The sequence below is a fragment of the Paroedura picta genome, chromosome 3 (genome assembly GCF_049243985.1).
Source record: "Paroedura picta isolate Pp20150507F chromosome 3, Ppicta_v3.0, whole genome shotgun sequence".
Lineage (NCBI taxonomy): Eukaryota > Metazoa > Chordata > Lepidosauria > Squamata > Gekkonidae > Paroedura > Paroedura picta.
The window spans coordinates 115,228,574-115,372,752 of NC_135371.1; the positions used below are offsets into that span (position 1 = coordinate 115,228,574).

General features: G+C 43.3%; 1 protein-coding gene across 7 annotated transcripts; it reads right to left on the reverse strand.

The window, feature by feature from the left end:
- Positions 1-36,935: 36,935 nt before the first annotated feature.
- Positions 36,936-98,098, reverse strand: GABRA6 (gamma-aminobutyric acid type A receptor subunit alpha6). 7 transcript variants are annotated; one of them, XM_077327201.1, is made up of 10 exons: positions 97,798-98,094; positions 97,472-97,611; positions 96,955-97,022; positions 94,786-95,006; positions 94,605-94,687; positions 89,804-89,947; positions 87,202-87,354; positions 85,033-85,295; positions 47,027-47,299; positions 36,936-41,042 (listed from the first exon to the last, which is right to left on the reverse strand). In XM_077327201.1, exons 1-10 carry the CDS (start codon positions 97,833-97,835, stop codon positions 40,992-40,994), a joined length of 1,434 nt encoding a protein of 477 aa, XP_077183316.1. In that variant the 5' UTR covers positions 97,836-98,094; the 3' UTR covers positions 36,936-40,991. The 7 variants fall into 7 exon arrangements, with proteins under 7 accessions (XP_077183316.1, XP_077183322.1, XP_077183320.1 ...); XM_077327207.1 differs by lacking the exon at positions 47,027-47,299 and having other exon boundaries at positions 97,798-98,098; XM_077327205.1 differs by lacking the exon at positions 96,955-97,022.
- Between the last annotated feature and the right edge of the window lie 46,081 nt (positions 98,099-144,179).

Genomic DNA, 144,179 nt, shown 5'->3' on the forward strand with positions numbered 1-144,179 from the left:
GAATTAAAGCCTGTTGTAGCTGATACAATGAGCACTAGCATGGGGGGAGGTGGGAAATAGCAGAGAGAGGGAAGGAGAAAGGAAGACAGTGATTAAGAAAGAGATAGAAAGAGAAAGGATAGAAAAAGAGAACAAAATAAATTGAAATAAGAAAAGATAGAGGGAGAAGAGAGTGATAGGCAGAAATATAGGTAGAAGGAAAGAAAGTAAGTAAGAGAGAGATAAAAAGAACAGAGGGACAAATATATAGAGAAAGAGAGGGATAAGAAGACAGAGAAAGAATTACAGAGAAAGAGAGAGAATAAAAAGGTAGAAATTAAGAGAGGGAGAGGAGTAAACAAGAGAGAGGAAGAGTTAGAGAGAGACAAAGAAAAAGAGTGATTGAAAGAGAGAGATAAAGAAATGGTGAGAGAGGGATAGAATGAGAGGAAGAGAGAGACAGAGACAGAGATAGAGAAAGAAAGATGTAGAAAGGAAAGTGGGGAATGGCTGGTGCATCCTTGCTGAGGCTTCACGGGGCCTTTGGCAGCTGGCGAGCCTGGGAGAGGTGGCAGCGGACAGCCCTCCTGGGCGCGCTTACCACTGGTGTGGAAAGCCCTCCTGCGGCCTCTGTGAGGCCGCAGGAGAGCTTCCCAACCTGGAGGGGGGAGCGCAGCGAACCTTACCCCCTGCACTCACCACCTCTCCAGCAGGCTCTCTGCATGGTGGCCAGGAGTGCAATGGCAGTGAATCTGCCAGAGCACTCTTGGCCAGGGCTGTTGGGGGCAGACAGTAGTGGGGCTGGGAAGCACAAAGCCCAGGCAGGCACACTGCCCAGGAGGGCTCAGCATATTATTTATATAGCCAATTCTTATTATTCTGTAAGTCGCCTTGAGATTACTTTGTCAAGAGAGGTGGTATATAAATCAAATAATCTTCGCTGTATAATATAAAAAGCTAAAGCCTAGGTGGGTGGAGAATGGGCAGGGCTAGTCATGCCTTCCGAATGATTCAAAAATTGAACTGGCCTCGCCCCCAGACTTTGGACCAATAGGGAAGTGACAGCCCCCCCCCCTGGCCAGGCCAGGGGCAATCTGGCAAGCTTGCAGCGTGTTTGCCCCTGGCTGTTGAAAGGGACATAGTAACTGGGCTGGGGAGCTGGCCTCCTGTCCCCCTTGGCTGCCATGACCCAGCCCAAATCTCAGACCAACAAATGTTGTTATGGAGATTCTTTTGCCTCCTGTTTCATGTGCACAACAACCCTGTGCAGTAGGCCACAAATTTGTAAACGGTCATGCAGAAGAAATACACATAGCTTGGCTGTTTCTTCCCTCCAGCAGTGAGGCTCGCCAGAGCAGTATTTTAAGTGAGAATGGGCTTTTCTGTCAGCCAACTGTTTGGCAGAAGGGGAAAGCTTCCCCCCCTTCAAAAGTAAAGGACAAGTACCCCCACAGACTCCCCTGCATTGTTCTCGGAAGGAAAAGCCTCTTTTCCCTCAGTCAGGGGCTGTTAGAGGCTCTTTCACAGCAAGCCTGAATGGAGGGGGTGGGGTGGGAGCACACTCACCAGCCACCTGCCAGCTCCGTCAGTGGTCTGAAGTTGTTAGATGTGACAGTTAGGCCTGTGCACTAGGTATCAAGTGTTTCAAACTCAACAACATCTTGCATGGGAAGCCTTGTTTCTTTTCCACAACAACCCTGTCCAAACTCCACAGCAACCCTTTCTGCCTGGGGAGCTGATCTTTATACTCTGCAGATGAGCTGTAATTCCAGGATCTCTCTAGGCCCCACCTGGAAGTTGGCTAACTCTGGGTAGGAAATATTCCTGGAGGTTTGGAGGTAGGACTTCAAAATTGTACAATGCCTCAGAGTCCGGCCTTCAAAGGAGCCACTTTTGCCTGCAGAGTTGATCATTATAATCTAGAGATGAGCAGCGATCTAGAGACAATTGTAGAGGCTCGCAGACGGCAGTTGTGGTGGAGAGGAGCAGGTGTGTCCCTCCTGGGCTATGGGCTTTGGAAAACCCTTACCAGCAACTGTTTGTATTTTGGGGCACAAACAGACAGACAGACCAGCGTCAGTCCTGAGAGTCTGGAAAATGCAGGAAGATCTATAAATAATGAAACTGTAAATAGTGAACAAGTAAATGGCTGGAGAGACATGGGAAATGACAAACGCAGAGCTGGGAGGAATTGGTTGCCATGTAAGCTCTCCCTAAGAAGAGTCTCCAGTCTGATTTTCCCTTCACATATCTGAGGACATGGCTCTGGAAAGCTCATCTGTAACCACTATGCCACAATTCCCAAAGGTCAGTCCTCTCCTACACTCAACAAACATTCCACACCACAGGTTCTTGACACCCATATCTCCACACCCATGCCCTCATTTGCCACCATGCCACCCCAACTTCCCACAATCACACACATTCAACCCCATGCCCTTACAGACTGGACAACCCCTCCCCTTCCTCTTCCCACCACCAATGGATACAATGGCCCCTAGCAAAAAAAAAAAATAAATATGCCACTAGCAAATAATAAATAAATACATTTAGTAAATTTATATATTGCTCTACAAGAAAGTCAGCTCAGGGCAGTGTACATCATTTAAATACTGCTTTCTGTAACAATACAGGTAATCATCTTGCTCCCTTTTAAAAATCTGGCAATATCTGGGGGCTTTCTGCACAAGGACCAATTTTGCTGAATATTTTCAGTATGCAGAAATGCTATATTAAATAGTGGGAATTCCATCATTCTGCATACCTTTAATTTTAGTGGAATATTGAAGTCCCAGTAGCATTGTATTAATTCCCCACAGGTTTCTGGTCTCGCTGGAATCGCAACAAAGGAAGCGATATTTTTCCATGCTTCTTCCCGCCCCTGGCTGTCAATCCAACAGAACAGCCAATGAACTGTTGTGTTCGTGCTCCCCAAAAGCCCCTTTCCCTTTAAAAACTGTTTTTAAAAACCCAAACACACCAGTCGCAACGAATATTTGTTCAATCGTTGTCTCAGAAAGACCTTTTTTGCTGGCGCTTAATCGTTTACACGCTCTTCAAATAACCCCCCCATGGGCACAATTTGTGGCCAAATTCCCGACTAGTGTTGAACAGGGGGCTGTATTGTGCTTGGGAACTTTAAAGACACTAGTAGGGAGCTTTGTTTTACTGTTAATCACTTCTGTGGAGGGATTTTAGCCAGAGAAGCCTCTTTCGTTGCTTTCGCCGGTCTAAGGGGGAAAAATGGCGATCGCGTTACCGGAAGCTTGGGGGCGAGAGCGAAGGAGGGACATTCTTTCTACAACTACATTGAGAATGCACATGTCTTTTTCGGATGTGTTGTAGGTTGTTCTCAAGAGTCTAGCGGTTTTTTTTAGGGGGAATTCCGAAAAGAACTACAACAAAGCGATTTTTGCAGGAGTGTTGCAGATTGTGTACGACATCATGCGAAACATTGAATTAATAGCGTTTACCAAAGGTAAGACTTCTGCTACATTTAAGTTGTGTGGAATGGCCTGTATACAATGGCCTGTATATATTTCACCACCTGTATACAAGGTTCATATAGTTTACAAGAAAATATTGTGATGGATTTTGAAGATAAGATTTTGTTGCTGTAAAACTCGGAGAATTATGTCCAAATCAGAAAACTGTGATTAGTTCTTTCCATTCAAGTCAGGATCATAATCCCATTTCAAAAGTTTTTTATTCTAGTTTGAAGGAAAAGTATCCACTATTCAGATAGTACATCAAAACTAAGCCTAAGCACACACAAGTGGAGGTAGCACATAGTAGCTCAGGTACCTATCCATGACACACCTCCAGTCCTCTGAATTATTGTTTGGAGGATCATCTGAACCAAGTAATGATGAATAATTAGCTCCCTTGGTTTTGTAGACCATTCATAATTTCATTTCCTTAAAAAACTTTATCCAAACAAGATTTTAACTCAACATTTGTTTCCATAAGTATACCAGTGTGAAAAATGCCAAATTAGATATTTTCATGTTATTCAGTCTATTTTTAAAAATATGGCTTTAAAAAATGCACATTTCTCTTCAGAGAGGTCTAGGAATCAATGGTTCAGGTTATACAAGTAAGCATATTTTGGTTCATGAAAAACTAATGTGACAGGGTCATCAGATTTCATTTGTATTGGCAATATTCCAGATTTCTGTTTATTGTTTGTTATGATATCAATTCCTAACTCCTGATCTATGACCACTGCATGGATCACCATGGCTAGGTAATATGCGGTCAGATAGGGTGCTAGTAGTTAAGCTTGGTCCAGATGAAAAAACGCTAGGCACGCTACTCTCATGATCTGCGTCTCTATGGTGAGGGAGGTGTCAAAGATCACACCCAGATTCCTGGCAGATTGTGCAGGTGTGTTCCATAGGCAAACCACAGATTTAGGATTTTAAAAGTTTTGTAATGCACTGTTAGATGGGGTGTAGGTACTTGGTAGTAGGGATCAGATTGCAGAATCTGTATAACATTAGAGTTGAACTCCTGATCTATGGTTCTGACAAGAATGACAAGAATGACTGCATACTTCTCCTAAAGCATTCAGTCTTGGCCTCTGCCTGTGGCCAGCAAGGTCCTTGGTCTTTTGTGGAGTGGTATTTACTCAGTTCTTCAAACTACCGCACCATTGCACTAATTTCTCATGCTAGCAAAGTTATGCTCAAAATCCTACAAGCTAGGCTCCAGCAATATGTGGACCGAGAACTTCCAGAAGTACAGGCAGGATTTCGAAGAGGCAGAGGAACTAGAGATCAAATTGCCAACATACGCTGGATCATGGAGAAAGCTAGGGAGTACCAGAAGAACGTCTACTTCTGCTTCATTGACTATGCTAAAGCCTTTGATTGTATGGAGCACAACAAATTGTGGCAAGTTCTTAAAGAGATGGGAATACCAGAGCATCTTATTTGTCTCTTGAGAAATTTATATGCAGGTCAAGAAGCAACAGTGAGAACTGAACATGGAATCACTAACTGGTTCAAAATTGAGAAAGGAGTTCGGCAAGGCTGTATACTGTTGCCTTGCCTATTGTATGCAGAGCACATCATGAGAAATGCGGGATTAGAGGAGTCACAAATTGGGATCAAGATTGCAGGGAGAAATATCAACAACCTCAGATATGCAGATGATACCACTCTAATGGCAGAAAGTGAAGAGGAACTAAAGAGCCTGTTGATGCGGGTGAAGGAGGAGAGTGCAAAAGTTGGCTTGAAACTCAACATCAAGAAAACAAAGATCATGGCATCCGGCCCTCTCAATTCATGGCAAATAGATGGGGAAGAAATGGAGATAGTGACAGATTTTATTTTCCTGGGCTCCAAGATCACTGCAGATGGGGACTGCAGCAAAGAAATTAAAAGACGCTTGCTCCTGGGGAGGAAAGGTATGGCAAATCTAGACAGCATCCTAAAAAGCAGAGACATCACCCTGCCAACAAAAGTGCGTTTAGTCAAGGCTATGGTATTCCCAGTTGCAATGTATGGCTGTGAAAGTTGGACCATAAGGAAGGCCGAGCATCAAAGAATTGAGGCTTTTGAACTCTGGTGCTGGAGAAGACTCTTGCGAGTCCCTTGGACTACAAGGCGAACAAACCGGTCAGTCCTAGAGGAGATCAGCCCTGACTGCTCTTTAGAAGGCCAGATCCTGAAGATGAAACTCAAATACTTTGGCCACCTCATGAGAAGGAAGGACTCCCTGGAGAAGAGCCTAATGCTGGGAGCGATCGAGGGCAAAAGAAGAAGGGGACGACAGAGAATGAGGTGGCTGGATGGAGTCACTGAAGCAGTAGGTGCAAACTTAAATGGACTCCGGGGAATGGTAGAGGACAGGAAGGCCTGGAGGATAATTGTCCATGGGGTCGCGATGGGTCGGACACGACTTCGCACATAACAACAACAACAACAACATTTACTCAGTTCGCTATGGTTATTAAGGACTGCAGGTTTCAACTCTCTTAAGACTCTGTCCTGGAATGGCAATTGCAGCCAGATTATTATGCACTGAAATAACTTCTGAAGTGCTAATTTGTGCTACTTTCCAAATTGAAAGTGAGCTGGAAGCGGTGATTGTATAATTATGAACTATACATTTGTCCCTTTACCCACTGTCGAGGCAAGCAGATTGCAACCATCACCCTTCCAGGTGGAAGAGCAGATGTTGCTCCCAGTTGGTATCTATGTAATGTTTCAGCCAACTGGCATGGAGGTCTGTGGCCGCTCCTTCCTGAGACCACAGATGGCACTCTTGATACCTTTACCAAGATGGTGATCAAACTGTGAGACACTGGGAATTACTACAAAATTATTGTACTATAGCTGACCCACATATTAACTTGTGGGTTGTTGTTGTTGTTGTTGTTGTTGTTTTTTGCGTTTATATGCTTGAACATAGAATGTGTGCTGCTAGATATCAATAATAACATGCCCCAATTCTCAGATATATTGAAGCCACTTTTGAGATACAATGTGACCAAAAAATTCTAGTAATAATTATTTCTGAATATAGCTTTGAAAGACACTACAAAATGCATGCCCTAGTTTAGCTTTACCATCTGTGCATGGAAACAGGCTTCGGCACATGGCTTGCCATTCTGTGTCTGGCCTCTTGTGCACTGGACTCTGGAGTGCTGCACAGAATTGGACCTACATACATCACGCATTCACCCACCGACTGCTGCTCATATCTGGAATGGGCAGCTAATAAAACAAGCCTGCCTATCATTTGGCTTTCTCCATGATTTATGCCCTGCTTATAGTTTAATAGCAAGAATGACCTTTGATAGTGAATTCAGAAATTCAGGGTGAGGAAGATTTGTAAGATGTAGACACATTTAATGCCTCCAAGAGTTAAAAAGTATGATTCTAAGCAGATTCAGTAGTGGTAGAAGACATCATCAAGTTGCAGTGAACTTATGGAAGCCCGGTAGGGTTTTCAGGCCAAGATATATTTATAGGTGGTTTGCTATTGGCAAGCTCTGCCTCGCAACCCAGGACTTCCTTGGTAGACTCGCATCCAGCTACTAACCAGGGTCAACCCCGCTTAGCTTCTGAAGTGTGACAAGAGTAGGCTGGTCTGCACCATCCAGGTCATGGTAAGTAGAACTATACCCTTTCAAGTCAGGATTAGAAGGTTGTGATTCTGCTTAGAACTGCATTGAAAGTCTGCTTCCTCAGCTATGGGGAAATGTATAATTTGAAGTTATCGCGCTACCAGACCTCAAGCAAGAAGCAGAGTTATCTCAGTTGCCATATTACAAATGTCTACATCATTTTCAATACAAAAAATTATTTTCTGCTCTCCTGTTCAATCTTACAGGGTGCATAATATCACTCCTTCAGTTTTCTTTGCCTGCACTGCGTCCTCTGTGAATAACCTGCAAGACAATGTGCGTGTTGTCAGAAGAGGGATTACCTCCAGGGAAACTAATGCAAGATATGTTTCTGTAGACTTTGAAATTGGAAAGACTGCAGAGAACTGGATGCAATAGAAGGAGTTAATGGAACTGGTTTTTGCAAGATTGGAGTTAGATAATAGGACTGCTGTTCAGAAAGAGACTCTGTTTTCCAATATGTGCTGGACAAAAGGGCTGGGATAGCTGCAAAACACCAGTCCCTAGTGGCTCACTGAAGCAGAGGCAGAAACAAAATAAGCAGGCTTAATGCTTTGAAGCCTGTTGCCATTCAGAGAAAAAGCTCTCAATACAAAGAGCTAGAGCTCCCACTAAAACCAGTGAAGTGCAGATCACTCAGTGAGATGCAGATGAACCTAATAATGATGTTTTTGCAGATAGAAAAGGCAACAAACAAACCCAAAACTGTGTTTCTCCACTTATTTTAACATTAAGCATATCTGCTGAGCTCTTATCCATATGAATAAGGCAATGATAAATAGCTGGAAATTCAGACTAAACTTCTTGTTATCTATAGCCATGATCCCGAAGCATAAAAGAATAAAATAGTTTTCTTTTGGAAGAGAAACAACTTTGTGAAGAGGAGAGGAGAGAGACAGTCCCATAGGTTTGTTGTTTTGCATTCATGCTGTCTGTTCTGGAGGCAACCAGGGAGGAAGTGTGCTCAAAGGAGCAGGAAGTCACCACATGAGCCAATCAGAACATAGGGGACTACTTGAAAAATATCAGGAAGTTACTAATCTAAATCTCCTAGCTACATATTTCCTCCAGTGCCCCATATTGGATATTCTTGTCATGCTGTTGATTCATGCACACTACCAGACCTTGCTTATTAATGGATGATGTTAGGTTACAGGGAATATGTTTTTTATGGGTAGGCTATCAATCGCCTACTTTACAATGGGTCTCCTGATGACTAAAATCAGTTCTGGATAAAATGACAGCTATGGAGGGTGAACTCTGTAACATTATACCCTGATGAGGTGCCTTCCCAGGCTCCAACCCCAAAATCTCCAGATATTTCCCAGCTCAGAGTTGGCAACCCTAGTTATAGACCCTATTACATGGATAACTTCTGTGTTTTTTTCTTTTTTCATGTTTAAGCCATTAATTCACAGAGTTGTTTCTTTTTTCATTATATAAAATATAATGCTGTGGAATATAAAGCTGAGAGAGGGGCTGAAAATTGAGTCTTAGCCCGAAGTTTAGAAGGGAGATTGGAAGGAACAATATGAACTGAGGAGAAGACTTGTGAGCCGTGAAGAGTTGTTTCCAGATTCTCTTGATTACCAAGTGCACTTGGGCCATTAATATCTGTCATTAGTGTTAATTATAGAACTAAATTATGTCATTTGTGCCTAACAGTTCAGATATAACACCAATTCAATAGCATAAAATATGATAGATTTAAAGACATAAATTGAAGGAAATGCCAAAATCGCAAGGAAATGAAAACATACAACCATTCTTGACTTCAGGAGACAAGGAAGCCTTAACTTTGCACTTCTGCCAGTCTTAGTCTTAACAGCTTACACCCCTTTTTATGGAATCATAGAAGCATAGAATTGGAAGGGGCAATACAGGCCATCTAGTCCAACCCCCTGCTCAATGCAGGATCAGCCTAAAGCAACCATGATAAGTATCTGTCCAGCCACTGCTTGAAGACTGCCAGTGATGGAGAGTTCACCACCTCCTTAGGAAGTCTATTTCACTGCTGAACTACTTTGACTGTAAAAATATTTTCCTAATATCTAGCCAATATCATTCTACAGGCAGTTTAAACCTATTGCTGTGGGACCTGTCCTCTGCTGCCAACAGAAACCTTTCCCTGCCATCCTCTAAGTCAGGGGTCCTCAACCCCCGGTCCGCAGCCCGGTACCGGGCCGTGAAGGCCATGGTACCGGGCCACTAGCAGCCGCGCCTGCCTCCCCCCTCGCAGCGAGAGGGGGGGAAGAGGCAGGCGCGGCTCCCGGTACGCCAGCGACGGAAACGCGCACACGCAGAGCTGCCGCGCATGCGTGTTTGCACCCCCTGCTGGCGAAAACGCGCACGCATGGTAGCTCTGCACATGCGTGTTAGCGCCACCTAGTGGCGAAAACGCATATGCGCGGTTACTGCGCATGCACGTTTACGTGCGGTGGCGGCTGGGCCGCCAACTCTCTCCCACCCTCAGAGGCGGTCCCCAACTACAAAAAGGTTGGGGACCACTACTCTAAGTGACAACCTTTCAAATAATTAAAGACATCAATCATCTTATGATTTTGATGTGATGCCTCTGTTGATATAACCCAAGACTGCATTCACTGTTTTTAACACCACATTACACCATCTGCTCATATTTAGCTTACAGTTCACCCCATACCATATTCACACTCACTGCTACCCAGAAGTGTATCACCTATCCACTATGCATGCCTCTCATTTTTGTGACCCAGATGTAGAACTTTGCACTTCTCCTTATTGAATTGCATCTTATTCTCATTTGAAGAAGAAGAGGAAGAAGAAGAATTGGTTCTTATATGCCACTTTTCCCTACCCGAAGGAGGCTCAAAGCGGCTTACAGTCACCTTCCCATTCCTCTCCCACTTTTTCAACGTGTTCAGATCTCATTGAATTCTATCTCAGTATTCGTTACTCCTCCCAATTTGGTGTAATCTGCAGATTTAACAAGAAATCCATCTACCCCCTTGTCCAGATCATTGATAACAATGTTGAAAAGTACCAGACCCAGTAATGAACCCTGTGGCACTCCACTGCTCACCTCCCTCCAATCTGATGAAATACCATTGACAACCATGCTTTGGGTGTGGTTTTCTAGCCAGTTCCCTATCCACCTGAAAATCCAGTACAGTCCTCCAGTTTACCCATCAGAACATCATGGAGGACCTTGTCAAAAGCCTTATTGAAATCCAGGTAAACAACATCTAATAAGCTTGTCACTCGATCAAAGAAGGAAACCAGGTTAGTATGGCAGGACCTGTTGGAAGCAAATCCATGCTGACCTCCCTAGATCAACAAATTGTCCTTCAGATGATTGCAGATCACCCCCTTTTAACATCTGCTCCATTATCTTCCTTACAATTGAGGTCAGACTCACTGGCCTTTAGTTTCCCTGGTCGTGTCTCCTCCCTTTCTTGAAGACTGGGATAACATTCACTCTCTTCCAGTCTTCTGTCACCTCTCCAATCCTAAAGATTATGGACAAGAGTTCTGCAACTTCTCCAGAAAGTTCTTTGAGCACTCTTGGGTGCCCACCATCCAGCCCAGGGGATGTGAACTCATCCAGTGCAGTCAGGTGCCTCTCAACAACCTCTCTGCCCATGTCAACTTGCCATCCAGACACTATACCTTGCCTACTACCATCCCTAGGTGTGTTCAGGTGCCTCTCAACAACCTCTCTGTCCATGTCAACCTGCCATCCGGACACTATACTTTGCCTACTACCATCCCTAGATGTGTTCATATTCTTCTGGGAAAACACAGAGGCAAAATAGGAACTAAACATTTCTGCTTTCAAATGAAATAACAACCCCATGAGCACATATGTGTCACTACTGCTTCTCCCTCCTCTGATGGAGAAGCAAAGGCAGAAGAAAACGAATTCTGCCACCATTACAGACAGCAGGAACCCATGAAGATACACCAAGAGGAGAAGATAGTAGTCCCTGGGGACTTTCCAAAAGTTTTTGATTCAACTCTCTCCCTTGATGTGGATTTGTACAAGTATATATATGTATGTTCCTCCTACTCTTCCTCCACTAGGAAGAGCAAAAAGGCTGGGATATTGGGTCAGGGATCAGCAACATTGGGCATTCTGGGGCCAGTCCTGTAAGAGCCAGTGTGGACTTCACCACAGATGCACATTTCCACACCCCCTACATCATTAAATCTGAACTTTATGCTTCTGCTGGCAGAACAAGAGAGTGATTTTTGTCAATCTCGCCACCCCCAGGGCAAACTTCTGACTTCATTCTTTTTCGGTGCATCTGCCATCTGTGAGGAATATAATTTTAGGGATCACTTGGGCCTACAGAGGTGGCAGTAAGGAAGTTTCATTACACTGATGGACTATCCAAGCCATTCCCTTCCCCATGTCTCCTTTTCTCACTTTACAAATGGTCTTGGGAACAGGCCACTTATGTGAGCATTTATTTATACATTAAATCAGCTACATATGTCTGCACTGGAGCAGAGAAATTCTGTGATGTCAGGGACATAATCAGCAGGTCATCATTTCTTTCAGTCTTTGCACTTATTTGTTCATAGTACTTAAGGAAGGTGCTAAGTGAAACTTTGTGATGAAAAATTGTTTACATATGAGATTAATAATTATCAGCTTGTGTTAACAGATACAACTGACAATATTTTATTTCACAAAAGGAATGAAGGTCTCAAAAGTTCCTGACTTTGTATTAATTAACTGTGGGATTTTCCCACCTAGTGCAGATAGTGAAAAATCTTGCATAAACTTTCAAGAATACAAGGAAAACAAGCCAAGCCAAAATTAGGTGTGCTTTTATAAAGCTGTTGAATTTAAAGATGGAACCCAACATTTATTCTGGGACAATCCTTTCAACTTCAGTATCAACATATCTACAACACTTTGTTTATAGTCATTTCAACCCCTGCAATAAATATCAAAATACAAGGTAAAATGTTGAATGCACTTAAAATTAAGAATCATAAAAGCACAATTAAACAGTAATTGATATATAACATTTGTAAACATGGCTATTATAAAAATGCACATTTATTTTCCTATGAAATTTTTGTGCATCTTAATGCACAAAATTTGGTGGTACATAGGGTGGTTTGGGGGATCTCATCATTTAAAAGTTTCTTTACCTTTTCTTTTGCTGCTGAGTACCTCTCTAATATAAGTACTGTTTTGTTGTTTTGTTGTGTAACATCATATATGGGGCAGTGGAACAGAAAATGCTCCCTTGTTTCAGCCTGATTTCTGGGGCAGGGGCATAGTCTCTGAGGGAGGGGAATTTTTTTTATATCAGCCCTCTAGTACTGCTGTGGGCAGGGCTGAGCATCTGGCAAGAAGGAAAGCTCTTCTCTGTTTGCTACTCCCAATGTTATATAGATAGGTAGCTGGAAATGTTACATATTTCTTCCTATCTGACGCTAGAAAACCAGGAGAATTACTTATATTCTCTTGCTGACCTATATCTTTGATATTTTGCCTTAAGATGTTTTTGGCTTGTTGTTGGTTTAGCTTAAGTACTAGCTCCATCGACATCCTCAACTTTTCTATTTTGGATGTCAATTATCTGGACGATGAGGAATGAAAATTATCTTCAAGAATAAGAGATGCCAAAGTTGCAGGCTATTGGCTTAACTTCAGCCACATTTGAATAGAAATGGCATGGTGATTTTATCTTCAACTTTCAGCATCCCTATTTTCAAGTGCACTAGAGCATTAAGTACACCATGGGGAAGTTGAAGGATAGCCCTAAGGAATTTAGATTGAACTCTCTCTATAGTAGCAGTACTTGTTGTCGGATCTCTGACAGAGGCACCATAAAGTAGCTGCAAAAGGGACTTTGCACTAAATAACTCCAGGGCTACTAAGACGTACTGCCTGCCTTTTGTGTAAAAGAATTTCTGTAATTTGTTGGCTGATCTTTGGCCAAGCTCGGTTATATATTTATAGTGAACACTTCTGCTTCCAGATGCTTGAATGATTACCCCAAGTTACTTGAACTTCTTGACCTACTCGATGGTATGGCTGTCCAGTTTCCATGTTCTTGATTTTGTATGCTTACCAAATACCCAAACTTTCGGTTTGTGGTACTTAACCTCAATATGTTGAGTACTATGCTGTAAGCTGCCTTGACATTCCCCTAAGACCTATTGGTGTTCTGGATATGAGAACAATATCAGCAGCATAAAGGAGTATAGGAATTTGGCAGCGAGCCAGTATAGGCGGGTGAAACTCACTTATCCTGAAAAGTTTGGATTATATAATTTATATAGAAATTAAGGTAGCTGCTAGAATACATCCTTGTTTAACCCCTTTGAAGGTGCTGATAGGACTTGTAAGATGTCCTTGGGAGCAGCATCTAATCATTAGGGTTGTTCCCTGGTATAATGACTTAAAGAGTGCCAATACCCTGAAGTCTAGAGAGGTGCTCTGGAGTTTATCCCAGAGACAGGTTCTAGATATTGAGTCAAATGTTGGTTTAAATTCAATAAAAGCAGCATACAAAGAGGCCAGTCTAGTTGAAGCATATTTTTCAGCAAGAAGTTGCATAATCATACAGTGATGGATAACCAAGGCTCCCTCTCTGAATCCTGCCTGCTCTTCTCCAATCAGCTCTTCATGTAGTTTATCTAGCAGGTGCCTAGCATAGAGCTTACTGGGAACACACAACAGACTAACTGGCCACTCGTTAGAGGGATCCTTTTGATCTCCATTTTTATAGAATGGTATAATCACCACAATTTCCCAACCTTTTGGAATTTGACCTGACATATCAATGTGTGTGAATAGGGTTGCCAGTGTTGGTATCCACCACTTCAGGTTTTTCTTACGAAATTCAGGTGGAATACCATCCTCTTGTAGTGCTTTGTGGCTTTTCAGCTGATTTATAAGTGCCCAAATCTTAGTTTGTGATACAGGTGGCCATTCAGGAAGTCCTTCCATCATGGTATATTGCCTAGGTTGTAGGATGTCATAATAGTTCCTGAAAGTGGGAAGCCTTTCTGGATGTGGAAGCCTTTCATCTCGGTTTTACACCTGATGTAAGTTTCCTGAAGAGGAAGGGTGGGGTTTCGTTTATGACTTTGATGAGTGTTTCCCATAATTCTAAGCTGATTTTTGTTGTTTTTTAATGGATTTTTTGATAGAATTTTTTAAAAGTTAGCGATCTGGAATTCTCTCTCTCTCTCTCTCTCTCTCTCTCTTTTGCTTTAGTTTTAGCTCAACATTTAATATGTAGGTTTCAGTTAGTTCCCTCTTAGCTTGAATACATTCCTTACTGAAATAGGACTTACTTGTTTCCTGCAGAGATTCCGAATCAGAACTACTTTTAATATCTCGATGTGTACTATATTTACTATATTTCTTTCTCAATGTGGCCCCTTCTGTGGCCACTTAAATTTGGAGAATGGAGCCATGAATAGACAGGACAGAACTACAATCTTGAAATTTGCAGAAAAGCTGGGTGGGGGTAGAGCATTAACATACACTCCTGTCCCCCAAAATCATTGCCTATAACTTTAAGAAAGAAACTAGAATTAAAGCTCATCTGAGCTGATACAATGTGCACTACTGGAGGGGGTAGGGGGGTGATAGTAAAGAGAGAGGGAGGTAAAAAGAAAGAGAGTGATTAAGATAGAGAGCGTTTGGCATTGAGAACGGGAGGGGTGGTCCAGTTTGTAAGAACATGAGCTTGAATATGTATGTTGTGTGGTGGGTTGTGGTGGCTTGGTGACAAATGAAGGTGTGGGTGTAGGTTTGAAGAACCTGTGTTTTGGAATGTTAGTTGAGTGTGGGACAGGACTGACCTTTGGGAATTGTGGCATAGTGGTTACAGATGAGATTTCAAGAGCCATGTCTTCAGATATGTGAAGGGAAAATCAGACTGGAGATTTTTCTTAGGGGAAGATTAAATGGCAACCAATTCCTCCCAGTTCTGTGTTCAACCTCATTTCCCTTCTTGTGTGAATTAGGCCAGAGACACAGAAATGTCACCCTGCCCTAATCCACATGCAGGTTTCCGCCCTGCTCCTTCTGTCTCCATTTTTTTACAACTGATATAATGTTATGTGCCCACATTTTTCATGGTTGCTCTTTAGAAGAAGAGCTGGATTTTTTTACCCAGCTATTTACTACCCAAAGGAGCCTCAATGCAGTTTACAAACACTTTCCCCCTTCTTCTCCCCACAGTAGACAGCCTGTGAGGGATGTGGTGCTGTGAAAGGTCTGAGAGAACTGGGAATGTTCCACAGTTACCTATCAGGCCTCAGGTGTCTCAAAGCAGTTTCCAATCACCTTCCCTTCCTCTTGCCATAACAGACTCCCCGTGAGGGAGGTGGGGTAGAGAGAGTGCTAGCTCATGATTTGGTGTAGGTTTAGTGCCTCACTTTGAAGCTGGTAACCCTAAGAGGAGGTCTCTCTTTGCACAGCAGTCTTGACCTTAGTCAGGTTTATGCACATCTAGGTAGTGTGGCATTCCAGAACATGAACCTACACCAATCTGGCAACCTTACCTCCTCTCTGCAATGTTTTCTTGACCTGAAATAGGTCAGGGGGTGCTTGGTAGCTGTGGGGGCATTACACACTTTTGAGGCCCCACTTCCAGACTTCAAGGAATATGTTCAGACCAGGGACAGCCAACCTCTAGGTGTGGCCTGGAGATCTCCTGGAATTGCTGCTAATCTCCAGACTACAAAGATCAGTTCAACAAGCAAAAATGGCTCTGTAACATTATATCCCACTGAGGTTTAGGGATGCCAGCCTGCAGGTAGGGTATGAGAATCCCCTGGGAGTACAGCTCCTCTCCAGGCAGTTAGGCTGAAGGGAAAGCTCTCTCCCCTCGCATACATCCCTTCAAAAGGAATGTGCATGGCACCAGACACTCCTTGGCTAGCACAGTCTGTTGCTTGGCTGGTGATGTCTGTCCTTCTGAAACCTGAGGTCTACTGCTGGCAACAGCAGTCCCTATTGTTGTCAACAGGGCCAAGTCGTTGCCTAATAAAAGGGGATCAGGCAGTTTCCCCCAAAGTCTCACTGTCTACTTTCCTGTAAAGCTATCTGCACTTGAAATTCTGGGCCACTTATGCCTTTCATTTCATAGGACCTTCCTAGCAAATACTGATTTTTATATACTAGGCCATCATTTACAGTTTCAGGCTGTCAATATTCTTTATTTAGATCTTCCTGGCACTTTCCAGATTGGCAGGACCCATGCTGGTCTGTCTGTTGTGCCCCAAAATACTAACAGTTACTGGTAAGGGCTGGCCAAAGCCCATAGCCCAGGAGGGACACACCCATACCAGTCCACCCCAACCTCAGTCAGCAAGCCTCTACCATCGTCTCTAGTATCACTGCTCATCTCTAGATTATAATAATCAGCTCTGCAGGCAAAAATGGCTACTTTGAAGGCTAAACTCTGAGGCATTGTACTCCTGGAATTACCACTCCTGGAATTACAAGTCATCTCCAGACTACAAAGATCAGCTCCCCAGGCAGAAAGGACTGCTTTGAAATTTGGATAGGGTTGTTGTGGAGAAGAAACATTTAAGGCTTCCCATGCAGGTTGTTATGGAGATGAAACAGAAGGCAAAAGAACCTCTGCAATAGCAATCCAGTTTAATCTGCACAACAACGCTGTGTGGTAGGCCTCAAATCAAAAGAGAGTTGTTTGGCTGACTCTTCCCTCCAGCAGTGAGGGTGGCCAGAGCAGTATTTTAAATGAGAAGGGGCTTTTCTGTCAGCTAACTGTTTGGCAGAAGGGGAAAGCTTCCCCCACCCCGAAAGGAAAGCACAAGTACCCCACAGACTCCTCTGCATTGCTCTTGGAAATGCCTCCCTTCCCTCAGTCAGGGGCTGTTAGAAGTTCCTTCACAGGAGGCCTGAAGGGAGCAGGGAGGGAGAGTCCTTATCAGTTACCTGCCAGCTCCATCAGGGGTCTGAGGCAAAGTTGGACATGACAATTAGGGCCAGGAGACACAGCCTGATTCGGCTGGTTGGGTTGTTAGGGGCAGATGCCAGTGGGGACGGGCCAATCCGGACATGCACAGGACATGAACAGGGCCAGACAGGGCCCTGATAGTTTCCGCCCAAGAAGGCTTTTCACAATTACATAATAGAGCAAATTGTTAAAGATTACTTCAATGGCCATTGCTTGGCAATCACAAAAGTATCGCCAGCCTTCCATCCTTAATTTCTGTCAGTATAAGAGAAGGGGATGGCCATTTTCAGGACTGTTTTAGACTCATGGAGCAAAGCCTGGGAGAAATATTCTGGAAACTTGCTACGACCTGCCTTCCATGATTCACTCAGGCCTGGCTGCTTGCTACTATTCAACACTTAAGCCAGTGTGGTACAGTGGTTAGGGTTTCAGAGACCCAGACTCAAATCACCTTTTTGCCACAGAAGCCACACTGCTCTTAAAAGGGGGTAAGTGCTTTGTAAACCGGCAATGAACTGTGAAGGGTTAATGCCTCACAGAGCCAGAGAGACTTGAGTGACAAGCTGCTCCAGGATATCTGATTGATTAGTATCAGTTGAGGCAAAAAGACTTCAGAGCTGAATGCTGATGAAAAAGGAGTCTGGATTCAATCCTGACAGAAGAGTTGGGTGCTGACTGACTTTGTGTTTAGCCCTGTACACAGTAGGGTTGTACACAGCGGTGTCTGAAGTGGCCATTCCAGGCCAACGATGACGTGCCACGAGGGGGGGAGGGGAGGCACGGGCGCTGGTGCATCAATCGGTGCGCACACGCAGGCGTGGAGCTCCACAGGTGCGTGTGTGTGCCGAGTTGTGCACTGGCACCCGCACCTCCCTTCCGCCTTGCGGTGCAGCACTGGTTTCGTCAGACTGGAACGGCTGCTTCAGATGCTGCCACTCACAACCCGAGTACACAGAGAGCTGGCATCCCAGGGAGAATGGTAGACTAAAACCTATTTATATGATATCTACGTGAAGGGCCATTTTGTATTATGAACAGAGTCTTATTATGAATCCCCACCTGAAAATGAAATGGCACAGCTTAAAGACAGGTTCAAATTAGGGTAAAGTATCATTATTTCATTCAAGAGCATAAACTGCTCAGTGGATCTAATAGTTTTTGCCCTGATGAGTTTCAAATCATGCATTAAGAGCACTTAATATTATGCACTGACACAACAGATTAACAAAAACTACTTAAATAATCCTAACCATTTTTGGTGTAACATTTAAAATATGTGGAGAGACAACTATTTCAGAAGAAATCACCATGAAAATAAACTCACTGCTATGCTCAAGGGTTTTAAAATATGAGTTGTTAGAATTAGGCTGAGCCAACACTGATTTATGTGTGAACTCTGAAGTAATTTGTATTTTTAAATTTAAAACAGACTAACACAGGCCTTATTTAGCCTCCATTATGTCATCCATTCATGATCATGATGTCAGTCACAGGCATTCACCTAGCTATATAGCTCCATGAATTTCATTTTTCATGAACCTTACTCCTGTAAGGTTCCAAAACCAAGAGCTGCCAAATGTATAGAGAGCAGTGGTACCACTGGTGCCATACCTCTGGCCTCGTCTAGCAGACACACCAAGAGGAACAGAAAGATGATGAAACATGCTCACTTGGAAGTGGAGAGCATTATAGCTGCACATCTTCAGGAGTTTCTAGATGAAACCATTTAGATCAGGGGTAGTCAAACTGCGGCCATCCAGGTGTCCATGGACTACAATTCCCATGTGCCCCTGCCAGAGAATGCTCTTGGGGGTGGGGGGAGTCATTTGTGGGCAGCTCATTCTCCCCCTGCTGGCCACCACTGGCAGGCAATTCACTTTGGGGGGCTCTCTGTCCCCAAAAGGCTCGCTGAGGGCTGCACAGGCTGCAGCGGGACTTTTGACGCCAGGGGGAGTTGCCAGTGGGCAGTTCATTTTTGAGAGCATCCCACCCCCAAAAGGCACAGCAAGGGCTGTGCAGCTGCGGTGGAGCTTTTGGGGGCAGGGAGGAGTCACTAGTGGGCAGTTCGTATGTCCCCCACCACCCCAAAAAGTCTTGCAAAGGGCTGCGCAGGCCTCAGCAGGGCTTTTGGGGGCAGGGGGTGGGTCTGTGGGGCAGTGGGTTTCACTCCCCTGCCATAGCCAAGAGGCTCGGCGAGGGCCCTGCAGGCCATGGCAGGGCTTATGGTAGCAGGGGGAGTTGCTGGAAGGCATTCCAGCTCTGTTCACGCTGCCCTGGCAGCCCAAGCTCTGGCAAGGCGGTGGCCAGGGCTGCTTGGGGCAGGGGCAAACACTGGCAGGGGCTTCCTCCCTGCTTCCTCTCCAGCCCCAAAGACACACTGTCCAAGGCCCCCTGCCCTCCCTCCCAGCTCCTGCTTACCAGGCTGGCACTTCTTCTAAATGGAAGAAGTTGGAGTGTGAGGCGATTCCTTTCTGATTGGCTGACCATTGGATGGACAGCCAAACAGGAATAGGACAACCTGGACAGTGCCAACCTGATTGGTGGTTAGGGGGTAATGATAAACAACTCCTTCCACCCCTTACCACTTTTATTATAAGGGTTACAGATGGGAACTGAAATATCTGGTAATTAGTCTCTATGCCAGGCTTCCTTTACAACTGGTGCAGAATGCAGCTGCTGGGGTCCTCACAGGAATATCTTGGAGGTCCCAAATCTAGCCTGTGCTGAGGCAGCTGCATTGGTTGCCAGTTGTTGCCCGGATCAGGTTCAAGGTTTTGTTTTTGATCTTCAAAAGACCCTTACAAGGTCTGGGCCCCATATATCTGAGGGACTGCTTTATGCTCTGTGGGTACTGACTTGTTGGTGTTTCCTGGCCCTAGAGAGGCACACCTGGCCTTCACCAGGGCCAGGGCCTTTTTGGTCCTGGCCCCAACCTGGTGGAATGAGCTCCCAGGTGAGCTGCAGGCCCTGCAGGAGCTTTTTTGCACTCTGCAGGGCCTGCAAAAGGGAGCTCTTGGGGCCTGGGCAGTGAGGAAGATTACAGCTCCCCCTCCCTGGGCTGGTGTTAGCACTGGGGTGTTGCCAGCTAGGCCCCCTCTTCCTCCTTGATAGTGGATGTATCAGTCTTTTGGGTGCAGGGATAGAGTTATTTATTGCCTTGTTTGCTGTGTTTTTTTCTGTATTGTATTAGAATATCCTTTTAATGGGTTTTTAATGGGTTTTTTAATGAGGACTTTGTGACCCGCCATGAGCCATTGTATGGGAGTGGTGGGATATAAATCACATAAATAATGAGTAAATTGCAAGATAGGATTAGCCAAAATCACCCTGGTGAACAGCCTTCTCATGACAGAAAGAGTGATACTGTCAGTATATCTGTTCACCTGCTTTCAGTATCAGCATATCCTTTTATCAAAAGCCATTACCACACAGGTTATCTGCCCTAGGTTCAGTGATGTTGGGAAATCATTTTTTCCTTTCACTTGTCCAAACAGTGTGATTTATTTGTGTATCTCCCAGGGTTTCTCCACCCACAAAATCTGCTATTTTCTCCAGCATAATTGGCAACTTCCAGGTGGTGGCTGTAAATTTCCTGGGATTACATCTCCAGCCAACAGAGATCACCTGGATAAAATGGCTATTTTGGAAGATGATCTGTATGGCATTATACTGTATTGAATCTCTCCCCTCCCAAACCCCAGCTTTATCAGGTTCTACTCAAAGAGGTCAGCCACCATGTGGGATCTGGGGATCCCCTGGAATTGCAGCTCATCTCCAGCAACAGAGATCAGTGCCCCTACTGTTCTACATGGCAACTTGTTAACTAAACACAAGCATCAGTTAACAAGAGGTAATGAAACCTAGAGGTTAGGAAGAAGTTCATAAACAAACAGGGTGAGCATCTGTGTCAAGCGATCCTGAGAGATAAAGAACAATGAGAACCTAATAGTGGCCTTTTCATTTAGTAGCCTATTCTTCAGGGACCAAAATCTGTGTTCTTCTATGCCTGTCACATAATGGCTATTTATGCCTACATCAAAATTCACACTAGTAGTAAAACCAATGATAGAAGCAACTACTGACGTGACTAGTCTGCTATTTTACATCTATTATTACTAATTTTATTAACACTTTGCCTGAAGAGGTTTTGCTACAACAGGAGCGATGATGAGTCAGACTCGAAGGCTTTCTAAACACGACTGAATATATAGCAGTCAATAATGGCATGTCTGTTTTGTTTTTGTTTGTTGTGGAGGGTAATATTAAACAAGACAAAGACCTCCTGCTCATTAACATAAACAGAATTTGGGTAAACCTTTGACTTATAAATTACTCTCTTGCATAAAGATACATGACACTAAATAAGGTTAATCAAAGAAGAGGCAGGGTGGAAGAGTATCCATAGGAAGCACTCGTAATGATAAAAACACAGATTGAGCTTCCACCCACTAATGCTCTGCTTGTAGTAAGGATGCAGTAGCAAAGAGCCAGGATCAGGGCCCTGTAATGTGCACTGTGTGGATCCGGGCTGAACCTGGGCTTCTGAGAAAGCAGTCATGAGATTAATTCACTATATGCTGTGGTCCCAATTGTGATGGGCTGCTCTGACTCTTAAAGCCTCAGCCCTCATGCCGATCTCCTTCCATGGGCCACCGTGGAAAGATTAAACAAGCTTCTCTCAGCTGGCTAACTGCAAGTTAGCAATTAAAGAAGGAAATGGTAAAGTGTGAAGCAAAATGGAAAGTTAGAACATGGAATCAGGCTGGTATCCTTTTAAGCAATTAGACGGTCATACTGTAATGCATAGTCATGATATGATTTTAAATGACATTTTCCCAGCTACACTGTTGCTTTGGAGGAATAACACTTTCCAAGCACTCTAAAACAATAATGTGCTGTTGTGGCGAAATGCTGCTTCCATGTCAGTCACGTAAACTAAGGTAGCAGGGTACTGTTCTGGATAGCCCAGGCTAGACTGATCTCATCATCTCTCAGAAGCTAGGCAGTGGGGAACCAAACCTGGCTCACGGGATTAGAACTGTTATCTGTTAGGACCTGTAAAGGTCGACTGTCTGTATTATTATTAAAATTATATTACTTTTATTGTGCACAATTTTTAAAAAACAACTTTAGGAATTAAAAACGTATGTCCAGGCCATAGGCTATTGTAAACCAGTATGTTGGTTTCACTATGTAAACCAACTGACCGACGCATTTTGGCCCTTGTAGGGCCTTCTTCAAAGGTCTGGTTTTAACACCCACCAGTTCTTAACACACATAAAATATGTACAGCAGCCAATAAAAGCTCCAAAGAGCTGTAAGGTATCCGTCACTTAATGAAAGAAGATGTCTAGTTTTCAGTCGTTAGCTCTCTTCCAAAGGCTGCCCAACATTTTCAGTGGTGTGTTTCCTTATTAGTGCATGTATTGCAAATATTTACCATTTGCTGACTTTCATATTTTGTATGTCAGATTGATATTTGCCTTCTGAGTTTTAGACACCACATGTTCTCCCTGGATTTTGGTGATAGGGCTTAGGTGCCTCATCTCCCCTGTTTTAATTGTAATATTGATTATGCTGTCAATGCATCATCAGCAATATAACTATTGGTGTTAAAGTGTTGATGGCATTGACTAGTAGCTTTTATTATATTCACACAATATTTAGGATGTTCATAGAATCATAGAATCATAGAGTTGGAAGGGGTCATACAGGCCATCTAGTCCAACCCCTTGCTCAACGCAGGATCAGCCCTAAGCATCCTAAAGCATTGAAGAGAAGTGTGTATCCAACCTTTGCTTGAAGACTGCCAGTGAGTGGGAACTCACCACCTCCTTAGGCAGCCTATTCCACTGCTGAACTACTCTGACTGTGAAAAATGTTTTCCTGATATCTAGCCTATATCGTTGTACTTGTAGTTTAAACCCATTATTGCGTGTCCTTTCCTCTGCAGCCAATGGGAACAGCATCCATCCCTCCTCCAAATGACAACCTTTAAAATACTTAAAGAGGGCTATCATGTCCCCTCTCAACCTCCTTTTCTCCAGGCTGAATATTCCCAAGTCCCTCAACCTATCTTCATAGGGCTTGGTCCCTTGGCCCCAGATCATCCTCGTCACTCTCCTCCATACCCTTTCAATTTTATCTACGTCCTTCTTGAAGTGAGGCCTCCAGAACTGCACACAGTACTCCAGATGTGGTCTGACCAGTGCTGTATACAATGGGACTATGACATCTAGTGATTTTGATGTGATGCCCCTGTTGATACAGCCCAAAATGGCATTTGCCTTTTTTACTGCTGCATCACACTGCCTGCTCATGTTTAGTTTACAATCCACAAGTACCCCAAGGTCTCGTTCACACACAGTGTTACCTAGAACCGTATCCCCCATCCAGTAGGCATGCTTTTCATTTTTCTGACCCAAATGCAGAACTTTACACTTATCTTTATTAAATTGCATCTTGTTCTCATTCGCCCAATTTTCCATTGTGTTCAGATCTCGTTGAACTCTGTCTCTATCTTCCCGAGTATTTGTCAGTCCTCCCAATTTGGTGTCATCTGCAAACTTGATAAGTAGTCCCTCCACCACCTCATCTAGATCATTAATAAATATGTTAAAAAGTACTGGACCAAGCACCGAGCCCTGAGGTACCCCACTACTCACCTCCCTCCAGTCTGATGAAACACCATTGACAACAACTCTTTGAGTGCGGTTCTCTAACCAATTCCCTATCCACCTAACTATCTGAAAATCCAGATTGCAGTTCTTCAATTTATCCATCAAAATATCATGGGGAACCTTTATCAAAATCCAAGTAAACGACATCAACCGAATTTCCACGATCCAGCAAACCTGTTATTTGGTCAAAAAAGGAAACCAGGTTGGTCTGACAGGACCTGTTGGAGACAAATCCATGCTGACTTCCTTGGATCACCAAATTGTCCTCCAGATGTTTGCAGATCACTCCCTTTAATATCTGCTCCATTATCTTACCCACAACAGAGGTCAGACTCACTGGTCTGTAGTTTCCCGGGTCATCCTTCCTCCCTTTTTTGAAGATCGGAATAACGTTTGCTCTCTTCCAGTCCTCCGGAACATCTCCAGTCCTTAAAGAGGTCCCGAAGATGATGGACAAGGGTTCTGCAACTTCTCCGGAAAGTTCTTTGAGCACTCTCAGGTGCATTTCATCCGGCCCAGGAGATTTGAACTCATCCAGTGCAGCTAAATGCCTCTCAACAACCTCTCTGTCCATGTCAACCTGCCACCCAGACACTATCTCTTGGCTACTGCCATTTCTAGATGTGCCTAAAGCCTTTGACCTGTAGGAAAAAACAGGTGTAAAATAGGCGTTGAGCCTTTCTGCTTTCTCTGCATCCTCCATTAGAGTTTGTCCATCCGCACCCAACAGTGGGCCTATTGCCTCCTTTACTTTACGTTTGCTCCTCACATAACTGAAAAATCTTTTCTTGTTACAGTGGGCTTCCCTGGCCAATCTTAGCTCACTCTCAGCTTTGGCATTTCTGATGATTAATCTACAGTGCCTAGTAACCTGTAGGTACTCTTCTTTAGAGCTCTGTCCTTCCCTCCATTTCCTGAACATTTCCCTTTTCTTTCTTAGTTCCTCTTGAAGTTCTCTGTTCATCCAAATAGGCTTCTTAGAGCTCCTGCAATGTTTTCGTCTTTCTGATAGCCCCTCTACTTTCCTTGATTTTGTTTTGTCCTTTGTTAAAAGGGGTTTAAAAACTTGTTCTGTTTTGTTGGGCTTGTTTTAGAATTTGTAATGGATCTGCATTTTAATTTTTAACGGACTTGTGCTTTGCGGGGGGGGGGTCCAAGTTGAACTTTCTGGTTAGTGATTGGTTAATGTGAATCTTGTCATATTGACCCTGGGTTCTGATTATCTTCTCTGGTTTGATGGACTTGTTGGTTATATTTGCTTTTGGTAGTTTTGGGGTAATGGTTTCCCTGAAGAAATCATGGATTAAAAAAAAAAAACATAGAAAACAGTGGAGACAAGTAGGATGGTTGGGGCACCTTGTGCAGGGATCTGTGGAATAGGACCACTTAAGAAATTTTGCTGAAAACTTGTATTTAGTAAACAAAAATGAATAGGTTCCCTGCCTTTTTTGTATCATTCATCCCCCTGGAAAGAGTCCCTCATAGAAAATTAAGGGCTCCAAAAATTTGGAATTCCAGAAGAAAAAAAATACTTGTATTTGAATTCCAAAAGAGGTAAAACTGGCCTTTACCAGGTCCAAGTCCTTTTAAGGCTTGCCCCTGGCCTGGTAGAACACTCTGCTGAAGGAGATCAGGGCTCTGCGGGACATCAAGTGAGTTCTCTAGGGCCTGTAAGACAGAGCCTATAGTTGAGGTCAGATAAAACATCAGATGAAACACCAAATAAAACACTAAGAAAAGCTGGTCTCACTGCCAAAAGAATAGGAAGATCATTCCCCCCCCCCAAAAAAAAAGAAAGAACCGGAATTCCTCAGAATTTTATTGAAATGAGATTGTATGTAGACTTCTGCAACTGTAGACTATAGAATATTTTAATACAATAATATTTATACTGGTTTTTAGTATGGATTATTTTAATATATTGTAACCTACCCTAAGCTACCAGGAAGGGTGAGAAATAATAATAATAATTATTATTATTTTATTATTATTATTTATGATGTCTCATATGCCAATGAAAGGTGTGATTAGTCACTTCTAATCCTGGATTGGGCAGAGCCTCATGCTATCTGATTACAGCTGTCTTCTGTAATAAACAGAGCGACGATTTTACTGTTAGTATTCTTCTGGCCAACAGGCTACCTGGCACTTTTTCTCTGGTCATGGGTCTGCTTGTCATATTAGGTTTGGTGAATGAAAGGATAACATCAAATGAACTTTCAGTCTAAAGAATGCATAGATTCTACTATGTAATTGCCCAAACAGGCAGAAATTCTTCTTATTTAGGTAAAAGTAGGAAATTGTCTCAGTAAAGAGATCATTCCACCAACCCACCCCCGGGGAGTACTGACTAGACATAAAGAGTTAAAATTCCCAAGGAATTCCATGAGTCAGTTGTATAATAATCCCTCTAGCTCTTACATTTTTAAAATCTGAAACAAAAAACTCTCAGTGTTTCTAGAGATTCAGGACATACTTGGTTTCCTAAGCGACACATCTATCAAATAGATCTCTCAAATAGATTCATTTACAAAGCTAGCAAGTCTTGTGGTGTACTTTTATGACTAACCAGTGTATTGTGTGTCATAAGCTTTTGTGAGCAGGAGCCCAGCTTGTAAGATGCATCTGTCAAATATAACTGATAAGGTGAGCTATGGACCACAAAAGTTTATGCCATAATAACCGTGTTTGTTTTTAAGGTACTACCAGAGTTTTGTGTTGTTTTTGCTGTTATAGGTTGACACAGCTAACTCTCTGAAACTGGTCTTTGCAAAGACTTCAGTAAATAATTGGGTAGTGGTCAATACAAACTACCAAAACTGTGCCCAGTTGTTCAGTGAAGAAACTGCCCAACTGCTTAACACTGAGACTAAATTAAACAGTCACTCTCTCAGCATCAACATGTTCATGGTTATCTATGGAGAGATCCAGTCAATACAAGCTCAGGCAAAATAAAATGAGACCAAACCCATTTCTCTCCATGCCAAGAGCCCTGCTTCGTCTTGTATAACCAATGCTAATTGCTTCTGCAAGAGTCAGCCAATAGATTTTCTTTGAATGGCCTATCACTAGGTGGAGCTGGAGAGTACTTTTGCAACATTTGTGACTAGCTTCAAAATCTATATCGTATTTTTATTTTCTGGTACCATCTAGACTTCCATGTTGCATAGCCCAGTCCCAAATAAGACTACACAGGATGGCAAGCTTTAATCCCCATCAACATTTGATGCCACACAGATGGAAGTTAGAACAAAATAAGTGGCTTTGCAGTTAAATAAAGATGATATCAACGATGCTGAAAAGGAAATAAGAAACAGCTTAATCTATTTAGAAGCAATTCCATGCCTTCAGTAACACTCCACTTCAGTTAATGCCACTATAAAAATCTTACCTTAAATTGGAATGCTTGGATTTAGGATTAATTTCTTACTACCCATTTTACCTGTGATTTGCTGATGGAGCTAGTTTGTTCTGGAGTAATCTTTCCTCAAATACTTGAGTATCTGCATTCCACCATTCAGTTAAGCACCACAGGGCAGGTCACACTAAACAATATATTTGCTGTAGTGTTAGTTTTTGTTTTTGTTTTGCTAGCATGCTAATGTAACCCATGCCATTTTCATTTATTTATTTATTTAAACTTGAATACTGCCGTTCGCCAGGAGGTCTCATAGCGGTTCACAATAAAACATTAAAATCACAATAAAACCCCATAAGTTTCCATTATATGATAGGCAATAATAACAACAATAATAACAACAATGGCGTTCTAATCCTATAACCCCCGCCTGTTCAGTCAGAGGTCATAACGTTGGTCACACAAGTGAGGGAGCTGGCCGATGGATCTAAGGGATCCAAGAGGGAACCTGGGCTCTGCCTTGGCCTCAATCGTATGCATGGCAGAAGAGCTCCATCTTGCAGGCCCTGCGGAAAGGTGGCAATTCCGGCAGGGCCCTTAGATCCTCTGGGAGCTCATTCCACAGGTTGGGGCCAGGACTGAAAAGGTCCTGGCCCAGGTCGAAGCCAGACAAACATCCTGGGGGGCCGAGACAACCAGTAGATTCATGCCCACAGAGCAAAGGGCCCTGCTCATAAGCAACCAAACGGTCCCGCAGATAAGCAGGACCCAGGCCGCGTATGGCCTTAAAGGTTAATAAAGGTAAAGGTTAATAAAGGTAAAGGTATCCCCTGTGCAAGCACCGAGTCATGTCTGACCCTTGGGGTGACGCCCTCTAGCGTTTTCTTGGCAGACTCAATACGGGGTGGTTTGCCAGTGCCTTCCCCAGTCATTACCGTTTACCCCCCAGCAAGCTGGGTACTCATTTTACCGACCTCGGAAGGATGGAAGGCTGAGTCAACCTTGAGCCGGCTGCTGGGATTGAACTCCCAGCCTTATGGGCAAAGCTGTCAGACGGCTGCCTTACCACTCTGCGCCACAAGAGGCTCATTAAAAGTTAATACCAACATCTTAAACTTGACCCGGAAACGGACTGGTAGCCAATGCAGGTGACGAAGTGCCAGCTGAATATGGGTCCTCCAAGATGTCCTAGTGAGGACCCTAGCAGCTGCATTTTGCACTAGCTGTAACTTGCGGATCAAAGTCAAGGGTAGGCCTGCATAGTGTGAGTTACAGTAGTTTAATCTGGAAGTGACTGTTGCATGGATCACAGTGGCTAGGTGTTCCAAGGACAGGTAGGACGCTAGTAGCTGGGCCTGGCGAAGATGGAAAAAAGCCGTCCGGGCTATTTTTGTGACCTGAGCCTCCAGGTCTGATTTCTATTAAAAAGTTAGGGCATTTCAAAACAGAGGTCAAAATACCAAGATGCCTCCTACCTGCAATAGCATGATATTAAGTCACACTATTTCACCCCTCCACACTTGAAAGCCTTCATGCCGCATCACCTGGCGTGCAGGTGGCATGGGCAGCATGCAGGCAGCACAGGTGGCGTGGGGATAGCATCAGTGGTGTGGGGATAGCATCAGTCCAGCCAGGTCCCAAGTTTTCCATATCATCCTCTTTTGATCACTTTGATCCTGGCCATCCTGGATCAATCAATCTTTTGGTCATCACACCTTTTGTTCAGAAGCCTATGTGACTTTTTACCACATATCTGGCAAAGGAAAGAGTATATGAACCCTTCCTTTGGGCTTGGTGCACGCATTCCCCTCTGGCGATGCCCATCTCAGATGATGCTTTCATTTGTGTTGCCCTGATGTCCTCTCTCAATGCACCCATTCATCTGTGCAAGACAGGTAATTGTATAATCTTCACTGATCCTTTCCCCCCGCCCCCAAACCCCTGCCATTTCCCATTTTATTTTCTCTTGCCACACGTACAGTATGATTGCTTGGTGCTTTGCCTGTGTCTTATTGGTTAAATAAAGCTACAACTCTTGTTTTAAACAGTAGTTGTAGTCAGCCTTGGATTCTGAAAGGATTGAATTACTTCGTAAACTGTGCAAAACATATCCTAGCTGGTTATCCCCTTGTGCAAGCCAAATTCTCCATTTTTCAATCAGAGCTTTTGGGATAACATGGCTAGACCTAACCAGAATTTACAAGTATTCATTATATAGTCAACAAAAGCTAAAACCAGACCCCTGGACTGAAACTGGGATTCAGAAACGTGCACACATTTGGGAAACAAATTGGCAGCCATTTTATGAGTTCAGGAGACTCAGAATTATGTGAGAAACTATGGCTGACCGTTCTCATGCTGCAGAATTATCTAGTGGAATCTTGAGATGGTATAACAAGCTGTATTATTCCAGGCTATTATTGGTGACAGTGGACAAAGAGATAATATTCTGGAACACTGGATTTCTTTTTAAAAGCTAGTTTAGCAGCATGGGCTATAACTTTCTCTCTGCTAGTGAGGATTTTTTAATATGAGGCAGGAGTACTTAAAAATAGTATTCCCCACCTGCAGTCTGAATAGATACAGTTCCATCTACCAATTATTGGCTATTATACTTAATTCTTCCACAGCAGACCTCTTGCATCCAGTACATTGATAGCATGTAAGATGAGGGAAGGATAAATGAGGGAGGACCTGTTTCTTTGTCCTTTAATGATAGTTGCTGTCAGGGTTGATCAGCTCTGCCATCTGAAAGTCAGTAGCAAGCCTTGTGACTTCTGCCTCATGCATTTGATACAAATGCGGAACAGAGATTTCTGTATCTCTTTTTTTCAATACAGCGAAATAATATATTTCTAACTCTTGGCATAACAATAAAATCATTCATTTTCTATATGATATTGTTCAGAATAATAGACAACAGATAAAGTAAATAGGTAAAAGTGACACCTATTATATAGCCCTTGTCTGTTAGAGATGGACAAGATTTTTGTTAGCATCTTAGCTGTACAAACTTGCATCGACTAAAGCTGATCCAATTAAAATATAGCACCTTCATTTTGCTATACTCTGCCTCTTAGCAAAACTGAACAGATTTGTGTGGTTATAAAACAGTCCATTTTTACAGGCACTTTTCACAGTTTAAAACACAATTGGCACAGCTATTTTTAAACAGGAATAATGAACTCTCCCTGCCTCCACTCCACCTTTAAAAATCAAGCTATATTGTGGTAAAGGCATTCTTCCTGTTAAACTTTTTTGTCTCTTTTCCCACCATCCTGGTTGTATGCTAACATTGTGAACCCCAAATTCCTGTTTTGGTTCTTGAAGTTATCTCTGTAGAACTTGCAAAATTGAGAGGCAGGAAGTCAGCCCTTTTGTCCCAAAAGCCCCCACCCCCTTTTAAGGAGGTTTAATGTGAGGTTTAAAGGGCTGGCAGCCATTTAAAACTTCCATTTTGCATCACCCCTTCCAAATGGAGGGGAGAAATGGAGGGTTTTAAAGGACTGGAAGCCATTCAGCCTCACAGCAGACAGGTCCTGTGCCCCAGTTGATCCTGGCTTTTAAATATTTATCTACTTGTTTTTTCTTCTTGGGTCTATTAGACTTGGAACAAAAGGGATTTCTGAAAAATCCTGGAGACCCAGATTTTTGGGGAATACTAATGTTTTATTTTCCGGGTCCAATAGATCTGTACCAGAATTCATTTATTTACTCATTCACTTACTCACTTACTCACTTACTCACTCACTCACACCCCCAGATTGAACACACTGGGCAGGTCTATTTGAGATTTTCACTTTTAGTGCCCATTTAAATTCTAAACCTAAAGAGTTGCATCCTTCAGCACTCATGGAAATAAAGAGGTCACCTATTGAATTAAAGAGGTTTAGACAATGTTGCTAACTTCCAGGTAATAGCTAAATACCTCCTAGAATTACGACTGATCTACAGATGATAAAGATCAGTTCCCCTTGATAAAACAACTGCTTTGGAGGGTAGCCTCCAAAGCATTATGCATTTTTGAAGACCCTCCCAGACTCCACTCCCCAAATCGCCAGGAATTTCCCAAGGGGGAGTTAGCAGCCCCAAGGATTGCACTGCATGCCTGAAAAATGATGTAACAAACTTCCCTTACCTCTCATAAGTGACAAGCAGCTCAGAAGTGTTACTTTTTACAGCCCCAGTCCACTTTGTCTTGGGTGAGCTTCCAGTTGCGTCTTACAAATTTCATTTTAAGGAGGTTTTTTATTTAAAAAAAACAAAACAACCAAACAAACCATACAATTTGTGCCAAATCATTCCTATATCTTATGTCGTTCATTTCAGTCTCTTCTCCATCCATTCAACACAGTATCACCCACCCACATATCAAGAAATCAGGAAATTACTTAAGCCCTCATGGCCCCTGGCTCCAACCACTTGATAACTCATAAAGGGTGGACATCCCCCCCCAGCACAGTAGCTGCCCTACAATCCATTCCACTGACCATTGCATTAATTTATCACTGTATAATGAATAATCCATAGAAATCAAATTCAGCTGAAGAGACAGAGTATGTGGCTAGAAGTAAGACCATTATATGCTGAAAAGCTAGTTGTTGTTGTGATGATGTAAAAATGATCCTTTGATCCCCTTGAGTCTCTTCTAGTGGTTAATAGAGGCCAAAAGGAGCCAGCACAGAGTTACAGAGCACTCTAGTTTGTGATGAGTGCAACATGTACTTAGCATTCTGGTATCTCTATCATTTAAGGATTATAAAATGGCAAATTAATATGTTCTAATGCAATTACAAATGATGAGTCTGTGGTTCCAGGATATATTATGGAATAGATCAATTACATTAGATACAAACTGCAATAACTTCTACCATAAATCCATTGGACTCAATGGGAATTGGACAAGGATGCTGACAGGAAAAATCCCCAGTGGTGTGGGATATGAAATGGAGCAACCTGAACTAATTGCACTTAAAATGTGACCAAATCAGAGGGGGAAGGGATAAAACAAAGGGAAAACATAACTGCATACTTTGATGATGATGATAAAGAAGAGTTGGTTTTTATACCATTTTTCACTACCCGGAGGAATCTCAAAGTGGCTTACAATACTCTTTCCCTTCGTCTACCCACAACAATGCTCTGCAACACTGCATGCCACCCTTTGTCCTCCATCCCCCTCGATAGTGGGTTACCAAGAGGGTAGAATAGATATGAACTGAGTTCAGAGAGAGGCGAGGAATAAATCTAATAGGACTGTGACTAGTCTAGGGTCACCCAGCTGGCTGCATGTGGAGGAGCAGGGAACTGTATATCACCAATCTATTGAACTAACAGGGATCCCAACTATAGAGTTGAGCGCTTTGCCATGGTTCAACCACCTCGGCAATTACCGAAGCCGAGGTGGCGCGGAGGGGGCCAGCACTACCACGTGGAGAGGAGGGGCAGTGGCACTGGCTGGTGCGCCAACACCACCCCTCCTCTCCACACCGCTGGTCGCCTCAAGCTTTGGTGATCGCCGAGGGGGCTGAACCGTGCAGAGGCGCTCAAACCTAGTCCCAGCTTTTTGAGCCTACACACTCAATCAAATTTCGAAAGACCAATAAAAAGCCTTACCGGGTCCCACACACTTTCTATGTTTTATGTAAACCACCCTGAGCCTCAGGGCAGGACGGCATATAAATAAATAAACAAACAATCTTCAACCAAATGCCTGATGGAAGAATGCCACTTTTCAGACCCTTCTGAAATTCCCAGATCACTCCCAAATTCTTGACTGACTGTGCAGCATAAAGCTATACCCTATCAAGACTGGGAAGGCACACTTCCTCATCTGGTCCTGTCCTACCCAGTCACAGGACCTCTGTCTTTAAGGGATTCAGCTTCAGGCGGCTTTGCTGGAGCCAATCTGTCACAACTTCCAAATGGCCAATGAATCAGGGGGAGCAGATGGCTGGCCACTCATCAACAGATAGAAATGTGTGTCATTCATATGCAGGTAACAACCCAACCCCCCCCCCCCCGTTCAAACTGGCCTAGATGGCGCATAACGATGTTAAAAAGAAATGGGGAGAGAATTGTACCTTGTGGAACCCCACATTAGAGCTCAAAGCAGTGTGACTGTTCCTCCCCGTCTGTGCCCTTGGAAGAAAGAGATCAGCCACTGAAGGGCTATCTCCCGTTTAGCCGAATTGGCGAGGCGGTGAGCTAACAGCTCATGGTCAACAATATTGAACACTGTAGTCAGTTCTAATAGTACCAGCAGCACTGATCTGCCTCAGTCCAGATATTCACAGAGGTCAGAGCAAACAGTGCTGTCTCAACCCTGTGTCCAGGTTGGAAACTGGACTAGAAAGGGTCCAGTACTGAAGCTTCATCCAGGTATGCTTTCAACTGGGTCTGCAACCACTTGCTCAACCACCTGCCCCAGAAATGTGAGATGAGGTGGTAGTTGGCAAGGTCCTGTGGGTCCAAAGATTACTTTTTCAGTAGAAGCCAAACACTGCCTCCTTCAGCCTACCTGGAAAAGTCCTTGACATCAGGGATTGGTTGATAAAATCCTGGCGAGGCCTCCCAATCTGCTCATTGCCCATTTTAAGGAGCCAATATAGACAGGGATCTAGGGGACAAGTTGTCAACCTCACTGAAAAGAGCAACCAGTCCACCTCAGTTTGTGAAAGCTCCCTGAAGCCTGTAAATAATTCTGCTGAAGACGGCCAAGGAGCCTCCAGTTTGTTTACTGTATTAATCATTGGGGGAAGGTTGTGATAGAGAGACAGTGAGTATCAGTGTTGGATAGTACCCAAGGCTATCAGGACTCACATTAAATTATGCACCTTTTCCTATTGACTATTTCAGGGATTCCCAACCAGGGGTCAGTGGATGACCAGGGGTCTGTGGGAGCTCCAGAGGGATTCTGTTGTCTTTCCCCTCCTGCCTTAATGGACTCAGCCACAAGTTAAGAACCGACCACTTCTATTGCTCCCCCTCCCCTGCTCCCAAACATTCTGTGCCCGAGAGGGGGTGGAGCCTGCATGTCTACTTCCACCTTAAACTGCTTCCTAACTATCTACCCTTCAGTCTTCCTTGAGCCTGCCTGTTAAAGCAGACAGTGATGTCACTTTTGATGATATACTTCCAGGGGTGTGCAGCAGGGAGGTATGGCCAGCTGATATCAGTTCTGGGGCTCCCCGAGACCTGCAAAATTATTTCAGGGTCTCCTCTATAGTCAAAAGGTTGAAAAAGGCTGATCTGTTTATTAAGATTGCTCTGTGTATCTCAGTCTATATAGGTAGGGTAACTGATTACTCTGGTATGAAATGTCCTATTATAAACATGCTTCCACTTTAAAACAAGTGTACTAGAACTTCAAAGACTAACAAAATTTATTCCAACATAAGCTTTAGGGAGTGAGACCTCATTTCCTCAGATGCATTGAGTGCATAACCATTTTACAGTTACCTTTACAGCCCAATTTAAAAGAGGGGGGGGAGCATTGTAGTTGCAAAATGTTTTTTTTCCCTAATTTCACTTTTTATGTATTTTAAATATTTGTAGCAAGGCTGGATATAAACATTTCTAAATAAACAATTATATGCCAGGCATTGGTTTTATTATGAAATAGAACTTGACATTATTAGAAAGTAATTGTATAACATAAACATGTTTCCACAAAACGGTTAAAAACCAGTATATTTCTTGACTTGTATGAAAGCAAATGCACATATTCAAATCCTGCTCTTCAACCTGTTTTAAGAGGCTATCTGTTTCTGTCACCAATATGCAGGGACCGATCCCAGAGGTCTCAAATCTTATATTTTAAGTATACCATGTGACATGTTAACAGTATGTGGGTTTTAGGATTATTATTCAGCTTTGAAACAATAAAAATTGAGTAAATTGTAAAGCAAGAATTAAATCAAAGTTAAGAGTTCTGATAATTTAAAAAATGTAAAGTCAAAAATAAGATTCATCATTTTTCTATTCTGGATTAGGGATGTTTAGGGAGACCAGGGGCTTTACTTTAACATTTTCTGGCCGACCAGCAGAGGGGAGGGGATTTTAAAAATGGTGACTGTGCCAATGGAACAATGTCAATTCTAGCAAGTTATGTCACTGGTATGAATTTTAGATTGAGGCAAAACTCATTTGTTCTACCATAGTGTTTGTTCAAATCATGAAGCATCATGTTGATACCATGCTGGCTGCATGACATCACTTTCAAGTATTTGCCAGAAATGATGTCACACCATCAGGGTGAAATCAACCCCACTCCCTCTTTTACTAGTTGTCAGCTGATGGCTGTCAACCCTAGGCTTGATCCTCATAAGCAACAGAATGAGCTGGTAAAATTCTGGAGTCGTATAATGAGCTATACTATTACAACCTTGAAGGTGTGGAGTACATTTCTGAAATTTCCCTACATTAATAATTATCTGTAAGTGGAAAACCAGAGCTACATATGAAAGATTAGGCCACAACCCTTCCTCATTATATGCTTTTCAAAAAATGTCAGTGATTTAAAAAATATATATAGCAGAGCATTAAACATGGGAGCTCCTCACCTGAAATATGAGATGGTGTATCTGGAAAGTGCTTTATTTCATAGCACATTGTTGGTGCTCAGAATCCCAGGTCCATTAAACTTGGAAAAAAAACAGGTTATGCTTCTGCTTCAGAAGTTTACTACCTTATTCTGCTGCATGTTTACCCTAGGCCTACTGTTCCTGTTCCACTTGTATATATTTTATATCAAATGCTTTTAAAAACTAAGCAGGGATATTTACAGATGTATATTATAGTGAAAATATATTTGATTTTATTAAAGAAAAATGACCATTGATTACTTACCAAAAAGATCCTTCTGTTCTGAGGTAAGAAGGGCATCTTGGGTGGGTTTTCCCACCTTTCACTCAGGGAGGCAGGACAAAATTTCTGCAACTTCCTGTCTCCTTGTGGGGAACAACTCTCAAGCCAATTCTCTAAAGAGAGCATGCCTCTTCCTAGGCTTGCTCTGAATCTTTGTGTTTTTTCCCCTTCTAACTTTCCTGACTGTTGCCTTTCTTTCTCCATCTATTCCTTCTTCTTTCTCTTAGAGGCTAGTGGAGAGACTCAGAGAGAGAGCGAGAGAGCAGGATTTAGCAAGCTGACTGCAGTTGGTCACTGTCAGATAGCTCTGCACAGCATAACATATTTGCACAAGCTAGAACGTCAAATAGAAAAACCTCAGATCACTTATTAAAGCAATAGACAAACAAGGAAACCACAAAGGCATTCCTTCTGTTTATGCTTCCAGTGTAGTACACAAGGTGTGTGTCAGGGGAAGGGGGAGACATTTAAATTAGAATTCATGGTATACTGTCAGGGCTCATAATCCAGTGTCAATTGAAGGACGAGACTCCACTGGATTAGGCAAGGGTTTCTCAAACAGGGCTTCATAAAACCCTGGGGTTTCTTGATGGCCCCGAATGGATGGGAGTTAATTTTAATATATATGGTAAATTTGTTAAGCATTTATCAGGCGCTATGACCTTATAAGGTCATGTCAACCCACCCACCCCTGGAAGGGCATGTACACAACTATGCTTCCTAACCATGTTCTGTACCATCACACCACTTCTGGGGTTTCTCAAAGCCTGAAGAATGTTTCAGGGATTTCTCAATGGTAAAAAGGCTGAGAAAGGATGGGTTAGACCAGGGGTAGTCAAACTGCGGCCCTCCAGATGTCCATGGACTACAATTCCCAGGAGCCCCCTGCCAGCGAATGCTGGCAGGGGGCTCCTGGGAATTGTAGTCCATGGACATCTGGAGGGCCGCAGTTTGACTACCCTTGGGTTAGACTGTGCTCTCTTATTACATCTATGCCAAGACATAAGATCATACTACCTAAGAAACATATAGTGAAAATTCCAATTACAAAAGTATACATGCTGCCATACGTATAAAATGAATGGATAATTCCACAGAATATAGTGGCAATACTTTACCTAAAATATTATATAGCATTATATTAAAATATAGACGGAATTGACCATCATTCCCGGACCATGCCAGCTCATGGCAGTTTAGAAAAAGACAATAAAACGAGTCCCAGTATGAACTGCCCACCGCCTTCAGGAGGTTGCCCAAGATGGATGGGCATTTAGGGCTATAAAGCCATTAGAGGTCGCTGGAGGAGAGACCCATATCTTCCATAGGCTGGCCTCTCCCAAATACCTGATGGAAGAGCTCTGTTTTGCAGCCTTGTAGAACTGTGATAGCTCCATCAGGGCCCTCAGCTCTTCCGGTAGCTCGTTCCATCAGCCGAGGACAGCCGTGCCTTCCATGGGCCGGGCAACCAATACAGCTGCCTCAACACTGGCTGGACATGGGCCCTCCAAGATGATCTCGTGATGACCCTAGCAGCTGCATTCTGCACTAACTGTAATTTCCAGGTCAGGGACAAAGGCAGGCCTGCTTAGAGTGAGTTACAGAAGTCTAATTTGGAAGTGACCGTTGCATGAATCACTGTGGCCAGATGTTCTGGGGACAGGAGGACTATAGTAACCTAGCCTGGCATAGATAACGAAACATCAAAGATCACCCCCAAATTACTAGTGGTAGGTACAGCTGTAAGCTGCACCTCATCAAGGGAGGGGAGGTGCGCTTCCTGGTCCTGCCCCTTTTAATCCAGCCACAGGACCTCTGTTTTAGAGGGGTTGAGTTTCAGGCAACTCTGCCTAAACCATCCAGATACCACTTCCATACACTGGGCAAATGTATCCGGGGGGGAGGGGGGTCTGGCCAACGGTCCTTATCAGGAGACAGAGCTGGATGTCATCCGCATGCTAATGTGATTTCTGGGGGGCGTTTTCAAAGGAGGAAGCAGGGAGTAAGAGATGCTAAACTTTTTCCAGGTTCACTGATTCTTTCCTGGATATGTACCCTCCAGAGCCAGCTTGGTGTGGTGGTTAGGAACGCTGACTTCTAAGCTAGTGATCCGGGTTTGATTCCTTGTTCCCCACATGCAGCCAGTTGGGTGACCTTGGCGTCGCCACATCACTGATAAAGCTTTCTGATTGAGCAGTGATATCAGGGCTCTCTCAGCCTCACCCACCTCACAGGGTGTCTGTTGTGGGGAGAGGAAAGGGAAGGGGACTATAAGCTGTTTTGAGTCTCCTTTGGGTAAAGAAAAAGCAGCATATAAGAACCAGCTCTTCTTCTCCTCCTCCTCCTCCTCCTCCTCCTCCTCCTCCTCCTCCTCCTCCTTCTTCTTCGGTTTTCCTCCCAAGAATGTCAAGCCCCAAACAGGACATCACCCAAACTAGAGGGAAACTGGAGGATTTTTTGAGGAGAATCAATAGATTCACTCTTCCTAGCTGCTCAACCAGCCAATAATCTGGAAATCACTATAGTCTCCCACTTGGATGCCCATTGTTGAGTGACTTCAGTTATTCTAGACCTCTCAGCAGTTTTTATATCAGCCATGGTATTCTTCTCAACAAGCAAGCTGGCATGAGATGAAAAGCATTGCTTTGTTGGGGCTCTGGGTTTCTTGGCAAATAAGTCCCCAAAGTTAGTGCTGGAAGACTACTGCTTTGATCTTTGGTGCAGGGGGTCACAAGGTTCATTCTTGTCTCTTGTGCTATGCAATATGAAATCACTAGAAGAGATGTACAGAAATCTGGAGAGTCATGATGGATATGCTGGACTCACACAACTCCATTCTTTCTAATTTGGGGGCAGGAGAGCAGTGAAAATAAACAGTATTTAAAGGCAGTACACGGCTGGATATAGGCTAACTAAATGGAAATGCAAACAAGACAAGATGTAAGTATCTTAGTTGAAGGAAGAGCTGGCCGGTCCTTTACAAGGAGTTCTGGATATGTTTCAAGATTTACATTGTGGAACATTGTAATGCAATGTAACAAATAGTAGAATGTTATTTGGAATGGGAACATAAGTCTGGGAACATAAGTCTACAGAGCCAATCAACCCACTTCAAAGAAAAGGATGCTGTAAAGATGCCTCCATGCTTGAGAGCAGATGGATGGAGCATAACGGCAGGGTCTCGGTCAATTACTCTCAGCATTCCACAGGTAAGTATACATCTGTCCATTAATCTCCAATTTTGACATATTTCCCCCAGAATTAAGCCCAAGCAAATGATAAACTTATGACCTTAGCTGGTTATTCCTGTATGGCCCTTTAATCCGTTAAACATCTTTATTATTCGTAACTTACTGCTCACTCTCTACCTATGTGTATGGACTGATCATTCCCATTTCATTGTATCTACAGAATTGTGCATGCATTACACTCTGAATAAACTTTTGTTGGTTTTAAAGGTGCCAGTAGACTCAAATTTTGTTCTATTGATTTTTACTGTTTGCTGATTTTATTACTTTTACAGATTTATGGCATGCTTTCTGAAGTTTCATAATTGATGGATTATATACTCCTAATTTTGTTATTTTTTAAGGATTTCATTCCTTTGCATTGTGTTGTAGTCCCTTTTTAATTTTTACTTCCTAACTCACCCTGACTGCTATTTTAGTAGAAAGGCTGGAACAAATGTTCATAGTTAAATACCTCCTTGCCTCCGTGTTTGTCTCACTTGGAAAACATATTTTTGTCAAGGTAACACCTATTTACACTCTAAATTGTATATCATGCAAGTAGTTACTTTAAGAAAGATATCACTTTTGGATCAAAGTCTTCATCATAGCCTTACCGCATTCCTAAATAACAGAGACATTATGTATGAAATGGAAATCAGTGTCTAAAACATATATAAAGTACATTTGTGTATTTCATATTATTTAATCTGGTTTCTTTACTCATATTAATACGTACTCATATTGTTGAATTCTACACTTTGCAAATACAAAGGTGGTTATGGCTGCAGCTTTAAGGGAAAATTGGGGAAAACTACTTCTAATTCTCTGATCCTGAGCTGAGTTTCTGCAATGGCAGATGAGCAAGATGACAGTGACGTTGCCCAATTCCCGCTTTATATTACAGGCTCCCATGTCTGTAGAATTTTTTCCCTTGAGATTCCCCTCTGGCATCAGCTTCAGGGGAAAAGCAAGGTCAATGATCATCTTCCACTCATGGTTCATAGGATTCAATTCAAGGTCTTGAGTGTAGGTTAGATTCCCTATTAAACATAAGATGAAGCAATTATAACATTTTAGCACTTTGAGTTTGATTGTAATGAAATGTTTTTAAAATACAGTGTTATTTGTCTGTTTTATGGGATGCAGATATTACTCCAAAGTCTTTGAAATCCTTAAACATAGAAGCAGCTCATTTGTGAGCCATTTTTGGCACATTTCAGTCAATGGGACCGAAGCTGCAATCCTATCTACTTGGACCAAGAAATAATTCCAGTACGCTCACAGAACACTGCAGAGTTACTCCATTGTAATCTGATTCAGTGCGAGCATCTCAGAATAGCTCTGCACAGAATAGCACTTACAATGGGACTAACTTCTGAATTCAGGACATCAGGCTGCACATCAGTTTAAATGGAAGTTTGCTTGTTGGGAACTTTTTCATGTCACCCTTTCACATGGCAACAGTGATCCTGTTGTTGTAATATCACATGTTGTGAAGTTAGCATAGAGCAGCACTCTAGTGCTGAGCTGTGACCTCTTAAGCAAACTTGCTTTAAAAAGTGATTCAACAGTACACATTCTTGCAATCACTGTTGGTAGAGTTGAGCACATTGAATGGATTGTGTCTTCTACATGCCACAAATTTATATCTTCAAGTGATTCCCCACCCACACAAAAAAAACAACAACCCTGAAGTATTTTACAGTCACAGTGACTACAGGTTCACAATTGTCCTTTGAAATCATTTAGCCCTTCAGATTTTTCACTCCTCTGTTACATGTTAGTTTGTACTCATCAGTTGACTTGATGGTCATTGTGGAGATGCATTGCAGAAGGTTCGAAAAACTGAAAGAAAAGATTCAAAAGAAAATCCAGTCAAGTACTCTCCGCAGGGCAGTCAATCAAACAACACGGCTACTATTGATTTTCATTTGTCTCACAAGGCCTAAATCAGCAACATATTGTACGGAAGAATCATAGCTGACTTGACTCAATAAGATCCAATACTAAGTGTGCATGACAATGACTTTCTAGTGATTTCATTTATACCCGTTTTTCTCTCCAGTAACTGAAATGCAGTTGGATAAGAAGAGCTGGAGTTTTGTATCGCATTTTTTACTACCTGAAGGAGTCTCAGAGCAGCTTAATATCCTTAGGGGAATAGAAGGAAAAGTTTTTCCTCAACTCCCCTCTTTTCTTTGGACCAACATTATTTATTAATATTATTATTTAAATTTTTATCCTGTCCATCTTACCAAGGCAGGATCAGGGTGGCTTATGAAAGATTAAAAAACATATCACTACAATATAAATATTAGTACCCAATTCCTCCCCAACCTACCCAGTATGACAACCAGCTAAAAGACATGACGTGTCTGAGATGTAAGAGATCAGGGAACCAGGAGGAGATAAAGCCCTTACACAAGGTCCCACCTTAATTGAATGCCCAAAGGCAGAGGATGGTCTTGCAGGCCCTGAAAAAAAGTCAGAAGAGAACACAAGCCCCATACTTTCATCAGATGGTATTCCAGTGGACTGGGAACAGGACTGAAAATACCCTGACCCTTGTTGATAATTGGGCTTGTGTCGGCCTGGGTTGCACCAGCAGGTTGCACCCCTGGGAGTATAAATTCCTACTTCCACCAGCTATCATTTCTTCCTGTCTTTGTACTCTTTCACTACCTAAAGGGAGCAATTCAATTCCATGTTATTTATTGGAGTTTACTCTCAAGAAAGTGTCTTTAGGACTACAGTCTAAGCTAGGGGTTTCCAAAGTGGGCAGTACAGCCTCTCCCAGGGGTGGTGGAAGGATCCAGGGAGGCAGTGAAAAAAATTAGAGGCAGTATGGGGGAAGTAATGAATTTTTGGGCAGTAGTCTCATTAGTCCTGCTGCAGTTGAATTTCCCTAGCAAGGGACATCCCAAGGTGGTTTGCAATTGCTTGCCTTTGGATAATAGTGACCCTAGACTACCTTCATGGTTTCCCATTCCAGTGCTCACCAAGATCAACCCTGTTTAGCTTCCTGAAGCAAATGACATCTTCAGAGGGTGGGGTGGGCTGGATTCCTGTAGAGCTCCTTCTGCTCCTCAGACTCTATCCTTCAAAGGCTCCACTGCAGATCTCCAGGAATTTTTTAACCCAGGATTGGCAACCATTCACCAAAAGTCTATCTCTGGCTCATTATGCATGGCAGCAGCCATGCCGGGCTGCTGTCAGGCATTGCACCGGGGCAGCATGACCTGTGTACTCACGGGGGAGGGAATTCCCCAGAGTATTGGCTGCCCTGACGTAGTGCACGTGCTAAATGCCAGGGCTGGAAAACCTGACACGCTGCCTAGAGGCAGCAGCAGTGAGGAGGGGAGTGGGGAGGAGTGGGGGAAGTGGGGGGGAAATGACAGGGAGCATGCTGCTCTCCCACCAAGGTGGGGGTGGGGGGATTCCCCGGGTGGGGAGAACCCCCAATTGGCTCCGCTGCTCTGTGGAGCCAAGAGGGGCATTCAATGTCCCTCCAGGGACTCTGTAGATTGAGGGAAGGGCTAAGCCAAAAGGCCCGGCTCTTCTGCTTATGCATGGGGCTGGCACCCCGCTGGCACCCACAGTATCCCAGGGAACACGGAAGATTCTGCGTTCCCTTATTGCAGGTCTTTCAGGTCACTGTGCTGGGCCATGGCTGGGATAGCGAAAGTGGGGTGCATAATCAGGGTTGCCCTGCTGCCACCATCCTGGATTTCCGGACACATGCATAATGGGTCTCTAGGAGGCTGGAAAAGCCTTCTTCTGTTTGCTCCTGGACATTGGATTTCCCATTGATTGCTTCTCTTTCTCTTTCCTCGTCTGTCGATCCCCAGTGAGAACCCAAAGTGGCTTTTACAAATGACTTTACAAAGAACTTGTATATTTTTTCCAGACTAAAATATGTTTGCTGCACAACAACAAAAGAAGTGTAGGCAATATAGTATGTTTTGAATTTACATTAGACCTAATAGCAGGAAAGAGTGTGTGTTTGTATGTGTGTGTGAGGGGGTACTAGGGATGTGGGTTGGGAGACAAGGGGGTGGCAGCCCCCAAAATTAGGAAACCACTGGTCTAAGCTCTTTTCTCAGCCATTGCCTTTCCTTACAGTTCCCCAGATTTCATCACTGCCTCCCTACCCTCCTTTATAGATAGCCTTATGAAGCATATAGCATAGTCTTTAAGTGAGGTTTACTTCAGTAAAATCAACGTTATGCCTTTCCTCTTATCCCCCTCTTCAGCAATTATAATTATCATTCACAGCAGTTTAGCCAAAGCTAGAATTGTTGAGTTACCATGAGTTAATTTTTAAATGTTGATATACTTTTTATGGCAGCAAACCTATTTGGAGAGAATCTTTGGTGTTGCCAAAATGTTCTTTAGACTTGGGTTTGTTAATTCATTCAAAATGGCATGTCTTCATCCTCAAAAGTGGACTGTGAGTTAGACAACCTACAGGCTGGCTACTTTGTGCATAACACCACTTGAATACAAACCTGACCAGTGGTTTTGTTTATCCTGCACTGCACATTAACTATGTTGAGAGGTGCCAGATGTCATCCCCATCCCCATAAGCTACTTTGGTGGATGCTGCTCAGCACCAAAGCTCAGCATCCATCTCTTTCTTGAGTCACATCCTCCCACCACTACTCCAACAAATGATGGACTGTTTTAGAAACAGACCTTCCTCCTTAGATGTCACAGAATGTTTGGCTAAACTTGACCAGGCCTGCATGGGGAAAGTGGAAATGACATTTAAGAGCATCTCATCATGCCTCACAATTGTCTGAGCACAGCTGTAAATCCCCATGCTTTATCTGTACTAAAGGGGGCTGACATAAGGGCATCCATCAAAGCCATGGAAGGATGTGACCCTAATACTGAATTCAGAGAGCCAACCCATTTCTGTCTCTACCTAGTACATGTTTACTCTGCCCTTCTTTCAAAGAGCAAAGTATACAGACTTCTGCCTTCTCAGTGTTATCCTCACAACAATTTTATAGGGTAAATAAGACTAAAAATATGTGACAGGCCAGAGAATTCCATGGCAGAGAACCTTGAACCTGGGTCTCCTAGATCCTGGTTCAACATTCTATCTAGTATACTATGCTGGCTCTCAGGAACATAAAGGAGAAACCTTTCTCCACCAGTCTCTCTATCAAGCTTCTTGTTGCCTGAACTAATTTGCAGAGAGGTGAATTCCACTGTGATTATGAATAGAGTGTGAATGTCCTAGATAAGCTATGAAATGCAAGGCATTAGTCCAACTGCATGTCTATGTGTGCTAAAGAAGCCATTTACAAATTGCTCTTACACATAAGAGGATGTCGGATTCCTCTAGCAACAATTATTTTAATACTTTGATTTTGCAAATTATACCAGCACCATCCATATTACTACAATTAAAACATCTGCCATTATTATAAATTTACATTTATCCATGATTGAGAATATAACTATTGTAAAGGTTGTGATCTAAATGCTGCCATTTATAATTCCACCTTAGGTTTTGAACTTGTCACTTAGCCCCTGAAGAATTATACCAGCAAGAGCATTAATGACGTTCTGAAACAGCAGAAAGGAAGTTTGCTACTGCATCTAAGAACCTCACTACCAAAGCATGGAAGTATTTTCAACTGCTGGTGAGAAATACCTTATCTGGCAACAGCCACTGCTATTTGGAGGCAACCAGTTTTAGCCACAATGGGATTTCAATCATTTCATGGAAAATAAATTTTATGGCTACAATTTTTCCGCATTTCATGGAATAATATTTGATAATCAGATTCTGGACTCAATAAAAATGAGAGATATTAGGAACAGAAGATTCATTTAAAATAAGAATATCTTTGCATGTGTTAAGTATCAACAGCATATGACAGCTGATAGTGGTCATTGACAGCAAACTCTTCCATCTATCCCATTTCTTGTTCAGATGGGCTGCTGACTCTCAAAACAATCCATAGAACAATTCAACCAGGACATTTCCCCTTATCTGCTTGAAATTCTGATCTGAACATATATCTAGTAGCAAAAGTGTGGCCTCATCTATACATACCAAAATCTGTGAATTGGAGCCTCACTTACTGCAAATTATTTATTTGTAGACTGCCCCTTTCTAGTCACAGTGTTGGGGAGGTTAACAACATATAAAAACCAGTGCATATGTGGTTAAAAACATGACCAATTTAAACTAATTTCAGCTTTAAATGATTAAAATAAAAATGCTCTGACAAGATCTCTGATAGGGGCATAAATTGTTTATATTTCTAATGCATGCCCTTAGTTTTGATGGCAGGGAGGTAGAGAGGAGTGGAGGGAGGCCAGTTCTGATGTTATTATATGCTTATGTTGACCTCAACCACATGTCTAGCATGTGCCATTTTGCAGGCCCTTTGGAAATTTGATAGCTTTGATATGGCTCATATCTTTACTGGCAACTCATTCCACCTGGCTCTGGTTGACGCCAGTTGTGCCAGAGACCATCAACAAGAATAATAGAGGACATACTCAGAGAGGCAGTCTCTCAAATGTGCAAGGCCTTGAAGGTATGAACCAACATCTTTAACCTGATCCAGAACTTGACCGGCAGCTAGCGCAGCTGCTAAAGAACAGGTTGAATATGGGCTCTCACTAATGACAATCCAAAATGCTACCTTTTATACCAGCTGTAATTTCTGGTGACACCCTAGCCCATATTCCTAGAGGGCACATAAATATATTAAACATGCCCAGTGGTACTTCACACCGGTGCTGGCAGTGGCGTGAGTATTCCTCCTCAATGGTGATCTTCTGTCCTTGAACTTGAAGAAAGGTGATCAGTCACTGTAGAGCTGATCTCCATGCCCCCATGTTGATGAGGAAGTGAGCTAGCAGCTCACATTCTACTATGTTAAACACTACTGTGAGATCTAACAACACGAGCAGCGCCAACCCACCTCAGTCCAACTGCCTCCTGAGGTAATCTGTATGAGCAGCCAGAGCTATCTCTACCCCATGGCCAGATTGAAAACTGGAATGGAATGGATTTCACCCCTAGGGGTTGCAGAAAAATCTGAAACCTTAAAAAAAATTGGGAGTTCAACACCGCCCCCGCCATAAAGTCATTCTCTGTGCAAGTGCAGAGAATGCACCTATCACCTGGGTGGTCGTTGACTGATTCCAGCAGCCCAGGAGTTGTGCCAGTGGCAACTATGTCAGAGCGCAAAAAACTGTGGCAGAGCCCTGGAGATATGCAGGGCCCAGTGGAGGCTGCAGCTTAAACTGGGCCCAGCAGAAGCTGTACCGGAGCCCAGGATCTACAACAGCTGTGGCAGAGCTCTGGAGCCACAATGGGCCCAGTAGTGGCAGCAAAGTCACAGAGCCATGCCAGCAGCTGTGATGAAGCCTGGGAGCTCCAGCAACAGCAATGGAGCCTGGGAGCCATGGCAAGCCAGGCACTGGAGCCCTGCCAGCAATGGTGGGCCAAATGGCAGCTGCACCTAAGCCACTGTGGCCCCAGCAAGAAAATGGGGTGGGGTGGGAGGAGAGATGGAACTCCCCCTCCCACAAGTCTTGCGGGCCCACATTTCTGTTCTCAATGTGCACTAATGTATACACATGTAAATTTTGAAGTAGTTCCATGCATGAACCATCAAAGAAACAGCAAAATCCTATGGTTTATGTAAACTCCCTATATATACTCTCTATATAAAGATATTCCACCATCTTTGAAATAGTAATTATATTTATTTGTTAAGATAATATTTTAACTGCTATATTTAAGCTAATCTTCAGTATTGGACCATAGCAGAATCTCATTGATGATCACTACTCACTTCCATGGTGTCTTTTGAAAGGTAAACCACCCAGTATACTAGGTTGAACCCTGCAAATGCCACTGGGAAGAGAATCCTGGAGTACTGATCTATTTTACTTGTTCCTCCAATGGGTGAAAGTGGTGCTGGTAGAACTGGTGGCTGCGGCGAAGGAACAGATGATGGCTGACATTGAGATGCACTATTGGACAATATGTCTGATTCGGTAGACTGTTCTGTTTGAGAAATCATAGCGCTCATCCGCTTCTTCAGGTTGCAGTTGGTATCAGAGTGCTGGAGTGAGAAAACATGGGTTACTGCACAGCTTACAAGAAACTGAGTTTTGAGGTTTTATTCGCTGTACTTTTAGTTCTCCTTTTTGCTTTTTTCTTATTTTTTTTCTTTAGACATGTCATAAAATTAACATGAAACAAGAAAGCATAGAAACCTTCATACAGGTGTGTATGCATGCTTTTCATCCCTACATTGTTGATTAGCAAATGTATTTGGTGAAGGCTTTGACATAAAATGATATGAGAAAACACAGTCTACATGAAAATGCAGAATACTTTTTGTTTATTAAATCAAACTGGAAACAGAAAGTAAATCTTGTAGAATGAAAAACAGCAAATGATATATTTCAGCTCCCTAAATGTTCTTCATTTTCCTTTTAAAAACCTGTTAATGTCAGTGACGGATTCTCATTTTGAATAGTGCATTCATTCAACAACTGAACTTTGTTAAATTTTCTCCATATGCTTCTACTCTCCAACTAGATTCTCCTTTCTGGAATTGAAATATTCTGTTTTCTCAGTTCTGAAGTATGCATAATCTTTTATATTGTGTATTAATTTAATGTTAGTCAGGTTGACTCAGCCTTCCATCCTTCCTACATTAATAGGAATCTAAAGCAGTTGCTTTGTTTTTAAAAAACGAACCTTATAGTAAACTGCTGGACATTTAATGGTAAATAAATGCAACTAGATGCCTCATGACCTCTTGAGAGCCTCTTGTGGCGCAGGGTAGTAAGGCAGCCAACATGCTGTCTAAAGCTCTGACCATGAGGCTGGGAGTTCGATCCCAGCAGCCGGCTCTAGATTGACTCAGCCTTCCATCCTTCCAAGGTCAGTAAAATGAGTACCCAGCTTGCTGGGGGATAAAATGTTAATGACTGGGGAAGGCACTGGCAAACCACCCCATATTGAATCTGGCATGAAAACGCTAGAGGGCGTCACCCCAAGGGTCAGACATGACCCAGTGCGTGCACAGGGGATACCTTTACCTTTACCTTTACAGTACCCTTTATTTTTAAGCGCAATCCCAAAGCATTACCAATAAATGCAATAACAAATTAGAAAAACATAATACACAATATAAAATAAATATCAGATAAGCAGTAACCAAAAAAATATCAAAAGAACAGCAATAAGAACCAGTGTAAAGGAGACGACTGAAGATGGCGCCATAAGGAAGCTGGACTTCTGTTCAGCTCTTAAGCCATGCCGAGGGTCAGGAGCTTCTGCACCTGGCTGACCTGAGCAGATACGCAAATCTGCTCACCGGTCGCCCCAGGAACCGGGAACGGCATCCTGAGGGTCCTACAGATCCGTGGGGAGATACCGAACTCCCCGGATTAATAGCGGCCTGAGCTCAAGGTCACGATGGCGTCTTTGTCACAAACAACTCTACAAGCTTGAAACGACCAGCTGACCTTACATTCTTCCCAGACCATCATTTACCAGATCGACAGGAGCAGAAGCTGGAATCTGCAACAGTAAGAATTGAAAGCTTTCTGGCTTTTCTCTCTCTTCTCCCACAAGCTCTTCCCTCCCCCCCCCCTCAACCAATTCACAAGCGAATTCCTTCTTTCGCCGAGTGAGAGACTCCCAGCTAATTATACCCATTAACCAAACAAAGAGAGTGTTTTGAAGATTTATTGGTGAAAGTTCAGTGGGGGAATTTGACTTGATACGGAGATCGACAAACTGATAATTTGGGATCGCTCGTGCTCCCGCGAGACCTCACGAGACTTTCTGTTTATAGTTTGTGACTGCCTAGAACTATGGAAGAACTAACTAAGGCACAGCTTTTCCATTTGTTATGCAAAGGAAACTCAAAGATACTGAAAGCAGTCAATAAGCTGGAAAAGGAAATTCGTGGGACTAAGGGGGAGCTTTTGGATGGAGTCTATGGTCCGGAGAGACCAGCTGATGACGTAGCTCAGCTAACAACAAATCAAGTGAAACTTCAATGTCTGGAAGTTAATCAACTGGAGGGAGAGAGTGCCAGAGATGTAAAAACTCAAAGTACCTTTGAAGAACCTGGGAAAACAGATTCAAGGAAGGAAAGCACCGAAAACCTGGAAGTCTATTCAGAGCAGGAAATGATTTGGATCAGCAAAATAAAAAGAGTCTATTCAAAAGCGACAGCAACTAGGAAGCTATCAGGAGATATCCCTGTGCGACCAGAGGAAGAGATCCAGATTGACAAAGGATTCAGAGCCTCCTCAAAGGCGACTACAAGCAAGAATCAAGTAAGAGATTTCTTTGGCCCTGACAGAAGGACAATCAGAAACACTCTACTATGGAAAAAAGCACAATTTCATTTTCTGCGTCCACCCGAAAGATGAGTAGAACAATGAAGTATTTTCCTGGCTTCCTGGGAAAGACAGTAGCAGTAATCTTTAGGACAGATCCAATATATGAAGGGAACTGACTTTATATCATCTAAGACAATAATAGAATATATCCTTATAATAGATTATACCCTCCTATGTATCAACAACTATTTTGTTAAGAAAGATGGTAATAACTCCTAGATCAGGATTAATATGCGATGGGAATTGAATATGTATGTCAATATGAATGCTAAAAGAGGAGGACAAACCATATTTCATAGGTATTAACAAGACGGCAGTAGTAATTCTTGGGTCAGGGCCAATTTATGAAGGAGACTGACCTAATATCATTTAAGATAATAACAGAATGTATTCTTATAACAGATCATACTCTCATATGAATTAACAATCACTTGGCTAAGAAAAATGGTAAAAACTTCTAGATTAGGAATAATATGTGATGGGAACTGAATATCTATGTTAAAAGAGATGGCAAACCATATCAGCTGGTCGCTTTTTCTTCACAATTTTTCTGTAAATGCTTTATAATAATAAACAATAAAATTATTAAAAAAAAAAAAAAAGAACCAGTGTAAAAATAGTGGGTTGCATTCAAACATGTTTTTCACTCAGTCAAGAAAAATACCAAGGAATAACAAAAGCTTAACACAAAAACCTGGCTCTTAAGGAGCTGATCCGAATGCAATCTCTGTCGGTCTTGCGGTTTGTGAACCTTCAAAAACCACTGTTCTCTCCCTCCTTGGAACCTTGGGATCAGAGTCTGCCTCTGCCTCCATTCCTGCCTCCAGTGCTGTCATCACAAATACAAATCAATTCCATCTAATACCTGCCTCTCTTCCCACCCAATCCCCTCTCCCGTATTTTTTTAAAATGTTGAGCGTGATCAAGGTACAACATGAATTTGTAGTAATTATAGTGTCCACTTTTAAGGAACTCCATTATCCTTTGTAGTTTTCTTTTCTACCTGATCTTTTTCCGCTATTAATATGAGAAAGTTCCTTCAAGCGAGAACCTATGTCAGCAGTTGTTTGGGACTGTAAGATTGTCAAGAACTAGGACTCCACATTACCTTCCTGGTTTCCCCTCTATCATCTGAATGCACTTTCATGATTTAAGGCACAACTGGGCACGATTTTTTCATCACACTCCCTGCTACCAGAATCTCCCCCCTTTTGCGTGCGTAATTCAAGTGTCATGGGAATCTAGGAATGGGGGTGGGGTCGCAATAAGTCTTTGGATGGTCCAAGAGGACTCTTTCTTTTCTTTTTCACCAACAAGAAAAGCTGGTTGGATCCACCTAGTGTAGTTCACTCTATCAGTTGTTTTCTGAAATGTTAGATTTATGTACACTGGCACCTTAGAGACAAACAAGATTTTGAGGATATAATCTTTCAAGAGTCAAACACCCTATTTACAAAAGGGATTAAAAATGGGGAACCAAGTGTATCAAATGAAGAGTATAGCTCTCCTTTTCTGTATTAACAATGTAGATTGCATGTATCTCACTGTCTTCAACTCTGGAAAATAAAATAAAAACTTTCTATAAAAAAAAAAAAAAAGTAAAAGTAAGAGTCAAACACCCTGATAAAGGGAGTTTTGACTCTCGAAAGCTTATGTCCTGAAAATTTGTTGATGTCTAAGGAACTACTAGATGTCTAAGGAACTATTACCAGCTGTGCTTCTGCAGACCAACACTGCTACCCTCTGAAATATTCTGAATTTAATAGATCTTAAAACTTTGTCAGAAGGCCAAAAGAAAGGTGCCCAAACAATCCTCAGCTAATAAAGCATTCTGTAACTTTTGAGCTATAGGAAAGAAGTCCCTTGTTGTTACTTCAAATAACATGAGCTCATATATCTGGGCATGAGATCTCAAACCCAGGAAGGTATCTCGAGGTGGAAGTGATCACTCAGATAATTCAAGATAATTTAATGTTTTAAAGGTGCTTTGAATTGGCCTGGAAACACACTGGGAATCAGTGTAGATATAACTCTGGCCCTGTTATTATCCCTAGTTACCACCCCCACCAATGAATTATGGACAAATTGAAATTTCCAGACATTCTTTGCAGAGACAACTGCATGGAGCTTCCTCATCCAGTGAAGTAACTGGACAAGCTTGCTCACACAGATATGCCATATAGAACATTGCAGTGTTCTATTGTAGACTAAACAAAAAATGTATGACTATAATTAAATTGTCTTTCTTTGGAGATGGGTGCCATCCCCTCATCCCCAGTTTAGACTGGCAGAAAGCATCACCACCTATCACCACCACAGTCTGGTTCTCCAGCAGTTGTGATGGATCTAGGAAGTTCAATAAAGTGAAAACCTGGTCCTTCTAGGGGAATATAATATATGAATAGCAGGTTGCATATTTGGTTCTCACAACTGGCTCTACTTCTGATCCCAATATTCGTCTATCTTGACTAGACTATATTTCTGTCGGTTAGATCAGCTCCTTGATGCCTCCAAGCTGCTCTGAAGAATCTCCACTGCCTCTGCAATGTAATTATACAGTTTTTGTCTATATATTTTATAGATCTAAGTTGTTTAACGCAGTACTATCCCTCACATTTTGTCCTCACAACAACGTGGTATAATATAGGTTAGGCAGAGAAAGTGTGATTGACCCAATAGAGAACTGTGTGAAGACACTGAGCTCAGCTCTCTGGATAATTTCATCCAGCAATTTAATATAGACATTAAACAACATGAAAGAAAAGGTACCACATAAACCAAGTGTAGAGCACTATTCTCTCAGCACCACCAGCTTAGACCTGCCTACATAAAACACAATGCCTCTCAGTACTGTCCCAAAAGGGCCCCCACTAATTCATATAGCTGAAAGGCTAAACATTCCAGGAGAGCCAATAACTCGGCTGGCCATGAGGGCAACCATAGCAGTTTCTATCCCAGCTGTGATTGTAAAAAATCCAGATAAAACTATAGAATTATTTGGAGCTGAGTCACTGCTGCTCTCTTGCATTTTTATCCCTAATTCAATGTACCAGATAACTAAACCTGCTTGGAGATTTCATTCAAAGTTTTATACAGCTTTGGAAATAAACCTGTTTGAAATATTCATTGTATCAATGACTTTATATTTGTATTTATATTTACCATGATAATGCATTAGGAGGTCATTAGGAAATGTATATTATTTGGCTTGTATGGTGCCTAACTGGGCTTGTATAACACCAAACTATCAATATGTATCATTTCATGTGATGGGCATCAGGTTATAATTAAAGAAAGATATCTACAGTATTGTACTGTTAATCTTCCTTCAATTAAAAAAAAATGCAGCCACCCCCCAAAGGTCATGAAATAAAATGAACAGCCCAGTTATCAGCACTCCTGATCGCAAGTCTGAGGGCAGGAAAATTAAAACTAGGGTGGAAAATGACTACCTGGGACCAATTAGGAATATGAAAATTGGAAAACTGAAGATGGCGCCATAAAAAAAGCTGGACTTCTGTTCAGCTCTTAAGCCATGCCGAGGGTCAGGAGCTTCTGCACCTGGCTGACCTGAGCAGATACGCAAATCTGCTCACCGGTCGCCCCAGGAACCGGGAACGGCATCCTGAGGGTCCTACAGATCCGTGGGGAGATAGGAAGACCGACCTCCCTGGATTAATAGCGGCGTGTGCTCAAGGTCACGATGGCGTCTTTGTCGCAAACAATTTGTGACTGCCTAGAACTATGGAAGAATTAACTAAGGCACAGCTTTTCCATTTGTTATGCAACGGAAACTCAGAGATACTGAAAGCAGTCAATAAGCTGGAAAAGGAAATTCGTGGGACTAAGGGGGAGCTTTTGGATGGAGCCCAAGGTCCGGAGAGACCAGCTGATGACGTAGCTCAGCTAACAGTAAATCAAGTGAAACTTCAATGTCTGGAAGTTAATCAACTGGAGGGAGAGAGTGCCAGAGATGTAAAAACCCAAAGTACCTTTAAAGAACCTGCGAAAACAGATTCAAGGAAGGAAAGTACCGAAAACCTGGAAGTCTATTCAGAGCAGGAAATGACTTGGATCAGCAAAATAAAAAGAGTCTATTCAAAAGCGACAGCAACTAGGAAGCTATCAGGAGATATTTCTGTGCGACCAGAGGAAGAGATCCAGATTGACAAAGGATTCAGAGCCCCCACAAAGGCGATTACAAGCAAGAATCAAGTAAGAGATTTCTTTGGCTCTGACAGAAGGACAATCAGAAATACTCTACTATGGAAAAAAATACAATTTCATTTTCTGCGACCACCTGAAAGATGAGCTGAACAATGGAGTATTCTCCTGGCTTCCTGTGGGAAAAATAGCAGTAGCAACCTTTAGGACAGGTCCAATATATGAAGGGAACTGACTTTATATCATTTAAGATAATAATAGAATATATCCTTATAATAGATTATACCCTCCTATGTATCAACAACTACTCTGTTAAGAAAGATGGTAATAACTCCTAGATCAGGATTAATATGCGATGGGAATTGAATATGTATGTTAATATGTATGCTAAAAGAGGATGACAAACCATATTTTATAGGCATTAACAAGACAACAGTAGTAATTCTTGGGTCAGGGCCAATTTATGAAGGAGACTGACCTAATATCATTTAAGATAATAACAGAATGTATTCCTATAACAGATCATACTCTCATATGTATTAACAATCACTTGGCTAAGAAAAATGGTAAAAACTTCTAGATTAGGAATAATATGTGATGGGAACTAAATATCTATGTTAAAAGAGATGGCAAACCATATCAACTGGTCGCTTTTTCTTTACAACTTCTTTGTAAATGCTTTATATAACAATAAACAATAAAATTATTATTAAAAAAAAGGAATATGAAAATTATTGCTCATAAGCATCATAAAGCAGTAAAACAAAGGGAGAGACCTAAGACTTCCACCTGTATATTCTCATGGCACCGAGAGATCCCCCCCCCAAAGTAAAAGAAGTTTAGAAAGAATTGCAATGCCCCTAGCGATACAAACTTCTATTACATTCGGAGGAAGTTTAAAGCCTTAAAAGAGCACAAAACATTGAATTTAACATACCAGAATACAGACAAAGGAGATCTGATGGTGTCATCGCTATATGTTCTCCTTTCAAGTTCAGTGTCAAAACAAGTCAAGGAACCTATTTTTCTGTAGGTCACACAAATTCAAGTCCCTTCAGCAGCTTTCCCCTTTTTCAAATTTTCATTTCTCATAAACCCGTATTCCTGACAAGGGAAATGCCATGCAGGAAGTTCTAAAGATTCCATGTATAAGAAGCACAGATTTTTGTGATTTTCTTCTTTCCTGCTTAGCTACTGAGATCTTATGAGATGGGGCTAACCTGGTCTGCCAAAGCCAAATCTATCACCAGGGTAGAGAGCTCTAAATCTCAAGTTTTCTCTCACATCCAAACATGAACTGTAATCTTGAATTTAGCGCTCTGTTCCTTAATGGTGGCATTTGGTAAGAAAATATAATTATCTGAATAAGATAATTGAAATGAAATCTGCTAGCAGACCACAATCTTTTCTAAATTCCTGCCTTTTGGCATGCTGATGGATTTATACTGTATTCATTCATTCAACTGTGGTATAATTAACAGTTGTTCAAGGAAAACAACAAAGCTAAATATGCCATCCCCTGTTTCCTCCACAACTGCCAAGCATTGTTACTGGCCACAGGGAACACAAAGTCCATGATCCCTAGGTCAATTAACCCAGAATTTCAGAGGTCCTTTGGGGAACCAAGAGAAAAGTACAAACATAACATGGGTCAGAAAATATCCAATGAACCTACATTGAGTCCGCTGATTGAAAAAAAATGGGTGTAACCTAACAATAAGAGCCTCTTGTGGCGCAGAGTGGTAAGGCAGCAGACATGCAGTCTGAAAGCATTGCCCATGAGGCTGGGAGTTCAATCCCAGCAGCCGGCTCAAGGTTGACTCAGGCTTCCATCCTTCCGAGGTTGGTAAAATGAGTACCCAGCTTGCTGGGGGGTAAACGGTAATGACTGGGGAAGGCACTGGCAAACCACCCCGTATTGAGTCTGCCATGAAAACGCTAGAGGGCGTCACCCAAAGGGTCAGACATGACCCAGTGTTTTCACAGGGGATACCATAACCTTGCATGAGCCTCTTGTGGCGCAGAGTGGTAAGGCAGCCGTCTGAAAGCTTTGCCCATGAGGCTGGGAGTTCAATCCCAGCAGCCGGCTCAAGGTTGACTCAGCCTTCCATCCTTCTGAGGTCGGTAAAATGAGTACCCAGCTTGCTGCTGGGGGGTAAAACGGTAATGACTGGGGAAGGCACTGGCAAACCACCACGTATTGAGTCTGCCATGAAAACGCTAAAGGGCGTCACCCCAAGGGTCAGACATGACTCCGTGCTTGCATAGGGGATACCTTTACCTTTACCTTACCATAACCTTTTTAACCTAACAATACATACAAATAAGATGTCATTAATAACAACTAAACACTGAATTGCTACAATATGAATGAAAAAGTGAACATAGAATTAATTGTTGAAGGCTTTCATGGCCAGAATCAACTAGCTGTAGGGTGTTTTTCAGCACAGGCCAGCACAGGCCACAACAGCCAACGATTACCGGCGTATAAGACGATTGGGCGTATAAGACGACCCCCCAACATTTCCACTCAAAATACAGTACTATGGGCCACTATGGACAGCTATGTCTATCCCAACTGAAGTGCACCCGGCGTATAAGACGACCCCCTCACTTGGAGGCATGTTTTTCAGGGGGGGAGGGAAGTAGTCTTATATGCCAGCAAATACTGTAATTGCATTTATTTAAAAAATTCTTTACTATCTCATCTCTAAAGTGTTCAAATCAGATCACCAAAATAAAAATCAGTGAAACCTATTCGACACCATAATTAAAAATAGAAAAAACTAAATCTACTTGAATTTAAAACTAAACATTAAAGAATAGCAGGTTTTTATTTATCTAATAAATAAATCTAATAAATAAATCCCCCTTCAAGGATCGCTGCCTTGTTGTGGCAAGGGGGCTTGCGTAGTTCAGTGAAGCTATGAGCTATGCCGTGCAGGGCCACCCAAGATGGACAGGTCATAGCTGAGAGCTCTGACAAAAGGTGATCCACTGGAGAAGGAAATGGCAAACCACTCCAGTATCTTTGCCATGAAAACTCTATGGACAGTTCCAAAAGGCAAAACGATATGATGCCAGAAGATGAGCCCCTCAGGTCGGAAGGTATCCAATATGCTACTGGGGATGAGCAGATGGCTAGTACGAGTAGCGCCAGAATGAATGAAGCGACTGGGCCAAAGCCGAAAGGACGCTCAGTTGTGGAAGTAACTGGTGGCGAAAAGACAGTCCGATGCTGTAAAGATTTTTATTCCATAGGAACCTGGAACGTCAGATCCATGAATCAAGGCAAGCTGGACGTGGTCAAACAAGAAATGACAAGACTGAACATCGACATTTTAGGAATCAGTGAACTAAAATGGACAGGAATGGGTGAATTTAATTCAGATGACCATCAGGTATACTACTGTGGACAAGAATCTCGCAGAAGAAATGGAGTAGCCTTCATAATCAATAAGAGAGTAGGAAAAGCAGTCTTGGGATACAATCCACAAAATGACTGAATGATCTCAGTTCGAATCCAAGGCAAACCATTCAACATCACAGTGATCCAGGTCTATGCCCCAACCACTGCTGCTGAAGAGGATGAAGTTGATCAGTTCTATGAAGCCCTACAACACCTTCTAGAAGCAACACCCAAAAATGATGTGCTTATCATCATGGGGAATTGGAATGCTAAAGTAGGAAGCCAAAAGATAACTGGGATAACAGGCAAGTTTGGCCTTGGAGTACAAAATGAAGCAGGGCACAGGCTGGTAGAATTTTGTCAAGAGAATACAATGGTCATAGCAAACACTCTTTTCCAGCAACCCAAGAGACGACTCTACACATGGACATCACCAGACGGTCAACACAGAAATCAGATTGACTATGTGCTCTGCAGCCAAAGATGGAAAAGTTCTATACAGACAATAAAAACAAGACCAGGAGCTGATTGTGGTTCAGATCATGAGCTTCTTGTTGCAAAATTTAGGCTTAAATTGAAGAAAGTAGGGAAAAGCACTAGGCCACTCAGGTATGAACTAAATCGTATCCCCGACGAATACACAGTGGAGGTGACAAATAGATTTAAGGAATTAGATCTGATAGACAGAGTGCCTGAAGAACTATGGACAGAGGTTCGCAACATTGTACGAGAGGTAGCAACTAAAACCATCCCAAAGAAAAAGAAATGCAAGAAATCAAAATGGCTGTCTGAGGAAGCTTTACAAATAGCTAAGGAGAGAAGGGAAGTGAAAGGCAAGGGAGAAAGAGAAAGATACACCCAATTGAATGCAGAATTCCAGAGAAAAGCTAGAAGAGATAAGAAAGCCTTCTTAAATGAACAGTGCAAACAAATAGCAGAAAACAATAGAATGGGGAGGACCAGAGATCTTTTCAAGAAAATTGGAGATATGAAGAGAACGTTTCATGCAAAGATGGGTATGATAAGGCACCAAAATGGTAGGGACCTCACAGAAGCAGAAGAGATTAAACAAAGGTGGCAAAATTATACAGAAGAACTATACAAGAGCGAGCTTAACATCCCTAATGACCACAATGGGGTAGTTACTGACCTGGAGCCAGACATCCTGGAATATGAAGTCAAATGGGCCTTAGGAAGTCTGAGCAACAATAAAGCTAGTGGTGGTGACAGCATTCCAGTTGAACTATTCAAAATCTTAAAGGACGATGCAGTAAAAGTGCTACACTCAATATGCCAGCAAATTTGGAAAACTCAACAATGGCCACAGGATTGGAAAAGGTCAGTTTACATTCCAATCCCAAAGAAGGGCAATGCCAAATAATGTTCAAACTACCGCACCATTGCACTGATTTCTCATGCTAGCAAAGTTATGCTCAAAATCCTACAAGCTAGGCTCCAGCAATATGTGGACCGAGAACTTCCAGAAGTACAGGCAGGATTTCGAAGAGGCAGAGGAACTAGAGATCAAATTGCCAACATATGCTGGATCATGGAGAAAGCTAGGGAGTACCAGAAGAACGTCTACTTCTGCTTCATTGACTATGCTAAAGCCTTTGATTGTGTGGAGCACAACAAATTGTGGCAAGTTCTTAAAGAGATGGGAATACCAGAGCATCTTATTTGTCTCTTGAGAAATTTATATGCAGGTCAAGAAGCAACAGTGAGAAAACATGGAATCACCGACTGGTTCAAAATTGAGAAAGGAGTTCGGCAAGGCTGTATACTGTCGCCTTGCCTATTTAACTTGTATGCAGAGCACATCATGAGAAATGCGGGATTAGAGGAGTCACAAATTGGGATCAAGATTGCAGGGAGAAATATCAACAACCTCAGATATGCAGATGATACCACTCTAATGGCAGAAAGTGAAGAGGAACTAAAGAGCCTGTTGATGCAGGTGAAGGAGGAGAGTGCAAAAGTTGGCTTGAAACTCAACATCAAGAAAACAAAGATCATGGCATCCGGCCCTCTCAATTCCTGGCAAATAGATGGGGAAGAAATGGAGATAGTGACAGATTTTATTTTCCTGGGCTCCAAGATCACTGCAGATGGGGACTGCAGCAAAGAAATTAAAAGACGCTTGCTCCTGGGGAGGAAAGCTATGGCAAATCTAGACAGCATCCTAAAAAGCAAAGACATCACCCTGCCAACAAAAATGCGTTTAGTCAAGGCTATGGTCTTCCCAGTTGCAATGTATGGCTGCGAAAGTTGGACCATAAGGAAGGCCGAGCGTCAAAGAATTGAGGCTTTTGAACTCTGGTGCTGGAGAAGACTCTTGCGAGTCCCTTGGACTGCAAGGCAAACAAACCAGTCAGTCCTAGAGGAGATCAGCCCTGACTGCTCTTTAGAAGGCCAGATCCTGAAGATGAAACTCAAATACTTTGGCCACCTCATGAGAAGGAAGGACTCCCTGGAGAAGAGCCTAATGCTGGGAGCGATCGAGGGCAAAAGAAGAAGGGGACGACAGAGAATGAGGTGGATGGATGGAGTCACTGAAGCAGTAGGTGCAAACTTAAATGGACTCCGGGGAATGATAGAGGACAGGAAGGCCTGGAGGATCATTGTCCATGGGGTCGCGATGGGTCGGACACGACTTCGCACATAACAACAACAATAAATAAATACCCCAGTTTTGTCTACCTTAAGGAGTCTCAGAGTGGCTTACAATCAAATTCCCTTCCTCTCCCCATGCCATGTGAGGAAGGTGAGGCTGAGAGAGTTTTGAGAGATCACCCAGCAGGCTTCAGGCGGAGCAGTGAAGAATCAAACCCAGTGTCCAAAATCTAGAGTTCACTGCTCTTAACCACTGTGCCACACTGGCTCTCAGTAGAAGAACTAACAACAGATCCACAGACATCTTTTGGCACACATGGAGCCCCTTCCTCAAGAAAAACAGAAAATTCCTTTTAGTTATGCATGCATAATAAGCCATTTTCATTGCTACTTGAAAATACTAATTACATGTTCATGTAAGACACTAACTGCTGTATGCTAAATTCAGTACTGGACTAAAACAGAAGCTCATAATGCCATGTTATCATTATGATTTCCCTCTTCTGAAAAGTAGACCCACCTGCTCTACTAAAATTTAACTCATTCTTTTGACCCTGTATGTATCTTTGATGTTTGCCCACAAACCCAGCTGATCTTGAGAAAAGTGCTTGCAATTGCTTTTTGGAACAGTTGCCCCTGACTATACAGACACAAAACCCAAGCAATGCATTTGATTTCATCATGGTTGTGGAAAGGATACATCTGACTGCTCAGGCACAAACAGAAAGCAGACAGAAAGCACTTCTATGCAATACACAGGTTGGTCAATTTAATGCCTCCAAAGACCATGCTGGGAATACTGCCTCTATTGCAGTAAATGAGATTATCTGAACCAGGCAATAGCTGCAATGCTCACAGAAAAGCATGATCCTGCACCTTCACCAGATGAAACAGCTAGGTAACCAGGAGCTCACCTCACACAAAATCAAGGGCATTCAAGAAAGATGTGTGATGCATGGGCATCACAAAGTTCTCAGTGAGCACAGTGTATTGTACTTGGAAATTAATGAGACCCATTGCAGTTCTCTCAAGATAAGTATACTCTGTTCCGTGAAAGGATCCGGGCTAGCCATTTGATTACTGCACTGGAAATTAGGTATACAGTGCCTATATTTGGGGGGGGGGGATACACAAGCCTGGCCAGGAGGCTCCCAACCCTTAGAGTGACCTGTAAGATCGCTTTGGCTTAAACCAGAATATTCCTTTGAAACTTTCTGAGTTTAACTAGAATATGGATAAGGCTGCAAATGAAGACTCAAATGATACCAATGAATGAAAATACATTGGTAACTATTTATAGAACCACTCATCACAAGCCATATATGCTTTGCTTTTGCTAAGGAGGCTCAATAAGATGCTGCTAGTCTCTACTGCAGAGCGAGCTTCATCTCCTACTAAAACTTCCATTGGCTCCTGACCAATCGTTTTCAATAGCTTCAAGGAAGAACAGTATTTGTCTATAGGATCCAGAATCTTTCTTCTCCTTCGCAATCCTGATGCTTTTTTAGATAAGAGTAGGTCAATGGTGGATTTTTTGTTGCTTTCCCACTGAAGTTCAGGAAGATTAATAAGCCATTAATGGTCATTAATGACTTCAAATGACTATCTGATGTTTATATTTAAAAAATGTTGTACAGGTAACTAGGAATACATTTAGTCAGAAAGCTGCTTAGGAACAATGCATAAGTTATCATTGTCATAGATATGAGGGTGAGCAGGAAGGGTTGTGCCAGTGTTTGTCTCTTGTGGCCCTTCCTTGCATAACCAGAGAATTGCTGATCGCCACTGTGGGTAGGTGAATTTTCTCCAGGCCAGACTGGATTCTGGAGATTTTTCATGTGTGAGGGACCATTTGGGCATGAAATTTGCTTCACCGTAGGTATGCAGGTAGTTGTGAGTTCCTGCATTGTGCAGGAGGTTGGACTAGATGACCCTGGAGGTCACTTCCAACTTTATGATTCTACTAGCTGCAAAGCCCATTAATAAGAACGGGTTTTGAAAGGCCCTCCCCCCCAGGTGCTCGCAGGCCGCCAGCGCCACCGCTGCCTCCCTGGGGCCCGCCAAGTGCTCTCGCCACCCCTGTAAGGCAGTAAGAGCGCTTGCCGAGCCCTAGGGAAGGGAACCTCCCCCCTCCCTACTGTTGACATGGCCGATTCCCTGGGGCCCAGCAAGTGCTCTCATCAACTCTGCGAGAGCCCTTGCTGGGCCCTAGGAAAGGGAACCTAGGGAAGGGAACCCCCCCCCCCCTTCCCTACTGTTGGTGCAGCCAATTCCCTGGGGCCTGGCAAGTGCTCTCGCCACCTCTACGAGGCAGTGAGAGCGCTTTGGAGGTCACAGGGAAGGGAATCTTCGCCCCCTGCGAGTGGGCAAGGAGGGAGGATAGGAGGTAGAGAGGGAGGGTCAATCAGGGGTGTGGCCAGGCCGCACCCTGATTGGTCCTATTCCATCTCAGACAGGGAGGACAGTCTCCACCCCCCGGCCTGTTTCACAAATATATAAGCGGAACAAGGGATAAGGATGATTCATGGCTTCCACATTGTTGTATCCCATGCTGAATATCTATATGTAGTATCTGCAATGAACAGGTAAATTATATGGTTACTTTCCATAACAGTATCATCCTTCCTCGTGCTAATGGTGCTGCGGAAGAAGTAACCACATGATGTTTTTCTATCACATGGATTCTGCCTTCAGATGTTATCAATCCAGCTGCAGAAGAATTGATTATGCCGCAATGGAAATAATGAATTCCATAACAGCCATGCATAAAAACACAGCAGATGATATATTCATTTAAGGTTACTTCACGTGCACATTTGTGAACTGGCTTTGGGAGTGGAGCTGGGAGTGGGCAGGATTTGGGAAGGAAAAGAACCTCAGTAGAATATAATGCTATAAAGTCTACCCTCCAATGAAGTAATTTTCTTCAAGGGAACTGATCCTTTTCACCTGGGGACTGGCATCTGTCAATAAATCTGATAGAAGATTGTGGCTTTTGTATTGTTTTCAACTCTCAATTGTATTTAACTTTCCTATCTATGTGACTTTTCCTATGTTTTTAATTTGTCTTTACTTTTCCCAAGTGGGCTGTTGTAAATAAGTTTCTTAAGTGATCTCTAAGTGCAATCAGAGTTTAAGGCCTTAAAGGGCAGATTTATATTAACACATGACATTACTTTACAATGAGTCAAGCCATTTACATATTTGCTTCTTTAATAGTCAGCCTTTCTCACTGAGACTCAAGGTGGCCCAGTTTGCTCTGTACTGTCTTTTTCAATACAGTCTCCTTCAATACAACAAGGCAGTGGCTTTCCACAGCCTGAAGCAGAGTCCAGTCTTTCCAACTTTGGACCTTCTAGCTGGAAATGCTGGGGACTGAAACGAGGGATTTTCTGCCTTCGAAACAGGTGCTCTAGGACTGAGCAGGGATCCTTCCAAGTAATGTATAGTTACTGTACTGCACTGCACTTTGCTGACATTTACAACTATTTATTTTATTTGTGCCTTTTTATTCATGCTGTACTCTAAAGAGACAATTTATACCTACTGCCATATATTTTCCTGGAATATTTTAAAGAGACAATTTATACCTCTCTTTATATGTTTTATGGTGTATTTTCAAAGAACATTGATATTAAAATATCTCCCAATGTTCTCTACTTTATTCTGTGGATTTTGCTATCAGCACAGCATGCAGTATGTCAATAACATAAAATGAATATGTTTGTGGCTGCCATAAAACTTCAAACCAACAAATATATATTTCCTTGCATTATTACTTCCCTTAAATCTTTGGAAGTATGTAACTTTTCTGCAACCATGATGAAATTTTAAAAAAGAATCAATGATAATAGCATTACATTGACAGTGAGGAAATGGACGTACTTATTTCCTTTGTAATGTATTAGGTTCTGGTTTTGGTGTTTGCTCTAATGTTAAAGCAATCAGATTATTGCTCAATATGCATGCAGAAAATTAAAGAAGAAAATACATCACTAGAAGCTGTAGGCATAATTGTTATTGACTGCCAGCAGGACTTCTCCTTGGATCCTTGCAGTTGTTTTTCAAGTATCAATTTATAAAAGCAGGATATGAATGCTATCACTTCTACTGGCTTGTGACAAAAGCTCTCTCATTCCACAGATGTAAGGATAGTGCCTCCTAAGTAGATTTATACCCAATCTTTAACACTTAGCTGTATAAATATTTGCGCAGAGCCCTCCTGGGTGGAGCCGGTTTGACCTCTGCTTCCAGTCCCTTGGAATGCTATGGCCCAATCAGGACTGGGCCGGCTCCCCTCGCCCCCGCCCCCCAACACACTGGCTCAGTGGTCCAGCCCCCATGACAGGTCCCCTGTGCTCGCAGGCCTCCTGCTTGCAAGGGAGCAAGAGGAAGCCAGCCAGCTGCACTCTACAGTGTCATTTTGGACTGTCAGGCTCTGCAAGAGCCCTCCTACCTGCCACCCCTTGCAAATCCGATATTTTCGATACTGGGGGGGGGGGGGTTAGAAGGGCGTAAGGCACCACTAATCTCCTGTGAGCTTGCAAGGCCTGACTTTGCAGGCCTTAATTTGGAATAGTTTTCCTAGGGCTATTTCCAAGTAAAATTTCTAGCTTCTTCATGTCATCAGTGCACACATGCCTGTCTCTAGAAGACGAGATGGTTTTCATACCCCTCATTTTACTACCTGAAGGAGTCTCAAAATGGCTTGCAATTTCCTTCCTCTCCCCACAACAGCCACCTTGGGAAGGAGGTGAGGCTAGAGAGCACTGTAAGACACTGCTCTGTGAGAACAGCTCAAACAGGACTGGCTCCATGTGGAGGAGTGAGAAATCAACTCTGGCTCTCTAGCTTAGAAGCTGTCACTTTTAAGCACTACACAGGGATGGCTTTATTCCACAAGCCAGTTATTAGAAATGAAATCTGCAACAAATTTTCAAGATTGGTTTATGTGGCTGGTCAGATAAAGTTCACAAAAACAATTTACAATAACCAGTCTGGTTGCTGAAATCTCTTTCCATTTTCCCATAGCTGAATTTTGTAATAAGGGATTATGGGAAAAGATCTGCCTTGCAGCAGGGATATTAGGTGCACCTCAATGAGGTCACAGGGACATCCCTGGAGTAAGCTCCAACTACCAAAAACAGGTACTGTACATAGCCTCTCATCCAATTTAGGAATAAGCGCCCTCCCTGCCCAGCCACTTTACCTTTTTTGTCCCTCTTGGAGCCAGTCTTTGGGGAAATTCTCATTGAGATGCACCATGTGAAATACATCCACGAAATACCCATGGCCCTCCAGGGCCCTCTCATGCTTTTTTTTTCTTTTTGCATAAGATGGGTCCCTGGTGGGTTATCTCCAGCTTCAAAACCTGTAGGAGAGTTTCCTGTAAAACCCTTCCTGCAAATTCCCCATAGTAGTCTCTGGTAGTGTCACACCTGCTCGCTAACCATAAAGGGATACCCGAAACCAGAGCCCTGTGAAGCCAGTAGGTCCCATCCCTCTGTCCCTCAGTGGTCTCAGATGAGGAAGACTCCCCCAAAGTGCTCGTCTCCCGCTGCGCCTGAGTTCATTTTGCTCCTCCTTTCTCTGTGGGCATTTTCTTACATGAAGCACACAGTTCATCCCTTCTCTCTTGAGTCACCCCTGAATTGGTTGATGGATGAACTATGCCACCCGCAGAAAACACCCGCTGAGTCCCCCCCTTGGCTACCTGTGTTGGAAACCCTACACCACTTGGTCCTAGCCAAAATGGCCTATAATCTCTGCCTCCCTGATAACCTGACATAATTGGCTCGAGTGCCTGCCAAATGAGTCCTGGCATGGCCCATGAACCCATATCTGGGCTGATCCAAGATGCCTCAACTACATCCCTCTGCTGTTGAATTGGGTGACTTCCTGCCTGCAGTGTTGCATATGGCTCTTGCTGAAAGGACGCCGGCTAAGAAGTACCCCACCACTGCATTGGCTGCTGTGGGCTTGATCTAGGTTGTGCTGTGGTGGCCCACTCCATACTCCCAACCAGCTCTGGCCCACCATGTAACTGCTAAGACTCCACCTGTTGTGGCACATGGTGTCCAAACAGGGGCCTCCATGCCTGCAAAGCCTCATGCCACCCCCCCAGCCCCCTGCAGGAACATACTGACTTGCTGTCAGATTTGAACCTGGGCATGCATTAATCAACTGCCCTTTGGCAATTGAGTGGACAACTGACCAGAGCAGGACAACTGAAGACTGGCCATATACCCCTAGATAAGTGGCTGACCATGCAATGTAACCTGTCTCCCCCCCTAAAGCTTCCATGAGAGGGGTAATGGCATTGGCCTGCTAACTGTGTGGGCCACTCAGCTGCTGCTCCTTGTACCACCTGTGGCTGATGGGGATGCTCCTGGCTAGAGGAAGCTGCGGCCATATCCTCCCCAGCTGAGGCAGCCATTCCTGCCAACCCTGCCACCCTCTGGCTTGCTCCCCTCATCCAATAAGGGTAGAAACGGTAGAAACATCAATGGGGGCCGTGGTGGTCTCTTTCTCTCCTGCCCTGGGGCCTTCCCTTCACTGCTCCCCCCGCTAATGTCCCCAGTGCTGGTGCCATGTACGTAGATGTCCTTTTGCAGGAGCTCCCCCCCCTGCCCCTCTTCCCTTTTGGAGGGCCATTGCTCAAAGCCACCATTTGCCAATCAGTTTCACTGGATGACTTTTTTGGGGGTGGGGATAAGCACATTTAAGATAGTAGGATTGCTAAAGCTTCTGTATTTTGACAGATTGAGACAAAAGTTCTAATGTTTGAAAGGATCAATCCACCAACTGAATGGCCATCACGGAGATCTTCCCTTCTTTTCTCAGGATCGAACTGTGGAATAGACAAGAGTTAGAAAAATAAGTGAATATGGCCTGTCCTTTAATAAATTTAGACTCTGACTCTTCCCGCTTCCTCAGATTGAGTCCTAATGTATTAAAGGACAGGCCATATTCACTTATTCTTCTAGCCCTTGTCCACTCTGCAGTGCAATCCTAAGCAGGTATAAACTCAATAACTTGGAGTGGACTTTAAAGGGTGTAATTCTGCTTAGGACTGCACTGTACACGAGAGAAAGCAAGTCCTGCAATTGCATCTTATAATGCTGATTTAAGTAACACTAGTAGATAGAGAACATGGCTTGGATATATAGGATTTTGATAGGTAAAACAGTTTTTCTGAACTCTTTTAAAGAGATGCATTGTCTTCCTGTGCTACCACAGTTTTGAGAAAACAACATTTAAAATGTGAACCATCTACGCCTATGCATCACTCACTTGGCTTGCTTTCCTTGTTTTAGTTATTTAATGTCATGTTCATTTCAATCTCTCACTCACTCAGCCTCCTGGAGCCCATTTTGTTATTTCTTATGATGTCAATTTAAAACAAATTCAGTATTTAACTGTAGTTTGGGTTGCCTGGGACTCCCAGTATAACTGGAAAATTTGTGTAGCTGTTCTAAGAAGGATAATGATATTTCTTCATATTTTACAGTCACAGTTGTTGTTCTATAATCTATTTTAATGTGTTCTGCTACGGCCACAACCCATAACTCAGACTTAAATAAGTTTCTAACTAGAAATGTCTCTGCACAATGCCATGCAAATGCCAAGCATGAAATATTATATATATACTAAAAATACGTTTTGTATAAATTCAGCATTTCCTTGAAGCCTAGATGTAAAATGTAAAGAAGTAATGACTTTCTATTGAGTAAAATATCCTCTCACTGGTATAATGAAATTGTTGTTAGGGCAAGGTTTTTTTCAGATACAGAAATACTGTGAACTTTATAGAGCATATATATCTAAAGATGAACAACAATATTTATTATTATTGAAATTATTTTTAAATGATATGCCACCAGTTAGTTTAATGGTTTTTAAGGCAGTTTCCTGATAAAATCCACAGAAAAGACAATAAAATAGTTATTGACAAGGCAGTATTAATATACCAAACAAGTTTAAAAGATTAATAATTCAAAGCAGCACACAATACACAACCATACTAAAGAAAAAAAGTTTGTTCAGAAGCCAAAAACTAAGAAAACTGGACAAAGTAAACAATTGTGGAGAAAGAACCCCAGACAAAATACTATCATAGAAAAGTTCTTGTCTCAGGTGATTTTCCAAGTTATCACTGAATATAGATGCAAGTACAGGTCTCCAGAGAAGCACTAATTCTGTGAACTTAGCCAGATTGTGAGTCGGTGGGCAGAAGGGACTGTGTCAGTGCTTGGCTCTTGTGGCCCCTTCTTGCATGTCCAAGGAAATGCCAATTGCCACTGTGAGATTAGGAGGCAAATTTCTTCCAGACCAGACTGGCCAGTGACTCTGGTGGTGGTGATGGGGCTTCATCTGTGCATGGAATTGGGGCCACTGTGAGTGGGCAGGTAGTTATGAATTTTCTGCATTCTGCAGGGGGTTGAACTAGATGATCCTGTTGATCCCTTCCAACTCAATGATTCTCCTATGAGGGAGATTCACCTGGCTTTGTCCAGGGTCTTTGTGGTCCTGGCCCCGACTTGGTGGAATTAGCTCCCGGGAGATCTGGGGGCCCTAACAGAGCTTTCACAGTTCTGCAGGGTCTGTAAAACAGAGCTTATCCACCAGGTCCTTGGTTGAGGCCAAGGCAAGTTAGATCTTGGCCCCTCCATGAAGCCAGGTCATCAGGATCCCTGTAGGCCCTGAGGCGCCAGTCCAAAGCCTGTGGACTGGATACTGTTGTGACCATGGATGGGTAAATTGGTTATTTTCAAGGATCGTAAGGGGATTTTATCTGGATTGTTACCCGCCACAAGCCACTGTGTGGAAGTGGCGGGCTATCAATGAAATGAATTAATGAATGAATAAATACAATTTCCAAAAGACTCATGTGGAAGCAAGTAGGTCTTTAACTTCTTTGGTTACAAATAATTTAGGACTTTGTATATCACTATGAGCATTTTGAATTCTGTTTGGAATTAAACAGGCAACCAGTGTAGCTTTTTTATTATTGATAAGCTGTGGTCTCCATACAGTACTCATTGACATCACCACCAATGCACTTTGCACCAACTGAAACTTCTCAATTAGCACCGCCAAGCCCCAGTTGAGGTAGGGGATATCCCACCTCCTTATTCCACTACCCACTGTAGATCTGAGTACCAGTAGAAGAACTTTAAAAAGGAACAACAAACATTCTTACCAGAAGTGACACAGGGTAGTTCAGAATCATTGGAAACTTTATGGTTTGTCAAATATGGGGATTCCTGGAAAATTCTATGGTTTTACCATAAAATTTCCAGTGGCTCCTAGAGCTATCCTTTGACACTTCTAGGGTAGCTGTAGGAATTGCCAGAAATGCTAGAGGTTTACCACAGAATTTCTGCTGATGCTTAGAGCTATTCTTGTCACTTTTTTGCCAGAATAGCACCAGTCATGACTCACTTCTTTGGGAGAAGAGGAATCTGGCTCCATGACACACTCAGAACTTTTCCTCACCTCACCAGGAATTTGCTCTGCCTTACTACTCATTTTGGGGCAGGGCAAATTCCCAGTTCCAGATGATGTCGTGGCCAGGGCAGGCCCATCCAAGGCCTGGCTGAACTCAGGCCTTCATTTGCTCTGGGGCAATGGAATGTGGATATATCCGCGTTTCCTTTTGTGCCCTGGGTGCTGACAGGGCTGTGGTGAAGCGTTATCCTGGCCTGGATCCTCCCTACCCGGGTGAGAATCTGCTTGCAGTCCCTGGCCCCAGAGAAGCATGCCTGGTCTCAATCCAGACCAGGGCTTTTTCGGTCCTGGCCCCGACTTGATGGAATGAGCTACCAGAGCTGACTCAGTTTTCAATTATTTTTACTTTTTTATGTGTACTAAATAGTCTAAATGTGTACTAACAGCGACAAAATCATAACTACACACATTCAGAAATACCACATTCTTAGTGGTGTGTACAAGTCCTTCCATTAATATTGGTATTAAGTGTGACATTGCTCAGTCCTGTTATCTGACATCATTAACCCCAACCTATAATATCATTAGATTCCTAGATTGTGCTCCATGAGGCTCAGGGTTTGAGATGCTGCAGACTACAATGCTACTTTCTGCACATTTCTATTCCGTTGGGTGTCATAATTGTTAATACTTAAAACATAATCAGTATCATGAAGATGGTAAATGATTTTGAAACACTATAGCCCCCAGTGCTATCGTTGTTGCTGTCATTAAACGATGTAACATTCAAAACGTTATTTTATAAGGCAAATTGACAGCCCCCCAAAAGTGTGGTCCTTCAACATGCATTATCCACATGATTTGAAACTGTTTGAATCTGAGATTACTGGACTCTCAGAGCAGGCCAAGGGCTGCGCCAAAGCCTTTCCCACCCCACCCCCCCGCCCTGCGGCGACTTCCCTGCTTTGGCGCGGCCCTTCGATTGGCCCCTCTGTCGTCCGGGCAGGGCCAAGGGACCAATCGGAAGGCGCACACAGCCCCTTGGCCCCGAACTAACACCTCCTAATTGGCCCCTCCGCTTGTCAGTCGGGGAGGCAAGGGGCCAATCCGGGATTTCGATCCCGGACTCGGCCCACCCCAACCCCCCTTACTGTTTTATGTATACCACGGAACCCACGGTTTACAGATTACATATGTTTTAGATCATAGCACTTACATAGATGGGGGGACTTATAGCCACATTATTCATGTGGACGCTGAAGTAACACTGTTCCTCCCTGCCTCACAAAAGCAAAAATTCAGATAATCACATAAAAAGCACACCCAATATGAAAACTAGACCACACGTTTAAAGTTCCAGATATAAGAGATTCTTTCCTGTCATGAAGACACATGAAACTGCCTTCTACTGAGCAAGACCATTGGTCTCTTGAGATCAGTATTCTCTTCTATTCTTTTGCATCACCCAATGCCTGATCTGCATGCAGAGCAGATCCTCTACCACTGAGCCATGACTCTCCTCATTATATACACCCTTTAAACATGCAGTGGGGCACATAAGGTGCTCTTCACCTCTCGGAGCATGAAATTCAAACTAGTACTATGTCACAAATTGGAAGTTTAAACAATTCCTCAGACCGGAAAATATTTTTGAGTATAAATCTTCCATTTTGAGATACTTATTTAAATCTTTGGCTGATTTGGCCCTTTGGCCTGTTTGCATAGACTTCATTGATCACACAGCAATCTTATCAGTTTAGGACTGCGAGGCTGGTGGTGCAACGAATTACATGCACCGGCCAACCCTGTGTATGTTTATATCGCATTGAGTTCAGTGGGCTTACTCCCAAATGAACATTCAGCAGCTTCAGCCTTAGTCACTGGAATGGCCATCCTGAAATTTACCTATTCATTGCCGCCAGATCATGCTACTGTTGTAACCTTAATTTGTTATACTCCGTACTTAATAAGCAATATGATACAAACAAATCAAATGGTATTTCAGTCATACCTACTGAGCCCTTCTCAAATGTCATGACATTTTTAAAAAGTCATATTGCATTTTCTGAACATTAATAAGTTTATTATATGTGCACCCATTCTTAAAAGTTTCTCTAAAATGTTAGGCTGAAGAGAAAAAAAGATTAAGGAGCTACCTCATGCTTACAGTCACATCACTGCCAGTTGTAACAGTGTTGGAACTGGCTTGCCAAGGCCTCAGACAACCATTTTTCCTGCTCCTTGGATGTCTTTACTGGAGGGCTAGTGCTTCATGCATAGTACATTCTACCATCTTTGAATGTTCAACTTTTTGACCACATTAATCTAAGCTCAGGATTCTGTAAATTTCACCACGAATGTGCTTGTCTGTCAGACTTAATGATCAAAAGCCAGCTGATCACTTCATTGTTTGTGTCATGCCAAGCACCTGTGTACCCAGTTTGCACTGGGTTTTTCCAATGCACAGAGATGCTGATTTAATCTGATCGGTGGCCATTGCCAAGGACTACTTAAACCAGTGGTGCTCACGTTCACAACTCTCATCAACCCCCCCAAAAACCCACATTAATTTCTAACTTAGGCATGAGTCCTGCACCTCAGGAAGCCCCATGGCTTCTCTGTTTCTTCTGGCAATGGCTGTTTCAAAGTGGGAGTAACCTGTCAATACAAGACCCACTTTGGAAAGGGCCTTGCCTGCTTTCCTGAAGCATGGGCCAGGTGCAATATTGAGGAACAGTGCTCAGAGGAGCCTCAGGTGGCATACCCACATTAGACAAATTGTCGGGAACAGTTTGTATAGCTGACAAAAAGAAATAAAACTTTCTCTAGAATGTATGTCTTCAGATTGAAGATGGGTAAAGTTGTGTTTGACTACTCCCCCATGGGAAGAAAATGTCCCTGCATACAGAACACATAGAGAAAAATAGAGTGCTATTTTTCTCCCTGCTATGCAATTTATCCCCTGAGCCTCAGGGGAGGGTAGTATATAAATATAAATTTATTTATTTATTTATCGATGTATAGAGGAGAAAGCTTTTCATACGGAGTTCATGTTACCATTCATCTGCAATCTAACGAGACAGTCCAGAGAAAGTGTTGCTGTTTATTTATCTGATGAAAGCACAAACTGGCCCAGAGTATGGAGCAACTGACAGATCACTCCGGCTGCAAGAAAGACAAAGGTACAAAGATCAGCTACAACATATATACATTACCCCACCCTTAAAAAAAAAAAACCTCTATCACTTTCCACAAAAATAGAAATAATATAAGATAGCTCTAGGAATCACTTGAAACTGTATGGTTTTCTAAGATGACTTATGTCACTTCCTTTTTAAAACTGGAAGTAACATGACTGTGCAGCTGGTATTGTGTCCCCCCCCCCCCCAACATCCCATCTATAACCTAGTTGCCAGACACTGGCAGCTTTCTCTTTTCTTTTAAGGACAGAGGCTCAATGGTTTCAACAGCTGCCTAACAGACAGGCATCCAGGTAAAGCCTTGAACACACAGGTAACAGGATGAATATGCAGAGATAGAGAAAGCTTCATCCATTTGTGGCCTTTGGCAGCTGGTAAAGCCACAGAACCACTTCCATCAAAAAGATGGCAACCACCAGTGAGAACCTGAAGAATGAAGGGAACAGTCCACATCTCCCTCTTTATTGTGTTTATAGTTGCTGAAATGCAAGAGGCCTGCCATGTGTTAGATGATCAATCTGCGTAGGTTTTACTAAAACAGAAAGTGTTGTTTAGTCATATATTTACTAGTTCCAGGAAAGAGGGCTGACAGCAGGAGTGCTGAGAAAGTGGGAGAAACTCAGGCAGGGAATAGGATATATATTGTAGTGGCTACCTCATTCCAAATCTATTGATTCCTCCTATCTTGCAGTCTTGCCACTATTCATGTTCTTGTCTCATTCCATGCTAATATTTTAAAATCACCATACTCTGTGTTTCCATGAAGGCAGACCGTTATTCTGGCATGATCTTACCTAGGCAGGGAGAAATATATCTCATCCTTAGCCTATTGCTATGCACATAGCTAGCCATCTGTTCCACATAATATATTTCTGGTAAGGGCTTGGAGGAGGATCGTGTCTCATGGTTTAACACCCACTCAGGCCAGCTGTCCTGCCCCCGAGTGCCTCCTTCTCCAGCCGGCTTGCCTGTCTGTCCAGCAGCCTTCCGGTCCCCACCCGACCACCTTCTCCTCCTTCCACTTCCCTATGAGGCTTGGAGGCTGCAGATCCCTGCTGCATGAGAGCTGTCCCTGCCAGTGAGTTCCATAACAGCTGTCTGTAGCCTTTCCAGATCCTGGGGGGAGAGAGAGGCTGTCTGCAGAATTCCTTCACCCCACACCACCCTAACCCAATCTAGCACCCGTTGTATTCCTGCATGCAATGGCCTTGTCCCCTAGTAAGAATATAAGGTCCTTCTGGATCAAACTAGTGATCCATCTAGTTCTGTCTGAATGGTTTGACCACTTTTGTTCAAACAGGGAGTTTGAAGACAAATCAGAAGCAAGTGATGAATGCCTTGAATCTTTGACTGGGGAAATACCTGGGTTGTCCCTCCCCAAGGTTTGCAGCCAGTGCCATCCACAAGCACAGATACCCTCCACAATTTACAGCCAGAGCCAATATTTTCCCCAGAATAACAACTCAACCCTGGGGAGTAAGATATCATCCACCCACTGCTATGGCATCGGAAGAAGAGTAAAACAAAAGCACAGGAAAAACCAGCTATAAGTGACCATAGCTGGGGAAGCTGATAGCTCCTTTCAACAAGAAATACTTGGTTGGGGAAGGGTTGCTACAGTTCCATAAATACCAAGCAGTTCCCACCAGTCCCTTGCTGGCAATAATATTCATACCAGCTTCCTGCTGTGACTCCCAAGACCAGCCTAGCTTCTTGCCTCCACATGCTTTGATCTCTGTTCTGGACCTGACCACGCCTCTTGGACTAGGCCTTGTATCTTGGCTCTTTGTGCAGTGACCTATGTTCTGAACCTGATTTCTAACAACACGGCAAAGATGCCAAGGCCTTCCTCTGATGTTGACTCCTAGCACTGGCATTCAGAGTTCTACTACCTCAGAATTTTGCCTCTGGTAAACATAAGATACATTAGATGCCCCAATGAGGACCAATGTAGCATCATAATTAGAATTTCATATTAGAACCTAAGAGACTCAGACTCAGGCATAAGATCAGCTGAGTGACTTTGTGTGAGTTACTTTCTCTCAGTCTAACCTACTTCACATGACTGTTGTGATAACATGGAGGAGGAAAAAACCATGGGCCACTCTGCACCCGATTTTGCATGATGTCGAAAACATCCAGTGTTACATCCGCAAACTGGCTGCTACATCCTCCATTTTAAAGCGCTTGCAGGGGAATCCACAAAACTGGATTACCCCTGCCATGTAGCATTAGCAGAATGAGAGCAGCCATCAAGACACTCGCAAAAGACACGTATGTTAACAAAGTGGTTGAAGTAGCGAGATTTCTAGCTCCAGTGCCCATCCTTGAGCCCACCTCCCTCTCTCATAACCTGGAGCGGGGCTTTCTATTTTTTTTTTTTAAATAACACTTCCTGGAGCAATAAATAGACATACAATCGCCCAGGCAGAGCACAAAATAAACGTTTTCCCACCAGTTTGCCCATAAAGCATGCCTCTTCCCCACACACAAAAAAAACAAAAAACCAAATGCCCCCCTCCAACTTTTTAACAAAGCTTCAAGGCTCCAGATTGCGAGAGAGCTTGCAATAAAAGGAGCCCTATGCATCTATGAATAGATGCATAGGGCTCCTTTTACGAATAGATGCATATGCGTTTAAATGCAGAAGTCATTTTTATTTTTAAAAATTAACTCGCAGTTCCTTTAAAAGAGGGAGAAAGATGATTGGCTGCCTGTTTTGATTGACAGGGGGAAGAGAGGATCGTGTATAGCACGTTTCCCTCTTTCACCATTTCAAACAGCCGTGCAAAATGCCAGGAATCACGAAATGGCAGCAGAGGAGCCAGCAGGTGTGGAATTCTAGGAGGCACGGTTTTCTTTAGCATTACGCCATTGTGCTGGCGTAAGGTTTTCTTTTCTGTGTGGAATGTCCCCAGTTATGCTACTATTGTGATAACATGGAAAGGGTAGGGAACATGTTACTGGAATGGAGTGTATTTATTGTGAATAAAAATCAGATTCTGTTTTTTTTACGAAGTTAAATTCTACAGTGATATGTTCTTCCACCATGCATGAAAGAGGTTACAAGTAAAATGGATTCAAAGCATAACTAGTTTGCACTCAGTGCTCCTGAGTTCATGCTCTAGGAGAGGATATATACATTAGAATCACTCAACATCAAATCTTTTTACTCTGTGTCTATTAGCCTGGAAAAACTTGGCCCTTCGATAATTTTGAACTCATGATCATGAATGTGTAAGAGGATCCTCATAGCATTCATAAGCAGACTGTCAAACTCAAGACTCCCACCCATAATCACACCCATTATTAAAATGGGATGTGGTAGTTAATAAGGTTAAAAGCCTGGATCCAGTTCTTATAACAACTGCATGTCAGGCAAGCACTGAACAGTGCTTTACAGATGCAATGATAAGGAAAGCTTCACATCCCAAATTGTCACCAGTTATTAAAGACAAAAATGAGTAACTGATATTAAAGAGCCCCCTCCCTTCCATAAATAGAGATGTGAGGGGCTGCAGGGAAAAGGGAAAAATTCTTAGGCCTCCTTTCCAATAGAAGATTTGAGTCAACTGAAAAGAAACATTTATGAAATATTTTCTATTTCAGAATGAGTAAAATGCGGTGTTTTTTTACAATCAAAATATATAGCAGAATGGGAAATTTGCAGTAGTATTAAAAAAAAACCAAACATGAATTATTTTCTCCTTTTGAGTTAGACAAACCTTGTCCTTCGAGACATTTCCTCCTTTGAATTGTTCAGCATGAAAAAGTCTGGGATTTTCTCAATTTTTCCAATGAAGTTAAATGTAAATTATTCTGGTAACAAATAATATGCTATAATGTTTAATGATAACATATTATTGTTATAAAATTTAACTTAATATCTAAACATACTGGTAGTTCTATTTATTGGGCTCTAAAACAGAGTTTACGTCCCAATAGTAATCCACTTTCTTTTGTTTAAGACAAAAGGATTCTTGTGATAGGCAGACTGAGCAGGCACTTCAAAAAAATTTTTGAAGCAGTCTCTACAGCCCTTAAAGCCTCTTTGGCTACTTTCATTTTTGGGCCGGTTTTATCTGGGATTTATCTGATAGTGCTATTCCTAAGGAATTAAAGGGTAGTTACAAAATTTTCTGCTTTCGTCTTTTACTTTTTCTTACCTCTCAAACAAAAATTAAAGACACATGCTATGGTAGCATAGATTAAATGTACCCTTGCAATTTTTCTTATGGAAAATCGAGACATTTTTACTTTTAATTCCATAAATAAACCAAGTAGTACAATTTTATATATGGTCTAAATTACAGATGATACATTTCTTGTACAGAAGTATTGTACATAGCCCCATCCTCCCCTTCCTCACCACCCATGCGAGGGGACATTTTTTTCCTCTCTGGTTGCAGTTTCTGGAAATTTTTCATCTGTAGTCAACACAAGCCTGAACCTAAATGCCATAAACCTGAACAGGCCACAAAGCTGTGGCTATACGTCCATAAAGTTCAAGGGACACAGCTTTACAAGCCGTGGAAATAATGCCGAAAAACACACCTATTGATTTTCAACCTGTGTAACATGTCACTGCTAAAACAGAACCCGGAGCCCTGCAAAAGATAACAATCCTAATTAAGTTGATTAGACCAAACTGAGTTCAGCATGTGGTAAAACAGACACATTACTCATGCTTTCCGTTTCCATCTCTTTAAAGAGGTAAGGTCCTTAAAGAACATGTAGAGTGAAAACCTATAATTAGTGGCTGGCTTCCAGGGGGGGGCGGGGGTCCGGGGATTTCCCAGAATTATAAATGTTCTCCAAGGCAATAGAGTTTAATTTGCCTAGAGAAAATAGCTACTTTCCGGGAGACCCCCAATGTGCTGATGCCACCCAGAAGTAACACTAGCATGTCGGAGATATCGGGGCAACTCTCTGATTTTGGGGCAAAATTCTATGATAGTCATATATAACAGAGTTTTGCCCACAAACCAGTGTCATCCCTCCATGACCTTGATGTGCCGATATCACTTCTGGGTAATGTCATCACATCTGAGATGTTCTTCTGGGTTTGGTGATTTGTGTGTGTGTGGGGGGGGGGGTTAGGGGGCAATCTGTGTCTGAAAAGTGGGAGACCCCCACCCAGACCAATAGATCCGGCAACTTTATGTGAGATCAGATGGAAGTCAACATGATCGTGAGACAATCTAGGAATCCACAAGAATGGATCTTCCTTGACCTGCAACAAGATGACCATGCTGAGAGTAGGCATAACAAAAACAAGGGAAGTAATGCCTTTGTACTGGCTGGAAATATTGAGTTGAGATGGGGAAGTAGATATAACAAACAGTACAAAAGAGAAAGCTACCTGCATTTTTGTCAGTATTTATGGCATGTAAAATATGTCCCAATTAAATGCAAGGCACAGGCTTCACACGTGTGAGTACAGCCAAGGTTGCTCTATTCTGTACAAGTTCAGGCTAAGAGCACTGAAACCTTCATTAAGAGCAGCTTTTCTCATCACTGCAACATTGAAATGCCAGGAGCAATGCCCTGGAGCTATTATTCTTGTAGTTCTAAAGAGAAGAGCAGCCCCATCTCAGATGGAAAATAGAAGTTGCAGCTTTTGTTTTAAGAACTCTATTGGATCCAACCAAAGGTTCATACTGTCTGGCATCCTGATTTCAGCAGTGACTGCTCAGGTGATTCCAAGAACACCTGCAAGCCACGCATGATGCTATTTGCCTGCTCCCATTGCTATCATGATTAATAGCAACTGACAGATCTCTCTCCTTTTCTTTCATCCAATAAAAGCTCTATGATTAGGGGTGTTCAATCCCCTCCATTATTATTTGTTTTGGGTCTACTGAACCCACAGAAAATTGGGATTCCCCCCAAAACAACAGATCCCAGAGCTATCTGATCCTGCCTTTCTGCTGTTTTTGGATCTACCTGTAATTTCAAAATATATCCATGATTTTGTTTTGTTTCCCTAGAAACCCCAGATACATTCAGGAAGCAAAAATATACCAGAAACATACTGATAGGGTATGGGGGGTGGTGGATATATTTTCTGCTAGGATAGACCCAAATCCATACCAATCTTTAACCATTAGTGGCTCTAAGATTTTGGCAGAGCAGCTATGGGAGGAGCGGTGTCCAGGACACATCCGCGTGTCCAGACACCACTTCCAGCTGTACAGACCAATCCAGGCGTGCCCAGCAAAGCTGGGCCGGCCATGAGGTACACTCGCAGCCTCGCAGTCAAACACTCCCTGGCTGCAGAGGAGAGTAGTCCTGTGGCACCCTAACCAGCCCGCTGCTCCGGCCACCTGCCAGCCCAGCTGGCTGCTGGGAATGTCACCTACACCACATTTAAATAAATAAATATAAAATATACATTTAAAGTGTATATTTTAAAATCTATTTAAGTCTGTAACCATCATCATCTCTTGAATATCAAATTCCTCTAGTTGCATTTAAAAGGTAAAGGTAAAGGTAAAGTTATCCCCTGTGCAAGCACCGTCATGTCTGACCCTTGGAGTGACGCCCTCTAGCGTGTTCATGGCAGACTCAATACGGGGTGGTTTGCCAGTGCCTTCCCCAGTCATTACCATTTTACCCCCCAGCAAGCTGGGTACTCATTTTACCGACCACGAAAGGATGGAAGGCTGAGTCAATTTTGAGCCGGCTGCTGGGATAGAACTCCCAGCCTCATGGTCAAAGCTTTAGACAGCATGTTGGCTGCCTTACCACCCTGCGCCAGAAGAGGCTCTCAAGAGGTCATGAGGCATCTAGTTGCATTTATTTACCATTAAATGTCCAGCAGTATACTATAAGGTTCCTTTCTAAAAAACAAAGCAACTGCTTTAGATTCCTATTAATGTACTCTCAAGTTTTTGCTAATACAACATTCCAAGAAGGATTTTCAGGATCTCTGAAGACCAACTGTTGTCTGAAATAATAGGACACTATCATTAGCATAAAGCAAAATTGGTATATTACAATTGGTCAAGCAAGGTGGGTGACAAGACTCATTCAAATAGGTTGAAAGATCATTCATATACAGATTAAATAGGGATGGAGTCAAGAGGCATAACCCCATTATCAATGCTAAATGATTCAGTCAGCTCACTGCCATAGCCACAGTGGACCTGAGCTGTAAGGTCTGCATGACTTCACTGTGTTAGCTGCAGCAGACCTCTGTCAATTGAAGTAAATTTTCCTAGGAATAATGTCAAATACCCCTTACAAATTGATAAGCCCTGCTTAAAAAGAACCATTTTGACAGTAAATGTTTTTTTTTCTATTAGATGGTATAACACAAAACAGTGATTGGGAGCTGATCTGCCCTTCCTGAGCCCTTTCCGTTCCTGGCCTGAAATGTCAGCCTTTTCAAGCCTATCAATTAAGATTTCCAGTGGGTATGAGGAATATAATTTACCCACACAGGTGCTTGACTGACTGGTTCTTAAAAATTGGAATGATTATTTGTGCCTCTAAGATTTTGAGATAACTCCAGACATATTTATCTGTAAAAACACTGCAGCAAACATCTCTGCCCATCAAGAAAATGCCACACAATGTGTGGTGTATTGCCCAGCTGCTTTCTGGTTTGTTCTACACATTCCATCTGCTCCCTGCTATTTCAGCTTCTTTAGCATTCTCGTGGTATATACATGGCTTTGCTTTGTCTCAAGTCTATTAGTTACCAATCTATCTTAGCATTACGGTGGGATAAAATGTTTCCCCTGTCCACTTTCTCTACAACACACTTAATTGTATAGATTTCTGTCGCATCACCTGTTTTCTTTTTCAAAACTAGTGAGTCTCAAATATTTCAAGTTTTGCTCCTAAGAAAGTGAGTCGACCTCTTGATCATTTTGATGAAAGTTTCTGCTTTATGTTCAGCTACCTTTTGAAAAGACTTAGAAAATTTTACAACTGTGACTGCAACATAGGTCTTGGTAAATGCCAGATGTTCAGTGTGTAAACAATAGTGGGCCAAGGGAGATATAATGGTAGGAGATTAGACAATAGAAGGACTGGGAGATATGGGAATGCTTGCAACCCTTCTAATCTCCATCCCATCCCGAGATATACTGGAGAGAATGCTAGGGTGGCGTCAACACTGATGCTATGCAATTTCAAGTCAATTAAGAATAAGACCTCAGTCCTGCATGAGTATTTCACAGAGCATGAGGTTCATCTAGGTTATTGGTCCTTCATCAGTCTCGGGCTTTGGGGGGAGGGGGTGTGCAGCAATATTGGTGTGGGACAATTTCACCTACAGGGCTCTCCCGGTGCCGTCGATCATGGGGGTGGAGTGTGTCGACCTAGGATGGGACACAGTTGAGAACTTAGCCATCTGGTTTGTGTATTGTCCACCCAACCCACCACCTGCTGCTCTATCAATCTTGCTGGAGGCATTGACTGCCTGGATGTTGCGGTTCCCTAAGCTTCTGGTCTTGTGGGACTTCTATGTCCATGCTGATTGGCCATCTCCAGGACATGGTTCAAACCTGATGTTGACCATGGAAACACTGAGGTTCTCGCAATTTGTTTTTGGTCCAACCCATCATGCTGGCCACACCCTCAATTTGATCTTCAGCATGGGGGTAGAGGTGGATCTGATAGCAGCTAACCCTGTCCCATGGTCAGACCACTATGCCCTAAAGACCCAGGTCCAAATCCCCTCCCCTCCCTGTTTGGGCGAAGGTTGTATTTTAGCCTGCCCTGAGAGACTTGTGGATCTGGAGGGATTCCTGAATTCTCTGTGGGACCTGATGCCTTCCAGCGAGTCATTGGTGGATTTGGTGGCAGAATGGCACACTGTCATGGAATGTCATGCCTATGCCAATTTCTCCAGCTCTCTCCTGGAGCTATATGGTCAATAGAGTTCTGTCTTTAAGTTTAACTGAATTTCCCTAGAGAAGTTCCCATCTGAATCTGTTATTTGCTTAAACCGTTATCCTTATTTTCCTGAGTCCCACCAGCTGGGAACTCTCTTGTTTTAAACCATCTGTTGGAATGTGGCCTTTGAAATGAAACCTGTTTGATGTATAAGTTGACTTCTTGAAAGAACTGCCTGCTAGTTGTAAATCTTGCCCCAAGGCAAGATTGCCTGCTTGTCTGTTAGCCTCTAAATAAAGAAAGCTTTTCAGGCTTGAATTGGATAGCTCTTGGAGTCTCCAGTTTTCCCCTGGAGATCTGGACTTGACACTGTAGCTAAAATTCTGAAATGTCTTTCATTCCTCACGGCCTTTAGGTAAGGGCCTATTGCTTGTACTCCTGTCATCATGTTTAGGTTGTTAACCTTTTAATTATGTTTGGAAACCCTTTGCTATAGTCCTGTATTAATCCTAGGAATGCCAGGAAAGTCTCTGCCATGGTTCTCAGGGTCTGCTACATCTTATGGACCATTGTTTTACAAAGTTTGAGAATGCTTTGTTGCCAGAAGGCTCTGGCCATACTCATCTGCATAAATGTGGTAAAGGCTGTTTGCTCAACCTTATTCCTGACATAACCCTGACATGTTCCTTGGTCAATTCACCTGTTCTTAGGTGGAGTCTACAAAGGTCTAAAAACAAATGTAATAACTGTACCCCTTTGTTTTTAACATAACTCTCCTCTGCTCGTGTATACTCGTCTAGCTATTATATGGATTTACAATAAACGCTTGGATCTCTAGATCTTCTGGGCTTGTACTCATCCATCTTGAGGCACTGGTCATGGAACATGACACACACACATCTTTTTATCATTACTGACGTCATCGCTCCCGGACCTTCTTTCCACCCTTGCCTCAAGCTAGCTCCTTGGTATTCTGTGGAGCTTCACAAGAGAGACAAGTGAGATGGCTAGAGAGAATGTAGAGGAAATCTCATGATGAAGCCAAGAGAACATCTTATTGCATGCTTATAAGATGGCAGTGAATGCTGCTAAATGGGAGTTTTATGCAGCCTCTATCGTGTCCATGAGCTCACACCCTGTTTAGTTATTTAGGAACATTCCATCACTTAGTGCCCTCAAGAGAGGGCACTAAAATGTTAGTCAACTGGATCTTAGTTGTGAATCATTGGCAAGCTAGTTCACGGATAAAGTCTTGGTGTTCTGCCGCAACCTTCTACTCATGGCCACCTTGGGGGGATTCAGCCAGCTTTCTTTAACCCAAGTGGACAAGCTGCTAAACTCAGTGAGGACAACCACATGCCCCCTTGATCCCTGCCCTTCTTGCCTCCTCAAATTGGGGGACCAGAGAATAGGAGGTTTCAGTTCTTGACCCTTCCAAGTCTTGCTTCCAACCTGGGCATGGGGTAGAGATGGTCATCCTGATAGATGATCTCCGGCATCAGTTGGATCGAGACGGGTTGGCTCTTCTCATGCTGCTACATCTGCCAGCAGCATTTGACATTGTTGATCACGAGTTTTTGATGCACTGGGAATGGAATTTGGGGGACAGCCCTTTGATGGCTGGTCTCCTTTCTCTGGAACTGGACACAGAGGGTTGCAGTGGAGGAAGAGCAATCACACCCTTACCACAGGGGGCAATACTCTCCCTCACCTTGTTAAATAACTGTATGAGTCCTCTGGCCAAACTGGTCTGGAGTTCTGGACTGGGCTGTCATTAGTACGCTGATAACACCCAGCTCTATCTTTTGATGGAAAACCACCCCAACTTCCCCCCAGAAAGATTTGCCAGTTGTTTGGAAGTAGTGACAGTTTGGCTCAAGAAAAGCTGGTTGAAAGTCAATCCCTCCAAGATGGAGGTCCTGTGGTTTGAAGGACAGAGTCAGAAGCATGCTTGCCAATCCTGGACGGAGTGCAATTAGAGATCTTGCATTAAGCCAGGAATCTGGGAGTGACTCTGTCTATGGTGGCCCAGGTCACAAAGGTAACCCAGCTGGCATTTTCTCATCTTCACCAAGCTCGGATAATAATGCCCTACCTGTCCCAAGAACACCTTGCCACAGTGATCCAAATGACAGTCATCTCCAGACTAGACTTCTAAAATTTGCTTTATGCTGGCCTTCCTTTGCCTTTGACCTGGAAACTCCATCTGATACAAAATGCAGCTGTTAGGATCCTCACAGGTACAACATGGAGGGCCCTTGTCCAGCCAATGCATTGGCTGCCAGTTGTATACTGGATCAAGTTCAAGGTTCTGGTTTTGACCTTCAAGACCAAAATGTATTTGAGAGACCATTTGAGTCCCTATGCCCACTGCAGGGCCTTGAGCTCTGTGGGCGTGAACAGACTGGAGTTCCCTGACCCTCATGAGATTTGCCTGACCTCAACCACAGCCAGGCCTTTTCGGTCCTGGCCCCTGCCTGGGGAAATAAGCTCCCAGGAAAGCTGAGAGCCCTGACAGAATTTTTACAGTTCTGCAGGGCTTGAACGATGGAGCTCTTCTGCTAGGTGTTTCGTTGAAGAAGAACTGGCCTCTCCTCTAACACTCCCTTGGCACTGCTAACATCCCCATGCCTGCTATCTGGGGCTGCTACCTGCCTATTACATCTCCTGGGCTCATTGGGTAATTCTGTAGGCTAATATAGGGGTTTGGGGGGGTGGGACAGTAGGGAGGGTGGGAGGGGCTTTTTAGGATTGGTTTATTGTTGTGAGCCACTATGAGCCAGCTGGTTCTGGGAATGGTGGCATATAATCAGGATAAACAAATAAATAAAAATAAACAGAAAGAATACATGTGCAGTATATAAGGAGTCAAAGAAAAGCAGGAAGAATGGCCATATGTTTTCTAGGACTGGGGCCTGAACATTGTTCTACCTTTGCATTGTTCTCTCAATGTCCTTATAGGCCCTTTTTAAAATGCTGCCCTGATCCAGAAGAGATTAGAGGATCCTTCCCTCTTCATCATGCACAATGGTTAACAGTTATGTAGAATAGGGAGATATGGAAATGCAGAAACCTTACAGTAAAGGGAAGTGATGGAACAGAAGGGTACTCTTGGTGGAAATAAGTAACAAAATGTGTTGGAATAGTAAGTTTCTAACCAGTAGATGTTTGAAAGCAAACCGAAGGTACTGCGGGATCCTCCACTGTCCTGCTGCTAAACCATTCTTCAGTTGTGCTTTGGTCATGAGAGTTCAGTTCCTGTCTTTTTCTGAGCTGCCAGCAGCACAGCCAAGCGTATGTGATGATGCCAAGTTTATGTAAAGTCTAATTTCCTCCTTTCCCCAATGACCCACTTATAGAATGCCAGCGAGCACTGATCCAAGAACAGCTAGCCAATGCACTCTTGTTCCTTTCAACAGCCTTCTGTTATGCAGATATTCGAGAATATGTCTGTGAAACACACTATTCTTACAGTGTTTTTTTTCCACGCCAATCTAAAAGGCTGAAAAATAATGCTGTAATAAAATGGGCACGGAGCAAGGTTTTAACCAGCCATATTAGAGATGCCTGGGCTCTCATTTTTTGCAGACCCAGCCACAACTTACTTGACTCCTGAATCAAAGTGCCTTGCTTATGTAACCATTTCCAGACTAAGATCACTTTAACATTGTTCAGTTGTTTGGCATTCACTACTTTGGCTGTCTCTTCCTATACAATGCTTATTATCAGAAATATGAGCAATTACCGAGACTCTCTCATCGTCCGCCGGTACAGTAGCTGCTGCAGAGAGGGCGGCTGCTAGTACCGCTGCCCTGGCTGCCTTCCTCATTGCTCTCTGAGTCTGAAGGTTGGTGAAGTAGTTGACAGCCGCAAACTCGATAAGTGCAGAAAAGACAAAGGCAAAGCACACGGCGATGAACCAATCCATGGCAGTAGCATAAGACACCTTCGGTAAAGAGTGCCGGGCACTGATACTCAGTGTGGTCATGGTTAGGACTGTAGTGATCCCTGAAAGAAGCAGTGAAAGAGAAGGGGTCAGTGGCTTTGTTCATATCCTTTTTAGGCATACAAGTAAGCACTACGTGAGCGTAACTCCCACATATCCTTCCAATCAATAGTTGCCCTACAGCTTGGCCCTAGCCATGTTTTCTGTCCTGGGTTAGTTCTTTCCAAGAGACCTTTGGCTTGTGCCTCTGGCCATCCCAAAAACTTTATAGTATCTGCATGAAGAGGGAGAGAAACTCAGCTGAGATGCAACTCAGCTGCTGCCACCAAGGTTTTTCTGTTGTTTATGTAGGGGAAAATCCCTGTGCGGAAATGGCCTGATACTATGCATCTTCCTCAATTATGACCTTGTTTATTTGTTCAGTTATTCATTTGGTGTACTGAAAAGCTACCAGAGGGATCAAAGTTAAAAATACTAATTAAAAGAAGTGTGACTGAATGAATGGATGGCATGAAGGGATTTCATATTAAATAGTGCTCTGTATATATCTCCCTCCCCTCCAGGGTATGCTCTTCTTGTCCATTTTGGGATATTTACTGATTATTCCTTACTTAAGTCAATGTTGTATAGTCTAAGGCTGAAGTTTTGTACACAATGATTTGGGAGTGAAGTCCACTGAATTCGCTTGGCCTTACTTCCAAGAACATGTAAAGGATCGGGATGTAAGCAAGGATCATATTTTCTTTTGTGTGCCATGTTCTGAATTTAAAAATGTATCACATTGACTACCATCCTCTTATTTGGAAGTTAAGGCCCACTGAAGAAGAAGAGCTGATTCTTATATGCCGCTTTTCTCTACCCAAAGGAGGCTCAAAGCAGTTTACAGTCGCCTTCCCATTCCTCTCCCCACAACAGACACCCTGTGAGGGAGGTGAGGCTGAGAGAGCCCTGATATCACTGCTCGGTCAGAACAGTTTTATCAGTGCCGTGGCGAGCCCAAGGTCACCCAGCTGGCTGCATGTGGGGGAGCGCAGAATCAAACCCGGCATGCCAGATTAGAAGTCCACATTCCTAACCACTAAAGCAAACTGGCTCTCAGTTTTGAATAGGACTAACTTCTGAATAATTATGGATAGGATTGGACTCTTGCTGAGATGCAAGTGTTGCCCAATAGTGGACATTATTTCTAGTAAACATAATGTTGTTTGGTCAATTTGTGCTATAATTGTGTTGTTACTATTGCAAGCCACTTTGGATACCTTCAGAGAGAACAGCAGGATAGGATAAGGAAGGAAGTCCTCACAACAAAGGAACGCATCATCTGGCCCCTGGTTCTCTTCCTTTAATCTTGATAAAATACAGATCTCATTTTTCTCTGAGGTAAAGGGATTGTAGGACAGCTGAAGGTAGAGACAATCTCCCCTACAGCCATCAGAGGGAAGGGGGGGTAGAGCTAAACTCAACTTTCAAAATGGTGGAGCTAAGTTCCTTGTTTGTCTCTACTCTTTCAGCATTTAAAGGACATTTATTTCCTTTCCATGCCAAGACACAGCATAATGTTTCATTGCAGCTCCATAGGGAAAGTGTGTGAGGGGGTGTCCCACTGAGGTTGTGTCTGTGCTTTTGTTCCGGTTGTAATTTAAAAAGGGGGGAACAGATGGGGGTGGGGAAGCACTAGTGTGTGGCTGAGGAAGAGAGGTACATGGACATTATGCCTTGACCAGCTCTGCTGCAACCATGAAGGGGTGCATTTTTGTGCCCCTGAGTGGAAGGAGCCACAATTCTTGGTGAAACAGTTTCTTTGTTGATCTGAAGCACAACATAAGACAAGATTGCAGCCCTAATGCATGATGGTAACAGAGTACTTAAAATGAATATTCACATAAAGCAAACATACAGGCAAGAGGGATAAATGAATAAATAAAACAATGTGATATAGTATGGGGCCAAAACTTTAACATGGCATACCAAAAACAGTTCTTGCTGGAACAGACTCCTTATTGATCCAGAAAGACACCTGTGAAAGGATAACTGTCATGATGCAAGGGGTATATATCTGTATCATGAAGTAGCCCATCTTCCTTTGTAAGTGGAAATAAACAGTCATTGTTACATATTCACCTGTCAGAAGACAAGAATATTAGAGTTAACTTGGTTGATGTATTAGAAGACCTGTTTGTTTAAAACATTCTAATATTTTCTCATTTCTAAGTCTGGAAAAGCTGCACCCTGCAACCTGCTTATAGTCCCAGGAGTCAGGCAGCTACAACCTGTGTTGGGACTAGAAATAGAGGCAGGTCATGCTACACTGTTCCACCGCCTGCTGCAGAGGCAAGGGTAATTGTGTGGCTTACATTCTCAGGCTAGTTGCCTATGGATGAGCCAATTGAGAGTGGGAAAAGAAACACATGCTTCCACTACCCCAGTGTAAAGCAGGGCCAGACTGGAAAAGGCAGAGACATGCAATGAGAAATGAGCTGAGATCTCTCTCTCTCTCTCTCTCTCATTTTGTATAAAAGAAGTGGAACTTTTCTCATCATCCTTCCACTAAGCTGCTATTAGCTCCAGCAGGTGGAAATCTCAGACAATATCCCATGCATTATGTTAAAGAACAGAAAGGAGGAGATCTACTTTGAAATAAAAGAGAGAATGAGGCAAGGGCAATGAAACCCTAAACCCCATCCTGCTTTAGTCTGGAGCCTGAAACATTTGTTGCTCCATTACCCAAAGTATGCTGAGCTAGAAACCAATGAGGTAAGGTGGAGGAGAGTTTCTCAGAATGCTCTATTTTTGTTCAAAAATAGACACTTGCCAGCCTTACTTGAGTAGCTGGGGAAAAAATTAAAAACCATCACATGGAAAGTCACACCTGCCTGTGGAAGTGAGAATTGCATAATCTCCTATAGAGCTAAGTTTCTTTTCCCCATGTGCCTGGATTTTAGGAAGAGGGACCTCTCAGATAAGGGATATAGTTCCTGAGAATATCAACGGAATCAGGGGGGAAAGTCATCTACCATTAAAAATAATGGGAACAATAATAAAAAATAGGGGGGAAAGGAGTTCAAACACATCTAATAACTCTGACAAAGTATAGGATTTTTAATCAATGTGTTTATTTTATATACTGCCCTTCTAGAAGCCAGCTCAGGGCAGTGTATATCATTTTCATTTACACATTTAAATAGTTTAAACAGTTGGTTCTTATATGCCACTTTTCTCTACCTGAAGAAGTCTCAAAGCAGCTTACAATCGCCTTCCCTTTCCTCTCCCCACAACAGACACCCTGTGAGGTGGGTGAGGCTGAGAGAGCCCTGATATTACTTCTCAGTCAGAACAGCTTTATCAGTGCTGTGACAAGCCCAGGATCATCCAGCTGGCTGCATGTGGGGAAGCAGGGAATCAAACCGAGCTCGCTAGATTAGAAGTTTACACTCTTAACCACTATACCAAGCTGGCTTTAAATTAAAATGAATTGAACAACAATCCAGATTGTCAGCATCCACAACCCAGTTTTTTCTGCCAGTTCTCCTGGAACTAGACTGCGGTCTGGGACATCCTACAGTAGATGTCAATTGTATCATTGGCCCCAACCAAAAGCCTGGTGGAAGAGCTCCATCTTGCAGACCTTGCAGAACTCTGCCAGCTCTGGCAAGGCCGAGATCTGTACCAGAAATTCAATCCATCAGGTTGGGGCTAGGGACTACCAACTGGTTAGTATTAATAGAGCACTGTGCTCTTTGGGGGCATAGCTAGAAAGATACTCTCCTTGATATGCAGGACCCAGACTGCAAATGGTCTTAGGGGTATGTACTAATACCATAAACTTGATTCAGAATTCAACTGGGAGCCAGTGCAGCTGCTGGAGCAACTTGTGCTTCCTTTCGACTGGTGAGAGTGCTGAGAATTCTTCATAAAGCCTTCTTAATGTTTTCCATTAGGCTACCAAGTGGGGCAAGTGGCTTATTTAGCTCCTGGATATGTCACAGGTCAGTTGGCTGTGTGCGTACTTGTGTGTGGAAAGCAACATGTTGCAAATCAGTTTCCAAGAGGAAGTCAGAACTTATGCAACACTTTTAAACTTGTGAGGTACATTTAACACAAGGTAAGAAATCCAGAGCCTCTTGTGGCGCAGAGTGGTAAGGCAGCCATCTGTAAGCTATGCCCATGAGGCTGGGAGTTCAATCCCAGCAGCTGGCTCAAGGTTGACTCAGCCTTCCATCCTTCCGAGGTCGGTAAAATGAGTACCCAGCTTGCTGGGGGGTAAACGGTCATGACTGGGGAAGGCACTGGCAAACCACCCCGTATTGAGTCTGCCATGAAAACGCTGGAGGGCGTCACCCCAAGGGTCAGACATGACTCGGTGCTTGCACAGGGGATACCTTTACCTTTAAGAAATCCAGAAGTCAATTGTTTCAACATCCATTTTCTTGAGTTTGGGGTGCCTGGAGTATGTTATTCTGGTTTTAGCTGGAAATGCTTGTTAACTATTACTGTAAAGGCAGTGTATAAATGTTTAACTGATTGATTGATTAAACAAATAATACTACTCCCCATGCAGTTATTATCTTACCTGTATTGGATTTAATTGTTTCACTAGAAACTGTTTGTCCTATAAGATCATACTGGAGAAGACTAGAAGACTCTTGTGGTACTTCCACTGAATGAAGGGGTCCTTTTTTCCAGGTGTAAATCATCTCAGTTTTAGGATAAGCATCTAAGTTAGGAAGAGAGGGAGGAATTGGAAGTATTTGTTACATTTTACTTTTGGCACTAAAATAAGCTTCAAAATCTATACTTGTTGGTAGGTGTTCCATGAATATGCAGCATGGTATGATCCCTGCTCCCTACAGTGCTCTTACAAACATGTTGTCCCACCAATTGATTCAGCTGTAATAGCCACCAGGTAAATTTGCAAAGCTTCAGAATGGGACTTGGGTTTCTGGAGCACCATATTAGAACTGAAGTATATGAACATTTCAAATCACTATGATTTATAATTGTTGTTGTTAGTTGTGAAGTTGTGTCTGACTCATCGCGACCCTATGGACAATGGTTCTCCAGGCCTTCCTGTCCTCTAACATTCCTCAGAGTCCATTTGTTTGCACTGACTGCTTCAGTGAGTCCGTCCAGCCACCTCATTCTCTGTCGTCCCCTTCTTCTATATTATGATTTATAATAAGGGGGTGCAATTTTCTTCTTGGTATTTTTTGGTTCAGGACTATTGGACCCCGCAAAAATTCAGGATTCCGCCAAAAACCCAAATCCCAATACTAGTATTTTTTTTGTAAATCCAAATTTTTTTCAACTCCAATAGACCTGAACCAAAACATACAGAGATAAAAAGCAGTGACAAACTGCACAAAACACCAGAAACAGTCTCTCTTGGGCAGCCTCTTTAAACTGGACTGCCCAAAAGTGCTCACAAAACAGCTGATCTTGTGGGGAGAGCTCTTCCCATGGGCTTATCTGGAGCTCTCTTGGGCATTTTGAACTGCCTGAGAGCCTCAGCTGTACCACAAGGAAACTTCTCCCACCAGTTCAGCTGCTCTGCAGGCTCTTTTAGGCAGCCTGGTTTAAACTGGACTGATTGCCCAAGTGAGAGCCCGCTGAGACATGGGGGAGAGTTCTCTCCACAGGATCAGCAGCTTTGTGGGCTATTTTGGGCAGTCAGATTTAAACCACACTGCCCAAAAGAGCCCCAGCTGAGCCAGGGGAAGTTCTGCCATTTTGCATGCTGTCTCCAGAAGGAATTTTTTCTCCTCGAAAAATCCAATACATTTGTTTATTTTTAGTCCACCCTTTCCTAAGGACTCAGGAAATATACCTGTAAAATTCCAATAAGGTATATTTTGGGTATATTTTTTGATTGGATAGATCTAAATGCACACCTCTAATTTATACCATGTATTAATGTGCTGCAAGCTTGTCTCAAGGGGAAAGTGGGCACCACTGAAGAGTCAGTGTGATCTAATGGTTAAGACTGTCAGTATCTAGAATTCCTAAGTTCAAATCCCCACTTGTGCAATGGACGCTTACTGGAGGACCATGGTCCGGTTACATTCAGCCTAACCTACCCCAGAAAATTGTGATGATAATGTGGAGGAAGAGAGACCCACTTTGGGTCCTGAATGGAAAGAAAGGTAAGGTATTAATGTATTAAATCAATAATAAATACTATCAGCTATTCTACTGGCTAAAGTGAAGGACAATATTTCAAACATTTTAAATTCCTCCAGCAATAGATTCTGCATACTGAAGTTTAGGTGTCTGTAAAGATCTGTGGTTGGTCTAGGTAAGCTAATAAGTTCCTTTTTGGAGAATTGTTCCAACAAGTATTAATGTTACTAGTATTAGTGTATTTATTTGTATATGGCCATAGGCCTTTACAGAATACCAACAATATAAACAGTAACAAATTTACAAGAAGTATATGAATGAATGTTACAAAGCCAAAGGTTCTTTTCAGTAAAAAAACAAGTATTCAGTAGCAAGTCAAGCAATGGAGCAAGTGGAATATTTCCAATACCTAGGAGTTATTTTTCAAACAAGTCTTTCTTTGAAAATGCAACTCTGTTGTAAGAGCTGCTACGAGTACTGGGAAGACCATCTCAATATTTTATTACTTCTCCAGTGGCCAATTTATTTGCACTCTTGAACACATGAAGCTGCCTTATGCTGAACATGGCCCTTGGTCCGCTGAAATCAGTACTATCTCCCCAGCTCTCCAGGATACCAGGAAGAGCGAGCTCTTTCACATCACCTATTGCCTAGTCCTTTTTGGAGATGCCAGGGACTGAACCTGGGACCTGGTATATGCAAAGCAGACGCTCCATTGAGCCACAGCTCCTCCCCTGTTCCTGCAGCAGCTAAATTATTTAATGCTAAAGTCTCTGGGAAGATGCTATATGCTGCTAGGATTTGGATCACAGCAGTAACAGGCAACATGGATAGACTACTATTGAGATTCCTATATAATATTCTGGGAATCCCTCAATGTGTGTCTAGAATAGCTCTGAGAACCAAAGTTGGGGAGATGTCCTTTGAAGCAAAGGCCGGGGGGCAGAGCATTCAATCTGAAAATGAGGATCCTAAAATCAAACCAGAATCAAGCACTAGTTACCGGGTTTAATAACAGCAATGGGAGGATAGCTTGCCAGGCTTCTGTCACCTCACTACTTTTTTTTTTGGGGGGGGGGGGTATAGAACACTTCCAGGCTACTGGTTTGGCTGAGTAAAGGAGAACAGAAGGAGGAGATGTTCACTCCCTTCCTCCACATTGAGCAAATATCTATCCAAGAGTAAAGTCTGCCAAATCAGGCAGGTATTGTTCCCAAGAATAGCTGGCTCTCACCAAGTGATTTGCCCAATATGTCAGTGAATACCATGTAAATGCACAGCACTGATTGTAGCTTGGATTGCAATAAGCTTTTCATCCTTATGCTGCATTTGATTTTTAAAAAACAAGAGTATCAGAAATATTTTATTCTCTCCCTAAAGTGAGCATGCAATGTATTGCTCTAGCTAAAAACAGGAGCGAAAGGACATGAGCAACTGGAATAGAAGTAACATTTTAATATTGCGTTTCCTCTAGGAAGCTCAGATATTAGTTCTCCCTTCCCCATTTTAGCATCACAACCATTATACATAATAGGTTAGTTCAAAGTAGGTTTGTTCAAGAGAGTACAGATTACCCAAGGTAATTTCCATCACAGTGTATGAATTCAAATCCAGGGCTGATTCTGCACTTACTTTGTTGACGTTCCTTCTGAATTCAGATTGATTTGAACCCGGCTCTTCCTCCTTCTTACTCCCAAATTGAACCAGAAAGTGTTCTGCACTTAATTTGGGAAACTCAGAGGGAGAAGGGGAGCAGTGGTCACGTAACTACTTGTTTATTTTTTTTCCTGAGCAAGCAGGGTTGGTCGGGTGAAGTTCAACCGGCATTAAAAGAGAGTGCTTTATTAGCCAGAGCAAGCCAGGGGAGGAGCCAAGTGCAGCTGAGGCTGCTTGCTTCTTTCTTTTCCTGGAGGGAGGGGCAAATCTCTGCTCAGAAGTGTGGGCCTTTGGAGCCCAGTCACTTTAAAACAAGGGAAAAATAAGTCTTGGGAGGGAAGCCTTGTAACCAGGAACCAGAAACCAAGAAGTCTTTGAACTGACACCTAGCCAATCAGAGACAGACTGCTTCTCTCTGTCAGCATTGCAGGAAGTTAATTGCAGGAAGTTAAAACGCAGATCTACACTTATACTGGGGCTTTCAAAAGTGGGTTTCTGAAATATAGTGACTTATATCTGCTCCTAGATATCGTGGGGGAATGGTAGGGTCACCGCGGGTCAATCATGCATGTTGCAGAAGGAAAATTTAAAGTGCCCAGAACCAAAATGGAAATCAAATACAGCATAGAGGGGAGGGGTTTATTCAGGCTGGGAGAGGATAAAAAGCAAAGTACAGATTCAATGCAAGTCTCTCAGATGCTGCTTCTGTAGTCTAACCATCACCAGCTCATGCAACACCATGATCCATAATCTGGATTCTTTTCCCATCTTTCTAAATGGCAGGAGAGGCAGAATGGTCGCAAACTAAAGGCATACTTTGGTTGAACCATTCAGCACTTAAAAGCATTCAAGATTGAGAATTCTAACTGCTTAGACAAACGCCTGATTTTCCTAATTATATTGATTTTTAATTTAAAAAAAAATATTGTTTTTTTCAGACAAACCACATACTTCAGTCCACTTTTGGGCAAAGAAACTGAGTCACCTTGATCCCTGGATTCAATATACTAGTCTGCAATGGGCATTCACCCAGAGATGTAAAACAATTAAAAGCACATAAGATATTCTCTGTATATAGAAGGATCAAACCTTCAGCCCTGTGCTTAATTTGGGAGTAAATCCTATTAAAACCAGATGGACTTACTTTTGAGACCACAAATAGTCTATGGAATACAAGATAAAATAGTTTGGGGAAAGGTACAATTTAATGTTGTATTCCTTAAAAAGAATTCTCCTGACTTGTAAATGTCTTTGCTTGTATTTCTCTGTCTGGTTGCTTATTTAATAATCCACCTTTAACTTTGTCAGTCTATAGCCTTGCTATTGCATGTATTCCATTTGGTCAAATTAGAATCTCAGGACCTACAGATATAATCTTTTTGTTCTGATTCAGGGTGGGGAATATTCTCTGGTGGAAGGCATGACTTCATTCGCATGCTTTCTAGGTGTCATTTTCTATTCAAAATAAGCTATTTTTAAAATTCACACTTCACAATGTCAAAGAGTGGGTTTTTTTTACACATCAAGAACTTCTTTGCACTTACAAATTACCAAGGCTCAATTTCTACTGAAAAGATATGAACTGATTGCAGACTTACAGCTCCCAAATTTCAGTGGACAAGCATGCCCATCCATAGGGAAGTTTACCAGCCGCATTGGGCAGTCTGCATTAATGGTAAGTCTGAGGAGAAAGAAAGCTGAATCAGACTAAATGGTGTCATCACCAGAGGGGGGTGGGGGAAAGTAAAGGTGAAAGGAAAAGAGAGAGAAAGACATTACCTCATTGTATAGAGAACTGTCCCATTCTGCATTATCCTGAAAAGTTTGTTAGGGGTCGTCATATTATGAGCAATAGACTTTTTGCCATTTCTAAAAAAGGTGTCTGGGGTCCAGATTTTACTGACCATCAGATTGTTCAGTCTCAGAATTTCCGTGGGCCCACCAAATTTCAACCTCTCATCAATCCAGGTTTGCCGAAAGAAAACATCCATTGTATATTCCTAGAGGAAAACAAGTTGATCCACAATCAGAATCCAACAGCATTTATGGTTGCTTGTGCTTACCACACATGTTAACCACAATTACTTTACTACTTAAACCTATCTTCCTTAAGTAGCTAATGAAAAGGAACTGGCCTATGGGGAAAAAACCCTACACATCCCATGTTATGTCAAGTAGCTCCAAATCAATCTTCTTTCACTATGATCTTGTTCTTATTCCTAAACAGAATGTAATTCCTGATTATCACTACCGATGGAATATACAGTGTTCATTTAGCAGGTGTTCAATTTAATGGGGTTGTGGGAGGCTAAAAACTCACCCAGAGAGGAAAATGAGCAAGTGGGTGGGAGGAGATTTAGCAGGAGATTTTTATTTTTGCAATGACAATAGGAAGGAGGTTTCATAAAATTGGACTACATGCAAAGATAAGCAGGACCAATGTTACTTTCTGATCATCCCTTCTCTTGCAAAAAATTATTGTGGAGCTGTTAATCTGTGGGACAGAGTGGGCCGCAGCTCTTAAGGAACTGGTTACAGATATGAAAAAAATCAGTGATTTTTTTTAATACATTGACTTATTTGCACCCCCAAAGCCTCACTAATTTCTATGGCACTGCATTATTATTCTTTGATTGCTTTGTTGCACCTTCATCCTATCTTTCCTCCAAGGACTTTGGTGTGGCATATCTGGCTTTTCCTTTCTTCATTTTGTCCTCACAACAACCTTGTGAAGTAGATTAAGACAGATAGAGGGTGATTACCTCAGTTACTACGTACATTCCATGGCAAGCAAAGATTGGAACCTGGGTCTCTAGGATCACTAGAGATGTTTTGTAAGTCTTGATGACCCTCGCCATTCCAAATCCTTTCTGAATACACTGCTGCACAGTTTGCAAGGATCTGCCAGAAGTCTTTGTAGGTAAAAAGTCCTTTGAGCCTTCTGGAGTACAGACAACAAACTAAAGACTAGCATTTAGGTTTAAAACTTTTTAAAATGATCTTTATTGAAGCAACTAAGTAAAGTGTGTGCCACGGAGTCACAAACAACTCATGACAACCCCACGAAGTTCCACCTTACTCAGTTTTCAAAGCAGGTTTGCCATTTCTTGTCTCTGGGTAGTGACTGGATTTCCTTGGTGGTCTCCCATCCAAATACTTATTGTGGCCAACCCTGCTTAGTTTCTAAGCTCTAACAATGTTGGGCTACTAGGGCTCCCGCCATATTTATTTATCCAGCAGGAAGTCCCATGATTTCAGTGCAAACTGCATGTAAGATCAAGACTCTCTTCCTTTATATTAGAACCCAAAGCTATCTTGAAATGACATCCAGATTCCAGCATGAAAAGGGGGTGGGGGTGATTATAGTCACGCTGTCTCCAAAAAACACAATGATTCAAGCCTACTTCCCTAACTACCTGTTGCCATCTGCTCTACTGCTGTGTAAAAGGAAACACTCTGAGCACTTCAACTGGTGTGTGTCTGGCTAAAGTTTACTTCAGTTTTACAACTCAAAATGCCTTCTTGATGTCAACAGGAGGCCCTGCCTTTCTAGCCTTGGCAGCACTGCACTGCAAGGGACTACCCCTGGGCTAGAGAAAAGGGGGAAAGCAGACTGGCAAGGGGAAGACTGGCCGCAGCAACCTGCTTGAAACTCAAGATGCCCCAAAGTAAATTTTCCTAAGAGCCCTGCTCGGTCCTTCACTCATGGTTTCTCTCTTTCTGCGGCCCCAGCCAGCAAAGCAACACCAGATCCCTCCGAGAGAGATTGCCAAGAAGATTACAGCGAGTAATCTGCTCTAATGACAGTCCACTCAGATGCTACAGTAATGAATCCTGCAAAACAAGGGCAGCAAAGGGGGAGGGAGAGGGGCCCAGTCTACTCTGTCATTACAGCCACTGCTTAGAGCCAACTTGGGTTGGGCAGGGGGGGGGGAGTATGATTCTCACCATTTCCACATCGGATACAGGACCAAAGCTGGTCACATAGATATCTGTCTTGACTTCTGTCACAGCTCCTGGCAAGCGGTTCAGTTTGGGTGGGGAGAGAAAGCAAATCCAATAGATTGGTGATATGAATGCACTTCATCAAACTTTTATCCTGCTTCTGTCCTACAGAATCGCCTCTGCAACTTCAAAGCATGTTGTGCTCGCTTTGCTAGTAGTATGGGCAAACGTGAAATATGTGGGGCGACTCACCAGGCCAGCCCTGGAGGCAAAGAGTGATGCATTTCCCCCCTCTTCCCATCGCCAGCAACTCAGCCAGGTCTACTCGGAAGTATGCCTCATCACGGTCCTCCTAGACATGTTTATTCGTAAGTTTAGCAGCTGTCTCCCTAGCATCCTTACTTCTATGTCACTAAGTAGGATTTAGGATAGTTTGGAGGGGAGGGGCGGAGAGGTAAATCAGGGCAGGTTAGATTCTCCAAGAACCCTTTCAAAAGGGGCAGACTAAAAGAAAAAGCACCTGGGTTGCCACGGCCTCCAAAACCGGGTCGGAGCCGATTGTCGTAACCATCCAAAAGTTTGTCGAGGATCCGGGTGATGCTCTCGGAGTACAGGGCGCCCTCCCCGGCGGGAAAGTCCACCGCCAGCAACTCGTCGAGGCTGCAAGGGCAAGGCAAGGCATCCAGACTAGCGTCCAAGCCAGTCCCCGCTTCCCATCCCAGCAAAGTTGCATCCTTCTTGGTCGACCCGCACGCGGCCTCTGCACACACATGCGTTTCCTGTCCCGCCCAGCCAAGCAGGAGAGCCTCCCCGCCAACCACTGAGTGCGCCGCAGGTAGGACTTACCAGGCTGTGAAGCACGCCCAAGAGAGCCACCAAGCCATGCCGGCGCGTTGCCCCTGACGCCCTCCCGGTCAACTGGAGCCCATCTCCCTCTCGTCCTCCCGCCTCTGCTTACTCAGCCCAACTACCGCCCTGGGGAAGTGCAGATGGGCAAATGGACGTGGCTCCACCTTCCCGGGTCGCCTCTTCCTCCTCCCGGGAGTGGGCACTGGTTTCCCCCACCAGCAGTCCTCCAGCCTTCTCTGAATGCTTCGGCTGTGGGAATTACTGTTGGAAGGGACGGTGCCCGGTCGAAGAGCAGTGACAATAATCGAATAAGGCATTAGGGGAGATTAAAAGGAAGAAATCCACTGCTAGTTTTGGCATGGAATTAGCAGGGACCCGTCAGGAAATCTGGAAAAGCACCGGCATCTTGCTGACAGAGATTATGGTAAAAATGGCCTCTGCTTTTATATTTTTATGGTTCACAGAGAGATTATTATGTAGCCTGTGCATCATTAGGAACCCCCCCCCCCAATCATTCATTTGTTCATTTTGCTGTTTTCTTCCCTAAACCATAACCAGGCCTTTCATCATACTTAGCTGCACTAAACATTTCCTCCAGTAATTTATGTAAATATTCCAGAGGAAAGATGCAAACATTTTCAAATGCTTCCTGATCTCCATCTGGACCACTGCACCACGTTGTGAGGTGTTCACTGGTATATTTATTTTTTCTTGTTAAGCATAATGGTGAGGGGGGGAGGTAAAAATTCCCCCAGTCAGATCCTGCACTCATTGGAACTGCAGTGTAAGCATGCTTTATGGATGGCATCAACTCAGTTTGAATCCAAGTGCTTTGGCTTATCCAGGTCATGAAACAAATCACAGTTTATATTTCTAGGAAGCAGCCACCAGTGCTGACATGATGGCAATTAAAGGCACCCTTCAGTTAAGATAGGAATCCCATTTGTCCTTACTTGGGAGAAAAATGCTGTGAATTCAATAGGACTTCCAATCCGGACTTAGGATTCAGCTAGATTCAGTTGGGTGTTCAGTGTTGGTCTGAAGCAGCAGAACAAACTTTGAGTCCTGTGACACCATTAAGACCAACTACATTTTATTGATATAGAAAAACATCTGGCGTGCTCTGAGAAATTACTACGGACGTGATGTGTCTGTCCCGTCTCCCACCACCATCACCATAACAGAGTGGCACTCACTCACCTGAGGCAGGCCACAGAGACAGGACCCGGCCTATGCCTGGCCATCAAGGGGCTGCTGAAGGCTGAGCCCCGCTCGTGCTGCACCACCACCACCTGTCTTCTGCACTCGGCCCCATGCCAAAAGTCTCTGCCATCTTCCCCATCAGCCTCATGCTGGCTGCACCAGATCCCCCCCCCCCACCTATGCCTTCAGAAGACAGGCGGTGGTGGTGACAGCACAAGCGGGGCTCAGCACAGGGCCTGTCCAGCTGCCACCTGAAGGACAAAGGGTCACGTCGGCCTCCACCTGAAGCCGAGGGCCCCAGTCTCGTCCTGGCTTCATGCTGGGATGAAGGAGGCAGTTGCAGTGGTGAGGGTGGCCCCTGATTTGGTGTCTGCCCAGTGAGGGCCGCCAGCGAGAATCAGACTTTTTCAAGTTATGAGTTACCTTGTCGGCAGCAATGCTGCAAAATCTTAGGTGCAGGTCATTTAAGGCCAGATGACATAGTATTTGAATAAGTGTGCATGTACATAAAAGCTCATACCTGGTCTTACCAACACAGCTACTCAACAGAACTCAAAATTTGTTCTTCGATTCAGTTGTGAAAGTTCAATCTGGCACACAAAACTATAGGATACCAGTGACTGATGCAACTAAGCAGTTCAGTTCAGTGGCTATTAATCTGGACTATTTTATTGGATAGGCCACTCATACATTGAAGTGTGGATTTTCTACAGTTCAGGTGTTCACAAAACGATTGATATACATTTCAGTACTGAAATGACATATAATGTTGTAGAGACCAGAAGACTGTTAGTACTTTGGTCCCAAGTAAATGAAATATGAAATATAAAATACTTCATCATACACATAATCAATTTTCCCTCCCAAATGAAGCTTGGTATCCCACCCAGTAACTGGTCTCTTTGGCTTTATTCAGCCCAGGGAGCTTCTGGGAAGGTGTATAGCCATCTTTACTTAACTTTAAAGCCTCTTTGTCAGAATGGTGCTGAAGTGTTTTTATTAACAAAAATATTTTAATTGCACAGAAGGAGATGAATGTTGGGAGGAGGAATCAAGTTCCAGCTCACCAGCATCACAATTACATCAGACCTTGCATAACCAAGTGAAAAGACTGCCTATTCTCCTTCCTAAACAACAAGGTCATCCTTGGCAACTTAACTGCATTTGTTGTATGGTGGCTGACTAGGAAGACAATGGTGTTCCTTGTACCGATATCAAAACTGTGGAACTCCCCCATGATAGGTATGCCCCAGGTAGTTCTCTATCAGGAGGTGCTCAAAAACACTGTTAAAGTTTGTTTGGTCTTTGACTGTCATTTTTAATATTTTAGTCTGATGCAGTTTTAATTTGTATATTGACTTTTGGTAACTGACCAGAAGCACTGAAAGGAAAGTCATAAATATTTTAATGAATAATATATGATCTAAATTAAATATCCTGGAGGGAAACATGCTACTGAAGTACCTTGATGACATGATCACATGAAACGTCATTATAGAATACTGCTCTAACATGTCCAATATTGTCTACTCTGAGGCAGCAGGGCTGCAGTCTTAGGTGAAGGTGACATTGTAGTAACAGGATCCTTTTAGCTGGAGACCAAACCCAATGAGGAAATGCTGAGGGAGTTGAGGAATGTTCATTCAGAAGATGAGAGGGGACATGGTTGCACTCTGTGAGTATATGAAAGCCTGCCACTTAGAAAAGGACAGGGAACTGTTCCCGTTGGCACAATAATGGATTTGAATTACAGCCACAATAATGAGTTTAAATTACAGGCAAAAAGATATTGGCTGAAAATTAGGGGGTATTAAGAGTAATTCAACAGTGGAATTGGTAGCCTAAAAAGGTGGTGAGCTCCCTCCCACTGGCAGTGTTCAAACAGCAACAGGACAATCATTTGTCAGGGGTGCTTTAGGCTGATCCTGCATTGAGCAGAGGGTTGGGCTAAATGGCCTCTATGCCTCCCTCACCTGTATGATTCTATACTTTTTTATTCTAACTAGAGATGTCCTAGACTGAATGTATGTGTGTGTGGGGGTGGAGGGAGCTTCTGAACATCAAACATTGAGATTTTGTCAGTTAATTAATCCAACAGTTTATTTCAGAACAAGTAGCCAATAAGCTAAACATTTTAAGACAGTTGATTTGACAGTTCCATATTTCCTACTGAAGAACACATCAGATTCATTCTTTTGTCCTCTATAACTATTAAGGGGGCAGTCTTCAAGCAAATCTCTCTAGAAGCTGGTATGTTTCAGTGAAGCTACAGGAAAGTGTTCTCAGAACTGCAGCTCTAATTGCCCATATGCCCAATGAAAGGGAAATGGGTACATAGTTGGCATAACCAATGTATTCTTAATAACTTACCACTCCTGGAAACTGGGTTTTAAGGCTTCCTCAAGTCTAATGATTCAAGTTAAGCAGTTCATCTATTGGAGGTTGCATGCATTATCATCTGCTGGCTGTTCCACCCTCCTGGATATAATACCTTCCTTCTCTCCTTCTGTATCAAGGTTGCATAACATTTTAAATGTGATTTTATTGATGCAAAAGATTTTACATCTTTGTGCTGTTTTAGCTGCTGTTCTTTGCCCTTTTAATGCAAATTATGCCGTTTTCCTGCTTTTAAAGAGTTTTAAAATCCATTTTAATTGTTATTTTATTCTCACGTTGGAACAGGCTTCAAAACCTGTCTTCAGAAAATGGAATATAAAGAGTTAAACAGACAACTTCTCTTATGACGCACCAAGCTAAATGCAGCCCGCCATTCTCATATGGTGGCCCACCAGGGGTTGGATTAAGCATTGCTGTCTGCTTGACGTGGCAGAAACAGGAAGTTTGTCACAATACGTGGCTGGTGGGCTCCATCTGTCATGGCAGGTGCAGCAGACCTGGATTCCTGAGTGAATCACTGTAGTCACCTTTAAATGCGTAACTTAGGCCAAACATTAAACTTTCCTTTTGTGCAATCACAGAGGTAGTCGATTAGGAAAACAGAACAGCAAGCACTGGCATATTGAAACACGTTTTCATGTGTTTGGGTTTTTTTACTGAAATATTTGTACCCCACCTTGTCTCTTGGCTCAAGGCAGCTGTTTGCATAATAATACATTCAATACACAGTGGGAAAGTGCTTAAAACAAAATGATGAGTAAGAAATCCACTTAGAACTGAGAGTGATTTATTGCGTTAGAACATCTGCTTTACCTTGATCACTTTTAATATATGTGTAGGGTGGCCAGATTTTAACATTGGTAAAGCAGGACATCATTGACCGGGGGGGTTCTTGATTAAAAATTTGGTCTATATGGAGCAACAAAATTTTTCATAGAATGCATAGAACGCAAAAATAGTATTATAATGTATATATTTTAATTTCAACATAAGTAAAATTTGCCAGATGCCCCCAGATGTCCCTCCAAAAGTGGGACAATCTGTTCACCTTATATATGTGTAAATAATAAACATCCCTTTTCCAAGGCCATTGTGAAGGAAATTGAGTGGTATACCAGCCCATGAGCCCTGTGCTGCATGTGGCCCCATGAAACTAGACAAGTCATAATACTTTTTCTCATATGATTATGCTGAATCTGAGTGGTGAGAGGGGTAATTGAATCTCATTTTGTACTTTCACACTCTTTACTCCCTCTCTTTTGGGGTCCCAAACCTGTCAGTGAGCTTTGGCTTCAAGACCTTCACCAGCTCCAAAGTCTTGCCTGCCTGCTTGCCTTTTATGTAACACAGCTGTGATTCAAACGTAAGCTACAGAGAGAGAGAGCAGACTTTATCAATCCAAATAAATAAGTTATTTCCCAGTAGCTGAGTAGATACAACTTGCTTTGGAGGGAAGCAAGTTCTGGAATACTGTTACTCTTCTAGAGCCAATTAAAAAGCCAGAAAGCATGCCTATCAAACCAACTGTCAGCGACACAACTGGGTCTGTACGTTATGGTGTAGCAATATTTAAAAAGTCTACCCAATCTCACTCTTCATGGTCTTTTTAAGGCTGCAAATTTGTTTTAAATCCCAGAACCTATCAGCAAATATACCGACAGCACAACTGGCAGATGGCAATCCATGTTTGTCTACAAAAATTCATTTGACATTACAAATATGCTCGGAGCTAAAACATTGGGCATGTTAGAATTCTGCTTTATATATTGTTAGGTATCTTTGCTTTTTAAAAATTAAAATATAAGATAATTTATAGTGAGGGTTACATGAGCGCCAGCTGCAGATGTCAAGATTCCCTTTGAATTCATACAAGTATATGGTTTTCTCATTAGTACACGTATAGTATAGACTTGAATATATTCAGTGTGGTATAGAGGTTAGGAGCACAGACTTCTAATCTGGCGAGCCGGGTTTGATTACCCGCTCCCCCACAAGCAGCCATCTGGGTGCTCTTGGACACACCACAGCACTGATAAAGCTGTTCTGACTGAGCAGTAATATCAGGGCTCCCTCAGCCTCACCTACCTCACAGGGTGTCCGTTGTGGGGAGAGGAAAGAGAAGGTGACTGTAAGCCACTTTGATACCCCTTTGGGTAGAGAAAAGCGGCATATAAGTACCAATTCTTCTTCTCATTGGATAACTGTATTTGTCTATCATTATAAATCCATGTGAAGCTAGTCTTTTGCATAAACAGTCCTACTCTCTACCCAGTGGGCTCTTTTGATCATCTGGGGCCTATTCAGATCCTTCGGGGATTAGTCCCCCAGATCCCCTGCTCTTCTCCCTCTTCTATCCCCCCCCCCACCCAGCGGCTTCCACTTGTTGCTGGTGTAGCCACCCAGCTTGGGCAGGCCCCCCAGTTTCAATTTGTGTCATATTAAGGGCGAAAGGAGTTTTGAGTGGGTTTTTCCCAGGGGAGAGCTTCTTAACTGAGGTGTTTGGGTTTTGGAGATCCTCAGTTGATAAGACAGCTCCTGTGAGAAGTCCCTGGCTGAGATCAATCTGCAAGAGCTCTCTCCAACATCATTGACCCCTGACACTATCTCAAGCTGACGAGAGGCCCCTCTCAGCTTTTTATCTACTAGCCTGATTGGCCTGGAATCCAAACTGCTTGGGTTTTTCCCTTATTTGACCCAACGGTTTTGGATTATTCAGCACTTCACTACCTGGATTTTTTGTTTGTTTGTTTTTGTTGTGTTGTGTTTTGTTTGCTTTTTCCTTTCCTTTTTTAATCTTCATTTCTTTTCTTGCCCTTCCTCATTTTTTCTTCCTTCTGCAGACATTCACCAGCATTTCTCCACTCCTTGGAAATCAAGGGTTGTCCAGATGCTGATTCACGTTCCAGCTTGACATATCACTTGTTTTTAGCCCTTTCTGGATTACTGAACTTTGGTTAAGGTATTGCTGAGTTAAAAGGTATTTTTTCCTTTTTCCCTTTGTTTGTTACTCTTTCCCCCCTATTGTACAGACTATTGTTAACAGCTGATTTTTACAACAACTAAGACTCTTTAAAGTGCAGTTTTGTAGCATTGTTTTCCTTGTGTGTTAAGGATGAAGGTCTCCTATTTTCTTTCCCAGTTTTTGTAGTTATGCCTGCTGTCATTTGTTCTCTATTCTATAAATCCTGATAGTGTTGATATATCATTAGGTGGGCTGTCTGGGAAGCTGCTTCAGGTTTTAGTAATTCTTTGCTTAAAAGTCTTGAAAGTCAGGAGATTTAATACTGTAGTAGCTGTCTTACTGATGTTTAAAAGTTGAGTTAATGTCAGGTAAACCTAGGCCGCTTCCAAAATAATCCATGTCAGTGGTCCCCAACCTTTTTCAGGTTGGGGAGAGGGAGAGCGGCGCTCGCCAGCGGGCGCAAAAACACAGGAACGGTGTTTGCTTGTTTGAACCCACGCCTCCCTCCAAGTGCAGCACTCGCTGGTGGGCACAAACATGCAGGTGCGGAGCTACCGCGCCTGTGCATTTGCACCCGTGCCTCCCCCCCCCGCAGTGCAGCGCTCGCCGATGGGCGCAAACACGCAGGCACGGAGCTGCTGTGGCTGCGCGTTTGTGCCCGCACCTCCCCCCAGCTTGAGTGATTTGGCCCCAGAAGTGGCTGATCGCTCCTGGCGCAGTGAGTGCTGCACCGTGAGGTGGGGGGAGGGAGGCACGCCCACTGGCGAGCCAACGCCTCCCTCCCCTCTGCCGCGGCCCGGTACCGAGGGCTCCACGGCTCAGGGGTTGGGGAACACTAATCTAGGTCACCACTTTTTAGAAATGCAGAAAAGGCATGGATACTTTGAAAAGGACAACTAAAAAAGATAAAGAAGCTGAAGTCCTTGAAGAGGAAACACTGGACACTGTACAGATGTTCCGCGTATTAGAAAAGCAAAATAAAGAACTGAAAGTCTTGGTTGAAAGTCTGCATAGGCAACATATCAAAGAAATTCAAACCTGCAAAAAAGTTTTATCAGACAGAATCAATGGTTTGAATACTGTGGTAGATACCAACACCAAAAAACTTGGAGATCAGCAGAAGAAAAAAATGGCAAGGTGGAGTCGGATCTCCAAGCTTGGAAAATCTCAGTGGAAGAAATGTCTTATTTTTTAAGTTACAGGTCCCTAGCTGAGGAATGAATAGCACTTTTCTGCATAGTTGCTTCTCAAACAGTTGTTCATTCTCAAAATGGAACACTTGTTCTTGAACGCTGCCACTATAAGGAAAGTAAACGTTTCCTGTTAATCAGCTCAAGCTTCCTCACTTTTGAACTTGAGTGGGGGAGGGGACTTTGCAAAGGTATGACATGAATTCTGCTGTTCAAAGTTGAGGAAGTCACAAAATTTACTGGATGTGCTAAAGGTAGGATTTTGGAGCATAGCAGCCTACATGCATTATCCCATTTTAGGAGTAACCATCTTTCAGGTTCAACAAAGGCCGATGCAATCTGCTCATCTTTAAAAGCCACTCAAAGAATGACTCATTTATTGTAGCTGCTTCATTTCTTTTGTCCCCTTGTGTCCTAGACATACCTGTGCTTTTCCAGTACTAGTACCAAAATGTATTGTGTCATTGCTTTGAGTCAAATCGTTACATTCCTTGTAGCACTTGTATAGTATTTCTAGGGTAAACCCTGGATCAAGGCTAGCATTTCCAGAGGTGCAATCACTGGTACTTGCAAAAAATTATTCTCCCACCTTATACCCCTGTAGCAACCCAAAATACCCCTGCAAATGTGTTCTAGGACAGTTTATGCTGCTGATAATACTTTAGGTATTCATTAATTTCTACCCTCCTGCATTAACAGTGGACCTCAGATATTTGAAGTGTACTGTTGATTGTTCTTTATACGTGCATTGAGTGATATTCATGTCAACCAATGTACAGTTGAACATATGATGAAAGCCTTCCATTTGTTTAGGAACTTCCCTAATTTCATTTGTAATGTGATATTATATTAGCTTTTACATACACATTAACATGCATATGTGCTTGGATTTACACACATTCTCTGTAATGTGAACAATGTTAATGGCACTACCAAATTAATTTCAGAATAAGTCGGAATCCTGTTAAAAATCGTAAAATATAAGTCGAAGGTTCTTCTGTAAAAAAAAAAAACTCTTTAGGAGTGAGACTGCTCCTGTATTTCAAGGAACTGCTTGATATTTTAGACCAGTTACCATAATTCAAATGCACAGTTTCCAGTTATGCATTTTTACTGCCAGAGCTTTGAAAGACTACTTCATTACAGACTACCTCCCAATATATTCCAAGAAAGGGATGTATACTACTAAAGTACAAGCACAAAACCAAACCAAGAAAAGGGTAGAAATTCACCCTACAGCTAATTGTTTCAAACTATACCACAAAGTGATTTTTTGTATAAAAAAGGGAAATTTTCCCCACTTGAGTGCACGTGCATTAATGTAATAGTGCATATGATAAGACCTTCCCCAAAAGGGGGACAATGAGATGTGCTGGGGACCATATAAACTCACTATAAAGCATTTATTCATTCATTCATTTATTATATTTCTAGTCCACCTACCTCCTTAGACTCAAGACAAATTACAGGATAAAACCCAATAAGACCCCAGTCTTAAAACCAAAAACCTCAGATGGCAGGAAAACCCCTCAAATCCTCCCCACAGTCGTCAAGAGGGTCGTCTGATGACATAACATCACCAGAGGTGGGGCCCAACCAAGGACGTGGTGGAAGAGCTCTGTTTTACAGGCCCTGTAGAAGGGAAAGATTGAAAAACTGATGGGGGAAAATGCACTGAAAACTCTCCTTCTGGAAGCCACACCACGAGTGTGCATGGGAGTGGTATACAAGCAGGGCAGGGCGTTCTTGTTATGTGGATGCGGATGTGATGGAGAGAAATCAACTCATGCTGGCTTCTATGGATGTACAATTTCAATGGATATCCAGTGCTATGAGCAGATGCTACCTGTGCTGTTTTCATACTTGCCATCTAGACTACAGCTGCACCCGCACCTTCTCAGAACAAAGTGGACTGATTGTTTATATCCAGCCCTCCCCAAAGGCTCAGGGACGTTTACATAAAATAGGAACGAGACAGGTAACTCAATATTTATAACAATAATAATACCGTGGTAATAGTAGACAACATAGTGGAACGGTGGGGAGAGCATTAAATCAACTAACACATACTGATGGGCAGTGGTTACCATGGGAGGGAGGCTCTGGGGCCAGTTGAAATTTGTTGGATCAGGTCAACCTCAACCAAATGCTTGCTGGAGGAGCTCCCTTTTGGAGGAGTTCCCCTGTGGAACTCTTCAAGTTCCATTAGGGCCCTGATTTCCTCTTCAAAGGGTTCCCCGATGCCTTCCTTGACTTTCAGACAAGCACCTTTATCCATGCCAGTGCTTGTTACTGTTTCTTTGCCATTTTCCCAGGGTTTTTTTCCTTTGTTGTGAGATCCCAGCCAATCACGGGACATATCAAATATCCTTCCACTCATCCATTGGTTAATTGCCTGGTGGCTGCCACTGCCAACTAGTCATCATAACATTATGTGCAAAGTAAGTGAAGTGTGGGAAGAAGCACGATAGCTCTTCTCTGACCTGGATATACAATATGAGTCAGAGAAGACCTCAGGTTCATAACATTCAGTTTCATATTGAATATAAGCATTTTAAGCAACCCAAGCTCATTGTCTGACTACTGGAAATACACACTTCACCAGCATCTCTTGTCACTATTTCCAAGGCAACCATGCCAGTACTTCCTGTTCTTCCTCACTGTATTGTGGTATCTTCACTTTCCACATCACAGTGTGAGAAAAATGAGTGTCAGCCAAGTTACCCTTTGGTATAGAGAGGTAGACTGTTCCCCCACCCCAAACCATTCCACACAATGGATGAACATTTTCACCCTGTTCTGTAATACCCCAACTAAGTGAAAGGCTATTTGCAAAGGTCAAACATTGTACTTGGAAAACGGTCCCCCCTTTCATCTCAGCTCTAACATATAGAGAGAGATTAACTACAGGGTGATATAGAAAATGCAGAGCTTTAAAGATCTATCTCCATGTCAGCAGGGCCTCCATTTATCTGAGAGTATGGCTGCTAGACGAGAATGTAGATATGGAATAGGAGTCATTTAATTTTCATGTTTTGTGGAAATAAAAAAGATCTTGTAACACAGTGAACTATAAAACACACAGGCCCTGGATTACCTCCAAGAAGATGCTTATACCATGTCAGAACTCTTTCTGCCCCACCTTTACTTCAGCCCTTTTCATGTTTCTTTGTATAATCATTTAAAGTAGTTATTGTTTTATATTACATTATTATTCCACACCCAGAGCCTCTCATGGCGCAGAGTAGTAAGGCAGCAGATATGCAGTCTGAAAGCTCTGCCCATGAGGCTGGGAGTTCAATCCAGGCAGCCGGCTCAAGGTTGACTCAGCTTTCCATCCTTCCGAGGTCGGTAAAATGAGTACCCAGCTTGCTGGGGGGTAAATGGTAATGACTGGGGAAGGCACTGGCAAACCACCCCATATTGAGTCTGCCATGAAAACGCTAGAGGGCGTCACCCCAAGGGTCAGACATGACCCGGTGCTTGCCCAGGGGATACCTTTACCTTTATTCCACACCCATGCAAGTCTGCCCGTACTCAGTATTGTTTCTGCCAGCACAGATGGGATAAATACTCTCTGAAACTAAGCAGAAAGCTCAGAGGCAGGTAACAGAATCTGTTTAGGAGCCTGAACATGTGGTCAAAGTGACCCCTCTCAATTTGAACTCTGGAGAGGACTGGCACTGCTTTCCTCTTAAGGACAATATTAGCAACTATTGCACATTTATGCTTAAGAACTAGTATGTTCCATTTTAATGGTTTAACTAGATATTACTGAAATTCTAAAGAGCATCCATGGTGGTCATACTGACTACTCTATTTGGGCAAGATGGACTGCCAAGTTTTAAAAAATCCAGTGGTGACAGAGGGCCAAAGCTGGCCATAAATTTTCTGAACTCGCGCTCTAACTGCCTGCATCATTGCTCCAAACTCCTTGGGAAGCCATTTAGTTAAATGGGCTTAAGGAAACTATGTAAGAGTAATCATGGTTGTTGATTTCCTAGTCCCAGTTAGGCTGTCTATTGGTAGATCTTCTAATTGCCATTCTATCTGCTGGTGAGATAATGTTAGAATTTTGCATTTACAGAATGCCAAGATCCCTGGACAGACAGTATGGACATTTTCAAAATAAACAAATATGGATGCTATATGTTGATGTGGGAAATATGTTAGCTGATCTACTTTGCTTTTAAAAGTTTAAATCATTTCACATTTAAAATTGGGCTCGCCTCTGCAAGCTATTTGCCCTGATCCCTGCAGGCAGCTTTTGTGAATGCTTAAACCACAGCTCACTTTCCATTGAGAGGTTTCTTCTGACTTGTCTTTTATTGTACATGAACATTCTTGTATTGTTGTTTGTGAATTGCAGTGCACAGGAGAGATGAGCTACGCTACAAGGCTCCAAATTTTAAATTAATTTGTTTCTTATATCTATTTTTTTTAATTGGGTGGTTAGTTTGGTGTGCATGAGGCAAAGAGCTCTCTCCCACAAATGGTCAGATCTTAACCTTTTGTAAAGGTCACATTTTGATTGGGAAGTTCCTGTCCCTTTTGGTTGCTGGAGTCACAACTCACAGGAGAAAGGGTATTGTTCTGGAAATTAAAGACCCATTTTAAGAAGTTCAAGTCAATTTCAGCAATCAAGGAACATGTGCTTGCAAATCAGCAGCTGCCTTTTTGGAGCACCATGAAGAGTGTAGGCTGCACAAGCACCAAATCACCACATCTTAAACCGCTCCTGTGGAGCGGATTAAATAAAAGGGTAAGGGCTGTTTGGGAGGAGTTAGGGCGGGCCCCGTCCGGGATAAAAACTCGGAGGGCCCAATCAGGAGCCGCGAAGCATGGCTCCCCATTGGCTGCTTGGCCCGGCCTCCCCAGCCCGGTCCGGGGACTCACCACGCAGACTGAAATGGCAGCCCACGAGGTGAGTCCTCCGCCCCAGGTCCTCCTCCAGCGTCTTTGGTGCAGCGTCCCTGCTCCTTGCCAGCCGTGCGACCACTGCCCATGGGTGGGCGCCATCGGCAAGGCCGCTCCTGGGGCCTGGAGAAGGCCCCGAGACGGTCCACGGTCAGGGGAGGGGGGCCAGGAGAAGACCCCGCGACGCTCCGGGGTGGGGTGGGGGGGCCAGGAGAAGGCCCTGGGACGCTCTGGGTTGGGGGGGCCTCCCCGCCTTCTCCCGGCCCCAGGAGACCACCCTGCGGCTGGGAGGACACCGCAGGTCGCGTACAGGAGACTGTACAGAGGAGCACAGCTTTGAAATGCAATTGAATGTGACATCATATACAGTGTCCATTATATTTGAACTTTGGCTCCATGATTAGATAAAACTGGATAAAATCCAAGTATTCCATCTTGTTAAATGTTCAGATCAGATTGCAAATGCTCTAGTGCCAACTTGGTTATTTCAAGTCCATCTAAGATTTCTGTTTAATTAAAAAGAATGAGAAGGAATCATATTATTTTACAGTTGAGCACAAGGTAAGATACACCATAGAGCAGGGGTCCCCAACCTTTTGGCACATGGGGGCCACATTAGCATACCCAGTGCTGAACGAGGGTCACTCAACTTTCAAAATAAGGTTGTCATCTTCCAGATGGGGTCTGGTGATCTCCTGGATTTACAATTAATTTCCAGATGACAGAGATCAGTTCACTGGAGAAAATGGCAGCTTCAGAGGGCAAACTTTATTATATAACAATAAGGCCCCTCCCCTCCCCAAACCCTGTCCTCCTCAAGCTCCACCTTCTCAATTTTCCAAGTCAGGGCTGGCAACCCTAAATCCATAATATGCCAACACAGAAAAGTTGTCTTGCAGTCACACCTTGTAAAAAGATGAAGCAGTCTAATCCCACTTAGGACTATACGTTTTCCTAACTAGTATAGATATTTGCTCATTTGTTTATATTATTTGAAGCTGCAAGTGTAAATCACAGATTCTGATCAATAGTGTCTTGTGTTATGCTAGGGCCAAGTTTAAAAAATCATTGATTGCATCCAAGTTCAGGGGCCTTACAATTTTAGAGTTATTTGCTGCTTATATCACACCACTAGAAAAACATGCCATGTTATTGCTTGTAATTTATGTCACATTGCCATTTCCCATGGAGAATACCAGTGCTGTTAGCATCTATATATCTAGCTGGCCATTTAGTGGGGGAGAAACATATTTCTCAGATGAGAATATTTGGTTCAGTGTAATTTATTATAAAACATAGAAATTGTTATAGTAATGGCTTTCTTGGTATTTATAGATTTCAGTGGGAAGAGAGCTGGCAAGAACTGCATGAAGAAGGCAGCATAAACAATTACAGGGCAATCCTGTGCAGAGTTATCCCAGTATAAATCCATTATTTTCAATGAGCTTAGACTGGAGTAACTCTGCATAGGATTGCCCTGTTAATTTATTCATCACAATTGTCAGGCAGATACTACTTAATTTAAAATATGGTGGAATAAAAATAATGGGCCCAGTTCACTAGAAAATGCTCCTGTGCAGCTCCACTGAAATGAGTGAGTGTTGTGCAACAGGACAGCTATTCCACTGTACTCCCCTTTGTAATCATTTTGATAACTTTCTTAATGAGTCAGAATAAGGTGATCATTCTTCATGGCTCATATTCCCCCTGCCATGATCCCTAGAAGTCAAACCTCAGAGTGGACAGGGGATGCCCCCAGTCTTGAATGGACATGAACACTGAGGCAGCCTGCCATATATGCTAAGGTATATAAAATTGTTTCCTTTAATTATTTTGTTTGCTGTTTTACATTATTTATTGCCCACTTGCCTCACTGAGACTCAATGTGGATTACACATTGCAAATCAACGCAATCAGCACAGATGTATTTAAGTAAGCAATGTAACAGGACAAGGAATTACAGAAATTTTGAAATGGAGTTGTCATCTAATATCTGTCATGCTATAGCTCTATTTCATTTATTTAAAAGTCCTCCTGAACAATTCTGTTTTACATGGTTTACAAAATACCAGAACATGGGAACCTTCCTGACATTCTCTGACAAGCCATTACACAGGGTGCTATAGAAATGGCTCCCAATCTTTTTCCAGGTACAATTTAAGGTATTGATGTTCACCTTTTAAAATCCTATATGTTTTGGGCCCAACATTTTCTCCATACCTAAAGGTATTTTTTCCATACCTAAAGTTTTGCTGTCTTCTTTATGAACCTAGTCAACCACTGTCTTCAACTTATGAGGCCCTGCTTTGGGTGCCCCCATCTTTTGAGTTTCTCATGAGAAGGAAGGACTCCCTGGAGAAGAGCCTAATGCTGGGAGCGATTGAGGACAAAAGAAGAGGGGGACGACAGAGAATGAGGTGGCTGGATGGAGTCACTGAAGCAGTAGGTGCAAACTTAAATGTACTCCAGGGAATGGTAGAGGACAGGAAGGCCTGGAGGATCATTGTCCATGGGGTCGCGATGGGTCGGACACGACTTCGCACATAACAACAACAATCTTTTGAGTTTAGGCAGGGCCTTCTTGGTCCTGGAACCAGAATCTCGAAATCTCTTCCCAGGGAGACTCATCTCTCCCCTTCTATTGCCATCTTCCTCCAGCAGCTAACAACTGTTTTGTTTCATTTGGCATTCCCTCAGTCATTTCTCTTTCCTCCACAATGTTTTAATTGTAATGCTTTTTATTTTTTGTATGTGTATTTTAGCTCTGGTTTTAATCGTTATAATGATATGTTTTTGTTGACTAATTTAGTGTCTTTTAAGATGAGATTTTATTGTATTATGTATATATTTAATAAAATGTAGCCTGCCCTCAGAAAAGCAGGGTATAAAGTATGTAAAATAAATCATAACATATTCAAACAGGACAGACAAGTGAAGAAGGGGAAGGGGTAGCAATATATGTTAAGAATCCGTATAGTTGTGAAGAAATATAGGTACCTGAGCATGAAAGTTCCGTTGATTTGGGTAAATATCAAAAGAGTAGGAAATGAAAATGGTATTATTGTGGGTGTCTACTATAGACCACCAAGCCAGTCAAAGGACTTGGATAATATCGGATTACAAAATTCTCAAAGAGGAGGGGCACAGTGGGCATGGGTGACTTCAATTACTCGGATATCTGTTGGAAGACCAACTGTGCTAAAAATTGCAAACTCCAATAAATTCTTAACTTGTCTTGCCGACAGCTTCATTTCCCAGAAAGTAGAGAGTCATTTAGGAAATGGAAGGAAGGCCTTGTACCAAGGATGAGTATAAATGAAACAATGATTGTATGGAGAGTGTTAGAAAAGCTAAAGCTCAATATGGTGCTCAAGGTGGTAAAAACATATCACAACAGGGGCGATGAGAATGATGGCTTAGGATCACTGTGGGGGCAGTCCATAAACACCTAGTTTCTTTAAATGAAACAAAGTCTTCAGGGCCAGATTAATTGCATTCAAGGGTACTAAAAGAACTTGCAGGTGTAATCTCTGAACCTCTGTCCATTATTACAGAATTATAGAATCACAGAATCATAGAGTTGGAAGGGGCCATACAGGCCATCTAGTCCAACCCCCTGCTCAACGCAGGATCAGCCCTAAGCATCCTAAAGCATCCAAGAAAAGTGTGTATCCAACCTTTGCTTGAAGACTGCCAGTGAGGGGGAGCTCACCACCTCCTTAGGCACCCTATTCCATTGCTGAACTACTCTGACTGTGAGAAATCTTTTCCTGATATCTAGCCTATATTGTTGTACTTGTAGTTTAAACCCATTACTGCATGTCCTTTCTTCTGCAGTGCTCCTTTTTTACACTTCTTGGAGACCAGATGAGGTGCCAGATGATTGGAGGTAGGCAAATGTCCCCATTTTCAAGAAAGGGAAAAAGAAGGATGCAGGTGACTACTGACCCATTAACTTGACATCTGTAGCTACCAAAGATTTTGAACAAATAATCAAACAGTAAGTTATTGACAGCTGGAACAGAGATCTATGATTTCTAAGCACTGGTTTTGCAAGAACAAGTAATGTCAGACCAAACATCTATTTTTTCGAGAAAGTGACTACTTTGCTGGATCAGGGGAATGCTGTGGACATAGTTTATCTGGATTTCAGTATAGCTTTTGATAAGGTTCCACTTGATATTCTTGTTCACAAGTTGGTAAAATGCGGTATGGATTCTAATTCTGTCAGGTGGTTCGATAACTGGTTGACAGATTGCCTGGTTGACAGGTTACCCAAAGGGTGCTAAATACTAAATACTTAATTTAGTTAATACTAAATTGGGAGGGGTAGCAAACACAACAGAAGACAGAATCAGGATACAGGATGATCTTGATAGGTTCAAGAACTGGGCTAAACTGAATAAAATGAAATTCAATAGGGACAAGTGTAAAGTTCTGCATTTAGGTAGGAAAAACCATATACACCGATATAGGATGGTGGAGACTTGGCAGTAGTATGTGTGAAAAGGATCTAGAGTCTTAGTAGACCATACATTGAACATGATTTAGCACTGTGACTCGGTTGCTAAAAAGGCAAAGGGGGTTTTGGGCTGTATCAAATGGAGTATCGTGTCCAGATCACGGCAGGTGATGGTACTGCTTTACTCTGTTCTGGTTCAGCCTCACTTGGAGTACTATGTTCAGTTTTGGGCACCACAGTTGAAGAGGGACATAGACAAACTGGAACGTGTCCAGAGTAGGTCAACAAAGATGGTGAGGGGTTTGGAGACCAAGACATATAAGGAAAGGTTGGGAGAGCTTGGTCTGTTTAACCTGGAGAAGAGGTGACTGAGAGGGGATCTGATTACCATCTTCAAGTATTTAAAAGGGTGCCATATAGAAGATGGAGCAGAGTTCTCGCTTGCTCCAGAGGGATGGACCAGAACCAATGGGTTGAAATTAATTCAAAAGAAATTCCATCTAAACATCCAGAAGAAGTTCCTGACAGTTAGAGCGGTTTCTTAGTGGAACTAGTTTCCTTGGGAGGCGGTGGGTGCTCCATCTTTTGACATTTTTAAACAGAGGCTGGATAGCTATCTGATGGAGAGGGTGATTCTGTGAATGTTCAAGGGGGTGGCAAGTTACAGTGGATGAGCGATAGGTTTGTGAGTGTCCGGCATTGTGTGGGAGGTTGGACTAGATGACCCAGGAAGTCCCTTCCAACTCTGTTATTCTATGATTCTATAAGTAATTGTTCATCTTGCTCATCTGTTGGGTGGAACATGCAGAAGACCTAATGGTGGAACATAGGGCCCAAGCCAATATGGACTTTTTATGTGATAGCTAATTCCTTGAATTGAGTTTGGTAATTGATGAGTGTCCGGGCAGGCCCGTGTCAGGCAGGACGGTAGATGAGTCGAACTCAGCCAGGGATGGAGAAGGGGTAGAAGGGGCTACAATGCTGGGCTCCGGAGCGGGCCGGGAGGCAAGCTGTGGCGTGGGTCACGCAGCGGCTGGGGAGTGGGACTTAAAGAACCCCAGGGAAATAGGAGGAGAAGCTTGGCCAGCTCAGGGGAAGGAACCCGGTAGACGCCCGCCCGGACTTGGGGGGTGGAGGCCGAGTGAGGAGAGGCTGCAGGGGAGTTGGGGAACAAGACAAGAAAGAGTCACTTACCTTGCACGGACAGAAAGCCCGAGTCGCCAGAGAACTGGTGAAAATGCTCAACCAGCTCGTGGGAAAGGCTGTGAGGGTGAGGAATTTGAAATAACTCTCTCCACTCACATATCTCGGGGAAGAGCCAGGCCGAGGGAACGTGGAAGCTGAAATCTGAAAGAGAAGAATTACCTGCAAAGCGGCGGTGGAGGGGAAGCACTCCAAGACCCAGGAGGGTGGGGCAGGAAAGAAGAGGGTGGGGTCCTTTTGTAAGGGGGGTGGGGTCTCACCCAGGGATATAAGGAAGAACGGCAGTAGGGTGTGGGGTGGTGTAGACTGGGGAGTACTGGCGCTGTATGTAGGAGAGAACTGAATAAAAGTTGAATTGAAGCTGTTTATCCGGGTCTGGCATACTGTCTGTTGCAGCGGAGAGACTAGCGCCATGGCTGAGAAAGGGTTGCCCCTGGGAGGGGCAACAGGGTGCTTAACAGTGGTGGTGAATGCGGGCACGTTGCAGACCGCTGCATGTCCTCTCCCGTTGCTCCCCAAACCACTGGGCTGGACACCACCGGTAAAGCATCACACGAGTCAAGCTAATCCCAAAGTTCTGCAGACTAGTAGCTCAGAGGAGGAGAACTCTGAAGCTTCTTCTACGGGGTCTGTAGTAGAGATGATGTCAGAAGAGAAAACCATGGACTTTGCACAGTTTGGTAAATGGTTGGTAGAACACCAATCCAGAGCGTGGCAGGAGGTTATGGACCGCCAGGCTGCTAATCAGGAAAGAATGATGCAGGAGATGCGGCATGTATTGGAGGCCCGACCAGGAGGGATGGGAGATGGAGCTGGGACTTTAGCAGCTAATCCTTTGAATAAGGTCCTTGGCCGTCACTTGCTAGGTTGGGTCCAGAAGATGACATAGAGGCCTACTTGGATGCGTTCGAAAGGACGGCTGAAGCCGCACAGTAGCCTAAAACTCAATAGTCCTATATAATTGGACCTTACCTCATGGGGGAAGCTCAGGCAACCATCAAGGACTTGGCAAAAGAGGAATCAGCCAACTATGAGGTTCTGAAAAAAGCGGTCTTGGACAGGTTTGAAATTTCACCAGAGACTTACTGCCAGAAGTTCCGAGCTGTGACCTTCACAGCGGGGGTGAGGCCGCGGGTCATTATGAATAAGTTGTGAGATGCGGCGAAACGGTGGCTATTGCCCAAGAAGGAGAGCGAGAAATAATGGAGAAAGTGGTTTTGGAGCAACTTTTCCCGATTTTACCCAGCCGAGTGAGACATTGGAAGTCGTGCCAGAAACCCACAACCTTAGCCCACGGACGCAGAGTTATTGGAAACTTTTATGGCTGCTGAACAATGAGAGACAGTGAAGGAAGGGGCTCGGGCGGGGATCAGTGGACCCAGGGCTAAGAGTGGGGGCTCTGGATCAGGCCAGTCAAGTGGAACCCCCTATAAGGCAGGGCAGGCTAGGACTCCCCTTTGTCCTTTGGCCAGACCTTTATGGAATCCAAAAGGGTTGGGAGAAGTAAAGCCTGGAGGTGGGGGACAGTCCGGGGGCCCTGGCGTAGTCCGGCTAGAGGGCAAGCCCAAGGAGAGTGTTGCAAAAGGCCCGTATTTCACTTATGGAGAGTGGGGCCATTTCAAGAGAGAGTGTCCACTCATGGAGTGTGACATGGGGTGGGACGTGTCCATGCAAGAGCAAGTGTTGGCTAACCCGCACCAAGTACAGCTGTTGCCAGTAGTGTTGGAAGGACATCTTAGAGGTGCCTTGGTAGACAGTGGGAGCTCCATTTCAATGGTACGGGAAGGCCAGCTGCCATGTCAAAGATCAGTCCTCAGATGTGTAGCCGTTAAGTGTTGTCATGGGCATGTAGAGCAGTTCCCCGTGATACAAGTATGTACTAGGTACTTGGGAGGGGAAAAGATTTTAGAAGCAGCCATAGTCCCTCGTTTGCCTTATGCAATGTTGTTGGGCAGAGATGCTCCCCAGTTTGCAAAAGCATTGGCCTGGGTCAATGGGGATATTGGGGGTATTAGTTGCCCAGGGGAAACGGGGGATACTGATAACCCGGCAGAGGCACAGGAAGAGACAGAGGGGGAGCTGTTAGAGAACCTGCAAAATGACCCAGATATACGTACCTTGCAAGAAGAAGACGATTCGCTGCAGAATTTACGCTCCCGGGTGGCAGTAGAGGAAGGCGAGGTAAGGGATGTTCAAAAGAGCCTTCGTTGGCCCAATATAATCAAGGATGGGTGGGTGTGGTTTAGGTGCCAAAAAGAGAAAGGAGTCTTCATAAAGCAGTTGTTAGTGCCTAGTTGCTACAGGAAAGAGGTGCTCATGATCACCCTTGGGCTGGACATCAAGGAAACAAGGCCACCTTACGAAGGATATTGAGACGATTCTTCTGGCCTAATGTAGCCCAAGAGGTGTTGCACCATTGTAGATCCTGTGAAGCTTGTCAGCGCAAATCCGGTAGAACTGCAGTGCGGGCACCACTGCAGCCGTTACCAGTGGTGGGGACACAGTTCGAGAGGATAGGAATGGACTTTGTCGGCGCCTTCCACTTGGCCCCGCTGCCATTCAGCAAAATCGGGAGGCACACAGTACCTCCCGACCTGCCAACAGACCACAGGAGAGAAGCCAGGTAGGCCACCGATGAGCTCGGCTTCTATGCAAACCTCAGGCCTTCTGGAGGCTGAAAGGGGCCAGGCAGAAACTGGCCACCTTCCGCCTGCCGGAGAAGCTCTTTGGTTGCTCCAGGACATTCCAGTCCGGCGCGCCCCGTTCTTCTGCCTCTGGAGTCAGAACGGAGTCCCTCTCCCCTGCTCGGAGCACTGTGGTCATGCCTACATCACCCAGTCATTCCCTCCTGCACCAATGGATCCCTAGAGAGCCCCCACTTTGAGCGCGAGGTGCAGGAATTGAGGTGGAGACAAACCTCTCCAAACTAGCCAACAGAATTTTCCTGATTCACCTCTTCACTTGCGGAGAGCACGGCAGCCACGTGGCCCTCTGGCGGATTCTGAGGGAGAACCATTGCGGAGTGTGCTGGGCCAACACTTGCCCACAGAAAAGCCACCTCCTTCACATCAGAGGATAAGGGGCAGCTGGGGTCAGGGACTGGCCAGTCATTATTCCTCCATAGCTTGTGCGGCTCTCCAGGACCACCACCAGAATCGCCCCCAGCACCCACTGCTTGCATCCAGACAAGGAGCCCAAAGCGGCATGGAATACTCTGCCGCGAGGAAGAGGGAAGGGCGAGTGAAACGGCACCTTCGGAGGGGAGACTGTATGTTTCCTTTCCATTCTGTGAGGGTAAAACTTTTCCAGTGTGCGTGCACCTGGCAGCCCCATGGTTACTATGCAATCAAACCAATTCCCACCACCACCATGAACCCCTACCCACCCACCCACCCAGACAACACGGTCTGTGTCGCTTCTTTCTGTGGCGCTCCAGTCATTTCCGGAGGGGATCATGCGCCCTGCTCCCAGGCCCCCGCTGAGGCCGCCCACTCGCCGGGGAGGGGGGCCACTGCGGAAGCCTTCCACAGGGCCTCGGAGCAGGCTTCGAGGCCGCGGGGAGCCGGTGGAGTCGGCTGGGGTGGGCCAGACCATTCAAAGCCTAGTTTTAAATAAATTAATAAAAATAGTTGACAAGATGGAAACTTATAGAACCCCCTACCTCCAGCAATTGGTCATGGGAAAAGAACAGAATTCTCTCAGCAGGCCCTTCCAGAGCTTACCCTGTCATTGCCTGTCATGCTCAGATTCATTATGTCAAGTAGTAACAAAGACCACGAAATGCAGTTCAGTTTGTGGCCCGTGGCATTCTCAATTTTTGAACCAAGAACCATAATGGACCAGTTAGGTTTGGGACTTGGTAGAATACCACAATTTCAACATTCTAGAGGCACCTCCCCCAGATGCTCCTCTACATTTCCTCCAATTTCCACCCCTGTAGCTTTAAAGTTTGGTTAAAAAAAAATTGAAATTGAGTGGAGACAGTCTGTCTTGAAAGGTATCTGTTCATGAATCATCACAAATAGCTTGAGAGTTCATGGAAAAATCATGCCAGTTGACCTGCCATTAAATTTACTTTGGTAACCATGAAAGAGCCAAAATTTGTCATGAACATTAGTGCATGAGCCAGTTCATGTCTGTCCATAATTCCCACCAGCAGAACTCCTGCTCTGTTTTCCCTTAAGCAAGGTAGAGGAATGTCATTGCATTTTGCTATGACACTTGACAATTCCTTAGGAAGTTAGTAGAGGGTTTCTTGGGCAGAATAAGGCAGGATGTGACTTTAAGGACTCTCTGCTCACCTAGACTTAGCATCCAGCCCAGCATGTTCCACAACTCTTGCTCATTTCAAGAAAACAAGCACCATAGTAAGTTCTGATCACCTTAGGTGGAAGCAGCACTTTGAATACAGTGGAATCTATCTACAAATAATTCATCATAGGTACCGCTTCGCATACAAATCCTCTTTTATTTTAAAAATGCTACAATTCAGCTCATTGCCCCCATCTGCCCACTTGCCAGTAACAGCCAGGATCCTTGCTAACTACCTCCTTAGGAATTTTGCCTTCACCTTTGGCTACAACCTTATCTTACTTCTATGCCTGGTATCTGAATTTGTTTTTTGTGCAGCCCTCCGTGATGCATTTTTTCAAGGATCACCCTGAAGTGGCAACCCAGATATTCATTCCAGAAAGTATGGTACAGAGCAGGGGTAGTCAACCTGTGGACTGCATTTGCTGGCAGGGGCTCATGGGAATTGTAGTCCATGAACATCTGGAGGACCACAGGTTGACTAACCCTAGTATAGAAGGTAAAGAGTAGCAGTCTCTAATCTGTAGAACCATGTTTGTTTCCCCACTCCTCCACATGCATCCAGCTGAGTGACCTTGGACTAGTTACAGTTCACTTAGAGCTCTATCTGCTTGACCTACCTCACAGAATGTCTGTTGTGGGGAGAGGAAGGGAATGGTGTTTGTAAGCCGTTTTAGGACTCCTTCAGATAGTGAAAGCGGGTATTAAAAAAAACAGCTATTCTTCTTCCATATGGCCACACTTAAGTCTGCCTAGTGGGATGGATTACACTGTAGCATATTGGAAAGCCAAACTAAAAATTACAGTTTGCCTACAAATTTCCAACATCTAGTTTGAATATTTCAGGCACAGCGAGAAACCCCATTCAACCAAAGGCTTTTCTATGGTAATCTCACGACATTCATGCAATTTAGTTTTAGAAATTCAGTTAATTAGTAAATAAGACGTGATACACGTTTAAGGAAATAGAAAATGGCAAGATTGTTATAAGTTTACTAGCTTTCTGGAAAAAGCCCCACTAATCTAAAAGAATTCTTTTTAAGAGAGGCACAAAATAAAACATTGGTAAAAGAAAAGAGTGTCCTATGTATCCTGGTGAATAATGGCCCCATATTATGTGGCACAGTGGTCCCCAACCCCTGGTCTGAGGACCGGTACCAGTCTGTAGATCAGTTGGTACTGGGCCGTGGCTCTTCCTTGTCCTCCTCCTCGGCTGCTGCCTCGGGGGCTGTCCTGCCACTCTGCCACCAACACACCTTTGGTGCTCTCCAGCGGCCGCCATGGCTGGGGCTCCCCCTCGGCATGGCACTGCGCAGCTGCTGCTGGCAGCGCCCCCCAGTGGGCAGCAGAAAGTCAGGGGCGCTGGCGGGAAAGCAAGTGGAGCAGGGGCTAAGGCGGCAGCAGCGATATCCCTCGGCAAAAGACTACCCCCCCCCGGACCTCAGTAAAATTGTCAAGCATTGACCAGTCCTCGGTGATAAAAAGGTTGGGGACCACTGATATGGCATACTAAAATTATGTATGGCTAGAGGGGGTAGTATTTAGCAACATACTTGTCAGATCTTTGTACAAAGGTTATAACATAAAGTCTAAATGGTCAAACATAAAGAGGCAACCAAAATGGGATCCTAGGTTAAGTAACCCGCTTTCTGTTCTATCTTCGTCAGTGGTTGCTCTGCAGAGAGAATTCAACCACTGACAAAGATAGAACAGAAAGCGGGTTACTTAACCTAGGATCCCGTTTTGGTTGCCTCTTTATGTTTGACCATTTAGACTTTGTTATAACCTTTTTCACTTATAAATATAGAGAAGACCACTACATCATTGTGCCTCGTGATTTCCTTTTTTCTTCTGAGTCCACATTAAGGAATCCACGGTTCTATACTAGATCTTTGTACAAAACATCAAAGAATTTTTAAAGAATTAAACTTCCCCACCAAATAATATTTATTTGGTAATTATCGTTATTTCTTCAGTTTAGTCCATTTATTATAACCTGTATATATACAAGGAAGGATGGATTTTGAGATTTCAACACAGTGTCAACTTCTGTGAAAGTTAGGCACATGCCTGCCAAGTGCAACTGCATATTTAGCAATCACAGCCAATAGTTGCACCTGAGATTTTTAAAAATCTCTCTGAATGCGAAAACATATTCTACAGACATTACAGATGTTAGGGGAACAGAGGTGGCCAGTTCAGTGTCAGAACGTAAAGATTTGGGGGAGAAGGATGTATAAGATATGTCTGTAATAATTACAAGAAAGCTCAAATTCAACCAAAATCTGTGGTTTTCGAATTCAACCAAAATTCAACCAATGTAACAATTATTGTAGTCTCTGAACTGTAATAATAAAGGGTCACTCTAGTTAATTGTTAACTAAGAAAAACGCAAATGTTTAGAATTATCTTTTTGCGAGTGCTTTAATTTATTCTGAACTAGCCTCAAAGCCCGTTCCTAAGAACGGGCCTTGAAAGGGCGCCTGGCCAGGCAGCTTAAGGTGGCTTCGGACGGCAACTCGCAGCCAGAAAAGTGGTGCAGGCGGGGGTTGGACAGCTCCTTAGCAGGGCCGGCAGAGCTCCTTAGCACTCAGCTAGTCAGCTCCTTAGCAGTCCTTAACAAGCAGTCAGCAGGCCAGGAGGCCCTCGTCAGCAGGCCGAGCCAGTTTGGTGTAGTGGTTAGGAGTGAGGACTTCTAATCTGACATGCCAGGTTCGATTCTGAGCTCCCCCACATGCAACCAGCTGGGTGACCTTGGGCTCGCCACGGCACTGATAAAACTGTTATGACCGAGCAGTGATATCAGCGCTCTCTCAGCCTCACACACCCACATGGTGTCTGTTGTGGGGAGAGGATTGGGAAGGCGACTGTAAGCCACTTTGAGCCTCCTTCAGGTAGGGAAAAGCGGCATATAAGAACCAACTCTTCTTCTTCTTCTTCTTCTTCTTCTTCTTCTTCTTCTTCTAGCAGGCCAAGAGGCCCTCGTTAGCTAGCCTTCCGCCATGACCCTTTGCCCAGAGCTCTCTCCCCTTGCCTGCTGCTGGCTCCAGGCACTGAGGCTTCTGAGAGCAAAGAGGCTAGAGTCCAGAGATGGAGGGCGGGAGCTGCAGGGGCAGGACCAATCAGGGCAAAGGTGGCTGCGCCCTGATTGGCCCTATTCCAACTTGGACAGTCAGACACGTCCCACCCCCTAGGCTGTTTCATAAATATATAGAGGAACAACAATGGATAAGTATTAGTCAAAACATATTCTGGAAAAAATGCAGACAGTCCTAAAATATTATTTTTTGATAATAGTCATTTTTCTTGTCTCTTTAGATTTATAGCAGTGATAGAAAATGCAGCCTTTACTCATTCCTGTAGAAAAATAATTCCATGTAATTCAGCATTCTTAAGTACACAATTAACATGCTTGTGGGAGCTTTCCCATTTAGCATTTAGATATGAAGACTTTCCATTACACCCTTTCTCACTCCATTAGTAAACTTGAAAGCTGGCTATGCAAGTTTTTTTTCCCCTTTTTCTAAGGGATGGAGAAGCAACCTAGGTCATCTTCTTCATGTTCCATTTGTTGGAGAAATCCTTGCTGAACATGAAAACTATAATACCATTCTCAGCTTTATTTTGTTACCTTTTCTTACCTACTAACGGACTCTGAAGTATTCCAGTATTTGACAATCTATGCTGGTGACCTTCTGTGGAACATGAAAGTCTCACTGAACTCAGTTGAACTAGACTTGAAGCCTTGAAAAACACTTGATGTGATGCCCCTTTGTTCCATTTTAGTGGAAGGACAAGCTTGGTACAGGGCCACTGACCATGTGTAATTTTCTTCTTTGAAGCAAAAAGGAACCAACATTAGCCTTCTTCTTTGTAAGAGAAGATTGGATCAGGGCACTTTAGGTTGCTAACTCTGGGTTGGGAAATTTCTGGAGATCTGGGAGTGGATCCTGGGAAGTACAAGTTTGGGAAGGGAAAGGTCCTCAACAGGATGTACTACCAGGCAGTCCATACTCCAAGGCAACTATTTCTTCTGAGGGAACTGATCTCTGTAGTCTAGAGTAGCAATCCCCAACCTGTGGGCCGCGGACCACATGTAGTCCTTCGACTAATTGGAGGTGGGCCCCGAAGGACGCCTTCTCCCCCCCCCCCGGCCCTTTACTTCATCCCCCCCAGCCCTTTACAACACACTTCATTGTTGTGGTGTGTCTGTATCTTATTTTGAAGGGATGTTTAAACATTACCATAGCAATAAGAGAGCACTAGGGCAGTGGTTGAGAGTAGAGGAGTAAACTACCCCCCCCACACCGGGTCTCAGTAAAAGGCGTTGAGTGGTCGCCGGTGAGTGGTCCCCGGCGTTGAGTGGTCCCCAGTGATAAAAAGGTTGGGGACCACTGGTCTAGAGATCAGGTATAACTCCAGGAGACCTAAAGGCTAGCCCTTATGTACACCAATCAACCTTTATTATGCTAATAATACTAATTTGCTGATCACCCTCTATCTACGGTATGTGTATAGCCTCTTAACTTCTATTTCATTGTGTCTGAAGAAGTGTGTGTGCATACAACAGATTATATCTTGAATAAAATGTGTTCCTTAGAAGGTGCCACTGGACTCGAATTCTTTCTATTGTTTCAGAGCAGCCTTTCTCAAAGTTCTTACTGTTGAGAAAACCCTGAGACATTCTTCAGGCTTTGAGAAATCCCATCAGTGGACCAATTGCACAAAATATAGTTGGAAAGCATAGCTGTGTACATGCCCACCTCGGTCCCTTCTTCTTCCTATCCCTCCAGGCCCATCATTGGCCATTGGGGGAGGGCAGGTAGACATGACTATATATGGTTATATCACCTGATAAATGTTTAACAAGTTTTAAAAAAATATATAGACAAATTAATTAACTCCAACCCACTCAGGAAACCCTTCCAGGGCTGCCACGAAACCCTGGTTGAGGAAGCCTACTTCACTTGCAAAGCAGTAAGTTAAATACCTGGAGGATTAATCTACTTTGACCTAATTGAACAACATATTAACAAAAGTAGTTTGCCACAAAGAATACAGATTTCTAACAGTAGTTGTCCATGAGAACATAAACAATATGAATAAATCTTTTGCCTGAGAGATTGTGCCAATAAACTAGGCCAAAAGGGGAAAAAATCACCCTGGTATGTTAGCATATTTAATTATGATGCAAATCAGTTAATTAATTAAATAAACTAGTTAAACCCAAGCTGTATCATTCATTCAAGGGAGCCTGGGACAAAACAAAAGGTGGAGAAGCATAATTTCTCCCTTTTCTTTTCCTTTCTTAGTCTTGTCTATATTTTCAAATGTCTCTTTTAGCTTTTATGAAATATGGCTGTAAACTGAAGTGATCCTTTTGGTCAGGATCCAAGAACAGAACTGTAAAACAAGTCTTTTAAATGATGAAGAATACGGCTATATCATATTTTATGATGAAATTTATATCCAAAACCTGATGGATCCAGCCAGCCTAAATAAACTTGCAATAAGAATAGTATGCCTTATTTTGCCATGCTTCAAGTGATGACTATGATTTCTTTATGTGTAGTTGCTGCTGCAGTTAAAGAATGCCTATTTTCTGGTTTTGTAAGTAAAATTAATTCCTCTACTTCCCTCCTGATTTCCGTTTCAGAATCCTTAGGGCAAATCATCTCAATATGCAAAGACTGGGTTTATACATCAGCATTTGTTGTTAGGTACGAAGTCGTGTCTGACCCATCGCGATCCCATGGACAATGATCCTCCAGGCTTTCCTGTCCTCTACCATTCCCCGGAGTCCATTTAATTTTGCACCGGACTGCTTCAGTGACTCCATCCAGCCACCTCATTCTCTGTCGTCCCCTTCTTCTTTTGCCCTCGATCGCTCCCAGCATTAGGCTCTTCTCCAGGGAGTCCTTCCTTCTCAGCATTAGCATTTACCATTGCGGTGGCTGGCAATCAGTATTTCTGAGTAGCCAAGGAAAGATTTCTGAAAGCACGAACTTGCCAAATTTTACATGTGTGTCTATCTACCAATCTACCTTTATTTGTTATAAATTTCATTGCCTACTTAAGATACTATAGTAGCATCAACATACAAGGACCAGCCTACTCTGAAAAAAGGTTCCCACACTACAGTAAGATCATAAACTGTTCAGTGTAGCAATGTGCATGTGGTGGTGCCTTATCACGTCCATTGGGGATGTTGGTTGGGAGTGATGGCTGTTTAGCATCCAACTGGAGTGCAGAGAATGCTGCCAAACCAAATTATTTTTTCCCGTTTCTTATCTAAGCCACATGGCTCATTATGGCATAACACATATGTAAAGCAATTACAGGAAAAGAACTAAATAAACCAAAATAAACCTGTATGGTAATACAAGATCAATGAATCCAGCATAGCAAGTAGATACACAAAGAGTCTTCAGATTCAATTTATTTAATATGTAGTAGTATTCTTTAATGATTTCCAACACATTTCACTAAACAGTGCCGTATCAAGGGACTAGAGCAGCAGTTCTCAGCCTGGGGGTCAGGACCCCTATGGAGTTTGAATGACCTTTTCACAGGGGTCACCTAAGTCAGAGCCCAGAATGCGGGGGGACGCTCTGCCACCATGTCCTTCAAGTTGAAAGAGGCCAGGGCAATTTACTGGCAGCAAGACAGCTCCTCTTCCACCCGATAAATGGATGTCTGCACATCATTTGACCTGATAGGCCCTCATTGGCAGAGCGTTCTCTCCTCATTGGCAGCATACCCCAAGGGAGGGCCAATCATGTAGGGAGTAAACTGGCTGCATGCAAGTTCAACTTTATAATGTTTAGTGATTCCAAAATCTTTAAAACAAAAATATACAAAACAATGACTATCAATTAAGGATTAAATTAATATTTGTATTGGAAAAATTATTAAACCGTGTCATGAATACATACTGAAAATCAATACAATAGGACAGATCTAGTAGAACATTCTGGCAGCCAAACACTGTAAAAACAAATAGATATATTAGGAAGATATATAACAGCAAAAACCAAGAGGCCACACATTTATAACATCCTATCCTATCTGGTCCTAATAGAGACTTGCAAAGCTATAGAAAAACAATTCCAAAAGCAGCTATACAAAGCTTGCAGGCATTCCAGATGCAGCTGAGTTGAGTTGAAAGAAACATTAAGCATCTTTAGTAATTGGCAACAGCTATAGTTGGTGTGAATTAACACAGGTATCTGGGGCCAGCTAGCTACAACCTTGTCTGACTTTGAAGAAGAGGCAGATCTACAACTCTAGCCAGGATCAGCTCCTGAGCTGCAGCCGCTGTCTCAAGACCCAGAAGCACCAGTGCTGCCTTTGGAACCCAGCCCAGAGCCTGAAACACAGCCAGGTCCAAGCACCCTATATCTCTTACCCCAAGGCAAGGGGCAAGGTACCATCTGGTTGGGTGGGGAGTAGGGGGCTTTCGCCACTTGAATATTTTGATTGTTCTGAAGGATTTTAATGGGGTTTTATTGGGGAATAAGTACTTCTGTAACCCACAACCAGCCACTCGTGGGAGTGGCAGGCTAAAAATTGAAAAATAATTTTTTAAACATTAAAATCTACAGCCTTTGGACATCAACCCTGTTGCTGAGACCCCTGCAGGAGCTGACTCCCTGCCATTGTCCCATGAACCTAGAGAGACATAAAAGCAACGCCTGGCTTTGCAGGAAAGGCAGAGGAGTGCATGGCTAATTGCTCAAGGAAGATCTAGTTTCCTAGAGTCACCTGTGAATGATTAGCTGCATATCAATTTTAAAAGTGGTGAGTGAAAAAGCCCATGCATGCTAGTAATGTCACTCCTTCCAGACCGGAACCTCCAGAGCCTGTTCTTGACTTCTTGGACCCTGCTTCCCTGTCTGGCCTTCATCTTGCTTCTGTTTTGCAATCATGTCTTTGCTCACTCCCTTAAATTATCTGGCTGCCTTAAATTATCTCTCTCCCTGCTGCGCCTGGAGACATGACAACAAGAATATCCAGCAAAGATTGAAGGTCACACAACAATCCCTCATAACATAAATATACAGCAGAGATAAGACAAATAATAGATAACATTGAATGTCCAGTTGGTTGTTTAAACCACACAGTGAAATTGTACCAAATTTTACAATAGCATGGGCTTCCTCCTGCTCCAAAAAGCCAATTAATGTCCAGTATCTTAAAGCTTACATTCTCACCTATCTTAAACACATAGAAATTACGTTGCTCTCACTTATGATCTTTTTAAGAAATAATGTTTCACAATGGATGCAGACAGAACTCTGTTTTTGAGACGAGGTTTATGTTCCATGAAACGTCTCCTAATGGCACGAGGACTTTTGCCAATGTAAACCAGGGAACAGGGCCATAGAATCAGGTACAGAATGTAAGCGCTTGCACAATTCAAGAAGCTAATATGTTTCAAAGTCAAATTATATTCTGAAAAATAAATTTCAGAACCTTCAATAAAACAACAAGCGGAAAAAGAACTGTCATTTATAATGGCAACATGGGTGATGAGACTAACACTCTTAAAGTGATCTGGCTCATTATACCACAACACATATGTATACATGTGCCCCAAGTTGCAACTGATTTATCGGGATCTCACTAAGGAGCTTTCAAGGCACATGGAAAGAAGGAGTGGTTTTCCAGTTTCTTCTGCAGTCTCTTGATTGTTCCTTATCCAAATACCGACCCTACTTAGCTTCCAAGATCAGATGTATTTGGACTATAGCTCATAATTTCGTATCTCTGCCATAACACTGTGTTAACAAAATGTGTTCTCAAAAACTTTTTACTTTCTTCTCATTACAAAGCTACAATAGGATTCTTAGTGCTCCAATGTTTTTGTTAAACAGTTTTGTATTGAACAATTCATTATTAAATGACAGCCATCTTTGTTGCTTCTTACTACTTGCTGTTTAATGGTTACTCCTTATTAGACATTTCTGCTTTTTACTATTTCAGGCTTCAGTCTGAGGGACTCTAGCCTTGAAGATTTTGGTGGCTGTTCTGCAGATGCAAAAGAACACATCTGGATTAGGAATGGACATAAACTGGTAAACAAAGAAAAATTTGTGCTGAATTTGAGGTCCAGGAAGCAATATTCAGTTAAGCATGTGCTACATAGACATTCCCCAAATCAACTCAATTAGTGATACTCTTAGATGTGCCACTGTCCTGCAGATGGGCAGTGTTTCTAAAGTAGGGAGAGAAAAGCCAGCCACTGAGCAACCTCCATGGGTCCATAATGACAGCACCTGAGTAATCCAGGCAGCTCTTGGAATACATCTGACTGGAGTGTACATTTTCTGTTTCTGCATGGAGGAAGACATTGAGAGTTTTTCCCCTTTGATGAAAATGTCATACTGTACATTTGTACATTTCGACATGGCAAGACAATTGCAGAATACTATAAAGGTGAGCTGCATGCAATGTTGATGAAAGGTTTGTGCGGGCAAACTTCCCCTCAATGTAAGGAGGGATATGGCTGCTAACAAAATGTTTCCGAGAAAACCTGGTGTCAACACTAGCAAAAGTAGGCGTGGAATTCTCTCCAGCCTTCGAAACACCAATTGGGGTCCTGCAAAGCTTGATACTCCGTTTGATACTCGGTTTGATAGTGTTGTGCTGGTGGCCAGCTGCCTCTACCTTAGAAGCCCTGGTAAAGTTCTTAGACATTTTCTTGCTATATATATTGTGTGTCTAAAGTCTTCTCTTTAAATTAGAGAGCTCCCATTCAGCTCTATGAGATCTGAGCTATATGGAGAAAACATATTACAAATGTTAGCAATGTTTCTATTGGAAATGCTGTTTAAGATCATGGGGGTGAACAAGGGAGAAATGAGACTTTTTTCTGTGCCTTTACATCTCTGCAAAAGCTGCTATTGTTACTAATATTTGCTTCCATAAACACTATTAAGCAGGTCAAATCCATACACTCAGTTAGATAAAACTAGAGTATAACCCACAAGGTAACCCACCATCTAATTAGGGAGCAAATGCGGGAAGTCTCTTGTGGCACAGGGTGATAAGGCAGCTGTCATGCTGTCTGAAGCTCTGACCATGAGGCTGGGAGTTCGATCCCAGCAGCCGGCTCAAAGTTGACTCAGCCTTCCATCCTTCTGAGGTCGGTAAAATGAGCCCCCAGCTTGCTGGAGGGAAAAGCGTTAATGACTGGGGAAGGCACTGGCAAGGCCACCCTGCATTGAGTCTGCCAAGAAAACGCTAGAGGGCATCACCCCCAAGGGTCAGACATGACTCGGTGCTTGCACAGGGGATACCTTTACCTTTATGCACAATGCAAAATCCATGCCCACCCGAGATATATTTAGGTTTCAAGAATGGGCAGATCTTCAGTTTATGATCAATTCATCTGATATGTTTAGATGTCCTTAGGAATGAAACTGGAATGTATTTATTTATTGCATGGCATGGCAGAAAATTATTCTTCCTTAACGTTAAACTATACATAGGGTTTTTATTTTTAAAAGAAAACATTTCACGCACTATTTGAACATACCAGAGCTTATTCCAAACATATTTAATTATTCATTGTGCTCCTGTAGTCTATGTCATTATTATTAGGCGAGAGCTGTGGCTCTAAAACAAGTATATTGAAGTGACAGATAGCACAATACTCCAGTTTAAGTTCAACGCTGCATAGGATTGCTCTGAGGGTCCAATTACTTTGCAGTGAACTTAGTTTTCTCCACGGCAGCTATCTTTTTAGCAAATCATTTTTAGAGCATTATTCTTCAGGGCAAATGGATAAGAGTCCTAGTCCAGATAAATATTTGAGAAGATTCATATATATGAGCTTTTCTGTTTCTTATTTTTACCATGTTCCATCCAAAGTCTCTACCGAGTATTCCAGCCCTATCCATAGGTCAAGTGTACCAGCATCTATAATAAAAGACAACAATAATACGATGATATTGAAAATTAATATTTATTCTTAAAATTCAATAGATTGTTAAAATCTATTGCTAAAAGGTTGTTAATTTTCAGACCCCAGTATGCATTTTTGTATGTATTGTATTGGGGTCAGAGACATTATATTATTTTCCCTTATGGTAACTTACCCTATTCAGGTTAATGATATCATCTTTTAAATCTTCTTTGGGGGAATGACAAGAAGACTACAAAAACAGCAGTAAACATTATTTCATTGGCCCCTTAAACTTCTTGACAAAGTCTTGAAGCCATTGTGACAGGTGAAATATGATTTCCATTTTTAGTGTAGCTGTATATATGATTATTTTTTAAGTGTTTAATTTTTTTTAATTCATAATATTGTTTTTTATTGTGTGAATCATCTGAAGTTTTTGATTTGTGTTTGTATGTGTATTGTGCTTTTACTCAGTCGTTGTTCTGGGAGAGCAGCCAGGGAAAGTCTAACAAGCCATTATGCTTTATGGACTATTTTGCAGAGAATAAAGACTGTGGGCCTTTTCGCACGGGGATCTTTGTTGCAAATTGTTTGCGGAATGAAAAATCGCCATTTAAAATAGTGGAATTCGTCGTTTTGCACACCTGGCTTTGTAGTGGAATCAGTTGCGTTTTTTAGCGTTTCCCACAGGCTTCCGGTCTCGGCAGAAATCGCTAGAAAGGAAGCGCTATTGCCAAGCTCGTCCCGCCCCTGGCCGTCAAGCAGCCAATGGGCAGCCGTTAGCATGCTCCCAAACAGCCCCTTTCCCTTTAAGAAAGGTTTTAAAAAAAAAAAACAGACCCATAGCAACGAATCTGTGTAGATTCTTTGCTACGGAGAGACCCATCCAGCTGCCTAATGTGAGCTGTCGTTTGATTGTATGATCGTTTGCACGCTGCCTCGAGTGATAAAAAAAAATTCCCCCCCCCCTTCTCACGGGCTCGATTTTCGGCTGAATTTATGTGTAAAAAATAAAGGGACTTTATTCCAGCAAACGGGCTTTTAAGTGGTTTGTGCTTAGTGACTAAAGGTGAAGGAATGAAGCCAGGGAAGCCTCTAAACAGAAAGAGGCTCGCCGGTGCGTTTATCCCCGCTCGCTCCGAGAAAAAAAAATGGCGATCGCTTCGCCGGAAGTTTGGAGAAGAGAGCCAGGGGGAGGGGCTTTGAAGAACCAGCAACAATGGTAACGCACAGGTCTTTAGCGCTAGTGTTGCAGATTGGTTGCAGGAGTGTATCGCTATCCGGAGGGTGAATCCACTTTTCTGGATTCCCCTGAAAGCGCTAAAACGAAGCGCTTATTGCTGATCGGTTTCAGGAGTGTTGCAGATTGTCTACGACGTCGTGGGTAATGCCAAATTAGTAGCGTTTTCAATTAGCAACCATTGTGCTATTTTTAAGCCGTGGGAAATGGCCCTGTATATTGAAGGTAAGGTGATCATATCGACTGGAAAAGCATGACAGCTGCAAGTATGGCTCTACTGGGGGTTTCAGAAAACTAAAGGGATTGATTAGAACAGCAATGTAATACAGAGATACACGTTTTTTTATTCTTTCAGCCCCTGAAGCCTGTGACAAAAATCCCAAAAGTAATAAAAAACCAAGGCCATTTCTGCACATTAGTAAAAAATAGTGTTACACCAGCAGAATGGCAAAGCACTAAATTTTATTGCACTTCCCAGGCCCTCCTCACCTTTTTGCTGTCTCACCTTTGTCTTTTGCCTTTTCACACATCTTACCCTCCACATCTGCTGCTGGAAATGGTGGAAGAGAGCACCTTGACCTATATGCGTCGCGCTTCCGCCTGGCAATCAATTCAGGCAATAAATCCCCTTGCTCCATATTCTGACACAGTTTAAAGGTCTCACTATTTTTTTAAATTCATACTTCTCAGTTGCAATGCCTATACGTTGAATCATAGATGCATAGTGCTTTTCGAATGCGACCTCTTATGAGATCAAAGTCCTTTAATAAATTAAAAAAAATTAAATTGTTCCTGATTTTGGGGCTGGGGTGGAAACATTTGAGAGGGACGCTTTGTGTTACAACACTGAAAATATATTATTTTATTTCTGGCATTGCGTACATATGTGTCTGCCTATGTGTTGCTCCAGGAAGTTAGCCATTTTAAAAAGAAATTCCCATCCCCGAGAACAAGGGAGAGGGAGGCAGGTGTGAGGGCAGGACAAAGCAAGCAATTTTAGTGTGTTTGAGCCTCCATACCTTTCTTCTGCTGGTTGTCTGCCAGTGGATCATGCTTTTTAGGTTGGTAAATCCACTTTATGCAATTCCCAAACTCAAGCTTTAAAATAGAGGCTGTAGCAAGCTGTCAGCTGGTCAGATGCTGGATGTGGGTGATACCATGAGGAATGGCCAGAATATAACACCTACATTAGGTAAACATTTCACTGTATTTATCACATGCAGAAATCCGCCAGGTCTTGGAAGCAAACTAATTATACAGAGCAGACAGATTTTCATATGAACATAGTTGACATATAGATTTACAGTGCACACTTAAGCATGTTTACTCAGAAGTAAGACCCTTTGAGCACAAAAGTGCTTACTCCCTCTTAACTATGTTTAGGAATTTCCCTGCATTTTGAGCACAGAGCTGAGGCTTCATTAGAACTATGATCATACCATGAGGCATGTAAGAGTCTGACTGTACAGGTCATAAAAAACATTTCTTTTCACAGAAGCATTTAATGACTCCCTGCAAGCAGTGCTTGTGTTGATAACAATGGAGTGTACTGTGTAGATTGCAGTGACTATTGCATATTGAGTTAGGATTGTTTTGTATTTTACTAGGGGCAAAGCCCGTTGTATCCAGTAATACAACGGGCGCTTGAGCTTGGCGGTGGGAAGAGGAAAGGGAGGAGTTGTCCAATCTGTAAGGGCATGGGGTTGAATGTGTGTGTGGTGTGGGAGGTTGTGGTGGCGTGGTGACAAATGAAGGCATGGGTGTTGAGAGATGGGTGTCAAGAACCTGTGGTTTGGAATGTTCATTGAGTGTGGGAAAGGACTGACCTTTGGGAATTATGGCATAGTGGTTACAGATGTGCTTTCCAGAGCCATGTCTTCAGATATGTGAAGGGAAAATCAGACTGGACACTCTTCTTAGGGGGAGATTACATGGCAACCAATTCCTCCCAGTTCTGCGTCATTTCCCTTCTTGTGTGAATTAGGCCACAGACATTGAAATGTCTCCCTGCCCTAATACACATAGGGTAGTCACAGTACACAGGTGTCCACCCTGCTCCTTCTGTCTCCATTTTTTCACTGTTGATAAAATGTTATGTGCCCACATGTTTCTTTCATGGTTGCTCCTTAGAAGAAGAACTGGGTTTTTTGTACCCTGTTGTTTACTACCCAAAGGACTCTCAAAGCAGTTTGCAGACACTTTTTCCCCTCGTCATCCCTCAATAAATGACCTATGAGGGATGTGGAGCTGTGAGAGGTCTGAGAGAACTGGGAATCAGCCACAGTGACCCAGCAGGCCTCAGATGTCTCAAAGCAGTTTCCAATCGTCTTCCCTTCCTCTCCCCATTGCAGACTCCCTGTGACAGAGGTAGGGTAGAGAGCCCCACATGGAAGCTGGCAGCCCTAAGAGGAGGTCTCTCTGCGCACAGCAGTCTTGACCTTAGTAAGATTTTGTATACTGTTTTCTTATTTGCCAGGCCAAGCTTGTAAAAAGTCACTTCAGTTCCCATGTCTCTCCAGCCATTTACTTGTTCACTATTTACAGTTTCAGCCTATAAATATTCTTTATTTAGATCTTCCTGCACTTTCCAGACTCACAGGACTGATGCTGATCTGTCTGTCTGTTTGTGCCCCAGAATACAAACAGTTGCTGGTAAGGGCTTGCCATAGCCCATAGCCCAGATGGGACACACCTGCACAACTCCCCCCCCCCCAACTGCAGTCTGCAAGCCTCTACCATAGTATCTTGATCGCTGCTCATCTCTAGATTATAATGATCCGCTCTGCAGACAAAAATCGCTACTTTGGAGGCCAGACTCTGAGGCATTGTATGATTTTGAAGTCCCACCTCCAAGCCTCCGGGAATATTTCTAACCCAGGGGTAGCCAACCTCCAGGTGGGGCCTGGAGAGCTCCTGGAATTATAGCTCATCTTCAGAGTATAAAGATCAGCTCCCCAGGCATAAGGGGCTACTTTGGACAAGGTTGTGGTGGAGAAGAAACATTTAAGGCCTCCCACACAGGTTGTTGTTGAATTGAAAGACTTGAGGCCTAATGTACAGGATTGTTGTGCAGATCAAACAGGAGGCAAAAAAACCTCCACAACAGCATCCAGTTTCATCTGCAGAATAATGCTGTACAATAGGCCTCAAATCTGCAGAGAGTTGTGAAGAAGAAATACACATGGCTTGGCTGTGTCTAACTCCCAGCCAGAGCAGTATTTTAAATGGGGCTTTTCTGTGGCCTCACTGTCAGCCAGCTGTTTGGCAGAAGGAGAAATTCCCCCCCCCCTCAAAATGAATACCCACAACCATGCCCAGACTCCCCTGCATTGCTCTCAGAAAAGCCTCACTCCCCTCAGTCAGGGGCTGTCAGAGGCTCCTTCCCAGCAGGTCTAAAGAGCAGGGTGAGGGAAGGGGAGCAATGACCAGCCTACTGCCAGCTCTGTCAGTGTTCTGAGGCAAGTTACAGTTGGACATGACAGTTAGGGCAGCCTTGGGGCGAAAAGGGCTGGCGCTGCCTGTCCAAGCCTCTGATCTCATCCCCCTTGGCAGCCCTACTGACCTCCTCTCCCTGTTGTGGTCAGGGGCTGACTGGCAATGATGTCTCCAGATTGCCCCTGGCTGGGCTGGGTGAGCGGACCCAGTCAGAACTTTGGTCCAATGATTGGGCCAACTGCCCACTTAGCCCTTAGGCTCCATGGGTGGGGGCGGGTCAGGAGGTGCTTTGTGCCTCCCAACTGGCTGGAACTCTGGTCTGTTCTGGAGAGGGCCCAATCAGAAGGTGCTTTGCGCCTTCCAATTCAGCCCTCACCTGGACTGGCCCCGCCCACTCTCTGCCCACTTAGCCCTTAACCAATTATATATACCGCTCCCCGAGCGGTTACAGATAGTTCACTTTTGCCATTTATTAGATGGGGCGGGAACGTTTTATATAAGTAAACTGTGCATGCAGATTTCTGATTATACTCTGTGAACAGAAAAATCACACAGAGGAAGCACTTACTGGCTTCTGGAAAAGGATGTGAAAGCTCACAAACCACTGCCTCAAGCAACCACTAGATCTTGTGGCAGCTGCCGGAGAGCACCAAAGGTGAGCTGGCGGCAGTGGCAGGGCAGCCCCTGAGGCAGCAGCCAGGGAGGAGGATGAGGAGGATCCGTGGCACGGTACCAACTGATCCATGGACCGGGACCGATCCCTAGACTGGGGGTTGGGGACCACTGATCTAGAGGATAAAAGCAGTTGAATGAAGAAAACAGGAAATTTGACAGTTCTGGTTTTTTTTCAATTGCAGCCCTATTATAATGTAAGCCACCACTCTCACAGTCTGTGCTTTTTGCAGCAAGTGATGTAGTAAACAGTTGTGTTTCTTGAAGTAAGTTACAGTGAGTGAGGGGGTTGGAATGGAACAGAAATAAGACCCAAGTATGGTGGTGAGGGCATTTCAGGGAATTCAGACTAGGAGATTGATAGATCTTCACCCCTACATCTTGAAATGTTCATCTTAGCCAAATCCACTTCTGTTCTTCATTTGGTTTTTACTCGCCATTACACAATAACTTATACTGCCTGCCCTGTAGCTGTGTTATCCTGCTTCCTCCCATCATTAATTTGAAGACATTTTTCTCCTCTTAAAAAAGATGCTCCTTTAATAATAATGAAATCACATCCTTAGTCTGAAAAGTATTAAAATAACAGAGGTCTCTGCCCTACCATCACCTCCCTAATCTGATCAAAAGATAAAACATTTTCATTGCAATTTTTTCTCCCTAATAGTACAATTTGTAACATAGTTATGCCAAATAATTTCAAACTCTGTGAGGGTTATGTTATAATTTTATTTATCATATTTATCATACTTCTAGATAAGAAATATGTATCATGTTGTTTCCATTTGTTTCTGTGATCCCCAAAAAACTCAGTCTGTGAGACTATTTCTTCATTATAAATTGTTAAAGCTAAGGGGAGAAACTTCGGGATAATTGTGGTTTATAATTGGGGATAAAGTATTCCAGATAGCAACAAAGACAATACTGATAAGAGCCTTCCCAATACTTTCCCACCGTGATACTGTACAGGCAGCCCGACCTTGGTGGTGCCAGCCAGCTGTAAACATAATAGCAATGGGGCTAGTCGGACATTCTGCGGGGGGGGGGGGGGTGAGTGAACATGTGTCCCCCACATGGCACAGATTACATAATGAGCAAATTGGAGTCAATAGCAAACCCAGTAGTACCACCATCAGGCAGTGGCACCTATGGATGTTCCAATGAATGGCACACACAGGCACAACCAATCACCCCCTGCTGAAGCAGCCTTTGTCCCTCAGTGCCACTCCCTCCCCCACAGAGCACAAGAGAACAGAAAGGAAAGACCTAGTAATTGTGCAACCCCCCAAAAGTACGGATAGGCATGAACTGGTTCACAAACCTTTGTTCATGACGAAATGTGGCTGATTTGGTCTGCAAATGTAATTTTGGCTGGTTTGTGGTTCACAAACTGAAGTTTACAAACTGCAGCCTGGCCACAGACTTCCATGAATTTTAAGACAATCCATGGACGTTTGTGGGAAGCAAAAGACAGAGGTTTAAACTTCTGTTTTATCCTCCTCATGAAGGCTGTCAGTTCAGCTGTTTTGATCAGAAACAGCTAAGCCACATGACAGGCAGCTCCCATGGCTCAGCTGTTTCATAAACTGTTCCATGTTGCTCTGCTGCTTAAAGGGGCTTTCTTGGGTTCAGATTCAAGCCACTGAAGCCCTTAAAACCACACTGCCAACCTGCAAGGCTTATCAGGTAGCAGCAGTGCAGCAGGGAGTATGAGATCAAGACTTGACCATTAGCACAGCCCTTTTACTACACTTCTCTCCTTGGTCCATTCTACCCTACTTCCTATGTGAGCTGTGCACATCAATCAGCAGGGTGAGTGGAAAGGGAGTGAAAACTGCAAAGGAGTAGCAATTTCAATCCAGACTCAGAAAACCTTTATTGGCATATAATTTGAATCCACCAAAGAGACTGGAGATCATTCTTGGAGGCAGTATGGGAAAATAACAAAAGGGGACACAGGTTGGCATTGGCATAGAAGGGGGCAGAGAGTAAAACTCATCTGCGCAACAACAAACAGGTACAGACCCTAGACTCTATTGAGCAGCAGCAGGGATATAATAGCAAGGTAACCAGTATAGCCTCTTTACCTTTCCAAGCTGCTTTGGAAAGCCTGAGATAGATGGAGCAAACCCTCTCTTAAAAGCATACCTATGAGCAGGGTGTACTTGCTGGACAGAATCCAGGGACAGACTGTCGTGCTGCCTGCCCTATTATCTGAGCTATCGGTATCCTGCAGAACAGCTGTGACTGGATGCAGGGGAGCAGGCTTGACTGCTATGCCAAGGCTTGTCAGTGGAACTGGATCTGTGTGTATGTTTGAGAGGGGTTACCTTTTCTGTTGCATGGTTGACTATGGGCTTTGATAGCATATCTTTATTGCAGTATTTTTTTGGGGGGGGGGTGCTTCCCAGGCTTAAATGGCTTGGGAGGGACCACTAACTCCTGCCACGTCTCTAGGCTTGCCCTTTCCCCCTTAAAGCACAGAAGAATAAGGAAAACTGAGGAAATAGATGTAATGAAATAAAAAAACAAAGCTTATTGAACATTTGTAAGGAGTCTTTGATTACCTCACTGAATTATTTGACAGGCAATTCAATTAGATCAAATTGTATTTGCTTGTATTTGTTGTGGCTCTGTGCTTTGAGAGCAGTCCTTTTAAGCTTGCAATGCCAATAGAACTGGGGTCTGCTGGGCATTCTACACAATGTAACTGCAGGGATAGTCTGATTTGACATTAGTCCTCCTTTTGTTTGCATTGCAGAGTGGGACTGTGTTCTGCTGGGCACTAGTACATTGCACTTGTTCTGCTGGGCTTGGAACCCCTGCTCTCACTTGGAGTATGACTCTGTGCTTCACATCAGTCCTGTTGAGCTTGCATTGCCACAGTGGCGTTGGATTCTGTGGAACACTAGTACATTGCACTGGTTCTGCTGGAGGATGTGCTTAAAGGAATGAAAGGATTGGAAACAATGAAAGAGGTTTGAAGACCCATTAGAGATAATGAGATCAAGAAATGCCAACTGACTTCCATGGGTTCTATTGAAATATATTTCATGCAAAACACTTTTGCTGAGGAGGGGGGGGTGAGAAGGAGAAGGAGAAGAAGAAGAAGAAGAAGAAGAAGAAGAAGAAGAAGAGTTGGTTCTTATATGCCGCTTTTCCCTACCCGAAGGAGGCTCAAAGCAGCTTACAGTCGCCTTCCCATTCCTCTCCCCACAACAGACACCCTGTGGGGTGGGTGAGGCTGAGAGAGCCCTGATGTTCCTGCTCGGTCAGAACAGTTTTATCAGTGCCATGGCGAGCCCAAGGTCATCCAGCTGGTTGCATGTGTGGGAGAGCAGAATCGAACCTGGCATGCCAGATTAGAAGTCCGCACTCCTAACCACTACACCAAACTGTCTCTCAGTACTGGCAGACAGTACTGAGTGCACACCAGGCAACCAAACCAGCAGCACTATCTGCTGCACGCACCAGCTAGTGCTTTCATGGAAAAGATATATTGGACAGCTATATATCAGTGCTAGAAGTATCTGAGCTGGAGTGCTTCATGGTCAATGAGAAATAGTGGGTACCATATTTGCCAGCGTATAAGACAACTTTCCCACCTGAAAAACATGCCTCCAAGTGGGGGGGTCATCCTATACGCCGGGTGCACTTCAGTTGGGATAGATATAGCTGCCCATAGTGACCTCCCGATGCTTGCCCGGTGCCCATAGTGTAAGGTGACCAGAATTAAGGTAGAGGCGGTGAGGCGGAGGCTGCGGTGCCCACTCCCCAACTGGGCTCAGCAACTCTGCTGTTGTCTTGTGAACTCCTCCCGGCTCGGAACTCACTGGGCCCGCCAAACATGTGCCTGCATGCACACCCCACCTTGCCATGGCAGCGATGGGCTCTCCCTCCCACATAAGACTCTGAAGCGGGAGGGGGAGAGAGTGAGAGAGCTCCCAAAGGGCCAGGCAGGCGGGCGAGTGGTAAAGGAGTGGAGAAGGAGGAGGATGATGGGGGGGGAGGTGCCAGCCTCTGCTCCCCCTCCCTTTCCCTTTTGCGGTTTCTGGTGCTGCCATTCAGGAAGAGAGCAAACGCAGCCAACCCGGTGCTGGGGCCTGAATGCTTGGTGCGCAGAGAACGCTACTCCTTGCTCTGCCCTCCGCTCGCTTCCTCGTTCCCTCTTTGTTTGCAGTTAAATAAGCAGAGGGAGCTGTTTCAGTTCAATGCACAGAGGCACACGCCATGCACAAAAGTAGCCTCAACTTGCGAGAGAGAGAGAGAGAGAGAAAGACAGAGAGAGAGAGAGAGTTACCCCTCTCCTGTTGCCTTTTTTGGGGGAAGGGAGGTAATCACTAATCTGAGCATACTTTCTTGCTTTCTTTTGTTTTTTTATGGCTCTCTCTCTTTCTCTCTCTCTCCTCCCCCCACCCCCTTCTGATGCTCTTTTATGTTTTATTCGGTGTGGAAGGTCTGCAGAAGATGGGGTAATCTTATACGTCGAGTATATAACAAACTCTATATTTTGAGTGGAAATGTTGGGGGGTTGTCTTATAAGCCCAGTCTTATATGCCGGCAAATATGGTGCAATGGGGGAAATCCATAGGATACTTGGTATAAGTTCTATAGACAGGTCAAGGAGAGACAGGCTGGGGTAGGTGTTATGTTGCATATCAAAGAGAGCATAGAATCAAATAGAAAACATCAGGAGAATGAACTCTCTAACAGGAGTGATATGGGTGGAAATACTAAGTTCCACTTAGTATATTATCACCCTCATGACCAAACCCTTGAAGCTGATTTTGAGTTGGAGAAGAAAATAAGGGAAGTGACTAAAGCAGATAAGGTTGTGATACTGTGAGACTTGAACTTCCCACACATTGAGAGGATAAACGTGTTCAAGTCATGCTACAGAAATCAGATTCCTAGACATCATAAATGACTATGCACAGCAACAGTTGGTCACAGAGTCAGTGGAAAGAGTAATTATTTTAGACTTGACTCTGAACAGGATTCAAGATATGGTGAGAGATGTAGAAGTTATAGAAACAATTGCGAACAGTGACCACAATGCTATAATTTTCAACATGGAAGGTACTCCTAAGGTTGAAAACTTTAACATTTTATTTCAAAACAGGGGAATAGTTAATAGAAAGCCGAAAGCAAACAATAAGCAAATAGGTCCCTAGAGGATACTTAGCAACTATTTAAAGACACGCTAATTGAAGTCTAGATGCAATGCATCCCCAGGTTTGGAAAGGCATTGCCAAGTCTAAAAGAATATCTGTAAGGTTAACCATACATGTCAAGGAAGCTATAAAAAGTAAAAAAATATTAAAAGTTTGTTTTTTTTTAAAGAGGAAGGTTTGCCTCAATATAGTGAACAGTTATGGCACACACAAAAAATACATGTTATGGCACAAAAAATTAAGTTCATGATTAGGTTGAGAAAAGAGGCTTTGAGGAATGGATTACTAAAAGTATCAAACATTAAAAATGTATTTAAATATATCCAGAACAGGAAACTAGCCAGAGAAGCTACTGGACATTTGGATGACCAAGGAATAAAATGATTGCTAAAAGAAGAAGGCAGAGAAATGTAATGATTAAAAAAATGTGTTCACTATGGGAAATATGAGGTATGTATCCACTATTTTCAAGAAAAGTAGCCTGAAGAATTAAGTCAAATTGAGGAGAGAAAGGGTGAAGTTCTAGACTTAATGTGGAAATTAAAAACCAAGTCTCCAAGTCCTGATGGTATATACCCAAGAGTTCTCAGGCAACTCAAATGTGCAATTGTTAACATATTAACATGTATATGTAGCTTATCACTAAATACAGCTAACACAGATTTGGTTAACATCATCTTCATTGCTCTCTAGACACTCGTTGATCTTTGAGCATGAGAATGAATGAGATTCTGAATATTGCAAGTGCCTATATTACTCAAGGCCTTAAATAAAAGCTAGCATTGCATCAATGTGCTCCATAAGCATAAAGAAGCATGGCAATCAGCCTTTAAAATACCTGATATGCAATTTCAGTGCTATGCTCTGTGTCCCTGCCATGCATAAAGAGAATGAGTGGAAACTGGAGTATGTATAGGGTATGGTGAAGCTTCAACACTTTATCATGCTAGATCCTGATGGACAAAATAATTTTGCCTTATATTGTATGCCTTCTCCGCCACCCGCCCATCTACCTGAAGCCCATTGAGTGCTCCTACAGGGAAGATTCTACAAGGGACAGGCATGCTGAACAGCTGACACCTCCAAGTAAGAAAGTATTATGTGCAGAGTGCTACTAGTCCAAAAGGATTAACCAGATAGGAAAGACAAGATAGGCCAAATCTACAGTTGTAGAACTAAACTTCCAAGCCAGATGGTAACTTTCCTTCCTGAGTTAATTTCTCAGTGCAAGTGCTGGGAAAAGCTGACATTTTGAACAATTAATGAATATGCACTTTTTTAGTGTTATTTGTTCATCAGCTAGCATTATAAATGGTTAGGTTCTTAAAACTAGAAGACTTGGTTTTTATTTCCTGCTTTTCACTACTTGAAGGAGTCTCAAAGTGGCTCACAATTGCCTTCCCTTCATCTCCCCACAACCTGTGAGGTAGGTGGGGTTGAGAGGCCTCTGAGAGAAATACTCTGGAAGAATAGCTCTAACAGAACTGTGACTAGCCCAAGGTCACCCAGCTGGCTGCTTGTGGAAGAATGGGGATTCAAAACTGGTTCTCCAGATTAGAGGCTGCCACTCTTAACCACACCAAGCTGACTCTTCTGGGTAGAGGTAGTGAGCAATAGAAACCCAGAAGAAGAGTTGGTTCTTATATGCTGCTTTTCTTTACCAGATGGTAACTCAAAACAGCCTTTTTATTATTATTATTTTATTTATTATTATATTATTCCCAGGACCAGCTCATGGTGGGTAACAATGCATAAAGAGATCGGACACAGAATGACAAGGCTCACATACTAATCGGTACATGAAAATGGATTTTGAATAGTTACTAACCTGGGATTGAATACTGATGGGCTGGTTTGCTCTGTTTTGGCTTCCATCCAGGAGCAGTGGGTTTGGAATGTTCTCACCAGGGCTCATTCTGCATGTATAGGATAATGCACTTTCAGTGTATTTTTGCAGCTGGATTTTCCTGTGCAGAACAGGAAAATCTACTTCTAAAGTTCATAGAAAGTGCATTAACTAATGTGTGCGGAATGGGCTCAGGACTTTCAGTCATTCCCACTATGTCCATTAGAGCTTTGCTTTGATTATTCCCAAACTTGTTTGTTCTCATCTTTCTGGAAAGAGAGTAAGCAGGCCACCTAGATGGGAAGCTCCCACCTACACCCTAGATGGGTGAAGTTCCCACCTACACCTGTGCCATTTTTCTCTTGTCATCTCCTCCTTGTTGCTCCACCAGAGGGCTTTTGGCTAGGATCTAGATTTTAAAAAATATGGCTACCCTCCGGGGAGGGCTGTATATAAAT

Excerpts from the sequence above, each read along its gene's own strand:
- GABRA6 (XM_077327201.1), bottom strand. The coding sequence starts at position 97,835 with ATGGCTTGGTGGCTCTCTTGGGCGTGCTTCACAGCCTG. Across the intron at positions 89,948-94,604 it reads TCCACTGAAATTTGGGAGCT|ATGCTTATCCTAAAACTGAG; the intron begins GTAAGTCTGCAA and ends TTCCTAACTTAG. Across the intron at positions 87,355-89,803 it reads AACAATTAAATCCAATACAG|GTGAATATGTAACAATGACT; the intron begins GTAAGATAATAA and ends GTCTTCTGACAG.